We start from the raw sequence: 144,179 nt of genomic DNA on the forward strand, positions 1-144,179 counted from the left end.
TATCTACATTAATTAATCTAGAAAAAAATAGACATTCGAGTAATCGACATCAATATTGTTGAATATAATATTATTTTCAAAGTGTGACTACAACTTATGTAATCGATTATTATCATAGTCAGCATTAGAGAGGCAGTGTTTCCGTGTATTTGGCATTTGCCATATAGGTACCTTTTACAGTCTAACCTAACCTTTTAAGCCGGATTCACAGCTACGTCGTGTCGATCAAGCCACATTCTGATTGGATTTGTCACTTTTAATATGGAGGTATAACGTATAACCAAGTTAAAACCGAGGATACTAAGAATTGAATACAGCTCGACTTTTAAACCGACATAGTATTACCATTATAACCATAGTCACCAAATCCTCGCAGGACACTACACACGACGTAGCTGTGAATCCGTCTTTACACTAAACAAAACAATAATCATTAGGTAGGTGTACCTAACCTACCAGTATGCAGCACTAACCTACTATATTATTATATTTCACGATTTTACAAACGTTTTTGTGTAACGTCGTTAATTGCCACACTTTATCTTTGACACCTAGATACCTAATATTAAAATAGAAGATACTATAGATATTTAAAATTCATCTTGGTGGTCAATAACATATTTTGATTTTGTCATTACTCGTTATATACTGTGATGGTGATAGGCATATTGTTCAAAATGTTAAGAGGACGCTACGGACACTACGGCCACACGCATATTTGCTGTTTCCGTCTTACAAATGCGTACCTAATATGGTAAATTTACACTTAGCAGATCAGGTTTGATTCCGTTAGCTTAAAAATATTTTAAATTGATCTATTATGAAATTGATGGCAAGTACATTATCTTAACACAGACAGTGTGTTTGTTTGTGGGTTTTTTAATTTTTACGATAACTTAGTTTTTAAGTGAGTAGTGAGCATTTTGAATCTACATTTTTTAATATACATAGGTACACTTAACCTAATATAAAATTGAACTATCTTAAAAAAAAACTTTTAAACAAACACAGACAATGTCTTTAACATCAAGGTCGATTCACTCTAATTTTTAAACTAACTGAGCTTAACGTGATCTGCTGGGCGTAAATTTGCAATGTTGTGCATTTGTAAGACTGAGACAACAAATGGTTGTGTAGCGTCATCTAAAACAGCTGCAGATAACACCATTGTAAATCCGAAAAAAATTAGGTACCTATTATAACTTATAATTTATAAGTAACAAAATAATAACTTAGTATTTATTATGATTATTATTATTATGGTAATTCGTTGCTATTATATTTTATTTCGTAGTTGGCTAGATATTTTATACTATATACATAGTAACTTTATCGTGGGTATTGATTTCTATTAATTGTGGAACTTGTTTTTCAATGTAATTTAATTCATTTTGTTTTTTCAAACATCGCAAACACAATACAATCAAAATATTAACTAACATATTAACACTAATTCCGAACTACAAATTGCAATAATGTGTTTATGTTTCAGACGGGTATGTAAAAACCTTTGTGGGGGCAAACGTTCGCGTCAAAATCCATCATCTACTATAACAGTACGTGTGTAGATAGTGAGTCTTTGCAGATAAATCTATAATATGCATATATATATAAATATTTTTGTTTATATAATAAAAAGGTGCATAATGTATAAGTTCATCTTGTACCGTGATCTGTCGAAGAACTTCTGTTCCTCTTAAACAAACGAATTTATAAATTACAATACACTTTAGAATGTACATTACCTATACTAATTATTATTACACAGTTATTAGTTTAAAAAATATACATATTAATTAGATTTAACTGTTTGTTCCTGGGCTTTTGGGTTAATTAAAATTTATAAATCTGTATTATAAAAAATAAGTAGATAATAATCACAGATATATTATATTATACTATCGTAATAAATTCATTTTGTACATAAATACATAATGTGATATATTGATATCTCCTGCAATGTTTTTTAATTATTTATGTTTGGTTATCTGTGGTGGTATAAATGTATTATAGCCTAAATGGTATTAAGTTATTACCATCACGTCTTATTTTCAGTAGGTAGGTACTATGTTAATAGTGTTAATACATTTTTGTCTAGCTCAAACGCATGAACATATTGGTATTACCAGGATTCCTATAAGTTAAAAATGTAATTCATGGTTTATAATAAAGTTTTATTTATAGAAATTCAAAATTAACGAAAACTTTTAGTTACAATAATAATTACAAATAAGCGTTCGAAGTTCAAATTTAAACAAACTTAGATATATCCATATTCGTAAAACAATAATTTTTCTTCGTACAATTTTGAAGAATATTTCGTTTTATCTGAAAATATATTTTTCGTAGAAACATTAAACATTTCACTATTATTGTTCATATTATAATTTATATTACAAAAAAAAAATGGGTTTTCCAAAACGTTAAGACAAATTTCAAACCATTTATGTTAATTAAAAATGGTTTTTGGTTAAATGCTAAGAACTATTTTTTCTTATACAAATTGAATATACTGACGAAGTACACTGCTCACTTACAAAATTACAACCTACTACATTTTGCAGCTAACTAATATAGAAAAATTGAGTTTATAGGTTTGTTTTGATTTGTTTTAATAATGATGAAATTGACTTGATTAGCTTTAACATTTTTCTGTACCTATCCATCGTTCATGTAACTTGCACGCAGGTGAATCCGTCGAGCAAGAGCAAAACAATTTCGTGGAAAAAAAACAAAAATCAGAATGACTCAAACAACCCTAGTGGGGCTGGTCAATCTGTAAATTCAAATACAGTTGACACAAGTAACATAAAAATCACTATACAGCACAAAAATGATAGAGATGTGGCAATCACCGTAACAAAAGATGAGAACAACAATAGTGATGTAGTGGTAAGTACAGGCAAAATCCAGAAAAAAAATCAACCTATCAAAAAAGATACGGAGGTGACTCCCACAAGTGAGAAAAAATCTCCTAGGAAAAATTCACCTAGGAAAAATTCACCTAGGAAAAAATCACCTGGAAAAAAATAAAAATGTCATTTAATTGCAATACGTTTTTTTTTATCGTTTTGTTTAACGGGAATTAACTATATGACTAGGAATATTTATGTATGACCCGGTGCAGTCCAGGAATAAATTAAAATGTATTTAATATAATACTGCAATATAGATGCATTTTGGTTTTGGTGTAACTCAGTGTCTCAGTAAACTGTTCACGGGCAAAATTAATCAATGTTCCTTGCTTCGTAAACTAATTCGACCAAGATTGACGATTCGCATGTGATAGATTGGATAATATAACAATAGTTATAAATTGTACATGATTAAAACTACTTTTTAAAATTTTTCTCATATCTCCAAGAACGATAAATTGAAATTTTCACAAAATTGGTAAAGTAGTTTTTTAAGTACCTATAGCTGTTTATAAGCTACAACCAATAATACAACTTTCATATTAATTTCTTTATTAGAAACCATAAACGCCACAATTTGATACATGATTTTACCTCTTATGCTTGATTAACCATTAGCAACCATCTATTATAAACAAAAATTTCCATCGTAAACCTCAAAATCACTGAAAATCTCATGAAATAATTGCGTTACATTTGTATTTATTTTGGGCTTTTTGGGTTTTATATCAAAAAAGTGGTTTCTACAAAACATAGTCTATATGAGCTTACGAATTCAACCCTTTTTTTCCAAATTACAATCGAACTTCAGGAAGTATGTTTAATTTATTACCGCTTTTGGTAGTTTTTCTAGGTGATGCTGATGCATAGAACAATATATTTCGTTTTTCCTTGATTTTTGACATGAGCGTGCGCGTGCGAAGGTAGCATTCACGCGCGGCTCACGGCTACTGAACGTATCTACACACACCAATGATAATTTACTTCGCACACAACCACCACACTCCATAACGATTATAAGACATCTGATTACCTATACACGACTCCTTATTAAATCACCGCCACCAATCCCCTTTTAAAACATCATCTAAATCGGTCCAGTTGTGTAGGAGGAGGAGTTAAAATAGGTACAGACGTACAGAAGAATTATATATATAACCTAATTAGCCTAAATGACAAAATATAATACAAAAATTGTAATGATGGCATTTAAATTAGGATTATTTAAAGAGGCTCATCTTGATGTACATATTTTTATTTATTTTTTATGTAAATTTGCTACAATATTTAGGGAAAAACATAATTAATACATAAAGTTTAGATCGATATTGGGTATGGGAAAATCGGAAAAATAACGTATGATTTCATATGTGTCATTGTGCATGTGCCCACACATCACAATGGTGTGGTTTTGACGCAGTTTCAGTTGTACCTTGTATGACACACATATCTCTCAAGTATAAACTCGGCGCCTAAGTTAAATTTTTTGAAGAGTGAAACCATTTTAAAATTTGTAATTAAATTAATTAAATATGATTCATATAGAAGGTTGGACATAATGCACAAATATTTCCTTCTTCTCTATTACCACAACTTACCACCTTTTATTTCTGCTTGCTTCAATTTTAGTTGATATAATGATATGGCCATATATGGGTAAATATGAGTTTGTCCCTAACGTGTCCACACATTAATCGGAATCGACTGTAATAATTGTCATGAAGTATTTTTTTAAATGATTTTTTTTCGTCGCCCCAATGTTTGCTAAAACTCAAACGAGGTTCGGGTTACCACGATTCACGACCGTACCTCGTGCTTACATAATATATTATATTATGTAGTATTATATTATATTGGGAGGTATACGACTCGGTAATTATTTTGACAGGGTAAATAAGACAACCGACGCGCTTATATCGATCAACGAAAAAAATAATGTATTATAAAATTATTACTATACACGACCACAGTAAGTATACACGCGTGATGGCTATATTATATTATACGCGTTCATATATATAATATATTTGCATGCGTGTCGAGCGCACGTGAACGGTATAATAATAAATATCTTCCTGCGCGTCCTAATGTCCTACACGTTTATATTATATGCGTTTGTACGTAATACGAGCACCTTACAAATTTTGATACTTGTCTTATTAAATTTCCGTATAAAGTAACATACACAGCTGCAGAGTATAAGCATATGTTTATTACATATACTGCAGCAAGTAGTATATTATACAATCATTTGCAATACCTATATACGTCAGCGCAAAGCAGGGACTGGAACCGTACCGAAATGGACCGGTTTTGGACCGAAACCGGACCGGAATCTTTAAATATATTTTTTAGTAACCTAAACCGAAACAGAAACCCCTATATTTTGATGGAGGTTTTTAAGGTTCTTTTCGGTTCAAAAATCCAATAGATATTGTTATTACTTATTATACATCTGAGCAAGATATTCCCTCTATCCATTATTAAAATAAACAAATACTATTTTTACAAACAATTATTATAGTAACAACGAAATAACATGATATTAATATAATATTATCGAAAATTTCACAGCCGCGTAAGGCTGGGGCTATACACGGCGAATTTCGTTGTCGTCGAAAACCTATAGGTATGTTTAAATCATGCTGGCTATATGATTTCGCTGCGAATTAAATCGCCTCGATATTTGTTGGCGGGCGACGATTTTTTTCAAAATCGCACAATCCATAAAACCGGGTGACGGTCAATTTCCATTACTTTAAATGATAGCGGCTATACGGGTATTTTGGTAAAGCGATTTTCGCGTCGATTTCTATTACCATACGGTATTTTTTTAATTGACGACGGCGCGCGGCGTCGCGTCGTTAATAATAATTGATACCGCTAAAAATAGCTAGGCATAATGTTTACACTTTACACATACTCTGTACGACACTACGACTGATTGCTATCTACTGAACTGTTCTCCCGCCTCCGTTACCGATTAATGTTGCATACATTCGTCTAGAAGACCAACTGTTAGTGAGAACAAATAGATTATTTGAAAAAAATTATAAAAAAAAAAATTCTCAAGTGTAAATTATTAGTTGAACATAATATATTTTGGGTATTATATTGATGTAATGTAATAATTATCTTAAGCATAACGTATATTATTTTATATGCATTTTGTACCTATTGTCCTATTCCTCTCCTTAATGTAATTAACCTATAATAAGGTTGATCATCAAACCAGTATATTATTATAATTATAATATTTATATTTTGTATGTTTGTCTATTAGTTTAAAATTTAAATATTATCAACTATTGACCTAATGGATATCTAGTTATGTTTTAAATTTAAATATATTATTATTTAGGTTTTGCTTGCTACTAATGTTTTTTGAAATCTTACAATGTTTGAAATTCAATGGTATAGTGAAACTTTCATAAACGTTAGTAAATTATTGAATATAATGGTATATTTTTTATAGTTTTAAATTTTAAATTTTAGTATTTTATTGTAATGATATTATATTATCTATATTCTTAAATAGGTACCTATCATTAAATAGAAGTTCTTAATATATTATTCATTTTTTTATACAGTTCTAAATTGATGAAAATAAAATAAAAAGCAAAATTCAAATAATAAAGGTTAAAACCGGTATTAACCGAAACCGAAATTTGATAATTTTGAAAACTGAAACCAGAACCGAAACTGAAATTTTGAATTTTTAAGAACCGAAACCGATAAAATCATAAAGGTTCCAGTCCCTGGCGCAAAGTTTATCGACTTTATACTTTATTTTATTTTTTATTTAAAACAATTGATCAGTGTTGCAGCGGTCGGTACATAAATTTAGCGATAACAGAGGAATGCTATATAGTCTACGTATGGTAAACTAACTTATTATTATAATTTTATTTTTAATACTATAACAATAATTATTACCAATGGGCTATGATTGTCTTCATCATACGTGTTGTAATCGTTGCATTACTATTTTATTGTTCATGTACGACGTGCATGTAATATGTATATAATATATAGGTAAAGTGAGTGACAGGAAGATATGACAGAATATCTTTTATAATTATAAACGATTTTATATGTTTCATTTGTCATATCTTTCTGCTACACCTGTAGCATATTATGTAATATATATTGTATTTTATGTATTTGTATATTTACATAGATATAAATTCTAATAATAATTACATATTTGCATGAACGTACTAGGTACGTATCATTCATCTGCAAATCCCATAGTTAATGTATAATGGAATATATGTACCTACTATGATACAGAGTGATTAACCGAGCACGCTCATCATAATTACCTATTGTTCCTTAATAATAAATGTATTCAACTTCTGGTTTTTGGGATTTTTTAAGTAGGTAGAGCCGTTAGATACGCTGTAATAAAACGTCATATCCACAGGTTAGGTTAGACTGTAACTGGGAGAGGTCCATTCCTTCCCCCTTCCAACAAAAAAGAAATTGTGCTTTTTATACAAAACTGGATTAATAGTATCAGTACCTATAGCGGCTATAGCAAAATATAATTTACGCAAGTAAACTTAAAATTTAACATTTCAAAATTAGTATCCTAATTTCTACAAATAACAAATGGTCTTTACTCATCGATCGTCTTATTTAGGGTTGCTACCTATACTTAATAAGCTATGATGATGACGATAAGATGTGAAAAACTGGTTAATACGCTCAATGTTTTAATCTCGTTGTAACAGATTCTCAGATTCTCTAGTGTCCATGATAAATATTGAAAGACTTTTAACCTAAGCCATCGATAACAATGAAGTCGCATAACCTATTTGTTGTATCATTATCAGCTATATGTTGGTATAATGAATATACATTAACATATTGGTTATTTTTATTTTAGGTCTTTTATTTCTAGCTCTCGTTGTAATTTAATGAGAACAGGTACCTATATAGGTAGATGATATTGTAAAAATGAAACAACGAAATAACTTTTGAAGGCGGATAAAACTTTGTCATTGTAGTATATTAGTCCCCCGTCCAAAGCAAAATACAAATTTCAGTAATGTCCACCTGTACAACAAAACTTATGAACTTTCGCTGTTCGGGTTTTACCTGAATACTGCGTTACTTGCACTATACTTGCAGTGTAATTAGTATAACATAATATGTGGGTCACTGACTATAATATCAGCTGTAGGTAACACTAGCTACTGTGAACTCCAGAATCAAAGTAACAAGTCAACCATTTAATGGAAGCAACTACTTAAAATAATAACAAACCCGTTTTACAAATCCTAGTTCAGTGACTTTCAGTAAGAAATTTCAATATGAGCGTATAAGCTCAAATTACGATTATGTATGATTTCAGGATCATTGGCCGTACGACCGTATTACGCATACAATAACGAGAAAGGTGCCACACAATGAGTAGGTAATTAAACCTCAAATATACGATTTCTATAGAATGTCATTCTTGTTGAACGGCTTATTAACACTTAGTAATTTAAGGTAAGGTCTAAACACTTTAAACAAAATATGTCGGCTTCGTGTCTTTAAAAGAACGCTATATACCCCCATGTGTTTTTTCGTCTAACAAATATAAAACACAGCAAAAACTGTTTTGCACGGGAAAGAGCCGAGAACACTACATACATAACTAAGAAATGAAATTTACACCACATAAAAAGGATAATTTTGACTGTGAAATTATTATTTTTTCAATATCGAAACTATTTTAAACATTTGTTCAAATGGAGACAACATAATATGCAGTTGTAGCGTCCTCTTAATTGAACCGTTTTTGATCAACTCATGTTACTAATTTTTTTTTATACTTTATCAATTATCATATTTAAATAATTAATATAACAATAAATCGACAGGCTCACATCATAAATATAAATAATAATAAAACACGAAAATATAAAATGTACCTATTGATACAATGATACCAAAATATGTATTCTATACATTACACTGCGTAATATCGTATAAGTCATAACAATATTATGTAATTGATTTTTTCTCGACCTCCGTCCAGTCGTGTTTGTACGGGGGCACAATAACTGCAGCCGGGTGCAACGTGCATCTTTTAAATTTTTCAACGCCTATACAATGTACATACTTAAATGTATCATTAGCGTGCGTAACGGCTGGTTTTTGTGTGGACTACAAATACCAATCAATATTTATAATGATATTATATAGTAATAATCGGTTATTATTTCGCATCTCACGCCTCCGCCGTCGGGAATACCTCGTACCTACCAAAGTATATTATTTAACAACCATATACCTACCGATGTAATATTGTTATCATGTACCTACCAATCGCGGTAGGTACTATATAGCTAGGTATACTACACATATCGTTTTTCCCGTACGCGAGTGCATTTCGAAAATAAAACACTCGAATACAAAACAATAACGAGCCGTGTACGTGTTTGTATATTACATCCTACCTATTATTGTTATTATAACGCGCGTTAAAAGGTGTTTGATGTGTGATGCGTAAAATTTGTTTTACCCACAACAACAAAGTCAACTCCTCCTAGTTATATGTTATACACACGCGCGCTTCGCATGTAGGTGCCAGCTACGTAGTGATGTTTAAAATGTTAACAATGAGATGTGTGTGTAGTACCTATGTGTGAGTCGCGTTAATGAATAGGTAGTGTATAGTTATAGGTGGACACACACACACACACACATTTTGTGTATAATATATAACGTGACGGGTGCCTATATCGTCGCAGGTCCGCTGGTGCGCCGTGGAGCACACGATAGGGGGATAATGTACAATAATATAATATAATATGTATTGGGTGTATATATAGGTAATATACTAATATTGTATATTATATATATATATATATATATCAGCAGCCACATCGATGATCGGTTTTCGACAAAATCAATGTTGCGTGGGGGCTCCATACACCGATGCAGCAGACAATCGATAACTGTTGATTAATAATTTTTAAACGCACCGAAAAAACTACAAGTCACTCTGCCTATAACCGATTACACCGGCACAATGCGTATAACGCGCTAACAAGCCGTCGACGGCCACAGACGAGCCATCCTCTTATGTATACGAATATATATAGGTACATAAGAACTATAATATACGTATATAGGTACGCTTATAATATTATAATATTAGGCGTAGTTTATACACGAATAGACACACACACACACACACACACACACACATATATAGTGCATATCCATTATATTATGTAACGCGTAGTATTATAATGCATAGGTAAACCTACCTGTATTATATATTGTCTTGTCGTGCGTGTACGTCGCCAGCTTAAATTATAATTATTACCTACTCGTGTAGCCATCGTGTGATCCATAGGCAGATATATGATATATACAGGGTGAACGGCGAGCGTACACGACATCATGTTACAACAAGTCATCGACAGTAGACCGACCGTTACAAAAATATAAACGTGACGAGTCTTATAATGTGTAGGTACATAGACTTTAAGCTATAGATAGTCGGGCGAAGGCTAACTTAATTATGATAGGTAATAGGTAATATGTAAGTAAAAACGAAGCCTGCAAGGCGACAAATTCGTTTAAAAATGATTAAAAAAAAAATGTATAAAGTAGATAATTATGATATATTATTGTATAATATAATACGTATAAATGTATAATGACTATAGTCATTGTAAAATTTGTTTTGAACCAAATATTTTTACAAACCGATGTTTTATGTCGAATTCATTGTACCTATATTAATACCACAATATTATATCAATATTTATATTGATATTATTATATTATATAATATATATATTATATTATATTTATATTTTATTTTAATTATATAGATACCTATATACCTATGCACGTTTTTCGAGTTTCAAACCGAGCATGAAATGTACTTAATGGCTGATTTTATATACCCATCGTACTTATCTAATAATACATATGTATTTAATTTGTTTCTTAATCTTTATATTTTATATACACATTCGAAGGGTTGAAAAAGTGTTTTAAAACTTTCACGTAACACCAATGATCAATGTTTTGGAATGTTGGGTCTCCAACACAGATTGCGTTTCTAAAAGCTTATCATCTGAAAACGGAACCTATATTTTGAAAAATAATTCGGTCTTTACGGTGAGCTAGTTTTTAATAAAATCAATAGGTATCTTTGGTACCTACCTATTTTATAGTTCAAAGTTTGCTTAATATATTTGTAGGTACTCGTAGATAATATATCTTGAAAATAATATTTTCACGTAATTGACATTTTCATATTACATTCTAAAACTAGTAAAACTTCATCATTCCTATAATTATATGGTTAAAAAAAAAAAAAATTGTTTGTCTTTTTTATATAATAATCGGTATACTGTATGTCTTTTTTATTTGTTATTTGAACGCTTTGTCCGCAGCTTGCACTCAGCTGCTTCGCTGCTGCTTAATATATTATGTTTATGCTCATTAGTCATTCTTATAACTCTTTAATACATAGGTACATAACAATTCTGAATTTATATGTCTTACATAAAAACGAGTAGATAATTCGTTATAGGCCTTGTAACTTAATTTAATTTCTCTGCAACTGAATTTTTGGTAAAAGTTTTTGAATATATATAGTAAAGTAAATCTTACAAAGTATAACATGGTAATCCAAAGAGTAAGCGTTTGTCATATGATTATTATCAGGCACGGTTGTATAGACAATAATTATTTTAAGTTGTAAATCACAAAATTATGTTATAATTACCTAAGCATAATGAAATTGTTTGCAATATTGCGATAAATTAAAAACAAAGTGGCTTATCTTATAAAGTTATTTCTTTCTCTTCTGAGGTTGCGGATTTAATTTATTTCAAAAAATAAGTTCCACGAATGAGTAGTTTTGCGCATTTGGGATGCAAGAAAATAGTATACGCAGGTAATATATTATAAAAATATTTTAAAAGGGTAACGATCAACGTTTATCATCTGTTTTGATGAAATATTTTTTATTGACTTTTAAAATGTATTGAACATTTACCTACAGCACTAGAAAATATACGAACACGGTGTGGATACGTTATGTATTTTTAGAGGATAGTGATGAGATTTCCGTTCAGAATAAATCAGAATATCTAATTAGTAATTACCTATATAATATATTATGTAGATTGCTGAACATACAAGGTAGGTATACTTACAACAGCTACAATAACCTACTATACCTACAACCCAATATATTATATATGATAGGTATACACGGTAAAAAATCTATCGTTATTCGTGGACCTCGAGAATCACGTGTTATAATATTGTGCTGCAGCTTAGTATAATACTATAATATCATTATATTGAATAGTATAACTAGTAAGTACTAAGTATATATCATATTAATTCTGTATAAATAAATATAAATATTTATTGTCAGTGGCGTCGAAGTGTTTATAATATGTATATACTATAATATGACATCGACGATACATCAATAAGAGCCCACCCCATAATCCCACTTTGTTTAATTTAACCATAAGATGCAAACCAAAGCACCTACGCCTAATGCAATGTTTTATAATTTTATTTATTTTTACATTTTAAATTGGATAATTCTGGATCCACAATAACGGGATCCCTACAGTATACCCTAATGTGGGGGGCCCTCAATCTAAAAAAGTAAAAATTCTGCTATGACAATATATATCATGCTGTAAAAAATTAAGTGATCGGCGCCACTGATCTTAAATAATATTATTGTCGTTTTGTATTTTTACCATTATTTTAAAATAATGTCATTATAGGTATACGACGACCCGGACAATGTGATATTGTGCAATACGTATAGGCATTGGCGTACCTCCATACTCGTCGGCTTGACTGTATTATATAAATCGGATTGGGCGCAGTCCTAAGGAAAATAAAATCGAAAAAACGTTCGGTCGACGTAGGTATATAGGCATCGGAAACAATTAATCAAACAAAAGACCATACCCGCTGTTTTAACAATTGGAAATTAATCAAGCTCTTGTCCCTGTGAATGGATAAAAGTTGCAAATCACGGTCCTGTGGTTATAATATGTATAATATAATATAGGTATGTTAAGAGAGATTCCCATAAACCTATACGTGTAGCCTATATTATATGGGTACGCATGTATACGACGTGGGAGGCAAACAACACCTTTACGGTTCGCGGTCGTTACGATAGATTATCTACGTTATATATACGTTAGGTATCATTTTTATATATATAATATCATATACATACGCATGTGTGTGTGTGTGTGTGTGTGTGTGTGTGTGTGTGTGTGTGTGTGTGTGTTACTTCATTATAACTACTAGACACATCGCCTAATTGTCTCGAGAACCTATCTATAATAATAAATGTAATATTATAATATAATATTATGCTACACCCGTACCTATATAATGTATATATTTACTTACCTATATACGCATTGTGTAAACAAGTCTCTGACACGCGATTGAGACGGTTCTAACAATATTATTTCATTACAATATAATAAAATGTATGTTCATTTATACAATAATTATAATAATATTAAAATGTATATTATTATTATTGTGAACTGTGTACAAGTATCTTTACTATTATATTATATAGTATTATAATTATATTTATAGGTTGTTGCAGTAAAAATGTATTTTGATTTATCACAGAGTACAGTCTAACGTCACCATTCAAGTATGTCTGATATGTATAGGCAGGTGAAATAAGTAATAACATATTGTATAGGTACCTATGACATACGTACCAAACACTTAACAGAATAACAGTTATACTACTACACTTCTCATATAGAAATTTGAAACGTTCACAAATTATTTGATTAAGTACCTATATATATTACTAAATAATAGGTAGGTATATGATAATGCTAAACAATTTTTGATAATATTCATAAATTCATAATAGTTGCAATCAAATAGTAGTTCATATTAAATGCCTGATTTAAAAAATGGTAAGTTAATAAATACCTGATTTTGTTTTTAAATTAAGCCATTAAGTTTGATAAAATTAGGGTTATTTTAGGTTTAAAGACATGGATTTTTCCATTGTGTTAAAACATATTTGTATACCTACGTCTTTTATTTTTATGAACGTTTTAGTGTTTTATACTTCAATTAATTGTTACTGTAGGGTTAGGATTTATATATAATAAAAAATTGTAAAATATGCATTTTATTTACCAAAATATGCAAAAACAAATTTTTATTATTATTTATTATATATTTATTATAATTCATATTTTTTTATTACTTATTATTATTACATTAAATATTAGTTTAATTAGACGTAACTTGGCACTTTCACTTTGAACTTTCGGCATACTGATCACTGTTATTAAAACCATTCAAATAATTAAGTATAAACGTCTGCACATTTACGCAACACACGACGTACCAATACAATTTTTCTGTGCTATCTCATAACAATGTGTAAGTAATTCTACCAGTCGTCCGACCAACGATAAGGGAACGAACGGATATTATCTGACCTAAGATAAAATAGGTAGTATTTATGCTATATATTTACGAAAATTCAACGGATAAATCGAAAACTGTCGGTTTCGTGAAGTATCATTTAAAATTAACAATAACTTATAAAAATTAAAAATGTTAGTTAAAAAATATCGAATTCTAAAAAAATCTATGAATATGCAATTATAAGCATTATGTCCAAAATATGCAAAAAAAAAAAATTGGTCCTATTTAAACGAGAATAAGCCAAATCGTGGACAAATCTGACAACCAATCAATTTGGAGTTTGGACTAAAGGAAAAAAACATGCAAATGCATATAAATCCTAGTCCTAATTATTAGATACTTACCGTTTTTATATTATATTGCAATTTAAAATCGTAATATTCACTCTGATCATTTTTATAATCAATTTATTTTATTCATGCAGATGTTTTAGCATCAACTGAAATTTAATACCTATTATATATATACACCATACTGAAGTTTAGTGAAGTATGGACACATTGTACACAAATAATAGGAGCCCCTTGCAAGGTTGAAAAAATTTATGAAAATAATTAACAGTAGCAAACTAGCAAGTGAAGTTATGTTAATTCGATTAAAATTAAAAGTTAACAAAGAAAATATTTAACTCGATCAGTTTAAAATTAGTATGGAAAATAAAATAAACTAAACTCAGTTAAAAAAGTTAACTTTTTCAGACTACAATATATATATATATATATAATACATTAATACTCTTAAGTCATACAATTCTCTAGTATTTTGATTTACATTAACCTTTACCAAGACATTTACCACCGCAAACATCAGATTAGCATGATATATAATTAGAAAATAAACTACTAAAATTGAAAAATAATCAACAAATCAGTATATTGTCTGTTAGTTCTGCGTAATACAAAAATATAATTAATTTAACTGCACAACAGTTATATTTAACTATAAAAAGTTAAGTTAAAACAATAACAAATTTTAACAGAAGAAATTAATTAGTTAAAAATAAAAATTATTAGCTTGTTAACTTAACTTTTTGACAAATTAATGTCCATCTTTGGATATAAATTAAACATGTCTATCATGTAATTAATTTCAACTATTATACATGCGTGGTAAACAAAATTTGTTTAAAAACATGTTTACGCAATAACCTTAGTAGGCAAGTACATTAGAATCAATTTTCTATAATATTTATGTAGGTGTAGGTATATTATATATAATTTATTATTTTATGAGAACAATCTTTTGCCTTCATACAAAGATTGAAAACCAAACTTAGGTCAAAATTGTACAGTTGTTATATGAGATCGATTTAATGCAAGTTTGGGAATATTATTATTTATATCTAAAAAAAATAATGAATATTGATATGCCATACTGTTATTATTGTAATTGTAACTTATAGCATTGACTATTGAGTGATAAAATATAACATGTGTGACCTGCAATAAGCAGCAATAGATAAACAACGTTTAATGTTACAACGACCAGCGAGCCACACAATATGATAATTGAACTATAACCAACCACTACTAGCAACCACTGCTAACAACTCCATAACATGTTGTCTTTAATTTTTAATACCAATTACCAGTTTGACATAAAACAAAAAGTTTCTGTTTAGCGTTAACAAGTAAAATATCATGAACCAAATTATAAAATAATTGTTGATAGGTTTATGAAAAGATCGGTTGAGTTAGTATTTAATTTAGTAGAAACTTGTAATACCACATATTTTTTGAGTAAAGAAAGAGCACAATTATTCAGATATTAATTTAGAAAAATAAAAACGTTCAACCAAGATATTTTAAATCAATACATCTCTGAGCGGTACCAATAAATTATATTTGAAATATTGCTGACTGTATTATATCTGGATATTGTTAAAGTTTTTTATGAAATAAATTGTATATATGTGCCATGATAGGTTTATGACAACATATTTTGAAACATTATAAAGATACACGGAAGGAATTATTTTAAATGCTCCTGTTGTTACTAAATATAATTGAATTTTCTGAATAATCTGGTCTACTAGATTTATCAACAAAATTAAAAGATAATTGCTCCTTTAACGCCTATATTTATTGGTAATTAGACACTTATACCTACCTACTAACCTAATTTATTTAATTCACATTTACATTATTATCTAACTTTCCAATTTGTATTAAAATTGTTGACTAGAATTATTTCATATTTGTAGTTTGTATAACTTAAAATACATTTTATTTAAAAATATTAAGGTTGAATTGGATTTAATATTCCATTTTAAATATCTATTTTAAGGTTAATTTTTTTTATATATTTAAGTATCTAATAGATTTGGTTTTTTATAAAAGTTATTTATATTTAAAAAAAATATAATATAAATGCATAGATTAGGTATACATTTTATTAACATTATATTAAATCTATATTTTAGAACATGGAATACAATATGAACATTAACTATAATATATGAAAACATTAATCATGTAAATATATTATGAATGAAAAACATTTAAAAAAATATCCTGAAAAACTCTTTTGGGCAGACATATATTTAAGCACCTAATGGCAAAATTATTTAACCACAACTGACTGCATTCACTAACTTTGCTACATGCTCAAATCATATAGTACCACATGTACCTACTATTAATTAAACAAGTAATCTACAATTCATACTTTAATATTTTAACCTGGCAATTTAATATACCTTCAATTGGTATAAATTAATTAAAAGATTTAGATTCGAACATAGTATAACTATATAAGCAGGTAATTAAATATTTGATTTAAACTTATATAAAAAATAATTATAAATGGAAATTATCAATTTTCTAGATTAAAGAAGTCCAAAAAAATCAGTCCTGGCTAAGCTGGCGTACAACTTTTTAACAATCTAATAAAATGTATATAATATTTTAAGTATACCAAATGTATATTAAAATGTATAGCAAAATAATTAATAATAATAATATGGAGATAATATTTTTTAGTGTATTAAAACAATGTTAAAATGTGGTAATCAAAACATTATATTAGGAAATCTTTTTGAGTTTTTTAAGGTATTAAAATCCCAGACCTTATTATAATGTAATTTAATCCCCCTCCTGCAACATAATTATGCCAATCGCCAATGTTACATATTATATTAAATTTAAAAAAATATAAAATATAAAATTATATATCTATAGAGTAAACACAGGTCATACTCCTGTATTAATAATTTGATGAATAGTAAATTAACCAATGAACTAGTTTATAGCTCAAAATTCAAATCTGTTTCAATATTATAACTCACCACATCAGTTTCTGATTAGTATATTTACCAAATATTAAATAATTGAGTGATCTACATTACAAAAATATTATTTTACATTAGTTTTTAAAAATAAATATTTTTGGATTTTAAAAAACAATAATATATATTTTTATAAAATATGCAAAAAAAATGTTTATTCAATTCAGCATGAGATATATTGTAGACATAATTAAAAAACAATGTATTTAGATTAAAATAAAAATGTAAACTAATATTATTATTACCAGGGCTCGAGACTTGTAGCATTTGCATATTTTTTTGTAGTTTATGAAAAGATAGCAGAGTAAGCAATAAATCCATTTCAGACAAAAATGAACTCAATACCAAAAGTTTTTAGTGCATATTTTTGCATATTCTAGAGGTTTTGCTATTTTTTCGACTATTTTGCTATTTATTGCTAATAAATGTAAAAATCGAAAACTCAGTCCTGCAAAAATACATTTTTCGGCCACTCATCAGTGATCGACAGTTTTGGGACGTTATAAATTTATAATACTCATTGTCAATTGAAAAAAATATTCCTAAAATATTCCAATGCAAGACAATATTGTGTTTATCGTATCTTTTATCTTAATGTTGTTTCTGTTATCGACTTCGACCATACTTGCTTATATACCCAATAATTATAGACTGTTCCGATCTACAACGACGTAATCGATTACTATACATCAACTTTTGATTGCGCTCGTATGTACGTTTTTATCCGTATAGTGAATTTATAAATTTTTCTTTGTTCAGCTTTGTGTGTTTCATTAAAACATATTTTTTATACCATGCCAAAAGATCAATTATCACTGGCCCGACGGTTAAGAAGCTATGTACAAGAATTCGGTTCAGATACGTTTTCACACGATTCATCTATTATTTTCTGCAAATACTGTGAAATTAAAGTAAATTGTCAAAAAAAAATTCAATGTAACACAACATTTTAAAACTGACAAACATACAAAAGCAATTAAACGTAAACAAGAAGAATCAGTAAAATTCGACACATACAAATTGATGAGAACAGGAAAGAGTTTTTTGTCATTATTTGTAGAAAATGATAACTGTAGAATTATATAAAAAATATTCTTTAAATTTTAATAACTATAAACTCATAAATGTCTAGATAAAAATTTTTAATAAATAATTTTTAAAGCATATTTTCATATTTTTAGTGCATATTGATGTGCCCTGATTATTAATAATGTTTTCTATGCATTAGACATATTATAGAAATCTTAACTTTCATAAAAATAATATTAGCATAATTTTTTCCTTAGTACATTTAAATTAATTTATTTTAATACAAATATGTCTGGAATTTTTAACATTGTAATAAAAACTAAATCCTATTAATAAAAAAAAAAATTGTGTAAGAAAAGGTCCTTGGGCCATGGAATGTTGGAACTAATTATTATGCATTATACTTATTATCTTAAAAAAGATTCATGTTCAATAAAAGAGTAAAAATAGTTAATAAAGAGACATTTATATTCACAGAAAAATAGAGATGTAATGTGACTAACTCACAAAAATAAACTTGAATAAAAAAAAATAGTGAAAAAAATTCTTTATAATTTCAAATTTCTAAATAATAAAGTTACCAATTATAAAATGTTGATAATTTATAACATAATAGACATATAGTTTAAAAATTAAAATATAATTTTTTTTTAACATTGTGAAAAATCTAAATTAGAAATAACCTGTTTTATATTTGCAATCCAGGAAGGTTCAGTAGCAGTATCAGTTGATAGAAGTGTGACTAAATTAACCATAAATGTGTCAATGGTTTCATTGGTAGGTGGCTCAGTGTTATCTAAAGATAGAAAAATATATTTTAATTATGATAATTATAAATTAAACATATTGAAATAATAAACAAGATTGTACATAAAACTTTAATATTAATTATTAAACTTGGATATTTTTCATCATTATAAATGTACAAACACTTAAAATTATCTGCATAAAAATACAAAACTTAAAACTAAGATATATATTTTATTTATTCTTCGAGTAGTTAAGGGCTAATCATAGGCGCAATTTCAATAAAAAAAACTACGGGTGCTTACGCTTTGCATTTTATATTTAAGTATATTTTTTTATTTTTTTTGAAAGAAGAAGTTTTTGATACATAAGCACGATCATTATTTGGGGGTGCTAATACCTCCTAATAAGTTTTCCCTATTCGCGCCTATGGTCATAATATATAAATTGTTAATGTTTAATGTCATCTATGTATAAATAATCATTTATTAATAACCAATACAAATTATTTCTCAAATTATATTTGCATCATAAATTTTAAAATTTTAATTTCCAGGGCTAAAAAAATCGACCAGTAATGTACATTTGTGTCCACAAACATTATTAGTTATAAGGATAATTAGTTTACTTCATAAATGAAATAATGTAAATTGTTATAATCAATATTAAAAAAAAATCAAGGTCTTTCACTTTTTGTAAAAAGATACAAACACTTTGATACATAACAATACAAGACTGTGGAAGTGTTATACTACGAGCAGTTAATACTTAAAACAGCCGATCCTTTGACATCTCCCATATATCATTAATTTTGCACAATTAACAAAGCAAACTAAAATAATTTAAATGCAATTTGTCATTCTTTGATGATCCAAAGATTATGCATATCTCATTTTATCATTATTTATCTATTAGATAACAGTTAAAATAGTTATTTTAAAACTTTGGTGTCGAGGATACAAAAAAATTAAAAATAAATTGTGGAAGTGTTATACTACAGGCAGTTAGAACTTTTGAGAGCCGATCCTTTGACATCTTCCGTTTTTCGTTAATTTTGCACAAGCAACAAGGCAAACTAAAAAATTTAGTAAATTTAGCAATTTTCTTTATTTTGATGGTCTAAACATTGTGCATGTTTAATTTTATCAATATTTATTTACATAGACTAGAAAAGATAAATAATAATAACTAAAAAAATATTATTAGGGTTATACAGATAATTTTTATTATATAAAAATTACATACAAACATTAATGAAGTTTTTGATGATACCTTAACATACATACATTATGCACATGCATGCATATAAGTAGAGGCCAGAATTATAAGAATTAAAAAGTTGCAATACTATGCAAATGAGCATAATCTATATGGCAAAATATGCTACCGTTACACAAAAAATAAATAAAAATATTCATTAAAAATTTGGAGAAAAAAAGTTAGTACATTTTATTTTCTAAGTTACAGAGTATTATTAATACTGAATATTTTAAGTAGACTGTATTTTCAAATTATCTTTATAATAAAATAAATAACAACATTAATAAATCACATTTGTATTCATTAAGAATTGTATTTATTCATAGTCTTTTATTTTAAGAAAAAAAATAAATGATATACATATTATTTTATATTTTTATTATATTTAGTTCTGTGGGTTTAATCAAAGATCTATCATAAACTAAGGTATTAACTATGTTATTATTTCTATTCTTTGATTAAAGTAGCATAGTTGTTATACAGTGTTAAAAACAAAACTATGTTAAACAAAAAAAATATAAATTTAATCTATATCAGAATGGTTTTTATGATTACTTAAAATTAATTGTTCAACATAATAATCCTCGTTTTTATTTTAAAAGTTATTTTTTTTAATAAAAATACATAAATGATAAGCATTTTATAACAAAATATGCCTTAATCTTTCAAATATGCATTAATATAGAAGATAAAATGTTGTCTATGAAATCAGTTTGATTTGAAACGTCCACATTTTGAATCCACATAGTTGTGTTTACACTCAGTATGAATATGAAAATGCTTACAATTCTAGTTTCTATACTCTATTTGGAATGAAATCGTACCTTGGTGGCAACCAGTTTTCGTCCGCATCGGTCAACCACTTCCCCCAGATTAGTTTTATTTCAAACTATCACTGCGGAACAAAGCCACGCCCATGCGCAAAAGACGGCCGCCGAGGTACGATCTTATTCCGAATAGAGTATATATACAAGACATAACATTTATGTACATCATAGTATTTTGTTAAATAACATGTTTTGATTAATCATTTATCTGTGTGACCCATCCCTACCAATATCAGATTTTGATAATTGTTACATTAGTAGTTTTAAAATTTGATGTTATGAGGGCACATAAATTAAAATATGCATGTTTAACTTTCAGAATATGATTAAAAATATAAGACAGTGAAAGTCTTACATTGCAGGCAGTTAGTACTTTAGACAACTACCATTTATTGTTAATTTTGCACAAGTAATAAAACAAACTAATAGAATTTAGATGCAATTTGTCATCCTTCAATGATCTAAAGATTTTAAATATTCAATTTTATTATTATTTATTAAATAATTGTTCACTATTAAAATAGCAGTAAATGATAATATATTTTTTTTATTGATTTAAAATATTTACCTGGGAATGCAATATTAGCAAAAGCATCTAGAAGTAGAGATCGTAATTTAATTAAATACTGTTCATACTTTGAACATCCGGTTTTGAGTTTTTCAGTGTTAGCCATTAAATTAATAATACCATTTTGCATATTTTCAATATGTTTATCTAAGACGGATACTTCTTGTCCTTGGTCTGTTACCTTTTTACGAAGGTTTCTAAGTTCACTGTCTCTACCTATAGAAATAACAATAACAATAAATAAATAACAATAAATAGGTAACATCAAACAAATACTAACCTTTATTGAAGTTTAAGAAATCATCTGAATATATAGGTATGTCATAAACTGTATTACTGTTATCACTAGCGGGTATAACTTTTTTAAATTCTTGATCCTTAACAGAATAAATTCATAGTTATAGAAATTAAGGGTTTTGAAGCAATAAAAAACTAAAGAAAAGCATTTAAAATAAAGCACCAAAATTCTGCAAATACGAAGAATCTACAAGACGAAAGATTGTCAAGGAATGACTGAACAGGTACTTGTATTAATAAATTGATATAAATTAAATCGAAAATAAGGAGATAAAATTGATGGGCCATGTCATTGGAACACATTATTTAATATAAAAATAAATATTAAATTTTTAAATATACTTAGTAGAACACATTAAAAAAGAGGAAAAAAAATGTCATACATTTGCTTCTAAGTAGTATAAATCAAATTTATAGCTGATATAACTTTGTTTTAGAGCTACAGAAAAAAGCAAATGTTTTGAAAATCCATACACTAGTTGTTAAAAATTAATTTGCAATTTTATTAATATCTTAGGAAGACGCCACATCCGCGTGTGTTATCTCCGTCTTACAAACACAAACATACAAAATAGCAAAAATTGTTTTGTGCAGGAAAACTTTACTCCCTATGTATTTCTTGCAGAATTACCAAAATTTCGCAAAGCATAGGGAAGAACTTTATCTATGTCGTACTGTTTTAATTATTTGGATAGCATGATTACGATTTAAGTTATTAGTTTAAGAAAATTAAATTAATTATTTAAAATGATTGGTTAGTGCTACCAAAAAAATAAAAGCGCTAAGACACAGTCTAAGTTTTTCCCTATATGTTGTGGAATTTTGGTAATTCTGTATTAAATACAGAGCGAGTAAAGTTGTCTCACACAAAACAGTTTTTGATATATTGTACGTTTGTAAGATGGAGACAACACATGCGGGTGGATGTCCTCTTAAGAGGACACTACACCCGCATGTGTTGTCTCCGTCTTAAAAGTGCGTAACATAGCAAAATCTGTTTAGCTCGGGACAACTGTTCTCCCTCAATATTTATAGTAGAATTTTCAAAATTTCACAACACATAGGTAAGAACTTTATCTGTGTCATAGCGTCGTTATTTTTTTGATAGCACAAACCAATAATTTTAAGAAATTTAATGAAAAAATAAAAAATAAATGTTTTTCCTTAAGCTTATAACTTTAATTATATTTACGTTATCAAAAAAATAACGACGCTATGACACAGATAAAGTTCTTACCTATGCGTTGTGAAATTTTGAAAATTCTCTTATAAATATTGAGGGAGAACAGTTGTCCCACGCTAAACAGATTTTGCTATGTTATACGTTTGTAAGACGGAGACAACACATGGCGTCCTCTTAATCTGAAGTATGAATTATATTTTGCATGAAGGTAACTAACTTAATTCAAATCTCCGATATAAAAAAAAAAATATTACCTTTTTAAATTTGTTATCACTAGATGGTCTTTCTTTTTTAATTTCGTGATCCTAAATAGAATAAACACATAGTTTATAATTATAAACATTAACATTAAATTTGTAATTTTATAAAATCTAAATTAGAATTAAAATAATATTATTTTTCAAGCAATTTTTTATTTAAATTTCTAATAAAAAAATATTTAAATATAACATTACCTTTTTTAATTTGTTGTCACTTGATAGTTTTTCTTTTTTTAATTCTTGATCCTACACAGAATAAATACATAGTCAATAATTATTTGTAACAAAACATATTTTTTCTTGCAACTACCTTTACTTAAAGCTCCATTGAAAATAAAATAAAATATTACCATTTTAATTTGTAATTATAAAATTAATAGTATATAGTTAAATTACTATTATAATTGGTTATAAATATAATAGATTGCTCACAGTGGTACGATAAATGTTGCACTGAATCTACTAGCAATTTTGGTGTTGTTATCCAGAACTAGCAAAGAGGCAAAGTCATAAAATAACGCTACCAACTGCATAGGGCGATCTATCGTATTTATAATCAACACTATTAAATATTAATTATTAATAAAGAATTTCTCAAATAGTTATTCGAGTCTTTAAAATATATTTGACTAAAACAAAGATTTTTATAACCTAAGGTTAATATTTTAATATGGACTAGATGTAAAATATTATATTAATTTTAACATAAACTTTTTGTGAAAATAATATAATTAAATAGTTCAACTAACTTCTTGGTTATGAGTATTGACTTTATTTTTTTTTAATTTGCGTTGAATAAAATTTTTGTATGCATCAGTCTTTCTATAAGCAGCTAATTCTTCAACATATTTCACTCGTTCTTGTTCAGCAGCTAAGAGATAATGCTAAACAAATTTTAAACAATACAATATTCCATTAAAATAATAATTTTGATTCTTTCCATTCTCTGTCTCAAAGTAAAATACACCAAATAACGACCTGTTTTAGTCTGGCGGAATGCATCTTCTACATAATGACATAGGTTGAGACTGGTGGAAGAGGAAAATGTGTAAAGAACCGGTGTATTGTACTTAAGGACAACAGTCTAATCATAATTATTAATACCTAGATAGTTTTCTAAATATTTATTTATTTTTTACTGATGATCAATAGGACAATGCTTTATAATATATTACACTACAATTACTTGTTTTTTATCTGCAGTCAACTGGTTCCACTCAGTAGCTAATACTTTGGTTATTTCAGCAAATGGTAAATTGGGATTTTCAGAACGAAATTGTTCGCGTCTATCATTTAAAAACCGTATGTATCCTATAAATGTTTATAAGTAATTAATCAAGGTTATATATGTGACTAAATTGTATTAATGAACAGGTGTTTGTTTAATTACCAGAATGTGGAGGTCTTGGAGCTGTCTTGTCACGTAAACACTTTCTACGTTTTTTACGTTTTGCATTATTTTTATCAACTTTTTTAGACATACCATTTTCAATGAATGTATCATCTTGATCTGCATAAACATTATAAATAAATAATAGGTACACAATGGAATATGTCTGTTATTAAAATACAAAATCATAAATATAAGTAGTATAGTACGTACCTGATATAACCATAGACTCAGTGGTTTTAGATTCCATCATTGTAAATTTATTCAATCAAGTTGGCTTTTTTTCTGATAAAGATTAAGTGTAGAAATATTCATAAAGCCATCTAATTTCAACATTGTTTATCAGGACAAAATTAAAATATAAAAGAGAAATACATAGTAAATAATGATAATCGTGAGAATTCAAAAAATATTGATTTATACATAGTATAAGAAGTGCACTCACAAAACGATAGAGCAGTAGAAATAATAGAAATGTGGACACCAGATACACTTCACAAACACGATATTATTCTTAAATTTCATTCATATTAAATATTTGAACATATTACATGATATGGATACTCCATTAGGGCATTCGTGGTCAGTTTCCTCTCTTCTCTAAACACACACTTATTGGGCCAACGTAACGGAATGATAAACAATGGTCATTAGTGCTATTACTTTATTAGTTTCTTACTCTCATGACGCACAGAAGCTTAGGAGTGATAGAGAAACTTAAATACATACTTATTATTAATTATTATTACATTTACAATTTACATACAAACATGCAAAACATATACAATAGAAAAATGATAGTAACAATTTTATCGATTTGTTGAGTTTATCAACAGTTTTAGTATCAATTTTAGTATCAATCATAACAATCATTACGAAGCAGCAAGCAGCAGCTCAGCTCGTTGCTGGTACCGATCATAACCACGGTCTTGTTATGATACAATGCGCGGGCGCAATCATACAACCACTGAACAACAAAACAAACTACTGACTAAATTTCGTTCACTCTACGCCAGTCTACCGCGTATTTTGATTGGTTTGTAATTTATGGCGCCTTTTTGTGTTTTCAATTGACACAATAGTGTTTTACTATTTAGTATTTACATAGATTAAACGACAGAACGACAGAACTATACCTATTAAAATATTAAAATTAACATGAATAGATGTTTAATCTATGCTATCTATTATCATCATACTCTGAAATTATGTACTGAATAATAATCTACTCACTATAGCCTATAGCCACTTTATACTTAGTAGTTCACTGTAATTACTACTCAGCATGACAAAGTACCAAGTACAGATGTGCAGTTCCATTTTTCACTATGCTGTGGCTTTTCTGTAGGTTCTTAAATTTTCATCATGATAGTTTGTGCTTTTGTTGTAGCAAAAAAAAAACAAAAAAATGTGAACTATTGAAGTTGCAATCCAAAAATTAATGTTCTTAGATTTCCTAATGAAGGCTGTGTGCAGGGACGGATTGGAATTTCGGGCCACCCGGCCAGGTTAATATTTTATTGTCATCTAACGGTACCCATTGTTCATACAAAAATGAATTATATATATATATAAATATATTATAAATTGTAATATTTTATTGAGGGTTTGCTTTGTATTGACAAATGACAGGTATAAAATACCTATAGTAGTTATTAGATGTAATTTTTAGTTAAAAATAGGCCACTTGGTCTACTTAAAATATTTATGTACTGTTTGAAAAATACTTCATTATGCCTATTTACTTGTATAGTTGTATGCTATAAGCCTATAACACATTGTCACATAATATTATATTACCAGCAGGTAGCAATAGACGATACTATTTATTATTATTTAATAATACAATAATATTATTATTATAGGAGAAATTATTATATTATTATATTATTATAGGAGAAATTAATAAATACCTTAATTATAAAATCAAACTTTGATGGCTTTAACAATAAAATGTATTATAGATTTGATTATCCAGGGTGGTTGATTTTTTGATAATAATTATTATTATTAGTTACTATTTAATTTCCCAAGTTTTTGTTATTCTATTATAAAACTTATAGTTATATTCCAAATAAGCTGTTAGTCTATTTCTCCCTTGTTAGTAATTTTGAAAATTTCAATTCTTACTATGAGACAACAATAAGAAAAAGAACCCGTCCACATCTAATTGTTGTTAGTTTTTAACAAGCTGCGTTACAGTATATATTTGAAGTGAAAAAAAACCCTTATCGGCATCATCTGGCAAGTGGTTCACAATGTTTATCTTGGTTCATAGTTCAGATTAGGGTTCAGGACTTATTGGCTTATTGCATTTAAATTGTTGGAAATATGCATGTACATAATATGCACCTAATATAACTGAAATATGCAACTAATTTTTTTTTTTTTTTTAACATTAAGGTATATTGATACATTGAATTGAAATTTTAGCAATGTATTTAAATTTATAATTTAATTATTAATGTTGAATAACTAAATATCATTTATTTTCATTTACCTTAATTTCAAGTTTACATAACAAAATAGTGAAAATACACTTACTTTAACATGCACTACATGTATAATAAATTGGCCAACTTTTAATAGTAAAAATAAGTAATGTAAATTATCAAAATATATTTACTTAAAAAGTTAAAATAAAGCAAAAATGTTTATGCTAAGATAACAATTAAATTGTCAAAAATTTTAAAATTATTTAATTACACATTAAGTCTAAACTATAGCCAAAATATATGCAATTAAAATTTTTGTGTTTAAGTTTATTATGTCCCAAGATATCTACAGCCATATTTAAAGAAAATTCAAATGTAATAAGTCCCAAACCATAGTTATGATATTACAAAAAAATAAAAATAAGTACATTTTTAATAATTTTATTAATGATGCAATTATTTAATGTAATACATTAAAAACGATATGATTAATTACATAGTGAATAATTCTATATATATATATATATATATATATATAATTCTATCTGATTACAATAATGGAAAATTAATTCAAATTTATGGTGTTGACTGTAATGATTAAAAAATAACTGTTAAAATATTCATAGGTATCTAATAAATAATTAATTGATTGTACATTAAATTAAATTAGAGTCTTTAAGAATGTCAATGGCTTAAAATTAAACAATTTGTAATTTTAATTACATTGCTATTAAACAATAAAATGTTAAAGACATGTTAAATACAAGTGGAGAAATATCAGTTTAGTTATCAATATATTTTCCAACATGTACACAACTAAACAATATAAACATAAAGAATTAAAACTCCTATTTTTACATCAATTTCAATTTTGAATTTTAATCGAGCATTGAATATTTTAAAAATATGAAATGTTCTTGAATGTAATTACTAATATACATTGATTATTTATTATCACAAATAATATAATATAACCCAGGGTAAAATTATTCATCTATTCAGGTAAAATAATCTTCTGTAAAAGTAAACTGATAAGCACAATACCAAATTATATTTAAAATAGTAACTAATCAAAAATACAATTTTTAGTAAAATTTGTTGATTTTAACTTAAAACAGTTTGTTGCATCTATAACTCAGAAACAAAAATAAGACATTAAAATATAGAATATAACATTGTATTAAATACAAACAAATAATAATAACTCTTAAATAAGAATGATTAAAAAAACTTATAGAACCATCAACAATCAATTACAGCTATCATATAATTAATTTTAAAATGTTTATAATTAATGTAATAGTGCATTTAAAGGTCTTTTTTGTTGGTATCAGATGTCTCAAGTGATTCTTCAGTAAATTTTTCATTCTTGGAAGCCTTGATGTCTGCTTGATCCACCGGTGATTTAATGTTTTTATTAATGCACGGGCAGGATGATAGTAATGAACAGACTTGATCATTGTCAGCGTTATTTTGGTCTTCAGAATTTTCTACTGGTCTCCTGAACCAGTTTAACATGGGCTTAATAATACCCCATAAGAAGAGTAACAATGGCACAAGCACACACGGAACACAAACCATTATTAAAGGATTTGATGTCTGGTTAAATCAACTGAAACATATGAATTATATTTTTAATAAAAAAAAACTCGGGAAGTCTCTCAGCTATATAGTAAGTGTTGAGAGTACATTGCCATAGAGTAGTTCACTACAATAGTACAATGGATGTATTAAATTTAAATTAATAATAAATAATTACTTAAGAAAAAAGTGTATTAACAGACAATTTATAATATTTATTTGATATTTATTATATCAAATATTTATCATAACATATTATACATATTTTCAATGGCGCTCAGCCCTGTTACTAGGTGTAGTGACCACTACACCTTGAAAATAAGAGGTAGGTGGGTATAATAACAAAAAATAATTAACTTGAAATATGTTCATTGTTTAGTATAATATTGGTTGGTACCTATTTACTAATATTATCAATTGAAATATGATAATATGTATAAAATAATAAAGAATATAATTTGAGTTTGCGAGAGGGTGAGAGGATGGGTAAAATTATTTCTTGCTACACCTGAAAAATATACCTTGGACTCCACTGCTATAATACTGACATAAGAAATATAACTTCTATTAATAATATGACAGGTTAAACTTATTTTTGTTAAAACAGATTGTACATATAATAGAACAATACTATTATAATACTATTATTTCATGTTTTCATATACTACTGGGCCTAGTGGTGGTTTTTTAAATTGTATCTACTCAATACAATTTGAAAATTATACTTTATATTTTAGTTGCCATGTTAATTATTAAACTGTTCCACTAATATACTACCCAATACCTATTTAGGAGGGGTTAACACATTGTATTATATTTTTTTTTTTTAACTTCATAAGAATAATTCTCGAGCTTAGTGGAATAGTTAAATTTTTCTAACTATTTTTTTTTTCTAAATAAAGAATTACTTTCTACAGGCCGCATCTGTATTTATATTAACTCAGATATTTAATTTCACATCAAATAATCTTATAGTTTAATTTGCAAAAAATGCTTAAAATTGTATTATTTTTGAAGATACATAATAAAGTTTGAGAATAAAATATTAAAATACGGTTATTATCATTTCAAAATATATAGTTTCAAAAAGATCATAACTTACTTAAAAATGATGATATTAAAAAAAGCTTACGTGGGGCTCTAGATTAGCTGTTCTAAACCATTGGTCTGTAGAAAAAAGAACAGGCCTGTGTGATATTGGAAAACTATTTCATTAAATATTGTTTTTTAATTTTAAATTGTAAGTCTTTTATAAATATATATTTTTTTTAATTGATACACCGGTATTGTTATATTGTTATATTTTGTTGTATTTATTCAAATTTATATAAAAAATGCTTTAACTTTTTATTAAATTTAATACATTAATCTGCAGGAAAAACTAAAAAAATGAACCAAAACACAAAGTGGTCCTACTTAAAAGCAATCTAGGTGGTCTGCGACAGAAAATTTTTGAAACTCATTGTTGAAACTGATTGACAAAAATTTGATATATAATTTGAGCATAGGCGTAATCTGGGGGGGCAAGAGGGGGCAACTGCCCCTCCGGATATTTTATTGAGGGGGCAATAGTATCGTTTTGCCCCCCTTTAAAAGTTATAACTTATAATTCAATTTCTATTTTATCATATCAAAATTAAACAGCATAATGGTTTGTTTAGTAATTAATAATGATAGATTTATCTTTTCGTCTTTTTGAGTGCCTTTTGAGATTATTATTTATTAATGGTATCATTATAAACCGAGCGCCTTCATATCGTAATACAAGGAATTGCAGATAGATGACAGTGATGGCATGGCGGGTTATTAGTTATTACCACAATAGCACAATGCGAACTAAGATTAGTTATATATATGCATTTTTAGTTTAACTACTGCTTGCCCCCCCCCCCCAGGATTGACTCCAAGTTACGCCACTGCATTCGAGAATAAGACGAAGATAATGCATGCAGATGTAACATCCTCTAATAAGTCAATACCCAAAGTACTATGGAATAATGGAGTGATGATTGATGATAAAAATAGCTAGAAATCAATCTAAAAATTTGGAAAATTGCATTGAGTATAGAAAATTATAATATATAAATATAAATTAGGTATTAGACATTTTTACTAATGACTTCCCAAAGTATCAACTACATCCAATTTGAAACCAGAAAATGTTGGAGATTTCTCTATAAGTTTAAAATCAAAGTTATTTTGCTGCCGACCTTCCTAAGATTATTAAGGTTAGATTATGCCTTACAAGTTATGATGACACACAAAAAAAAAATAGAAATTATTATAAAAACAATAAAATCATTGATCTACTTAGATTCTAAAATACTTAATAAATACAATATACAGAAGCAATATATGATACTGTAAATTTTATTGTATGCATAGAGGTTTTAAAAAAAGTTCAATATATTATTCCGTGTACTTTTCTTAACGTTTTAGTTGCATATTGATTTTTGTAAATTTTAATAATTGATTTCCGGAAATTCCCCATAATTAGATAAAAATTTGGAAAAAGTTATATCAAAAACACTAAAACACATAGCTTGTAACCAAAATTATGATGTAGTATATCACTATAAGTACCATATCCATTATCCAGGATTTTTATTCGGAGGGTGCTACAATAATTTATTGTTGCTAGGGCTAGGTTGTTACCAATACTAACGGGTGTAGTAAGTTTGGTATTTCAGGGAGGGGGGCTTAAGCCTTAAGCCTCTCTATTTACTCTCAGTCAGATATTTTTAAAGAAAATTCTTTGAATTCTCATTTAACCTAATTAATTTCTTAGATGTTATGCATTACATTATTTTTTGTATTTAATTATGAAATTGTTAATTTAATTAAATTAATTTATAACTTAAAACTTTATAGTGCACTTCTTTCTCTGTTATATAATGAATTTAATAAATATAAAATAAAATAATTGTTGTCACATAAGTATCAATGAATTTTACAAAAAAAAAAAAGAAAAAAGGTTAGGCACTCAGATTTATACTACCCAAGCTAAAAAAATATCATCTTCACGTCTTGAAATAATTGTATTTATAATTGTCTTATAAAATAATAATTATTATTATTTGTTCTTCAAATTATAACATTTAGGTACATCAAATTACATAATATATTAACTATTTAAGAAAAAACCCTTAAACCTTTCTAAGAAAATAATGTGCAATACACGTCATTATACCAGGTAAAATATTACTATTACATGTTTCTGAAACATCGCCTAAAAGCTAAAGCACTTGATCAGTCTTTCAAACACCTAGTGCAGAGACTAATTACATACATTTCAAAAAGAGCATATTAAGATTTAATTTGATTTAACAATATTTAATTACACCTTACAATTCAATATACACTACAAGGTGTTGGAATAATGGATGCAATAATTAATGTCACTAAGATTACTGTGAGATACTGATTTGGCAATTGAATAGAAAGCTTTTGTAACAATATTATGATAAATATGTTGTATGCCAATATCAAATATTCTTTGAATAGATAAGACTTAGCTTAGAAGTTCAAATAAAGAAATAAGTTATATTATAAAATGTAATATAGGTAATCAAATACTTTTATTTTATTACTTTCTGAAATGATTATTCTAAATATTTTACAAAACTTGATTCTGAGCTCGTTTCTCATCTTATAACTTATATAATAATATGTGATACAGTCAAGGAGATAAATAACATAATATAATGTCCTCTATAATAAGTATAATTATTACAATATTTTCATATTGATAAATATTTCTTAGAATCAGTGCATCTTTAACAATTTTTACATGCAATCGGATATTAATAAATATATAGGTAATTTATTATTATGTCATAATAATATTGACATCTTACATGGATTGTAATACCATTATATATTATGTGTGCTGTTTGATTTGCATGCTTTGGAAAATACAGAGAGTGTAGATTACAATATGTGTGTACATAATAATTATCTTATGATTTTATTTTAAAGAAAAAACCGCTCTACGGTGAAAATCAATGGTAGGAAGGACTTACCAAATGTAAACAAAGAATCACAGACAGTAATGTAGCTCAACGGTAGACACCAACACCAGAAGGGGACACTTGCTACTTTTGAGACGACTTATAAATTGTAATATTGATTTTTGTGCTCTATAGGCAATAAATACAGTAATAATAATAATATTTAGCTTAGTATTTACCAAAAACAATAGTCAATTGTGTATTTATGTGTAATTAACTTTGCTATTATTTTCCCGTTTCCCCGTGAACGAAATGATAATGGGCTGATAAGGGAATTGATATCAGACGTAGGTTATTATAATGATAATAACAATAATAAATTAATAACAACAACAATAATATTTTAAACTCGCGACGCGGAATTTTCATAGACGATAGACTTCATACTTCTCTACAAAAACTTAAAAACTGTTTATAACAACAACAATGTTAAACTTTTCAGTTACCAGTCACTTATTCTATGCTATAATCATAGTATAGGTATAAATAAACTCAAATAACTTATTAGAGAAACTTATAAGAGAAGCCCTGAACAAATAGATAAATAAATTAAAAAAATTATAGTTGTTTTATACATTATATTTTATATATAAGGTACATTGGTGTTTTTATTGATATTATACTCATCGGCGCACAGCCTCCCTAAATATTTTAGCCTTTTACCCCGATTCCACCATAAAAAAAAATCGAAACTTTATTTGAAATGTTATTCGTTTTAATAATCTGTTCATATTTTTGAAAATTGTTAAATTATATTTTACCAACAAAAGGTGTTAATGAGGTATCATTATTTTTTGAATTTTGATTTGCTAATTATTTCTATTTAACTAGGTAATTTTGTTAAAATTGATTTTTTCTTAGGAATACTAATACTTTCAAGTATTAGAAAATATACATTTGCTCTTCAATTATTCATGCTACAAAAATGTCTGTCTGTAATTAACATACAAATAAACAATGATAAGAGAAGACGGCAACTCTTAGAAAAGTGATAAATTTTATCGACAGTATCATTGCTTCTATTGAAAATTTAAGAAAATTTGTAGAGTTTTCTGAACTTTGAATATCATCGTTTTAGAATGAACATAACATATTGATTGTAATTTCATCTCTAAGTAAATATTAAATATTTGATATAGGTACAGATACCAAATTAAATTAATGATTCAATATTATGTTTATTACTGTCTAAACATCTAAAATTATATTACAATATTCATTCATAAATGACACTATAATTAATAATATATTATTTTGTATTTGAATTTATAGTTTCTAATGAGTAATGGATGTGTCTAAAGAATTTCATAATTCAGAAATGACAGTTGCAAAAAATGTTATATTTCAAAATATTGGTTCTGATGTAGTGATCGTGATATTAACATAGAAGATGTTACCTATAAGAGTTTTGTCAGAAAACCAAACAATTTTCTCTATTTGCAAAATACCATTTATAATATCATTGACTACATTAACTTTACTAATCAGTTCGACTTCTTCTGAAAGAAATTTCAGTGCAATATTTCACTATTATAGATTTTGTAGCCCCCGTAAAAATTTAAGCAAATTTCTACCTATGATTATACAATATTATTAGTATAGTCCATATATATAAGTATACAAAATATTACAGGAAAACCAGACAAATAAAATAATTTTGTTCAAATAAATATTTTTTATTTTTTTTTTTTTTTTGTACATATAATTTATTGATTCTTGAAAAATTAACTAAATACCAGAATTGCGTATGTTATTATATTACACACTACCTATTCTCCAAACAATAACGGTGAGCAAATATTGCAATCGTTGGCGCAAAATGTGAAAACCGCACACCGTATCATGTATTCTAAGTACCTACATATTGTCATTCATGGTACAACTGAGTTTCGAGTCGATGACTGACGTTCGAAAAATTTCGCCATTTCAGTTATAACTTCACAAGTTATGACTAATTCGATGAAAATTCGTACTTAGTATTGAACGAATAATGAATAGATAAATATCTGTATGTTGTGTTTTGTATCACTTGGGCACTTGTCAATCGTCAAACAAGACGCTATAATATGTATATTGTACATTAAAATTTAAAACGATATTGTTTCATGGTTTTGGTCGGACGTAAACTTGCACACTGCGTAATGCGCATGTCACAGATATTTATTAAAGAAGGGAGTTTCATATAAGAACATTACGGTAGAGTAGACATCACTATACATGACTACATCAGTTCAGCGTGCGCCGTGCCGTTGTGTTCAGTCATCGTATAGCCCTTGTCAGTTGTCGCTGACGTGTGACGTTAGTTTGCGTCGCCGTCAGACATTTTTTTTTTGTTTCGCCGGCTCCACGGGTTTCAATAACGAGACAACGAATGCTCCACACCTTCTGCTATTATCTATCTACAGGTATAATATAATATAGGTACTAATAAACGTAAGTATTAGAATTTATAGCATAGGTATTCGGTTCTATTGATTCGCGACACGGCGTGTTTGCGGATCGAAATCTAGACGGGTAAATATAATAATATTCTAGAGCTATTATACTACACTATTTCATACTCCTTTAAATGTTGGTGAGCGTTCTTTTTTCACGTATTGATTCTAGGGTATCATCATGTCTGGGAATCCGGATAGCAGTAGTAAGATCGTGAAAATCAACACGAAAAATGTCTACAAGATATTTGGTAATTTATTAATTATTGTAATAACTTATAGGTACAACTGTTTCCTACCTACTATACTATATAGTCTATACATACAGAAACTTCGACCCGGATTGAGCCTTTCCAAAGCTCTAGGCAGTATAGGTAGTAATACAACTTTTTATGATGAGATATTATAGATATTAACAATTTTAGGAAGGTATTAATATTAGGCTTTTATTGTTTTTAAACCACTTTATAAAAAAATCTAGTTTCACAATTATTTAAATTTCAAAACATTATTTTTCTACTAAGATATAATATATTATACTATGGTATATCAATACATTTAAAAATTTATAAAAGATTTGGAAATATTATTTTTATGATTTTACATTTTAATTTTCTAATGGATACTACGACGAGTATTTTGTAAATAACTAGAAAACTAGATCGAAATAGCCCATCCCATTGTCTACTTTAGGCGTGTGCCTACTGCCTATCAAGTTTATACGGGTTTAAGCCTGTTGATAGTAATAAACTAATAAACAATATTTCATAGTACTCAAAACAAAAGCACATGCGTATTTAATTATATCGGGCATTAGTATGTTCCGTCCCCCGCCATCAGTGAAATAATAATTGGGATGCCCATGACAAAATAAAAATTGTATAGAGGGCATGGGCTCCGTTTCCCGATATACCACCCCCTTCTCCGCACAACCCTAATTATATCAATAGATAAAATTAAAAAAATAATATATTTAACGCTTTGATAGATATTACTCTACAACACATTAACATTAAATCATCCGGAGTCGGTAAATTGTGTCCCCCAAAATAGTTCATAGTTATATATTACGTAAATTGCGGCCCATGTACTTTTAAAATATACGTAAATTGCATCCCGGGTATATTTGAAATGTACGTAATTTGCGGCCTAGGATATTCCTATTTCTGATCGGTTGTACAATTTAAAGATAAGTATTAATCTTTGAATGATCGATTTAGATAATAATTATTATTATCCCTAATATAATATTATATTGCTAGCAGTCAGTGTGCATTTGATCGAAGACCTTATTTAATAACACATTTTTACTGACAAATTATTACTACTTGGCAATTGCTAATAATATATTTTTTTAATTAAAAAAAAAAAAAAAACAGCAAAACCAATATTCTTAATCATACCAATATTGATACAATTATATTGACAGCCCTAAGTCTGAAAAATGAGAAGGAAAATACTGATTTTAATATTATTGATAAAAAATATTTGGGTACCTGGGTAATAAAAATTATACCCAGGCCGCAATTTACGTATATATAAAATATAGCCAGGCCGCAATTTACGTATGTGCAAAATATGCCCGGGCCGTAATTTACGTAAAAAATTAAAAATGGGCCGCAATTTACAGCGACCCAAATTATCATATTTTTAGTGTCTTAGTGATATTGGTATACCCCATCAATTATGATTGTTTTTTATAAATTTGTTTACTATAATATTGTTATATGTTTACATTTCAGAAAGTAATGAATTGGTCGTCATTATTTTTGGTGTTGATTTAAATTATGCACCTAAACATTCATCTATATTCGAAGAAGTTGCTTTAAAAGTTTCTGAACTTTATCCAGATCCTGGGAAAGTTATTTTTGGAAATGGACTCAATTATCACGATTCATCTAATTATTGTAAGTATATAATACACTTTATTTAATTTTTGATTTAGAATAGTAAATTACTTATTTGGTAAAGAGTACAATTATAAATTAAATAAACTTAATAATAATATTTAACGAGGAAGCTGAAAAAAACAAATTAAAAAACTGATTAGTGCTACAATAAAATGCAAATATTATTTAACCAATATTGCATGGTAAAATAAAAATAAAATAGAAATCTTCGATTTGTATCCTAATTTGTTGGACCAGCGTAAAAATAAATCAGGTAACTGCTTTTAGGATGTAGGTAAAAGTACTAAAATCATTATTTATAGTGGTTGTACTATGGAAAGTGAGTTGATGTATCTGATAAATGATAAGGTACCTATATATTTATTGCCATGTTTGAAGTTGAGTTACAAAAATTCTAATAGGAGTACTTAAGTCTCTACAGAATCTACAGTCTCTTGATTATTGAAGTATACATTAAAAGTATTCTCCAAGACATTTTCATGATGAAAAAACACTTAATAGTTTAGCCTATTATAAAAGATATAAAAGGGTGGCATACTTGCAAGGTTTTATTCATGTGTAATGATTGTTCCGTAGATTAGTTATAACTCATAAGGTATCCGTGAGTTATGCTGATGTGGCCTATTCGTAGGTGGACGAGAATTACCTAGTCCCTTCTGAACATCTCGAATGGTTTGGGATTAATAAGTATTATTTTTTTTAATTGATAACTATTTCTATATTATAGTTATACATCGAATTTTATAACAACAAAGAATTATTTGAAAATAGATAATGTGATATGGCCCTTTGATTATTTCTTATTCTATTTATATAAGTATAATAATAGTTTATGAAGGTGTATCTTAAAAAACAACAATTAATATTTTATAGGGATTGAATATTACTCACAGAGTGAACATAATATCTATTTTAATATAAAACCAAATGTGAGATTTTTCATAAATGGAAAGCTAGCTACAAAGTGTTTCTCCAGTGACATGACAGTTTCAAATTTAGTATCTTACATTCAAACTCTATTGGATGATTCTATCCAAGAAATATCTAATATATGTATGAATAATAATCCTACAAAAGTAAGTTGATTCGTTTTTTATTTAAATTATATTCATTGTGGTTATTAATTTTTATGTTATTTTTATTTTTAATACTGATCAAGGCATGTGAAAAAGTTATAATTGGGTACTTCAAAAATAAAAACACACCTGATTATCAAATATTTAAGAAGTTATCAATGGCTTTTATGGATAATTGTCAGTTTTATGCTGGATTTGGGTAAATAACTATTTTAAGTTTTTGTAGTTACTAAGCATTAACTAATAAGAAATTACTAGATTTATATGTATACATTTTTTTGTAACAGAGAAGAATATTGTACTACGTACCCTGATAGAGATCATAACAAATCATTAATTATATTCAAGATCTCTAACCAACCATCTCCAGAATTTGAACAAGAAATATTTGAAGGGAATTTATTTGATTTCGGATCACTTTATAATTGGGCAAAAAAAAATGTGTTATATTCAACGAGTGAAATTACATTTGATAATTCTGAAGAGACACAAAAAGATCATAAAGTTTCTATTATTCTGTTTTATAATCCTGATGATCTTGAACCAGTCAAACGGTTCAAGGATAATATTAGAACGGATTTAAAAGAATATTGCATTAGTTATTTCAGTTCCAGAGGTAACGATGTTAGACTTGTTATACTTAAAATACACCATTGCGCGACCTAGATTCGTATTAATAACTACATTTAATTTTTATTGATTTAGTATTAAAAATTATGAACAATAATAATAACATTAAGAACAATATTGATATTTCATAATAATCAATTTAACGATAAACAAATACGGAAATAATAAACAATTAAACGGACTCTTAATTTTTATATATATTATTTTATATTTTAAATTTAAATCAATAACTGATTATTTTGAAGCAAATTTACATTTTCGGATGATATGGAAGTTCTTTTTTGGGTGACTATGTTAACAGTTGTTGAAAAACAACGTTCATCACTAACTGATGTAATAAAAATTCCGTAATTTTTTAATAAGATTAGTAATTACCTATTGCCGGATACTTTGCATCGTGTGTCTTCCATAGATTTGACATAAATTATTGTTCTATTCTTAAGACTTTTTATGTTTACGAGTATTACAGTTGGTAGTTAATATATCCTAATTTATTTTATAATTATTTCAGAACAAATTAATTTTTTAACAGCAAATGGTGTGAGATTTTCAAAAAAGTTACAAGAAATTGAAAAATATCAAACTGATTTACCATTTCTACTTTTGGTTCACCGTGATGCAATTTATCAGTTTCCAGAAAATTTTGATGTCAATAGCATGCTGTCTTATCAGCAACTGAAATCATTAATAAAAATTTATTTTTCAAATTTTGATTATTACCATTGTTTTAATGTTCAAATTGATAAAAGTGCTGCTATACACCCCATTTATCAATTTAATTTATTTTGTGAATTTTCCGACAAACCTCCTGTAGATATTGCAGCTGATAATTTTTGTATTAGTCTATTTGATGATGAGTAAAATGTATCTGTATGTAAATAATTTCAGCACAATAGGGAAATGTAAGAATAAGAGCCCCAAAAGGAATATTGTACAAAACAAAATCATATAATATTTGCACTTACTGATACATAAATGTGCAAAAAAAACTTTCATTTATTGTTTATTATTATCAAATTATTATTTGTGTGATTAATTTACAGTTATTGTTTTTATTATTTTTAATAATCGTCAAATATATCACATATTTATAAAATAATTGATGTATAATGGCGTTGTTTCATTGTTCGAACTTTTTAAAAAAAAATTTGTTCAAATAACTTAAGTATAACTGTGTGTAAGATTGTTCAAAACATAGACTGTTGAAGTTTCAATTGAATTATGCTCTGACAACAATAGTTCACGATTTTTAAGTTTTAATTGATTTCTGAATGAGAGTATAATATGTTATGTACCTAATATTAAAACAGCCAATAGGGATTTGAATTTGAATCACAGGATGAATGTTAGATTTTTATAAACTGGTTTTAAATAGTTAATCATATCATAACATATTTTAATAAGTAGGTAGGTAATAACTGATAAATGACAGTGGTTGAATTGGAAAAATAAATAAAGGTGGACTCTAAATGAAGTTGAACAATTAAGCAAATTATTTTAATAGTAACCCTATATTCCTTGATGAATATAATAAAGGGGTACGCTATAATTTGAAGAAAAATGAAGAGTAGCTCAGTCCCCCTGCGTCCTCCCCCAATTCAACCACTGAATTAAATTATCATCGCTAAGAAGTCAGCATACGAGTTGATTCCCGGGTATAAGATGCAGACATATGCAGACACCATTGAGTTGATTCCCGTGTCATTAAATATTATTTTTAATATGTAGTCAAATATTCAGTCTATTAGCGTGACTCAATAAACACCTCGAGAATTTAGCAGACAAGTTTCTCAAAAAATGCTGTTCTTTTTAGTTTTTTAATAAAAAATTATTAGCATGAAAATGTTGTAAATTGGTAAAAATGTATAACGCATTTTTTTCAAAAATTGGTATCTGGTAATGCGATTACCGGTATACCATGACAACACTTCTCTCAAAAAAGTGACATTCAAAATCATTATGGTCTTGCAGTCTATTGATATATACAACAATAGAGAATCAACTCGTCCATACTTAATAATGATCCAGGAATCAACTTTATTTATTTTTATTTTTTATTTATTATTATTATTAAATAAAATTTAACTGGCGTAAGTCTTCTTAACTTATTTTTGAATAAATTCAATTTTTTTTTTGACACTTGGACAATAGATAACAATTAAAAAATATATATGCATATTTGTTTTTTATTTTTAGAACTTTCAGTATAACTATTATAGTTCAACAATTACAATATTGATAGATACAGGAATAAAATAAGTAATAATTGGTAATTAATAATAATGAGCATATGATATAATGATAGATAAGTTAATGGTGTCAGGTAAGAATAAACAGAACGGAATATTAGTGTATATAGTAACAGAAATAATATTAAAAGTAAATTTCATAATTATAATTAATTGGTTGTTCTTATTATTATTTATTATAGCCTAAAGAAAAGAATTAATTATGGAGGTTAAATCGGATACGAATTTTGATAGAGCTAATTTTAAATTTGAGTTTTTCCGGATTGATGTTCGGTTTTGAACCAGAAGTAGCACTGCATATGGCGGGGTGGATTGAGAGGGGTCAATGGGGAGGGACTCGGAGGAGATAAGTTTTTTTTGTATATGTGATATTTTTTTGGAGTTTGAAGACTTGATTTTGTAGTGATTTAGAATGTTTTGGTAGAACTGGTACCCCTTGAAGCTGGCCGTATGATTTTCGGAACAGTGGACGCATTTAGCTGGGCTGGAGTGATCCTTGGTGCAGTTATCTGAATCATGAGCCTCGCCGCATTTGACACAACGCGATGATGGCAGTAATTATACGTGTGACCATAGTCTTGACAATTGAAACATTGCAGCGGTCCGTGTGTCGTTTTATTCGGTTTTTCAATCACTACTTTCGTGTTTAGTAATGAAGTGATGTTGTAGATATGTTTATTATTAACATTGGGTTCGATATTGACAAATAGATAGGGAGAGGACGTTTATTTTTACTAATATTGTGGACTTGCCTCACTATGTGCCCATTTTCTAACAATGCGGACGAAATGTCAGCACTGAGAGTAGAATGATGGAGGTTTCTGATAACGATCCTAAAAGGATGTTTAGAACGAGGACGAAAAGAATAGAAACTGGCGTTAGTTTCTTACAAAAAATTTGCCAATACATTGAAATTTTCGTGATCCATTTGGATGGACGATAAGATATGAAGGAGTGGACTTACATGTAAACCCCTTGGGTCTGACGCTCTTTATTAATACACCCTTGAACGTGGAAAAGTTATTGATGTTCCTGATGTAAAAAGGTGGAGTCAAGGACTCAGCCTGATCAAAAGGGGAAGATGAAGGTACACCAGTGACTTCGAGGGAAGATTGCGCCGCATCAAACACAGAGACATTGTTAGTGTCGATTGAGGCGAGAACAGCGAAATGGTTTGGTGAGGTGAAAATTTTGGTCTTTTTCCCCTCATGAAGAGAAGAATTTGTAGAAGAACTGGACGATATTTTTTTTGTTGATGACATAGGCGTACCAGGGGGACTTTTACCGGAACGAATCATAATAAGATATACGTTGAAAACGAAAACGCAATTTACGTAATTAAAATACAGATAACGGAGTGAACATAAAAGCATAATATGTTCACGGTGAACGTTATCGCCAGACTGAAATATATATATATATACATGAAAATTATTAAATAAGGTCGTATGGGTGTCTAGTGTCCACGCTTGAGTGGGCGTACAGAAGGCGGGTTATTTAGTCTATACAATTTCACACTGTGAGCAGAATTGATGTCGTCGAAGAAGTTTATTGCTAATTTTGTTATGTAGGACGTAAGTACTCAGTTGTTGTGGGTAGCTGGTAGTCTTTGTGAAGCGCATCATTACGTACAAACCGAGCAGCATATTGTAGCTTTGAAGGTGAAGGAATATCAAGTTCTTTGCGTGTTAACCAATATTTCATTGCTGCTAAAGCTCGAAATATCCCCCATCGCTGTTCCTACCAGCATATTCAGTTTCTATCATAGTAAAAAGACCGTCAGCATCGGAAGGTGGACAATCGACCGACAACTAAAATATCGACAAGACAATCAACCGACAAGGCCAATGACCGACAACCAAAATACCGACATTAATATTATATGTACATAGTAATTTAATTTCAGTTATTTTAAAAATATTTTTATAAATATTGTATAATAATAATAATGATAATAATTGTATAATTTAAAAATTTAAAAAATAATTCGTAATATAATAAAAAAATTATTGTAAAGACTAAAAATAATGTATAAATATATGCGATTATAGAGTGTACATCACATGGTTACGTTGTGAGCAATACCCCGAAGATACTCCAGACGTGTTATACCTTCACGATTGTTAAAAGCAGTCTTCAAACGCTGTTCACGTTTTTGCTGAAGATTAATATGCGATAAAATGTTTCGATTAGATAAAAACATTAAACGTATCTGGATGGCTTATCCATTTTATGACCAACTTATTTCTATAACGTTCTAATATCCGATAATTTTGGTTTAAACTGCTTTATTTTATTAAAAGAGACATGTGCCAATTTTCACAACTTTCAGCTATATATATATATATGACATAGGTTCATATATATTAATACAATAATACGTTTATAATTAAAATAAAGTATATTATAATAAACAATGCAATGAACGTTACCTTAATGTGATTAATATCCGTTCTTCTGGACTCACACATTCTCTCAGGTGAGTGTTCTGCTGATGAACGGCAGGAGAAATAATTATTACAAGTTATTTATGGGACTCTCTAGACATCCTATAAAATGCCAAAAATTTTGCATCGGTTTCTTGTAGTTCTCTGGCCGCTACAATAGTTCGGCAGTTGATATTTTTCTCAATATAAGGATGAACCCAATATTTCCTTTTCTTTTTTTGTTTGCATCCTTTTGTACCAATAGTACATAACAATATCTTCTTCATCACTCGAACTAGAAATTTTTTTTTTTTGTCAATTGAAAAAAAATTGAAAACAGATCAAAACAAGGCTCGCTATTGAATATCGTATCGTGTTGGACCTCAAATCGCACGAATCGCACTTATCACACTTATTGTTGGTCAATCGCGTAGTGTACGGAAGACCATTACGGAAGATTACCAAACAAACTATTTTGATTTATTTGCGTTAAAAGCGATTTATTGTAAAACACAAAACGCTAAACGCTTCCAGTGTGGCCATATCATAGTTATTCTACATAGTTTTGAAAAAATCTTTAAATCGCTCGCATCGCAAATTGCGCTCAGTGTGGCCATACCTTAATGCGAATTATTTGATCTATTATATTGATCGTTGATCAAAATTGATCAAAATTGTTCATTTGGAGAACAGAAATATACGAAACTGAGTCGACAGTACCAGGGTTACATGTGGTAATCGCTACTTGTACAGTTATACATCGTCGACACGCGATGAGCATCGTCCACTGCGGCGGCAGCATAGTATCTACTTGTTCGACAACCATCACGATCATAGCATACGCTCCTGGTACATGTAGGTATAATAATCTTTCGCGTTATAAACGGTTAATACGGCCGTTAAACCGTCTCTGATTAAAGTTAATCGGAGTTTAATCGGCCGAATTTGAACGGTTAAATATCTGTTATCAGCTGATTAAGCGTAATCGAAGTTTAACCGTAGACGGTACAACTGGCCCTAATACTATTAATATATTATTATTTATTTATTGTTATTATTTTTTATCATAAAACAATATAAAATATATGTTTAGTTTAGTTATAAATTATAATAATAAATATATAAATATAAAAATATAAATTATATAATATTTATTGCAAAATAACATAACAATCTTGTTTTATAATAATTAATTACTTAAAGTACAAAATATTGGTAGAAATGGATGTCCATATAATGTATTTTCGTCAAAATTCTCTATCTGAACGAATTTTAAAATCTGGATATCCAGTTCATGAATCATGAAATAAGTGATTTCACTAGGTGGATGCGACATATAATATTAAACGGGCTGCCATGTCGGTATGCGACTATCAATGTAATATTATTTGGTATCGGATGGACTATGATCGTATATACTTAAATATAAGACGTATATTATTATATATATTATATATATATATATATACATGTGTATATACGCACATATGTTCAATTAGTATTGTGCCTTTATAATAATAATTAATAATATATAATAAATAATAATTAATGTATAATATTTTTTTTCTAATTTTTTTACGTACTCGTTGGGGATAAAAAAAAATCACGTCATTGCAGAATCAATTCTTCGATCAAAATCAAAAACAATTTCGTACACGCTCGTTTATATTGCGGACTATCTGCAATATAATATTACATTATATATTCGCAATTTCAAGACACCGAAGAAATTACAACAAAAGGACAAAACGTGATGACTATATTATTTTCGAAGACTATCGCTTTAAAACTCCAGTCAATAATAAAATGTGTTCAAACAATTCGTAGGAATTGCTATATCAGTACTTTTTTTGTGTAGTATCGCAACTGAGTTCGGATAGGATAACTACTAGTATTTACTTGTTTACCACCAAAATGCTCAACACGAAACTATTACATCCACCTCGTTGCATTGTTTATGGTACAATAATTTTTATCAGAAAATTGTGAAAAAATGATCAATAAATACATATTATACATAATAGTAAGTTCTCAAAGGAAAAATATACTATGACATTGTTCTACATACATTTTACAGATCTGTAAAATTCCTCAAGGGATTTTTACCGTTGTTAAAGTCGAGTGTCCCTCATTTGTAATTTGTTTTTACATGCGTGATACCTAGGTAACTCTAATTTAGTTTTTTCACACATTTTGATAAGTAATTAAAAATAATATTTTGATATTATTTAGTATGGTTTAAATTTTAGAATAATATATTTATGTATCTAACTTAATAGTTATATAACTATTATTAATTAATATTGGTATGTAAACTTTTCTGGAAAATATAATAAGTAGATAAAAAAAAACACGAAAAACATATTAATTTACAGATTTTTTCGTAAATTTACATAGATTTGTCTATTTTTAATATTTTTTAAATTTCATATTTCTAATAAAGATTAATATTGCTGAAGAACATGACGTTTTTTGAATTTCAAAACAATGTATGAATCCATTTCTATTACCATCCAACTGGTATTCTGTTGGAACATCTACCAACAGTATTAATTTACCTAAGGTATAGCCGGTATAGGTAAATATAGTTTTTACAAATATTAGCCTTAGCCTAATCTAATCTAATTGCCAGATTTATATTCTCTTAAAACACCTAAGATTTTATAAAAAATCTTCAACAATTTTTAGAAAAATTAGAAAAATACGCTAAAATGATGAATAAACCTCATTATAATATGCATTGTTATTTATTTTATATTGTTTAAAATAATGACTTACATAATGGAATAATTGCACTATACTAACAGTTAAAATAGTTTCATTTGTTTTGAACGGTTCTATTCATTGTTTTAATCATTTGAAATTAATCGAATTTTTTTATTTTATGAATTTTAAAATCTTCAAAACACACAATTGAAAAACTGCATTAGTCATTGTCAGTATTTCCGTTATCACCATCTGTGGTAACGAACGAAAAGATTGAATCTATTTGACTACCCGTCAGCATGCGTTGCCAGTTAATAATTGGCTTAGAAGAGAAATTTGATTCGCCATATTTTTTTTAGTCTTATAGCCGTTATACCTAGGGGCTATCTGCTCAGTCAACTAAAAACAATTTTGTAATGCATACCTTAAGGATCATTATCAACCGATGCGCAAAGCCCAGCCCATCTTAGCTTCTGAGATTTACGGATCAAAAGTGCGTAGACCTTGGAGTGCGACTCTAATTGCGATCTTTAAGCTGAGTTACGCACTCCATACCTACTGAAGTGAAATCTTAAAAATAACTTTACTTCATATGCCTTTTGTTGTTGCCTTTGCCTGGCCTCGAGTACAGTAGGTATACTAAAATATGTAACACACCAATAAAATTTAGAGGTGTTATGTTCAATGTTGTGTAATAAGAAACCAATTAGACAAGTATGAATTAATGTATTATACGCAAACTAAAGTCTAAAATAGTGTACTAGAGTATGTACTTGGATTTATACAGAAAACTACATTTTAATATTTAAATTGTTGGAATATTATAGATAGTTAATATAAATAATAACTTATAATTATTATTAGTCATAAATTCAGAAAAAATATTGTGTTGATTACATAATTTCTTAATAAGACTGAACTCAAAAATGTATTCATGTTAATATAATAATTATAAACAATTACAATTACAGTTTTAAAATTAGGTACAATCAAACATTTACATCATTCTCAGTTACAGTAAATAAATTGTTTGTGTATAAAATATTATTTTCTCAGTCAGAAACTAAGTAGTCTATATTTAAATGTAATGAACACAATTATGTTATAAATATCATAATATTATTAAATATAATACAGCGTGAAAAGAACATAAAATATAAGTAAAATAAATAAACACAATTTAAAAAATGAAAACTATTAAAATAAATATATGACACTCAACAATTGAAATAAAATATTACTGCAATCATTTTTACTAATTGTTGCACGTCCGATAGTGGTCAGATTGTGAACTGATTTTATCTAAATTTTCGGTCATCATTCCATACAATTCATCTACATCTTTAATAAGCTTTGAAATTGACTCCTCTTGATTAATAATTATTTGTTCAGCATCTAAAACAATTTGAATTTGTAAACACATAAACAAAAATAATTATTAATATTTAATAATATGTAATAGATTCTGTTTATGGACATATACATTATCCCAATTATTCTATAGGCTGGCATATACAGCTAGCAAACGAGTTGACTGCCTCTATACATAACAGTTCATGGCCACTGCAACAATTGTTATTCTATGTATTTTTTATTATTTATTTATTTTATTGTCTGTGTGTTATTATTATTATTACTCACAAATTTTGTTTTTATTGTATTATTTAAAATTATTTATTGTTATTCCTACTAACTAAATTGCTTTACTAGGCATTAATAAATAAATAAACAATAGGTTATAATACCTTAATTTCAATAGTTTAATTACAACAAGTAAAATAAGGAGAAAAATGTTTACTTTACTTAACATGTAAGACAGAAAACATTATATTTTTACCCTAGTAATAAATAGATGATATAAGTATCATAATAATGATAGGTACCGTAAGAAAAAATAATAATATGTTGAAGAAAACTTTAGATAACTAATATTGTTTATAATAGAATATTAAAAATACTAATTTAAAAATACTACAATATGGTAGAATTGACCATGAAAGAACAAATTAATTATTCTATTAAAACAAAAACCCTGAAGACAAAAACAGAAATAGGTAAGCATATTTATTTTAACAGTATACTTATTACGTATTACCTAGTTAAAACTTAAAATAGTTATTATTGTTAATTCAATGTTATTATTGTGACTAACTTCAATGCTTGAAAAGTTCCTTTAAAAATAATATTAATTCACATTCATTTTGTCCAAAAAGAATTTAATTACCTATATTACGATCCTGGCTTAAAGCAAAAAACTAGTTTCCTTCTTTGTTCCTGAATAAAGAACATTTTCGTTTCTCGATAATTTTGAAATTGAATTTATATATATTTTTAGCAGTCATTGTTTCATTAGGAAGTTATTTTAATTTTAAAATATTAAATTAATTAATGTTTTATTCAAGTTAAGATCCCCGTAAATTACTCAAATATGTTATAAGGAATATCAATACTACCATATAATATTATCGTATAATATAGGAAATATACTCATTAAATATTGACTAAATTTTTAAAAATATAAATTTTAAAAACATTTGTCATAAAAGTTATTTAAATTTCCTATATTTAAGAATGTATTATGAATAAATAAGATTGTTCGTGTTCCTCAAAAATTGAACGAAATCATTGGGATTTTGGATTACTTTGAATTTGAACGCTCTTTCTAAGCACTGACTAACCATACCTACCTACTTAAAAGTATATCTAAATATCTTATTTTTGTCGATTTATTCATAACTTAATTTCTTTACCTCCTAGTTCTCTCAATTTCAAAGTAGTGTTGGCTGACAGTTGACTAGCTTTTTCTAATAAACTCTGTGAATTATTTTTCGTGGTCTTCGCGATTTGTGCACGGTTGTCTAACTTGTTACTAGCCTCATAATAAGAAGCTAATAGTTGCGATGCTTTCTTTTCAGTATCTTCTACTTCTTGTATCAAAGTGCTAGCTTCCGACTTGACCTCATTGGCGTCTCTGACATTTTTTAAAAATCCGGTCTGTAGTGTTTTCAATTTACTTTCTATAGCATTGATTTCATCTAAAACTTTCTGAATATTTTCTTGAGTAACGCCCGTTTCTGTTTTAACCTATGAAATACACAAAAGTTGAATAAATATCACAAGAAGAAACTTGCAAAATATTAATGATGACTATTTTAACTATAGAAGTAGATTACTAACATTTGTTATGCTATTAACTGCATTCTCAATATTTTGATTTGTTGTTACTATACCATCATCGACATTTTTTTGTATACTTTGTGCTTCCGCTAAAGCTGTTTCAACGCGTTCAGCGACCTGAAGTATGTTTTTAGCAGCCATCCTAAATTAAATATAACATTAACAATAAAAATAATTATCTTTGTATTTGTAAATTACTGTTTCATTTCAGCATCTTCATTCAAGGTTTTAGCTAATAACAAATCTCCAGCAGTTTCATTTATAATCGTATCAATATTTTTTGGTAGAGATAACGTTTTATTTATGTCTTCTGAAAGTTGACGTAATTGTTCGGGTTTTAAGTTAATATTTAATTTCAGAACCTATAATAAATATACAAATCATATTTCACACATTAAGTCATTAATAATTAAATATGATATATTACTTGATCAACTTTCATTGCAACATCGGTAGATTGGACTCCTGAAGGATTCAAAAATTTATCATGCCTATCAATTAAACTGTAACTTTCATTTAGAATGCTTTGAGATTGTATTTGCGCCCTCTTTGCCACCTCTGATATGATTTTAGCATTGGCCAACGTCAAATTTAATTCTTGATTTGCTTGAGATAACTGCATTTAATAAAAAAATGTTAAGGTTCAAAATAAAAATTATAATAATAAATAAATTTGTTCACTTACACCTCTAAACAACTCTTCGCCTTTTGCTTCTTTGTCACGTATATGTTTTTGTGCTTCTTTAGCAAAGCTATAAGCACGTTCTGCTTTAGTTGTAGCACCGGCTTCACATGATAAACCACCACAAAAACCACAGCCTGCACCACCACAAAGCTTGTCACAAGTTTCACCACCTTTATCGCAAATCTATTAAAAAAAAAATATTTATCATTACTCATTAGACATAATATAATATAATAAAATCAATGTAGATTTTTAATTATTTATATTTTTGCACCATACCTGTTGGTTTAATTTAGGTATTTCTTGATTCAATTTGTTCATCTCTTCATTTAATTTTTCCAATGCGAGTTCATTGTCTTTAATACCTTGATTAAAGGAATTAACATTTCGACCAAAGAATAATTCAGTTCTTTTACACTGGTGTTCAGCATCAGATAATAATTTATCTTGAATATTCTCTTCTATTTTTAATGTTTTTGCTTTTTCATATGCTTCTTTGGTTAAGTTTAAAGCACCTTACAAAAATATTTAATTCAAAATATAATATCTTAGTATTTAATTAGACCATAGTTTTCTTATTAACATAAGAAAATATATTTTACAAAGCTGTTAAACATCTATGTATAAGCAATATGAACTCTTGTATATATTCTTTTTACCTTCAACATTTCGTTCTTGAAGTTGTGTTGAATTATTTCTTAAGCTTAGTGCAGTTTCTTTTAAGTTGATTGCTTTTGCATTAAGGTTTCCCAATGTTAAATTAGCCAAAATAACTCTTTGCATTGTATTATCAATTGTTTTTGTAACAACATTTAGTTGATCCATAGTAGTAAGATTAATTCTGTATTTAATAATAAAACAAAAGCAGTTATAAGTAGATATAAACTATTATACCTGTATACATGTATAGTATATTGGTGTATTATAAATACCTGAGTTGATCAATAACATCATTTAATGTTTGAAGATCTGTTGAACTTTTTGTAGTTGTTTGCAATATATCTCTTACTTCAGATATTTTCTTTTCCATAGTTTCAAATTGGTTATTATAAGCACCTGTAGTTCCGGTAGCTTTTATTTCTGATGCTGATTTAAATACCTTCTCCGTTTGTTCTAATATAATAAGAAAATTAATAATGGAATCAATAATCTTAAAGATTACTACTACATAAATATATAATTATATTTTACCACTAAGCTCTTTTTGTGTTTGATCCCAGTTTTCAAAACATTCTCCACACGGACTGCAATTAGGAGCTTTACCTAAATATCCTCTTGCACAAGAGTCACATTTATCACCGCCTATTCCTAACATACAATTACAGTGTCCAGTAGTTTGATTACACTGTTGTGTAGCTGATCCTTCAGGATTACATTCACAAGCTAAAACATTTCAAATGGAAATTTCATTATCATATAGTATTACATTGTACTAATAAATTCAATATTTATAAAACCAGTGTCAAAACGAATACAGTGGATTCCGCTTAATGTGGGCATGTTGGGACCAGCTCTGTTTGCCCACATTAAGCGGTTGCCCATAAAAACCGAAATTAGTTTTAAAAAAAAAAAAATATTATACAAAAAAGTTTTTATTTTTATTATCATATAACTTATATATCTTTTATCACTCCCGGTCATATCGACACATAATAAAACTGTAATCCTGTCCATTGCTTTTTTTGAATCAGACAGAACGTCTTTTTTGAAACATAAAGAACCGTCGGGTGTCGCTCGATAATACAGTCCAGTGTCATCTGCATTAAATATGTTATCTGGGGAAAAGTCGTTCAAAATTATTTTTAACCTGTCAACTTTCCAATCATTAGAGACAGATTCATCAGCACTTGCTTTTTCACCATGCACACGTTTGAATTTTATCTCGTTACTATTCTTCCACCTGCTTAACCAACCATCAGTAGCAATAAACTGATTGTTACCAATTTTCCGGGATAATTCTTCGGCTTTACATTACAATACACAATCTCGTAGATATGACGAAATCCGATTAAATTTGTCGTTTTTAGATACATATTAAGTGTATATTCTAACGCTATGATAAAATAAAATTGCTCACATAAACCGAATCGAGTGCCCATATTACGCGGTTAGATTTAACATTGTTAATATACATTTGTATCGGGACCAGACCTGTTTGCCCACAATAAGCGGATGCCCATATTAACCGGTGCCCACAATAAGCGGATTCCACTGTATAGTCTTTAAGAAGCAGTAGTTGCTTCTTGATTTTTATAATATTTAGGGGTGGGTAGGTGTTCAATATGAAAGTGAAAAACTATTAATAAATAATAATTATAGTAGACCAAATAGTAATAGTAATGCTAATAGTACTTGTGTTTAATATAAATTGTTGGTAAGAGGATGGGTAAGTGGGTGGTAGGTCAATTCTAGGTTTCTTATGGATTATTTTAGGTTTATTTTGCCACTGTATAAAACTACTCACCATAGCATTCTTTATTTGGATCACCCCAATAATTTGTTTGACATTGGTTACACTGAGTTCCACCGAAACCTGGTTTACATTTACATTGTCCGTCGAACTAAAATATAATTATGTTTACAAAATAAAAATGTAGGCACAATTTTATGTATTTTAGCATACCTGGTTACATTGTTCAGAAACAGATCCGACTGGGTCACAATTACATGGTTCACATCCATTTCCACTAGCAATTTTCCAATGATTCGGTTTACACTCATCACAAGACAACCCAATAACATTAGGTAAACAAGGGCATTGTCCGGTGGTAGAATTACACACTTTAGACTGTGATCCCAAAAAGTCACACACGCATTCTACAAATTAAATTTAAAAAAAATCACATTTTGACATTATTATAAATCCTTTTTGTTTTCCAATATTATTAATCAACATAGATAGTTATATTAACTGTACCTGTGCACGTCTGATGGATGGCATCGCCATAAAAACCCGTTCTACACACTTCACAATTGTCTCCTTCAGTGTTGAATAAGCATTGCATACATTTTCCACTGTGAGGATCACAGTTTCCTGTCTTGGTTATGTCCACGTTATTATTACAAACACACGGCCGGCATTGGCCCCCAGGAACTTCAGGATTTCCATAGTAATTTTCGTCACACATATTACACCTGGAACCTATGAAAAAACAATAAATTGTCAAACAACAAATTAAAATACATCGAGAGCCGAAATTTACCTTTATACCCAGTTTGACATTCACAGAAGACATCTTGTGTTTTTGAATCTAAAGCACATCGATGAGCATAGGAATGCCCAGATTCGGCTGTTCCTGGACATGGACATGGTCGACATGGAATGTCTATTCCCAAACGTGGGTCACCATAATAACCCTCAATACACCTAAACATTTTAAAATAATAATATGGTAAGCAAATAATTAAAACAAATTATATATAGCACACACCTATCACAATTAGTTCCTTCAGTAAAACCTTGACAATTAAGACATATTCCAGTTCGAGAGTCACATTCGTCTGTGTGTCCATGACACATGCACCTCTGACAATTTGGATAATTCCATGAGCCTGGTTCACATTGATCACATTCCCTTCCATAAGTCTGTGTTCGACACTTACATTGTCCAGTTGAAACATCACACAAATTATCCAGAGCTCCAACACTATTACAGTCACATGCTGTATAATGTAAACAAATAACATAATTAACTATAATTTAGCACAAATAAAATATAAATATAGAAACTATATTATAAGCTATTGGTTGAATTTTTTACACAGATTTAACCTGCGATTTAATTTTAACAACAACATTCAAATTAAATATTAAACACGAATTTCAATTTTATTTATTAATATTTTTTATTGCTTAAAAAAATAAATACCTTTGCACCCTTCTGGGCCGAATCCATAAGTACCAGGAGCACAACGATTACATTTCCTTCCATCTACATTTGTTTTGCAAGTACATTTTCCACCCAATGAATCACAAATGGCACTGGTTGAGCCCGTCGGATCACATTCACATGCTTAACACAATATAACATTTTGATCAAATGTCTAACAATAATAATTTTTTTTTATAAATTTTGATTGATTATCTACTTACAAAATGCTCCGTCCAAATAATAAAAACCAATACTATAATGATATTTTTGACAAACATCAGAATCAAGTAAATGATCTTTACGAATAGTATAGAATGCTTCTTTGCATTTAAACCGTCTATATTCTTCAAGACGTTGTTCATTAGCTGGCGATCCTTGGAAGAATGGCATACTTTCTACATCTGGTATTAATACGAGCTAGAATTATAAAAATTAAAATCTCCATAAAAAATATAAAAATATAATTGAAAGGTATTTATTATAATTTCTGATTTTTGACAGGCTAACCAATTTGGTTTTTGAATAAAGTCTAATTGTATTGATTTATTGTTTTTTGAAAGCCTATCTTGTTTATTAAATTAATTATAGGTATGTACATAATATTGTCAAATATTCCATTAACTAGGGAATCTCTCCATCTAACTCAAGATTTATTGGCCTTGTTTCTCTTTCACTTAGACAAAAATTAACTGATATCATATTAATCTATATGATCTTATTAATTACAATATTGTGCGTACCAAATTGTTGTCTAAAATTGGTTTTCGAATTCCATATCTAATTACCCGTAATTCAGATTTATTTTTAGTTCCTCATTATAAAATGAACAGTGGTAAGTACCAATTCTTTTTTGCCTCGAGCTTTAATTTCAGCTAATAAAATTTGTATACATTTAGACATATTTTTCTCTCACGCAATTGTTTTGAATCTATTCTATGTTATTACTAAAAAATATTGATTGATTAATATGGAGAAAAAAATGTTTATAGTGTAACCATAATTTTATATACTTATTACTTGTAATTTAGAATTATTTTTATATTATTATATTTGTTTTTGTTAGGTTTTACTCACTTATTGAGTTTTTAGTTTTTGTCTGATATATGTTTTCTTTATATAATGTGTAAAAGGGTAGATACCCGTTGATATACAACATAAATAAATAAATAAATAAATATTATAGTGGGTAATTAGGACAATTATTTCTTTTTTATCACAATAGTTTTTACATTTGGAAAACTAAAATGTTTATACTAAATGTAATATTAGAGATGTTATGACATGTGTAATAATTTTTTTTAAGTGTTTACCGAGTCTACTAGTATTGACGCGGATGGATTAATTGTTCTGTTGTTGTATCTTTGGAAATTAATTTTCACTTTGTACTCTTTCTTTGCTTCTAAACATACTGGTGGCGTAGCTATAGCAAACCTAGAATCTGAAAACACACATTCATAAATCATAACATAAAAACTATATTAGTAGATAAATATTGGATTGCTGCAAACATGCATCTTAAAACATTGTTTTACCTTGCGGCAATAAAATGCTTCTAATATCTCCAGCATTGTAGTTCACTTCATATTCAGCACAGGTACTGTTAGGTTCGATGGGTTGCATTCTTTCCAATGTAATTCTGACATCATCCCAATCATAAGGAATCTGAAGTTCACAAAAAAAAAAAAAAAAAATGTGCGTATTTAATTCATACAAAAATCAATGCTAAATAATATAATTTATGTATAATATCTGTTAAATATTAAAATAAAAGTACATAATATAACGGTATCATAGTCAAGTATTTTCGATCTATATTATGCAACTGTTGTGTATAGGTATCATCATTTTAGTTCACTTCAAGTACAACAAATGAAAATTGTAGAACAATACTCACTTGTGGTTCATATCTGAGGACGATTTCATAATTTGTTGTAATTGGTATATTCTTCAAATCAAAAACTAACTCAGCATCATCAAACACTCTCATAAATCCTGTACCAGTCCATGTATTATCTCTACCATCTCTGTAAGGTTCTCGAATAAATACTTGACAATTCTGAAAATGTAAAATAAGTTTGAAAATGTATGGACCAAAATTGAAAAAAAAAAAAATGAGTAAAATACACACGTCTTGTCCGCAATTGGATAATTCAGCTTCGCTGACCACAGTGTCGACGGGACCAACAAAGAAGTTTTGTTCAGGTACACTGCACGTACGTCCAGATAAATTAGGTCGACACCTAATTAACATAGGTACATAAAATGCAAATTATTAAAATTCACGAAATAGGTACCCACGCATCATAATTTAAGAGATATTCAAATTCATAATACACCTATCCGATTTTATTTATTTTGAATTTTCACGCATATTATAATGACTTACAAGCATTGTCCCGTGAGGACGTCACACATGTTATCATACGCTCCACCGACGTCGCAATCGCACGGCTTACAGCCATCTTGACTATCGGACAAACCCCAAAAGCCCGGGATGCATTGATTGCAATCTCTGCCGGCTACGTACCTCTTGCACGTACATTCTCCCGTCTCCTTGTTGCATCCCTGATTGTCCACGGTTCCTTGAGTGTTGCATGTGCACACTATTACAACAATACGAGTTAGTTGTTATAGGTTATGTTATTATTTAACACAAACTTATAAGTGCAGAACAGTATTAATATTAATAACAGTGTATAGATAATAAAATATATTATGAGGCAGAGGCACTATAGAGTTATAGCTCATGACACGAACCACTTAATCCACATACAATTATTTTCATTAATTTATTAGGTACATTGGACATTTTACAAAGGTAGATTCATAAATTCGTGAATTATCAATCAAAAATAAACTCAAAATAGGCATTTATGCAAAAAATAAAATTTCAAAACTAGCTTTGTGAAAGTATAAGACATATTTATTTCTTACTCTGTTATTTTTGTGACTGTGAAAAACAAATATGCAAATGCTACAAGTCCTTTGTTCAACTGAAATTTAAATAATTTGTTTCTGAAGCAGATTGCATCAAATCTATTATCTATAATAGCGACCAGTGGATTTGATTAAACAATTTGGGACGCTTTATTATACTAAGACTAACCTTATTACATTAACTATGTTTTAAATTGTTATATTAATATTCCAATGCCACAGTTACCAAACTACCATAATAGAAAAAAATCTAATTGAAATTTAAAAAAAATATATCATAGGTAACGAGTATGTTATAACAATTATAATAATAAATTACTAAAAAGTTGAAAATCGTAGATATATTTATTTATTATTGAATAAAATATTGAGCCTCATTGAACATGCTCGTGTGGGGTCCCATACGCTACCTATAGGCTATATAAAATTATTATTATTTTAGACTTTCTCATTAACGAGCTTAAAATAACTGAAAATATGTGGGATGATTTGCCCTGGTACTATGTAGCTCATAATTAGTGTATGTCAGATCAATTTGTAAGATTGGTAGGGGTACATATTTTTTTATATTTGTACCTACGGACATAAAAATTATTTAAAAAACATCGAGATAAACATTAAACATTCTCAAGCATATCTACATATTAGATTTAAATGTTGTATGCATCTGCCACCGCCTTTAAAGTACCTAGGCCTAGGGATCTGACATGGTGTTATTGTGTTTTCCCGATACAGGATTAAAAGATGGCGTTTGAAGTAGATATTGAATTAGAAGGAGTGAAGACGTTTACATTTTAATTGGTAATCACAATTTTTCTACTTTATAAATATTAAATTAAAAATAAACTCCCAAAGTGTCTATTCTATAATATACCTTGGCATCCATCTGAGTTTGACTCGCTGAAGTTCCAAAATCCGTTTTTGCACATGTCACACCGTCTACCTTCGACATTGGGTTTGCAGTGGCATCGGCCAGACTCCAATCCGTTAATCAGATCAGTCTTGGAATCACATATTCCGTCGTCCAAAGAACCACCAGGATCACAATCGCACGCTGCACAAGTATTGTAATATTGTTATATTGTTGAATACATTTCAAAATAAATGTCTCATATTCAAAAAAAAAAATGTTTGTAAAATACTACTGTTCAATATTATCCTTAAAATTTATTTGAAAAAAAAATAATCTGAAAATATGGTTTTGCCTCATCAAATCTATAGGAACTCATTCGAAATGAACGTTTTCAAAATGAACGTACGTTTAAAGTTTAAGTGTACCTACTCCTTTGTGAACATAATAATAGCTAACTGCGTTCACGTTCATATTGATAGCGAATGCCAATTATTTTTATAAATAAGTGGAAACGTGAAAGTTTTCATATTTTTAAACAAAAAATCTTTTTTTAGTGAATTTCATAACTACATCCAAGCGTATAAATAGTGTATAAAAAATGTTCAGTAGATAAGGAAAGTAATTCATTATTAAATAAATAATTTAATAAACGTGAACGTATTATTTTGAAAAAAATAATTAAGCCATGAAGGTGAATGTGAACTTGAAAGAGTTCAATTTTTAAATTTTAAGTGAACTTCCTAAACACTTTATTTTAATCCTAACAATAGGTCACTCACGCAAGCAGACATCGTGGTCGGTAAACGGTTTTGTGGGGTCTTGGTAGAAGTATTGCTTGCACTGTTCGCAGTTCCGGCCCATGGTGTTGTCCGCGCACCCATCGCACACTCCACCACTTGTCCGTCCAGTCAACTCAAACACAGCAGCATCGTGGTGACAGCTGGTCGCGTGATTGTTACAGTTACAACCTTAAAAAAAAAAAGCCGTCGAGAATAGAATATTATGACTGCTTGCATAGCAAAATCAACTTACGCCTGCATGCGTTCGTTTGTCGGCCGATTGCAGGTTTCCACGGGAAGTCGTTGAAAAAGTCCTCACACGATTCGCAGTTGAGGCCCTTGGTGTTGTGGGTGCACTCGCACTGGCCGTAAACCATGTCCGGTTTGCTGGTCGTGCCGTCTTGTGGCAAGCACCTGGATGCGTGACCGTAACACGAACAACTACCTCGCACTACCATCTCTGTGATTGCGTAGTAGTATTTTTCCTATAGGTATATGCAAATCATAATATGGATCATCGACAACATAATATCTTATTGTCAACCGTACGGCTTGGCCTGCTACTCTACATATTATTATAATATTTAACTAAAAATTATATAATCTACTCACCAAAATCTCATCTCGGTTGTCCAATAAATCGTCCCCAAGCGTGTGAAGTTTCGTGAAATTAATCCTCAAGTTGGTCATTTTCAACAGGTTTTGTACCTCTGGCGAATACGGATCGTCATACATGTGGTGTAGATTGGGAGGCAGCACTCTCAAAATCACCTACGTAAAAACACAAATAATAAACTCGCGTTTAGTATCGAGAAATAGGCAATTTGATCCGATAATGTTTTGAAGAATGAAATATATATAAAACAAAGAAAATTAAATATATTAAAATGAACAAAAATGAACAAAAACCTATAAAAACATAACAGGTAACGTACTTCACCACTCGCAGAAGGAGGTACAGAAGAATATCTCTGATCGCATACGACTTCGGTCAAATTGCGCGGTGGTTCTTTTGGTATATTCGGAAACACGGAATCGCAATCGTACGCAAAGTATCTATACACCTAAAATGATTAAAAAATTAATGTTATAATCGTCAAATATTATATCATACTACTCTGCTCAAACGGCCCTTATATTATGATGCAATGGATATTTAAATATTGTTTTCTGAGATTTTCACTTACCTGCCAAGTATTTCCAAAATCGTAAGATCTCTCAACCAACATCACTGCCGGCCGAAACGTTTTAAACGTAATGATTAAATGAGTGAAATGAAATTCAGCCTCGAGGTCTAATTGAATAGTGACATTTTCTACTCCGTTTTCCGATTGCCACCATTGAGAAGTTACACCACTATAAATAACGTAATAAATATACAACTCATAGAACGCAGGTACAAACAAGACATATTTGTGAGTTGAGATATATTATATAGTTTTATAATTTTACCCGGATGCATGGACAATGTTATCGATCCTGTGACTTAGCGAATACTTTGCATTTGGCTGAGACGGTTGTCTTGAATCGCACCAAAAACATTTTTTGCGATCCTCAAGATTGTTTACAATACAATATCTTTCCTAAAATATAATTTATTCAGATGTAAATATTTTTTTATTTGTTACCTAGTCGAATATAATACGAACCCTTTGCTTCAAACCACAAGTCGAAGACGCTACAAGGTGGTTTTCCCGACCAATCAATAAATTTCCAGTAGCCGGGTAACATGAACTTTTGTCACATGACGAATAATACGCTCCGACATTAACTAAAAACAAACAATATATACGAAAATTAATATCCAAAAGGTAAATATAAATAGCTTTTAAAAATACTTAAGGAATTAATATATAATCCAAATTATAAGGAACTCATAATACCTATATTATTGCCTTTACCAATAAATTTTTTTTAAATTTTACTAACGTCAATAGATGTTCAATAAGTTTCTTTAATTTCCACTTTTCTTATTATCTATTTTACAGTATACAGAAACAATAAATTGGAATATGGAATATTACTTGCATGATATTTTGATGGTCTGAAAGTAGGCCTGTAGCAGTTTAATAGTTGCTTTTTTGTAAATATGAACATAGATCATATTTCTGAGTTCTAACCACTCTATAGTTTGATAATTTCCTAGCTGCTTCCCTTAAGCCTTAACGTAATTTTTAGGGCTGATACTTTAATACCATTTCAATTTTTTTTCTAAAGTTCCAACACGTAAGTCCGTACGTAATACATATTGTGATACTGATTAATTTAATTTAATGTAGTTATTATTTAGGATTATTTTGTATTCTTTGACATATTTAACTTTAACTGTCTATGACATATGTATATTAATGTATTAAACGATTATATATTATATATTATATATTATATATTTATAAATATAATACACTTATACACTGGGGATAAATACAATATGATAATTTAAAAGTATTTTAGTATTTCAATAATAATTACTTAAATATATAAATTTAACTTAGGTTTTAATTTTAAAGAATTTTTCAGAATTTATCTATAAACTCATAAATATTTGGCAATTTCGATCACAAATGGAGTCTGATCGCTTAAAACATGCATATTTAGTATTTAATCCACTAAATTGATAAAATAATAAATAGATACAACCACAACGGTGGATATATCTATTTTATCAGGTAATCAAACGTGTAGTTAAATGAATAAAAAATTAATTAAACTAAAATCAATATTAAATTACGATGTAAATATTTTATAATAATAATAATTATTATTATGTTAAATAAATTAAATTAACTATGTTTATATATAGTACCGGAACAACATAGAAAATCTTTAAACAATTATTCATATTATTCTATACTGTCCCGATTTTTCACATTACCAAAAAGTCGTAATATATTATGTAAACAGGATAATTTTTTCAAGCATGCTCACCCTATTTTAGATTCTGAGCGGAGCTATGTGTATGTGTTTTTTTTTGTGTCTGTCACCACTCATCACGCTTTGGAGCAGTAAAAATGCTCCGATTTTCGAACTTCAGTACCGTGTTAGATTAGAAAGTGAATCTTGTTGTTACTTTGGGGGGTCAAGAGTAAAAAATTCCCAATATTTTTCTTAATAATTGGGATAAACAAACTAAAACTTTAGGAAAAAACGGGAATTTTTACGTACAATCAATCTTCGACAAAATGGATTTTGGTTTTTTATGTAACTTTAAAATAAATGACCATAGATAGGTACATGAAATTTTAGATTCTGAACGAAGTGATGAATGTATTGATTTTACAATGATGTGTGTTATTTTTTTTTTTTTTTTGTGTCTGTGTACAGCATAACTAGTCGAAATAATGCTTCGATTTCAAACTTTGGGGGTGGTTTCCGATGTAAAATTGAAAATCCTTGGTGCATTATAGAAGTCAAAAGTAAACATTTTCCAACAGTTCTCAAAAAAATCGAGAAAAACAAAAAAAAAATGACAGAAAAACGGGAATTTTTACGCAAAATCAGTTTTCGACCAAATCGATTTTTTTATATGGTTGTAATTCAAAAAATAATCACTTTAAATACTTGAAATTTTCACCAAATGTTTATGTTAGTGTTCTCTATATACAGTTTAATTTTCAAAAATTTTTGACTTTTTTTGAGTTATTTATAGACCACTGAAATTTACACTTTTTTTGAAGTGTCGGTAAAAAAATGTTGGACGACCAAAAAAACTTGAAAATTGAATACAAGGTTCCTTATGAGTTTTTCTTATTGTAGCTAAAAAAAATTAAAAATCGTAAGTCACAATTTTTTTAATAAGCTTTTATAGTTCAAAATTTTACGAAATCTGTCGAAAACGTGAAAATTTGCAAGTAATTTTGAAGTTGAAAAATCATAAAATTTTTTGCGTTTATAACTAAGGATTAAAAATACAACACTAAGTTCTCCATAAGTTTTCCTCCAAGTAGCTATAGAGAAAACTCGAAGTATCATTACAGAAAAAATTTTAAGTGCGTTTGAATTTTAAATTTTTACGAAATAGCGTAACGATAACGATTTATCCTGAAACGATTTTAAATATTTGTTATTATTCAAAAAGTATAAGTCCTAGATACTTGAAAATTTTACCAGTTATTAGGATTGGTATTTTCTTTACATGATTAAATTTTCAAAATATTTTGACTTTTTTTGAGATATTTATAGACGACTGAAATTTTCAATTTGTCTGAAAATTTTTTTTTTGAAGTGTCGATAAAATTTTTTTGGCCCTATCAAAATACTTGAAAATTTAATACAAAGTTCCTCATAAGTTATTCTTAAAGTGATTAAAAAATTATAAGAATACATAGGCACAATTTTTTATTAGCATTTGAAGTTCAAATATTGACAAAAATTTATCAAAACCATGAATATTTGCAAATTATTTTGAAGTTGAAAATCATAAAAAAATTTGTGTTCATAACTAAGGATTATAAATACAACACTAAGTTTTCAATAAGTTTTTCTTCAAGTAGCTATAGAGAAAACTCGAAGCGTCATTATAGGAAAAATGTTTTGAGTGTTTGAGTTTTAAATTTTTATGAAATCAGGTATATGTATATCTATTATAATATAAGGTATTATAAATTATGATAACTACATGCAATGTTTTTGGAAAAATTGATTAGCCATGCCTTATGCAAAATACGTCTTAATTGATAAATAAAATATTTGTTTCAAAATAGAATATATGACAATATTTAAATATAATATATCCTAGACTGACAAATCATCTCCGTTCAGAATCGTTTTTCGTATACAATAATACATATCATTGAATTCAAATCTAACCTACCCTAGTCAGAAGTAACTTTAAAACAAATGACCATAGATACATGAAATTTTCACCTAATGTTTTTATAATTGTATTTTATCCAATATGCAATTTTCAAAAAATTCGTCTTATGTTGAACTATTTATAGGCATATGCAATTTTCAATCATTATTAGCTTTTTTAAATTAATATAGATAAAAATGTATTTGTTGGATAGAAAGGCTTGAAAATGTAATACAAGGCTCCTAACATATTTTTACAATAGCAATTGAAAAATAAAATAAATACATAGTCACAATTTTTTTTCACAAGCATTCAAATTTTAATCTTGACAACATACGTAAAAATCACGAAAATTCGCAAATTATTTTAAGCTCGAAATTCATAAAATAGTTGAAGACCGTATTTTCAAATAACTGCATTTTTGCACCCCAGAGGAATGATTCTCTATTCCTGTTACAATACAATCTTCTGTTTTTTAAATCGTAATCTCCCTTTTTAACTTCTAATTGTTCAGAAAATATTTATTTTTTTAAGAATTTTGATATAACTAAATCAAAATGTTATCGAGTATATTTTAAGTTATATATCTTCATGTATAATAATGGTAATATGTCTATGATAAGGGGTTAAGCACCTATTAGATATGGAGGCTTGGGTGAATTTAAAATGTTCGTATTTACTATTGATCTATCAATACAAATAATTACCAAAAATGATCTAACTGCTTATAGTAAATATACTACATCTAATACTACATCTAGTTTATATTTATGTGAAAGTGAAACCATTTTTAAGGATTACTATCTTTAGTATAAATATCTTATAAATTATTCATTTGAACTTCGATTTAGGAGTACATCGACATTTTCAAGAAAATTATACACTAAATACTTTTCAGTAAAAAATAATGACTTTCATTTGAAAGTAGGTAGGTACTACAAGATACTTCTTGAGTAGTACCTAGTTAGTAATATTAGATATTTTAAAATATGGTCTTTGAATAGATATACTTAAATATCCTAAAAATCAGAAATTCAATAAATGAACTATTAAAAGAAAAAATGAAGATGAGATAAAAAATCATTCTATATAGGTAATATTATATGATATATAATTTGTAAAATATGCTGAAAATCTTAAATACCTATTTTTATGAAGTGAGTACTTTTATAGTTTATGTAACCACGTGAACAAAGTAGACACTAAACAATATATTGAATACAAATATATTTTTTTCAAATGGAATAATTCATCATTGCAAAACATATTTTATATTTGTAAATACACAATATAATATTCTGCTTACCTAATTTTAGCGAATCCCAAGTGATCCCAAAACAAATATTTATTTAAAAGTATTTAAGTAATACTTCAATATTTTTTATGAATAGTTTTAGTACTATATTATATATCCATAAATCATAATAATAATAAAATAATTTGAATTTATAAAATATTGGCTTAGATGTAATGTTTTAAAATATATCGTATCATTAGGTAGATACTTAATTTTAATAAAATTATTTGTTCAAAATGTTCATCCGTCATCCTACAATACGTATAGGTAACTAATAATTTTGTGGAATTACATTTGGTCATTTCAACATCAAAAATAACAAATTAATATGATAATTTTGCAGTTAATTTAAATTTGAATTCATGATTCATAAAATGATTATGAAAAAATAAGAATAAAAATTAAGGTATTAAATTCAAATATTATGTTGTATTATTAAACAAATACATATAGGTAACATATAGTTATTAGATAGGTAATTTATAAAATCACTAGTAAATTTAGTTAACGTTGAACTTACACTGAACAAATTCTTGACCTAATTAATAACAATGCATTTTCATATAAAATTACTCGTACCTGCATTTCTCTAAACTCATACTTTTCAAGAAGCCCCAACACATACCTATAGCCTCAATATCATAGTTTTCAAATAATAAATTAAATTTGGATTGATATTGCGTTTCGAATATAAAAATAGCCGTTTTTTAAATATGTACTACGATAACATACGCATCTAGTATGTTACCCAGACCCACCCAAAGTCATTATTAGTAAAAAAGTCTGTCACACTGACTTTTTAGAAAAGAATACTCTGATCTTAAGGGTCATGAAACGAAGTGTCAATAACACGAAACTACCCTAAAGGTATAAGACACCGAACCATAGAACAATAAATGTCAATTTATTCAGAAGAATATGTTAATTGTTGGACGAAATACCAAATTAACGTTATAATATTATAATTTAGGTAATGCTCGAGCAAATCAGGTAATAGATGTGTACCTCAGTACCTGCGTCTACAATTATTATTTATCGGTGTTGCTGGTTTATTTTAATTTGCTTAATTTAATAAGTTATATAGTTACCTATCTATCTATCTATACATTTTAACATAATTGATTATACAAAATATGAACTATAATAAATAAGTAGGTATGGGTACCTACTTGCACATTTTATAATCAATGGTTATAATTATATCATCCGATTAGGTATATGTACCTTATACAATAATTCAGTTTTACTAAATCTTATATTATTATGTGATCAATGAAAAATATTCTGAAATATATTTCATCGAAAGACGACTGAGGTTATCAAAATATTGTACAGGCCAACTGCCACGTACAGTCCAATGCCGTTCGGTATTATATACCATATAGTTGGGTGGTCGGCTGGCAAAACCTAATCAATTCGCGGAAGTCCGTGTTGTGTTATCACTGAATTTTATATTATAGGCATATAGGATGTACGTACAGTATTAATTATAAACAATGTGTGCGTTTACATCAGTGTGTCAAATATGTGTTACGACTGTTTCGAGGGATGTTAAAAACGAGGTTTAATATAATAATAATATTAGGTATACAATAAAAAATAAGGAAAACACAAAAGTAATAAAAATAATAGGTATTTATGCAGTTATTACTTTCGCACTCGTATTCCTACATGGTTGATTTTTTTTTTATCAAGTAAATTTACTTAAATTAAATAAATCCTATTTATATCATAATTCGTAGCCCGTAGATTTCAGAACTTAATACACTTAAAAATGGCCATGCATGCACTTATACGCTTAAAAACGCTTCAAAAATATGCAATATTTTTTTTTTGATTTCACAATAAACTTTTAATTTTAAATACTAATATAATATTAGTAATATTACATTTAGGTATTCAAAAAAAAAAAAAAAAAACTGTATACTGAAAAAGTTACTACTTTGAGCTATAACGAGAAGTTAAAAAAAATTGTTTGTAATTTTTGAATCAGTATCATAAAACGGGCGTTTGAAAACGTTTTAATATTAATGAAGGAAAGTGTTTCGAATAAATATTGGTAATACATAATAGGGACAAAATAATTGAAAATAAGAACGCTAAAAGTTTCAAATACATAGAATCTAATTAAGTTTAAAAGTAAAAAAAGTTATGTAAGTATTTTTAAAAAACTATTCTGCATACGTTTTAAAATTCTTCAACTATTGATTAGCTAGTAATAATATTCATATATTTATATATTTAATAGTCAAGGAATGACAAAAGTATCAATAAATATGATATTAATAAAAATATGTAAATAATATACATTTTGACGTATTTGCAGGTATTTAATTTGATCGGCAATAAATAATAATACCTACATAATCATAACTTATAGCCAATATAGGTCTTTTATTTTAAATTTTTCAAAGTAGTTAAGTAAATCTGACTGACAAAATAGATAGTAGGTAATATTTTAATCAAAATTGTATTGAAAATGTTCTGTATTATAGTTTAAAAAGTATAGGTACTACAGTTTAATATTTATTTTAATAATAATTTGTCTTATAGTAAAATGTAATAAGAAATTGATTGATTGAATTATTAATAATGTTTATAGTATCCTTTGTAGTTATAATTTCGTTAAAATGTATCACTCTATCGTTTTAAATTTTAATTTCGAACATTAGATTTGGGCACCTATAAAAATAGATCGTAAAAAAATGTCCTATAACAGTAATAATAATTTGATCACACATAATAGTATCGTTAAAAGCACTAGAAATATATATCAACACTAGCGGATGGCTGGGATTTTGTTTGCAGTTCATTATAAAAAAAATGTATATTCAGATAAATCTTTCGAGTATGTGTGTGTGTGTGTGTGTGTGTGAGAGAGAGAGAGAGAGAGATAGAGTGAACGAGAGAATGAGGATGAATGAGAGATACCGCTAATGTGTTAAATACGTTTGCAGCATGTAATAACCTATTGTTGTTAATGTTTTACGCCGGCCGGAAACTTCATGATAACATTAAAAAATAAAAATATTAAATATTCAGATAATACATCCACACAGTACTTGTTTAAAGGAAATAGATCTATTTAATATTCATGTATATATACATAACTATATTAGTATTATCAATATCGTTTCGTTTGTCGTGTGAATGATAGATAATAGTGTATAGTACAGTTCACCGTCTATACTCATGGCTGTAAAAAACACTTACTTATTTAATCCTACAAATATTACTAATTGAATAACATTATAATATCATTAATAACATTAATATAATATCAATTTATTCATTCATCATATATGAATAATTTTTCTTTTCTGATTGTCTATAGAAAATAGGTATAAATGGTAAAATACTGTTTAGTTTATATTTTGTTACACAACAATGAGATAAAGTTCCGGTCGAGGTTTTCTGATGAATGATGGTTATTACTTATTACAATCAATAACATACAGTGAGGTTAAAATTATTTTTATAGAAATATCTTGTTACAAAGAGATATTAGTTTAAGTAAAATAAAAAAAAAACAGTGAAAAATTGTACCATTACACCTACATAATAATATGGAAACATTTAAATCGTATTTCAATAATGAAAATGTGTATAAAATAACAGAATAGGTTTGAAAAGGATAAATTTTGTTTGATTTTATTATACCTACTGACAAACAAATATTATATTTTATGATGAATAAGATAAATAACATTTATAAATGGTTGAATAGCTGACGTTAGTTATTAAAGATATGGTTAGGTAGATAAAATCAGCGAAAATGTATCAAACAAGTTATAATATACTTATCATAGGATCACTAATAAACAGTTCCAATTTGCGCGTAAAAGTTAAAGTACAGATAATACTTTATCAGTAGGTATTTTATTTCCATGTATAATAGGTACTCTGATTGGTAAAATATGTAGGTATGTGATTTGAATTAATAATAATGTTGTATTCATCTTTTACAGTAGGTATTGTATTGTTTATTAATGAAATTAAACGTTACTACATATTTTATATAGGAATATTGTATTTTGTTAAGTGATTTTGAGATTAATTGGAAACAAATTAATAGGTATGTGTAAACGTTATGAATCGACTTCTCGTGTATACTAAGGGATAAACAATTTGAATATATTATTATCGTACAAGGCATGGTATTTGACTATTCTGTTGGGTCGTAATAAGTTATACCTTGCATTTGAGTTTCGAAGTTAAAAATTATAATAACTTTTTTAAATCACTCGTATTATAATTGTATAATGTACCTAATAAATCGATCTCTTAAATATTTATATATAAATGACATGTACCTTCGTTGCCGTAACCACGCAAAAAGATTTCAAACAGTACCTAAAACCAATGTGGCCATATATAATGTATAATTGTATAAATATACATATGATTGGATTAATTGTTTGTACTTGAAGAGAAATTGACACCTCATATTATTATTGTTATACTATATGGGTAAGTATATACATATGGTATTGAAAACAATGCGATTATATTATGTCTATAGAAGTGTTCTGTACGAACATATTCATAACAATCGCAAACGATCTAACGACGAGTAGCCGCGCAAATACCGCAATATTCTATATCATACTTTTGTCTTGTAATTATCATTCTGATATGTATACAGTTTAGAGTAAGCCATCAGTTAAGTAGGTAGCATCTAATAAATGCATAATATTAAAGTCACAGTGAATAAACGGGAGATAAGCGACTGTCTCTTGTAATATATAATATATATAATATATATATGTATGTGGATAGGCGACGATGACAATAACTATGATGATAATAGTTTTTGATGGTAATTTAAAAAAAATATATACATTTTATTGTGGTGTCTTACCCGATGAGAAGAGCAACAGCAGGGCCGGGATGACGGTCCACGACGTCTTTGCCGAGTCGATCAGCATTTTTTCTCTTCTTTTTTTTCTCTCTTTAACGACTTACACGCACCGCAGTTGGCAAGTCATCTGAAACACATATACACACACACTCGATCATTTACAACCACACACACACACACACACATGCACATGCACATACGTGCGGCGCGCGCACACACACACGCGCTGCACATGCACATGCATACGCAACACAAGCCGATCTCGCGCTCGTAGATACCCAAATAGTTCGGACGAAGGGACCGAAAAAAATATTGTGGAAATGTGTGAGCCACATGTGCCGGGCACGACTAGCACACGTGTGCATCGGCCGATATACACAAACGGGCGCTGTATAGTTGGTATTATAATATGGTATTAAAAGACGGCACTATATTATATTATTATTATACAGAGTGCGGCATAAGTCGGTTCCCGCACATTCATTATTTGTAATTTCTTTGTTGTGTAAATTGAGGAACCGACTTATGCCGCACCCTGTACGATATTATGTGGTTGACGCGTACAATGAAAACGAAAATCTGTCAAAATTTTTAAAAGCAGATTATTGTTTATCGAGGACACGTCGATGATAATATATATAATATACCTTCCACCCATATTATACAGAGTAAACCCCCCTTATATATTGTTCTTTTCGTGTAGCATAATATCATCAGTGTAATGAGTGCACGGTACCTATATATTATAATATGCCTTCTAGACTTTCCAAAAACGGACTAAACGATTTTAAATCTAACACGATATTATTTAGTTTCGATTTAACATCGGTGACGGTTATTGTTAAGGAATATCGTATATTATTTATTTTTTTTACGATCGACCCGGTGCGTTGCGGTCTATTGGAATAATTATTTAACAATATATTGGCATGCATAGCGATGATATTGTCTCGCCGAGAATAATTATGGATCACGGCGTTGTCGACCGGTACTAGCACTTACCTGCGGGTGTACGGGAAGATCGCGATCGTTGGTCGTCCTCAACAACGCATGTCCGACGACGGATTGCGCGCGCGGCGTCCCGATTACGCGAGTGGTATTCGATCGCGGCGACGTGCAATGTCGTGTGTACTGGCGCTGGTACTGGTGGCCTGCGTGTGCTGATGCTGCGAGTGCGCTGTCGATGCGGCGGCGTCGGCGGCGGAGTGCGGATAGACTGCTAAAAATAAAACCGGTTGTGTCCGCCGGCGCGACGGCTGCTTCTCCGGTGGCAGCGGCGGCGGCGTCGGCGTCGGCGTCGGCGTCGGTGGGGGAGTGCGCCGCCGCATGCCTCTGCGCGCGCGTGCGCGTGTGTGAGAGCGCCCGCGATCGCTCGCTCTCAGATGCTGCGGACGCCGCGGCGACGTCGCTCGTAAACCGACGTCGTGCGTTTTCGGGGATGATGAACTCCGACGGCAGAGAGCCGGAGACGCACGCGTTAATCATACTGATTGTCGTACGCGCACGTATCGACATGACGTGTTCGTTCGTTTTGTACCCTTAACGTAATAATAATAATAATAATACGAACTATGTGCGAGACCCAAACTTCCTTTTAAATTTTGTCTCACAACGGAAAATAGCTGCTGCTTTGTTGGTTGTACGCATTATTTCCTCCGATAAGAATGAGAACTCGACCCATGTGACCTATTGGTACGCCGCCGGATATACCGCGCGTTATATACTTATAATGTAATGTTGTGGGATTATACTTGGTTCCAAAAGAGATTACTTATCGCATCATACGCGATGATACACAACTGTTCGAATTAGACTACACGTATACCATAGACGGATATATTAGGTCCTATAATTTGATGATTATATTATACCAAAAATGGGGATAGAATTTTCGTCTACTTTTTAATAAACATCATATTGTCATGCGATTATAGATATTAAAGAATGGATAGGCCATTTATGCTTATCATACGAATATGAAAATTGTTCGAGGTTATAGATGTTTTAACATAAATATATATATATATATATATATATATAATTATTATACATAATTTATGATAAGGTCTCTGCCAGAATGAGAGGTAATGATAAAAATCAATCTTTCACTCTTCCTCATTCCGGCACACTTCCCTATATTTTATTAATATAGCCAATAGCCATCATGGCCAATCCATTATTTAATATCTATGTATGCGATTCGCTCTACGAAAGACCTTTCAAATGTTTGCCCAAATATTTTTTAGTTAACTATGAAATAGATTCAATGGGTAATAGGTACATTAATCTACAAACAATTTTTATTGCATAACAAAATATGTTAACATTGTATATGACTGCTAAACATCCAGTTTATAATTCGTAAAAAACGTTTGTTGTAAGTATATATATATAACAGTATAACACATTAATAATTTATCTTAATTTTAATTAACTCCGACTCTTTTGATCATACATGATTATGAGTAAAATACTAAAATAGATTCGTCATAGCTATTTGATTTAATATGAATTGTACAGTTCACTTTTATCGTGAATCTATGACTCTTGTATCTTGCGCTCCACGGCGATCACATCGTCCTGCATTGAAAGTCATAGGTATATTTTATTACCTATGAATTATGATATTTGTTTATAATTCAGTAAACAACATTATTTACTACATATTTTTTGGAACATTAGGTTATATATAGCCATATAGGAGCGTAGTTAAATTATCTACTATCTATCTAAGGCCGTGTTATGAGATTCAAATGTTCTGAATTTCACGATTCTCACGTTTTCCCAACACGATTACGTATGTAGGTTGAGTATTACTCGGCAGTAACGCGCTGTGTAATTTCAACCGTGAAAACCATCCGTAAAACGAATGCGTACATTAAGATGAATAATATATTATGATACTTATTCATAATCGTCTGAGCACGGAGAAATGTTTAAGAATTGATGCACGTTCGTACACAAAATAGTCACCATAAGGTTGATAATAATAGATAAACGTGCTTAGGTAGTAGGGTACCTATTTAACGTTTAACAACGCTCGAATGCTCGATCGAAAAACTGAATGTTTAACAGTTTTATTACAAAATAGGCATTAATTGGTAAAAAAAGACAAAAATAAGGTTATAGAAATTAATTGAAATTAAATGAAACATAATTTTATATTTAAATTATTATTCGTCTTTCGTCTATCTTAATTTAAAATGAAAAGCCATTTGTCTACAAATCCTGGTAGGTACCTATGTACCAGTTTCCCTCACATTTTAATATATACATGATTACAATATATAGCCTGTAAAATGGGGAGGTAAATGTACAAATAATAAATAAAATATGAAATCATTTATAAAAATAAAATAGTATAAAATGATTTTATGGACCTGTTGCTCTTATGATCCATAAAGTATTTAACGTTGAATTCAAGAAATTTAAAATTTAATTCCCAGCATATCAGTTGAAACTGTTGAAAGGAAACTGGAAAATTTTCAAGTCTTACCCCGTAATTTAATTATGTCTGTAAAGCTGGCGCCAGTTGTTTTTTTAGATTATATAGTATTTCTGTAAGATAGGTATACATATTGTATGAAACCTTGTACCTATATAATTTTTAAACCTGAGCTATAAAAAACAAAATCGATTACGCCAATAACTAGGTTTCAATAACGATACCCTTTCCCCAATTTATTTTAATTTTAATTATTTTTAGACATTTTTTGGATATTTTGTATTTTTGACTTTTGAAGTTCTGAGACTCCAAAGTATCAATTAAGATCAATTAGCTACCAGAAAATATTTTGAAGTAGAAAATCGAATCATTTTTAGTCCAGGGCTTGAAACCGATTGAAAAAATTTTGATTTCGGTTTTGATTTTGGATGCCGGTTTCTAAATTTTTCGGTTTCAGTTTCAATTTTTTAACATCGGTATTACGAAATTTCGGTTTCGGTTTCGATTTTGGATATCGGTTTCTAAAATTTTCGGTTTCGGTTTCGATTTTGGATACCGGTTTCTAAATTTTTCGATTTCGGTTTCAATTTCTCAATACCGGTATTACGAAATTTCGGTTTTGGTTTCAATTTTGGATACCGGTTTTGAAATTTTACGATTTCAGTTTCAACTTTACAATATCGATATTAGGAAATTATGGTTTTGATTTCGGTTTTGTATGCTGGTTTCTACATTTTTAAAAACGGATTTAAAGCAGACTTTAAATTATAATTATAAATAGTTTTATTATACTTAAATAGTTAAATACTTAATAAGATTTTTTAATTTTCGATAAAAATTAAGAGCAATATTTCAATAGGAGTGATTATGTAATTTTATACTACAAATTACAAGCTTTAAGGAACCTAGAACAAAATTACTTCAATGGTTTAAACTTTAAAGATAGTACCTACATTTATCACTAGACTATATTTTTTCTGATGCAAACCTTCTCCCAGCTGTGGCCTGTTCTGATTTTTTTTTTTTATATACATTTTATGAATAACAATGAAATAATACTAGATTGTTTTAAAGACAAAATAAATATATACCTATAGTAAAAAAGGATTATAAATTCACAATAATATAGTATTTTCATACTTGAAATTTTTTTTGGATAGTTAAACACAAATTTATGAACACTGAAAATTATAAAAATTAAAATAATAAATATAATTTTAACCAAGTATTTATAACAGAAAAAAAATATGGTTCCTGTTACCTATAAATCTATAATAATCAACTATTATAATTAATTATTATTGCAAGTACTATTTTATATTACCACAGTCCACATTGTTTTACACCAAAGCCAATATTTAAATTTTTTAAAGACACAATACGGGCCTTCGTCTGTCAAATGTGGTACCGATAAATAATTAATATTATTTATTATTCATTACTACCTATTATAATTTATAATAAAACAACTATATTAATTTTTCAAATAATGAAATGGTCATCAACATTTTAATCATGATCCCATGGGTGTATCAATTCGATTTACGTATTTACGTATATTTAAAAATAATTTACGTTAATTAAAAAAAAGCATTATTTAAGATATTAAAATTAAAAAAATTGAGATGTGATAACAACGGTTTCCAATTTTTTCCGATTTCGATTTTGAATTTAATACCGGTATCAAATTTTTTGCGGTTTCGGTTTTTTAACGGTTTATACCGATTTCTGTAACCGGTTTTGAAATCGGTTTCAGGCCCTGATTTTTACACCCTCTTTAATGGTAAGATCGGACACAAGAACATTTTTAAATTTAAAATAATACACTTATAGTTATGGTAAAATCATTTATCGCTCCACACTCTGCAGACCGCTAAGATTCGTAGAATCAATAAAATTTAAAAAAGCATTTTTGGTAACTCAAATATGAAATAACATTAAACGTTATCCCTTCTTCAACTGCGATGGTGGTGTAATGGTCAGCATAGTTGCCTTCCAAGCAGTTGATCCGGGTTCGATTCCCGGCCATCGCATACATTTTTTTGTTTTTTTTTCGTAACCTGTACCTAGGAAATGTACATAGAATAATATATATGTTGTCCATGTACAATTTTCATGTGCCATTGAACAAAAATTTTTTGCGACTGAATACTCACGTACCACAATAACGCTTAAATGCCTCTTTTATTATACTCAAGTAATATGCAAATTAGTAGTAAAATCTTGAAACATTTTATTATTACTTAATATTATATACTTAGGTACATAATATAATCATCAAAATACTAAATTAATTATAAGATAGAAATTTGAAATTTTTATTTTTTTTATCAAAATTGTCTATCAATGTCGATAAAAAATGTTTAGTACCTATATTTTATATCACCTACCCCCCCCCCCCCCAAAAAAAAAAAAAAATATAACACTGGGTATAATTTATAGTGTATAATTTGGCATTAATTCGTTAAGCATCACAAGAAAAAAATTTGAGTAGTGTCTATAAATATTATGTATATTAAAATTTACATATTATAATATGTGCCCATCATAGTACAATATTACAATTTATTTTAAAGTATAAACATAAGTGATTAAAGACATAAGCTATTAATATGTATTTATAATTTTTTCAACTCTCGTTGTAACAATATATAAGGAGCCTTGTATTAAATTTTGAAGCTTTTTTACCAAATGAATAAAATTTTACTGTTATTTATATATAAAAAAAAAAAAAATTCAAATGTCTTTAAATAACCTAAAAAGATTTGAAATATTTAGAAAATTTTTGAAAATTTTATCTAGTATAGAAAATGCCAGTATCAACATTCAGTGAAAATGTCATGTGTATAATATGGTGATTTGTTTTAGAGTTACATCAATTCTCGATTTGACGATTTCCCATTTTTAATTAATTTTTTTATTTTTGTTTTTCCCGGTGCTTTTGAAAACTACTGGGAACTTCAAAATTTAACCTCCCTCAACTAGATTCACTTTTCAACCGGAAAAGTTATTACTGAAGTTGAAAATCGAAACATTGTTTCAACAACTTATCGTGTACAGAATAAACACAAAAAAACACATCATTGTAAAATCAATACATTCATCGCTCAGCTCAGAATCTTTTTTTCGCCTCTAACTAAGGTTTTACTTTCATATTGTACTTTAAATCAGCATGATCAATTAATTGATATTGTTAATATTACTCTATCGTTGTTGCTTATTTTTATTAGGTATTTATATAATACTATTATTTTACTATAATACTATGTATGTGTTAGTCGTAGACTCGTAGTGTATTTTTAACTACTACCTATGTATACCTACCACTGAGCCTATAGGCTTATTTTATTCTGTTATTTAATTATTTAAATAAACATTATTAATATTATGTACCCAACTAATTTTGTAGCTATTTAAATAAATTTTATACATTATAAGCATTTTGATTTTATACATATAATAAGAATATTTTTGCTGTCTATTAACAAAAGAAAATTTTATTTCGAGAAAAATTGTTTTGGTTCAACATAATACTATATAATATACATTTTTTTACAGAAAAACAATACATAGAACGATAGAACGCTCAAAAGTATAAAATAGGAATCACAGTACCCCTTGTAACTTTAAGTCACTTTAACCGGTGTAACCCTACATAAAGGGTGCTAACTCGACAAAAGAAAATAAAAAAAAAATAGCCTTGCTTTAGTCCTGAAAAATAAATTTTATTATTTTTAGTATAGTGCATGTAAACTTAGTATAATTACTTTGGCACTTTATATAAGTTTAAGATAATTTGATGCAGAAGCATTAATTGAGAAATGTGTATTGTTTTTTTTTATACGTAAACTGTAATCAAATAATTCAATGTGCTTACTAATTGCTATAGGTACTTTAACTTACTACGTTGTGGGTAGATTCTATTTTATCACACAAGCGAATTGACATTCTTAACAAAAATTTGTGGAAAGGAAAAAATGTACAATCACACAAAAATCCAAGCTCTTCGTATTAAGTTGCACATAAACAGTTGGTTAATTCAAAATATGTTTATAACTGTGCACCTAGCGATTAAATGTATATAATAACATAAGTTCTGAAAAAATAAGGATGATTGACTTTGAAATCGTCCGAGATCGATGGTTTGGCCACCCCTGAACAGCTACCGAACTATACAAATAACAGTAGTATATGACCAAATAATGTTATAATCATATTCAATAGATCTGTTCGAAATCTCGAGGAATGTGCCTAATTAGTGCCCAGCAGCACTGTCCTTTACAAACATCAGTCTATTACTATAGAACACTATATTTGTATTTATAAACGTTAAAACGTGTGTTTATTTTATCCGGAGAAACATCTGCTGCACAACCCTCTTACTACAGAGCCGCACAAACATAATCTCGACGCACAGTGCACATCTCCATGACTCCGCTTTAATATCCTATAATGATATAAAGTAGAGTCCCATCTTTAATAATACTTATGTTTATAATATAATATGCATCCTGGATTAACATTATTTTAAAATATTATTACCATGTTTTTTTGGCGAGGGGTACCTGTACATTTTTTGTATACGTATCGCATTTACATCTGAGAAGTATTAATATTTTATTATAATTAATACGTTTATTATCAATTAAAGATGAGCATCTGCAGAGTCTGATATGTACAGAGAGTATGATTTATAGTTCACGGGATTTGTGATATTTTATTCCTGTGTCATTGATTTAATAATAATATATTGTAAAATTAGCTAATATAATTATCAATTATAGATCGGATTTTATAGTTCTATAAAACTTTTGGGATTCTTTTTGTACATATAATTTTTTGTTACCTATATGCTTATTGCTTAATGACATTTTTTTTCAAAATGTATTCTAAATCAGCTTTTTTGAATAGTTAAAATTTACTTTTATATTATATGATATAATATATATAACTTGTTCCAAGAACATTTCTCAATCAATTTTATCAATAGGTATTATTGATTTGAACTATATAACTTGAATAAGATATGATATTAGATATTTTAAAAAAATTATAGTATGACGACAATATCACGAAACCTGGCTTATTTCTGTTCCAAAGTTCACATATTGAGCGATATGCCGCTCGGAAAAAATTTAATTTGGCATAATTTAGCCATTTAGGAAGTAGTTCATTTTGCATGGCACATTCGTTCTAGTTATCAGAATCTTAAAATTGTAATTTCGTAAGTACTCATTCTTATTGATATTTGATATAATATGTGTAATATTATAGGTATAACGTTAACCTTAAAATTACCTAATAATGGTTGGTTTGCTTTATAACTCATTAGTGGATTCATTCTCTATATAGTCACTCCCAATAACGAAATAATATTTTATGTTTCATATTGTAATTTACGTGTTATCCTAATCCCAAATATAAATTATAAGAGTCATAGGCGTGTTTACGGGAGGGGCCGAGTGGGCACTGGCCCCCCCGGCCGACTGTGCCTCCAACAAAATCATGCCAGGATAAAAAAAAAATCGTGTAGTGTGTAGTTGTGTACCCTGCAGTACCTAATACTTATAGATTTTGATTGTAATATTTTTAGTTATGCATTTATTAATTCGTGATTATAATTTATTATCATATAATATTATGTTCATCAATTCTTCATAACTAGATAACACGATTTAAGATAATATATCTTAAATCGTGCTACATAACATGGTACTGTTGTGCCCATTTACCAGGTCTTGCGCTGTGGTATCAGAGATTAAATAACATTTTATCTAACCTCTGGTAATATGTTTTATTTTTATCATCATTATACGAAAAATTTTAGGTGCGTTTGAATTTAAAATTTTTACGAAATAGCGTAACGATAACGATTTATCCTCGAACGATTTTATACATTTGTTATTGTTCAAAAAGTATAAGTCGTATTATACTTGAAAATGTTACCAGTTATTTCTATTGGAATTTTCTTTACATGATTTAATTTTCAAAATATTTTGACTTTTTTCGAGGTATTTTTAGACAACTGAAATTTTCAATTTTTCTGAAAATTTTTTTTTGAAGTGTCGGTAAAATTGTTTTGGCCCAATCAAAATACTTGAAAATTTAATACAAAGTTTTTCATAAGTTATTCTTAAAGTGATTAAAAAATTATAAGTTATTATACTTACTTTTTAGTATGTATAATATTATAATATTTTAAACAAGCTAATATCTAATTATAAAGTATTTATTAAAAATTATAATTTTTAATGATTTATTATATTAATTATTATTTAGATTCTGATGCTAAGTGAGCACCATATTATTATTGTTAATCGGTCAAAATATCCAAAGACAAAATATCCACGGACAAAATATCCAAATTTTACGTAAATTAGTAGATTACACTTTACTTTCTAATAAAATTATCTCCTAAATATATAAATTACGTTAGTAGCAGTGGCGGACTGGGAGGTGAACGGCCCAGTATTCTACGGTCGGCGCCGGCACTACCCGTTTATACCATCTTCTATGAATAAGATGTTTATAATACATTTTCGGGTATTTATTTATCAAATGTATTAGGCGGTACTGCCGTACTGGATTGTGCATAAACACCAAAAAGATAACTTGTTTGCACACTACGAAATCAATTTTTGATTCGAAAGCTTCACTAATTTCTAAATCCATATTTAGTAACTTAGTAGTATAATAAATCACAAGATATACTGCACAAACATAGTTAAATAGTCAAATAATATAATAAAATAAAATGTAAAACAATCTGTTTTTATGAATACAGGAATAATTTGCTAAAAAAATGACTACCTACACTATTATCTAAAAATTTAAAAATGTTTAAAAAAAAAATGTGCGTGTACCTACCTTTGTATACTGTGCGTCGATCCATAATCTGAGCTTGGCCGCTTGGCGAGTTTTGTTAATATTATATATGTATATTGTAAATATATATATATATATATACACATATTATATCAAGAACAATTAAAAACTCAACGCAGGGGTTTGACTAATGAGAGTGCAGTTTATGATGTTATTAGGTACTATTAATGTAATTTATTTTACAATTCGTAATAATTAGTAATTACTAATTAGTATATTTTTAAAAACGATTTTCTAAATTTTTAGAAAATAGTGTAGTATATTATTTGACTAATGCGTGTGCAGGTTTGTGATATTATTACAACTAACGTAATTTATATATTATATAATATTATATTAATTATATTTATATAATTATTATATATAAGGTATATTTTTATAATTAAATAATTTGATATTTGAGTTAATTTTATTAGAAAGTGAAGTGTAATCTAATAATTTACGAAAAAACGGATAAATTTGGATATTTTGACCTTGGATATTTTGTCCTAAATTCATTTATTATTGGGTGGAGACGGTCTCAAAAACTTACCAACTAAAAAATTAGAATTACCGTTTTTGGACTTACAAATAAGAAAAAAAGTCTTTACTATAGGCCTCATCTAAAAAATTTTGCCCTAGGTCTCGCTCCACTCTAAGGCCGGCTCTGATTTAAATTAAAACAAAAAGTTCTCAACTTAAATAAAAAATAAAATTAGCAAAATCCGACACATAAACGAGGCGCGAGAGGTATCAGTCAGTAGATTAGTGGAAAAGTATTAAAATTTAGATACCAACTAACGTATGAATTATAATTTTCAAATTGTATAGAATTGCTGAAAATATTCGCACGCCCTTAATAGAAAAATAAATAAAGGATTAAATAATAAAATACGTTTCTTTCCATAAATCAAATCGCATCTTGTGAATTTCATTAATTAAATGTCAACGGTGGCATACCATTATGATAGAAATAATGTTTGAATGAAAAAAAATTATGGATTCCATATAGTAATACTTAAAGACGAAAATAATGACAACTTAAAACAAAAACCACTATGATTATTGGGAATAATTAAATAAATATATCAGCATCTAGTCATATAAACATATAATAATATGCATTACACGCCTTTCAATATGGAGAATAAAAATATAATTTTTATCGATTCGAGTTGATTTGTAAACATAATAGGTACCAACCTGCAAATTTGTAAAGGACGCAGCAAAAAAACAACATACTGATCTCGAATAATAAGTGTTACTGTGGCTTGGTATGGTGCAGTTACTGCAATTATAGTCACTCAGCATGATTGAGAGTACACACCACCCGCTATCACTAGTTCCCGGATGGGTGACCACCTGGGTTCTTAGTCGCAAAAACCTTGCTACATATATATACGTATTACTGTACCAAACGAACACTAACCCCTTCCTTAATCCCTATAATAGCAAATGGGCTATTTCGGGGATCAATACCAATGAAAAAATAAAAAAAATAAAAACTCATTTTATCATCTATATTCACAACACAAAACGAATACAACCTACGAGATGCTATTATCGCTTAGATACGTCATCATTAGTGACGACCTTTAAATCAACATCAACTGTTTAAACGATTAATGTTAACTAAAATGTTAAATGTAAGCAATTTATTTTCATCTTAAATAATGTCGTCTGAATTGTATTTGTCAGAAGAAAATAAATCAACTAAGTCTAACAAGTAAAGCATCATTTTACACTTTAAAATATATAAAAACTGTTTTTTTTTTTTTAATTTGCTAGTGATTTAAAAAATCCTGAGACAATTGTTGACACAAAAACACTACATACTAAATATTTGCAGGCAGTATTATATACAAAAGAGGATCCTGAACCTTTAGTAAGTTTAAATGTTTTGATAAATTATTCGCTTATCGATTAGGATCATTAATGTTTAATAAATAAGCCTGATTTACTTACTAGAAATTAATTAAAATTGGTCGACATATTATTATGTTTTAGTCTGGATTTCTAGAATATACCAAAAGAAGAGAAGACTATGATACAAATGTTGGAAAAGACCCTGAGCAAGAAGATGATGATTGTATGTACAAAATATATTCAGTATAGTTTGTGATTATAGAGTTGTGTTGGTTTAAATGTTTAGCCGTGGAATCGAGTGAGTCAGAAGTTTCTGCGTCCGATGAATCCGAATTCGAAGAAAGTATTGTAAAAAGTGAAGATCAGAATTGTGTAGAAGAACCTCCCGATGTATTAGACATAGATAAAATTATACATGAGTTTAAAACTGCAACAGAATACAAATTCGTTTATTTAGTCTACGCTGCCGATAAAAAGTCTAAATTTTTTTCACCGTATAATTTTAAAATTGTTTTGTTCAAGAACATCGACAAACATTGTTTTTTTACGTTAAGTAACGAAGGTTTTATGTCACACATTGAAGATGAAATAACATTCACGCCCTTTGCAGAATTTGAAGATCAGTATACATCTTTTAAGAAAATTAGAAATGTAAGTTATTACACTTAGACTTAGTAAGGGTGATTATAGAATATTTATACATAACTAACATGATTCAATATTATACATGATTAAAATGAATAAAATGTACTTGTATGAAATATGAATCGCATTCAAATAGGTAGGCATGTAAAAGAAGATCATACATATTTTTGTGTATATACGAGTATTATAATAAAATTATTATCTTTGGGATGTAAGTTTAACCATTTACGCGTACTTAAGAGCATTGTAATAATTTAGTAAGTATTCTAACATTTCTAACTATATGTTTTGAGCATTTTTGTATTGGGAAATCAAATAGTGTGCCATTAATAAATCGTAAAACAATGTAAAAGTTGACAATTCCACTGGTCATTTAATTTTGTGATTGATTTAATATAAAAAAAAAATTATGTTTTTCACGTTTTATTTTTGTTTTCCTCGATTATTTTATGAAATGTATCATAATCGAGTTTATTTTTTTTTAAACAGAAACCTCTCTTAAATTTGAATTTTTTCATTATAAAATCAATCTATCCATAGAACTGCTTGGAATCAAATTTAAAATATTCAATTAATTTGGATATAAATATTTACATATTATGTTCTTTATATATATTATATACATATATGATTAATAAATTACAATCCTATAAAATATATGGTGAAATACAACAAATTATTCTGGACAAATTTCTTTATTACTAAATTGACACAATTTTCATAGACTTGCATATAAATTTTTTTTTCTAATCTCTAAATGTTTCTCAAACTAGTTCATTGTTTCTCTGACTAGTTAAATCCTTTATGCAGTTGACAAAACAAAATTGTAGTACGTAAGATGGATTTTTAAAAATGAATTAAGTCTATATTTTTATACATAGCTGACACTGTTTAGAAAATATCAACAATGGAAATGTCTGTACTTCTGGTATAAATTTATTTCGTGGAAAAAATACTTTAATACGCGTCAAGAATTACAAGTTCCGCTGACAGTATTTCTTTTATCCACTCCAATGCGGGATACGTCGTTACAAATATCCGAAGTTATCAGCGATATTATGGAAATATGTTTGTATGATGGTTCTGTTGCCGAAGAAAATACTCTCCAACAATTTAAAGAACAGCAGGTACTAACCTAGAGGTTTCCTCAGTAAGGGTGAAGACTATTGAATCCTTATATTTGAATCGACTTTGGTTTTGCTTTGTGATACTTATAGAATCATTACCTAAATTAAAAGTAGATTGTTTTCGTTAAATTTGAACCATTTATGTATGTAAAAATAGCAAATCTCTAATACAATTCTAATATAACTTCTAATAAGAATATTCTAGAATCTAAATGAAGTAGTTCTAAAGCTAAGAAAAACATATTTATCATAGTAACACTATTTATTTTTTAATATAATTACATATAGTATTATATTTAGGACTGGGATTTTTAAGCATTGTTAATTTTTGCTAGTGTTTTAAAACGTAGCTCCATATAAGTAGAAAATATGTTTTAAAAATATCCTGATATTTTGTATATGATATTTAAAATTCGTATTTTCTAACAAACTTAACTTTTGGAACATTAATTTAAATTTGGAGTGAAAGTAAATTGTAGTTCTATTATACGTTTTACTGTAATATTGTAATATAAAACAGTTAAATATTCAGATAGAGTCATTATTGTGTAATAAATATGCAATACATGTTGTCCACTATTTACATATATCTACCAATAATTAAAGAAGTGATAAGAATAATTTTAATTTTAATTTTTAACTATTATTTTTTAACTATTTAACGAAAGAACGGTACCGTTTCGCGCATGTAGAATGAGAGCTACATCGTTTACACCTCACCAGTGACGTCCATCATCTTCGTTGTAGTGCTGCGGTGCGGTGTGGCGTGGGTATGCGCAAGAATGACCGATTTTAGTCGAGACACGCCAGACACGGTCCCGTTCTTTCGTGAGATAGAGTATATAAATCACATTTTTAATCTTATGATTCAATCTTAAAATTTATAAAGAAATAATTTCATTTTTTATGGAATTTTTTGTTATATTTTTATAATTTATTAACACCACTAATATAACAGACGATTACAATAATGATTTATTTTATTATCAGTTTCTTGATTTTAATTTTAATTCATTTATTATTTAGGAATACGAAATTTTAGATTTTATTGGTTCACTTAATGACAATGCAAGTGACATGCCCGATGGAATTCCTAATATTTTTTTAAAAATGTGTTATCAAACTCTCGTTAAACCTTTACATTATTTATTTAATTTGTCTCTATCCAATGGAACATTTTCTCCTTGTTGGAAGAATCTTTCATTTCTCCCATTCATAAGTCGGTTGACAAACAAGATATGAAAAACTATTTTCGAAATTGTCAATTTTGCTAAAATTTTTGAAACCATAATTTCGAAAAAAATATCTAATTTATTGTGCAATAATATAAGCTTTTCTCAGCATGGGTTTGTACCAAAACATTCAATTCAAACTAATATATTATTATATCATAATTATCTTGTAAAAGCTCTTATCAATGCTCCAAGTAGATGCTATTTATACGGACTTTCAAAAGGCGTTTGATAAGGTGAATCATTTACTATATTATAAATTAAAAAAATCATGATATAGGTAGGAACTTTTTTAAATGGTTATTTTCGTATCTTTCTGATCGTACTCAAGTAGTTAAAATTATGTCTTATGTTTCTGATGATTATCCTGTCTTATCAGGTGTTCCTCAGGGCAGCCATTTAGGTCCTTTACTATTTTTAATTTTTATAATGATCTCCCACTATAGTCATTGATATTTCTATAAACCTTTAACTATTCGCGGATTATTTTCTGTACAGTTAATTCTTTAAATTATGCTAAATATCTCCAGTCACATCTTAATAAATTTAATAATGGAGTAAATTAAATTTATTACCGTTAAATATTGATAAATGTCATACGATATCATTTACACATAAAAAAAATCCAATCTTTTTAACCATAATATTGAATTGTGTCCTCTCACTAGAGTAAATATAATCAAAGATCTTGGCATTTATTTTGAAAGTGATCTTTTTTTTGAAACGAATCATTATATTATGATAATTAGTTAATCGCTCAAGATGTTAGGCTTTATTAATAGAAACACTAAAGATTTTAAAAATCCGTTATGTTTAAAAACCATGTACCTGATTTTGATTTCAGCTCAGTAATCTGGTCATGCAAATATTTGACATATATAAATGATTTGGACAATGTACAATATGAATTTTTAAAAAGGATTTCATATTTGTGAAATATTCCATTATCTAGGGACTCTCTCCATCTAACTCAAAATTATATTGGCCTATAAGTCATAATTGTTTTTAATAATTTGTTCTTATGACAAAACACACATTTTTGTGACCTAGCTTTTAATTACGCCACTGATCACACCCTTTATTTATTTATTTTTTTTAGTAAACCCATGGCAACATAGGCCATTGGGTGTAGGGAAGGTACTGTAGGATTTTTAAGTAGGGTAGGTTTTTGGTACACGTATGTGTGTATTTTTGGTAGAATTTCGGGCGTATGTAATTTGCGTCAAAATCAACCAAAAAAAAAATATATATGTGTAATTTGTACTACATCTAAAAATGTATTTTGGTAATTTGCGCCACTTTTTAAATTTGTAATTTGCGCCAAATAAAATTAAATAAAAAGGAATTATGTAATCTGTGCCCTAGAGTACCTACTAAAATTGTAATTTGCGCTTTTTTCCACCTTATTAAAATAGTAATTTGTGCCACTTATATTATAATAATATAAATAACTCCATGTATATTAAATATGTAAATTATCGTTAAGTAATAAAACATATTATAAAAATCAGTCATATTAAACTCGTAATTATAAATAAATGTATATAAAAAATCAAACTCCATGCATATTAAACATCTAAATTGTCGTTAATTAATAAAACATATAAAAATCAGTCATAATTATAAATAATTCTACGATATTGAGACGATATGTGACACGTGTCGGACGCATCAGAACGTATTATTGTATATCCTATGCGATATCGCTAAATTTATCTGCTGGTAAATTCCAACTGCTATTAAAGTTGAAAGTGTGGTGCAAATTACATATTCCATTTTGTTTTCTTTAGTGGCGCAAAATACCAAAATTAATTAGTATATGTGGCGCAAATTACATACGTACTTAAATGTACCTATTCGTGGCGCAAATTACAAGTAATAAAAGTGACGCAAAATACCATATTCCAGAATTTCTAGTGAGCATCCGTAGGTTTCTGCCACGACCGTGTGGGGCGGCGGTCTCTCTCTCCAAACAGCGTGAATTGACACCCTTTATTATATATGAATACTCCATGTAACATTTAATTTTGTGCGTAACATTTTTAGAAGGAGAGTACCAGTACAGCTATTAAGACCTTAAAAGACTTTCATTCGACAATCAAAACATTGATGTTAATCGCATGCGAAGACGTGCTGAAAGAAACTGGATTCACTATTAACGATGCAGAATTTAATAACAACAATAAGGACTCTCTTGATTTAGACTCTATACTATATAACATGCCGTTCGGACGGCAGAGGTTCAAACTGAAAGTTTGCAAGCGAATATGCCGTTTTATCACGTGCATTGATTTTTTTTTACAAACAAATTTACACAAGTTCATTCAAAAACAAATTATACGGTTTGAGGCAGACGTGTACAAACACTATAAGTACATTCCTAGTGACGATTTACTAACCGGAACTGACGTTGAAATCGCACTAGAAGATGATAGGTCTTTAAATGATCCTAAGGTATTGAATAGATGAGGGCTTATTTCCACCTGATGATATTATAATATCTTATTCATACACGACTTTGATTATTGTTATCCCATTAGTCTCCATTGTTCATATTCGAAGTTTATTTAACAACAACTGGTATTGAGTTCAATTACTCCCTAAATGATTACACGACGTACGTTTCGTTTTTAATGGAAGACTGGAAATCTATAATGGTTTCTCATTTTACTCCACTCCTGGATGATGACGAGTTCAACAGTTTTACGCGGTGAGTCTTATAGTAATGATATTGTTAAGTACCTCAAATTATATACAACTTACCGCTATGATTGATGGTAAAAACAATTATCTTAGTCCCTTAGTCCGTGGTAAAATAGCCGATCGACTGTGCGGTGATGGGCCAAAATTACAGTTTCTGTTTGATATCGATGAAGAATATAAGTTAACTATGGAAAAAATATTGAATTATATCAGAATAAATTTTGAAGCAGCTCTTAAGTATTTAAAACGAATGGAATACGTTTATAATATCTATAGAGAAAATGAAGACTTGGATCGAGGGATTATCCAAAACGAAACCAGTAAATATAAAATTAAGATCTCTCTTCTTATATCAAAATGAGTATTGTTTTTTACAGGTTTGACGAATTTTAGAAAAATGTTAGATAAATACAAACAGCAACTATACGATGTAAATAAAATAAATTCCAATCAAATGATAGGCATGTTTAATTTAAAATTCCATTTATTGAAAAATATTGCTAGACCTACGTGTAATTTATTATTAGAACTAGTAGAGCAGACACTGGCTAAGTATGTTATTATTAATTTAGAAAATTATTAATGGATAAGTTATATTTAATTATTAATTGTATTATATAGAGTGGGAAAACAATTGGTAAAAAAACTATTAATTGAAATAAATGAATCCCTTGAATACCTCTTCACCACTCCAACTAACGCCGCTCAATATGTAGCTTACAACAAATTTTTACAAATATATTCTAAAAGGGTTCGCATTTGAATAATTTATTATTAAAAAATAAAAAGAATATGTTAAAAATATTAATCAAGTGTTTTCTATTTCAGTTGGAAGAATTAGATATCGAACTAAATTATGTTAAGGAACTTTACGAATTAGCTGAAGAATATGAAATACTTATTTCTGAAGAGGATATTGATAATTATGATGTTAATAATATTTGTACTATAATTGCGTTATTAATTCAAAAATAATAATAATATTTATTTATAGAAATTCTCAGAAGAGCTAACTACTTTACGAATAGAATTTGATGATATTTATAATGATCAAGATAACCTCATTGATAATTTCGTCAACACAATCGACGCTCAAATAAAAGACATGCTTCGAGAAGTAGAAAAAATTAATATTGAAGCTCAGGTAATAATAATCGAAATTACATAATATTTATATTTTAATTTTGTTTATTTTTTTAGGAACCATGGTTAATTGATATTAATTCAGATGTGGAACATGTCTTAAGTTCATTATCTCAACTTAGTGAACAATTGGCAGAACTTCAAATAGAATCAAACTTATATAAGTCTTATCAACGTTATTTCCGCGTGGAGATGACAAATGTTGATCTTTTAACAGAGGCTAGTGAAGCAGTGAGACTCAGAATATTGCTTAGGAATAGTTTAACCGAATGGGAAAAAAATATGTCTATTTGGGAAACAGACAATTTTCATAATTTAGACGTAGAACAAATGAATACTTTCTTAGCATTAAATTTAAAATATGTTGTGCAATTTACAAAAAATATTCCTGAATGTGAACTTATAAATCTAATTGAAGAAAAAGTACACACTTTTAAGTCAAAAATGCCCATCATAGCAATGTTAAGAAATCCTAATCTTAAAAACCATCATTGGATAAAAGTTGAGCAACTTCTTGGAACAAAATTCCCAACTAACCAGACGCTTACTCTAAAAATGCTTGAAGAATTAGACGTGTTCAATTATGGTACTGAAATAATGGAAATTTCTGGACAGGCAAGTTCTGAAGCAACTTTAGAAGCAATATTAAAAAAAATTGAAGATTCTTGGAAAATAGTAGATTTAATTATTCTTCCTTATAAAAATACAAATGATATTTTTATACTTGGATCATTGGAAGAAGTTCAGTTAACATTAGAAGAAGCGAATATGAATTTGAATACCCTCATTTCATCCAAACATGTACTTATGATAAAAACAAGAGTTGAAGAATGGATAAAATCTATGAACATTATGAATGAAGTTCTAGTAAGTAATTTAGTAATTGCATAATTATACATGAATTGTATATTCAATAAATCTGTTTGAAACTTATACAATTATTTATATTATACATTTTTTTTATAAATATATTATTTATATATTTATTATCTATAGACGGAATGGATGATGTGCCAGAATAATTGGATTTATTTGGAATCGATATTTTCTGCTCCAGACATACAAAGGCAGCTTCCAAATGAAGCTTCATTGTTTAGTCAAGTAAATAGTTCATGGAAGGCAATAATGCTGAAAGCTGAAAAAAATCCTTTGGCTATAAGCATTTGTACCGATACTAATCTCCTAAAAACTCTCATCAAAAATAATGAACAATTAGAACAAATCATGTTATATTTAGAAGCATATTTAGAATCAAAGAGAGTTATATTTCCACGGTTTTATTTCCTGTCAAATGATGAGCTCATAGAAATAATTGCTCAAGCACGGAATACAAGAGCTGTACAGCCACACATGAACAAATGTTTCGACGCCATTTGGAGAATACAATTTAAAAACGATGATAAGGAAGGAAACCCATTAACCCCCGATAAAGAAGATAGCTCACCAACCAACATTATTTCCATGATATCACCAGAAAGAGAAATCGTCAAATTTGCATCACAGGTTAAAGCAACTGGGAACGTTGAATATTGGCTAACAAGAGTAGAAAAGGAGATGGTAAATACATTGCGGACATCCATGTTCATAGCCATGGGAGATTATGACAAAACTCCTAGAGAAAAATGGGTTTTGTTACACGCTGCTCAGGTTGCAATTTATATAATTTAACATATTAATTACCTACTGAGAATTAAATAAAATATTTTTTTAAAGCTCATAATTGCGGTATCTCAGATGATGTGGTGTCGTAACGTCCATAAAATCCTTAATCTAAACTCTAACATACAAGAAAAAATGGTTGAATTTGAACAAAAATGTTTTAAATTAAGTATCTTTGTCAATAAATACAATTGATATAATTGTCTTATACTAATGATGTATTTCTTATTTCAGGACTTGAATAATTTAGCAGCTATGGTTCGAGGACGTTTAACTGCACTTCAACGTTCCGTAATCTGCTCATTGATTACAATAGACGTTCACGCGAGGGATATAATATCAACTATGGTAATCCATAAGATCAACAGTGATTTAAATTTTGAATGGCTAAAACAGCTTCGCTATTATTGGGATACTGTGGATGGTTGTGTTGCATTCATGGCCAATGCTCGTTGGCTATATGCATTTGAATACCTGGGTGCATCTCCTAGATTAGTCATTACACCGTTAACTGACAAATGTTACTTGTGTTTGATGGGTGCACTTCAGTTAAATTTAGGTGGTGCACCAGCTGGACCTGCAGGTACTGGAAAGACTGAAACAACCAAGGATCTTGCAAAAGCATTAGCTACACAATGTGTTGTATTTAACTGTTCTGATGGTTTAGATTATAAGGTAAAAAATACATGGACCAAATATTAGTTATGCAGAAAAAAATTAATGAACCATTTTGCAGATGATGGGTAAATTCTTCTCCGGCTTGGCTCAATCAGGAGCGTGGTGTTGTTTTGACGAATTTAACCGTATAGAGATTGAAGTCTTATCTGTCATCGCGCAACAACTGATAACTATCATGAATGCAAAATTGATAAATGCCACTAAATTCATGTTTGAAGGTCGTGAGATTAGACTTGTGAAAACTTGTGCAGCATTCATAACAATGAATCCAGGATATGCTGGAAGAAGTGAATTACCAGATAATTTACAAGCATTATTTAGACCAATGGCAATGATGGTACCGGACTATGGTTTGATTGCTGAAGTTATATTGTACTCTGAAGGTTTTGAGTCATCAAAAATGTTGTCTCAAAAAATGGTAAAAATGTATAAATTATGTAGTGAACAGCTTTCTATTCAGGACCATTATGATTTTGGAATGAGGTAATCCTAATTTATTTTGATTTTAAAATAATAATTTTTATCACAAGCTATTTATCATCTGTTGTAAAGGGCTGTAAAAAGCGTTTTAGTAATGGCAGGTTCATTAAAACGACAAAATCCTTTCATCAACGAAAATTTAGTTTTAATTAGAGCTTTGAGAGATAGTAATTTGCCGAAATTCCTAAAAGATGATGCTATACTTTTCCAGGTAAATATAGAATTATATGTAACATTAAAATATAATTATAAGAAGTATAACATAATTTAAATATTCAGGGTATATTAAATGATTTATTTCCTGGAGTTGTCTTACCAGAACAAGATTATGGAATGTTCCTATCCACAACCAAACGTGTGATGGAAAATTATGGCTATCAAATTGAAGAATGTATTTATGTAAAAGTTATACAGCTATTAGAGACAATAATTGTACGACATGGTATCATGACTGTTGGTCCTACTGGTGGTGGAAAGACAAGCGTTTTAAAAATACTTAGTAAAACATTAACAGAACTTTACAATAATAAAATAGAAGAACAATATTACAGACCGGTAAAAATATACCAACTAAATCCCAAAGCTATTACTATGAGTGAACTTTACGGTGAAGTAAATCTCCAAACCATGGAATGGAGAGATGGATTACTCGGAAAATTTGTAAGAGAAACAGTTCAAACAGCAAAAGAAATATTTCAATGGGTAGTATGTGATGGCCCTGTAGACGCAATATGGATCGAGAACCTTAATACTGTACTTGATGATAACAAAATATTATGCCTAGCCAATTCAGAACGCATAAAATTGAGCTCTTGGGTAGGGCTTATAATAAATAATTATTTTTAAAATAATGCTATGTACCGTCGTCCCGCTGAGACACCTAAATACGCATATACACGTAGATATACATAAGTGTCCCTGGGGCGTATGATTTCTGCCACCGGTTAAATTGTGTAGGACCTCAATAGCTGTATCGAAGGCCAAACTACTAGCCCTTCCAAAATATCACCATAGTTGGAATTAGTTTACGAAATTGTAGTATTGACAGGAGTATCTAGAGATATGATTAATGTCATCGGGTTATCGAGATTACGTATCACGAATAAACAGGATGTGGACCGACCGGTCGCACGGGCGTGGGAAGCTGCGATATTAGAATAATACAGGCCTACGCTTTTGCACGACTCGGCCATGGACACATACTTATCTTATAGATAGGAGAGGAAACGCAGGGAGTAGGACTATATGGGCTATATAGGAGAGCCCCGATTAGACCCAATTCAGACGTGAGCCACCAGAGTCAGTGCAAGCACTTTCACGCCAGACACCAGTCCAATTTAATTATTCGGACTTAGAATATTTTTGAATTAAATCATTATTGTTCAATAATAGTGTTTTATTCACATCATAATCAAATAAATATCTAATAATTAATCACCAAACAATTTGTTATACATATTTCACTCAATCCATCTACTTCAACACAAGTCGTTCGTCCTCCTGTATGCTGGGACGCTACAATAATACCTAATTATAATACTAAATCATTTTCAGGTTAGAATGATTTTTGAAGTTGGTGACTTGTCACAAGCGTCACCGGCGACAGTTAGTAGATGTGGAATGGTTTACGTAGACGCAGCTGAACTAGGATGGTTGCCATATGTACGTTCGTGGATAAATAGATTGAAAAATAACGCAATTCAAAATAGCGAGGAAATAAAAAAATATCTATTGAAACTATTCGAAACTTATGTGTACGAAGGTTTTTCATTTATTAACAAACATTGTTTGGCTCCAATTAAACAGGTATATTTCCACCAAGATAGAACTTCAATAAAAGTAGAATAAACCTAACCTAACCTAACCTAACCATCACAAATACATTTTCAAACTATAATTTAGGTTGAAATTAGTAAAGTGACTATGATGTGTACTGTTATCGAATCCCTATTCACCGACCCAGACATTTTTGATGCTGAAACAGAAAATTCAAAAATTCAAAATTATATTTGCCAATCATTTATATTTTCATATTTGTGGTCATTGGGATCAAATTTAGATGATTCTTCTCAAAAAAAATTCGAATATTTAGTTTTTAATCAATTTGAAAATCACTCCGAATTTTCCATTTCACCTGGAATTAAATTATTTGATATGTACCTAAACACGGTAACTAAATCATTCGAAAATTGGGATACTATTGTTCCAAAATTTGTTTATAATGCAGATACACCTTATTTTGAGTTACTAGTACCTACAGTAGATAGCATTCGATACGCATATGTAATGCAAAGGCTAGTACAAATGAATCAACCAGTAATGCTAACTGGAATAACAGGTAAAGGAGTATGAAATTTGACTAAATTATAGATCTTGTTATTAATAATATAATAATATAACTACGTGATTATTGTAGGGGTTGGAAAAACATCAGTCGCAAATTTTGTTATGCAAAATTTGACAACCACAGATGATTGGATAACTGGAATAATAAATTTTTCTGCTCAAACCAGTAGTAATAGAACTCAAGAAATATTAGAATCAAAATTGATAAAGAAAAAACGAAATCATTTTGGTGCACCAGGAAATAAACGTTTGGCGATTTTTATTGATGACGTCAACATGCCAAAGCCAGAAGTCTATGGAGCTCAACCACCTATTGAATTACTAAGACAAATTTTGGATTGTGGGGGCATGTACGATCGAGATAAGTTGGATTGGAAATATATAGAAAATTTAATATTGTGTACTATTTGTGCACCTCCGGGTGGAGGTAGAAATCCATTAACCCCGAGATTCACAAGGCATTTTTCTATGATATTCATACCAACTACAAGTGAAAGTGCTATGAGAACTATATTTTCTTCCATTTTGAATGGGTTTTTTGAAGAATTCCCACAGGTTATAGCTAATTCGTGCCAAGAAGTAGTAGAAGCTAGTATCGATGTGTATTTACGTATATCAGAAGATCTATTACCTACTCCTGCAAAGTCACATTATGTATTTAATCTTAGAGATTTGTCAAAGACTATACAAGGAGTATTGCAAGCGGATTTTGTCACAGTTCCCGATCGAAAACAATTACTAAGGTATGTTTTAACTATAACTTAATATGTATAATCATATATCAATAAAAATTTATTTCTTTTATAGACTATGGTATCATGAAACATTGCGTGTTTATCACGATCGTTTAGTTTGTCAAGAAGATAGATCATATTTTCACAATCTTCTTCAAAGCGTGTGCAAAAGTTATTTTGAAACAAAAGTGTTAGAATTTTCTAACTCTGACAAAAATTTAACGCGGCCTCCTATGTTAATATTTGGCGATTTCATGAATCCTAGTTCTAATGAGAATCGAATTTACGAAGAAATAACCGATATTGTAAAATTAAAAAAAGTGTTGACTGAAAATTTAATGGATTACAATATGGTATATAATAAAGACATGAATATAATATTTTTTATGGATGCCATCGAGCACATAACTCGTATAGCAAGGATATTGAGATCTGAAAGAGGAAATGCTTTACTTGTTGGAGTTAGTGGTATGGGAAAACAATCACTGACTAAATTGGCATCACATATTAATGATTACAAGTACGTATTGTATATTAATAAAAACATAAAAACAATCTGAATATAAGTATTCAATTTTAAAATATTTCATATTTAGATGTTTTCAAATAGAGTTAACAAAATCGTATGATCATACTACTTTCCACGAAGATTTAGTTAATCTTTATTATAAAACTGGTGCAAAATTCGAAGACACGACGTTCTTGTTCACAGACAATCAAATTGTACAAGAAGTATTTTTGGAAGATATAAACAATATATTAAACTCTGGTAAAACATTTTAAATTAATATTAAATTGACTATGAGTTAGCAATACTCATTTTTAATTTATTCAAGGGGATGTACCAAATCTGTTTAAACATGATGACCTGGAGAAGGTCATTGTTGCTTGTCGATCAGCAGCTGTTGAGTCAGGAATCAGTAGTGAGAACCGTGATGCAATATTTAGATATTTTATACAGAGGGTACGCTCTAAACTCCATCTCGTAATATCTATGAGTCCGATTGGTGATGCTTTTAGACGAAGATGTCGTTTATTCCCTTCATTAGTAAACAACTCAACGATCGATTGGTTTGATGACTGGCCAAAAGAAGCACTATTATCTGTAGCACATAACAGCTTAGGGATGTTTTCACAAACCGGAAATTTGATTACTAATCTAACAAACATTTGTAACAGTATGTATGAATCAGTTAGCGAAGCAACAACAAAATTTTACGATCAAATGAGAAGACACTACTACGTAACGCCTAAAAGTTACTTGGAGTTTTTAAAACTGTACTTAAAAATGCATGAATTACAAACCAATAAGATTAAAGGTGAATCTGACCGTATTTCAAAAGGGTTAGGAAAATTGTATGAAACTTTCAATATGGTAGGAGAGATGAAAAAAAAATTAAAAGCAATGGAACCAGTACTATTTGAAAAAAACGAAGCTTCATTGAAACTAATGGAAAATCTAACAATTGAAAAAGCAGAAGTAGATAAAGTGCGAGAAGTAGTACTTTTGGAAGAATCTGCAGCGAAAATAAAAGCTGATGCTGCACAAGCCATTGCTGAAGATGCACAGAAAGATTTAGCCTTAGCTATGCCGGCAATGATCGCAGCTAAAGCGGCTTTAGAGGCCCTAAACAAAAAAGATATAAATGAACTAAGGGTGTTTAATAAGCCTCCTAAACTTGTTCAAACTGTTATGGAAGCTGTATGTCTATTGTTGGGAAAAAAGTAATTGAATTTTATGATAGGTTGGAGGTACATAATTTTTATATTTGCATATTTTTATTAGAACTGATTGGGCTTCAGCTAAACTTGTTTTAGGGGATAGCAATTTTCTAAAAACTCTACAAGAATATGATACAGATAACATATCAGACAAAATGATTAATCTAATTAAACCTTACATAGACAATCCGGAATTTGTTCCAAAAACAGTAGCGTATCAATCCGGAGTGGCTAAATCCATGTGTATGTGGGTTCGAGCCGTGTATAGTTATTCTCTAATATTTCGAATAGTTGAACCGAAAAGAAAAAAGTAAGTTATATTATTGCTAAGTTATATTTACTAAGTGACATAACTTAAGGTCCCAAACAGTAGATCGTTAGAAAAATGGTACCTAGTTAAATTCCCTAGTTTAATTATCTAAGTATTTATAGTTATTACTTATTACACATTTACACTATAAAAAAAGGAGGGTAAGTCGTGGATGTCGCTCTGCTGTACAGTAGGTTACAAGTGGGTTACTGTAATGGACGGAATTAAATTTGAATCCAATGATATTATATCATTGTATACGAAAAACGATTCTGAGCGAAGACGGTTTATCTGTCTATGATTTATTATAGATTATGAAAAATAAAATCTTAGATTTAAAATAAAATTTTTTTATGAATTTCTAGCATAAAATAATTTGAACATTGCCGTAATTTTTACGTATTTAGTCAAAATTCAAACTTTGAATGCTTGTAAAAAAAAATTGTGACTACGCATTTCTTTTATTTTTCAATTGCTATTGTAAAAATATTATAGGAGCCAAGTATTAAATTTTCAAATCTTAGATATAAAAAGAAAATTTTTTATGAATTTCTAGCATAAAATAATTTATGCATTTTCGTGATTTTTACGTATGTTTGTCAAAATTCAAACTTTGAATCCTTGTAAAAAAAAAAAATTGTGACCATGAATTTATTTTATTTTTCAACTGCTATTGTTAAAATGTATTTGAAGCCTTGTATTAAATTTTCAAGCTTTTCTACCGAACAAATAAATTTTTATCGATATTTATAGAAAAAAAAACTAAAAATGATGAAAAATTAAAATGTCAGTAAACAGCTCAAAACAAATCTAAATATTTTGAAAATGTTATCAAATATAGAAAATGCCTATATAAACATTCAGTGAAAATTTCAAGTATCTGCGGTCATTTGTTTTAGATTTTTAGAGTTACGCCAAAATAAGAAAATTACTAAATGTGAAATCCAGTGAAAATCCAATGTTGTAAAAATTTAAATTTCAAATGCTCATATAAATTTAATTTTAATTTCCGGTAGACTTTTTATTTGTGATAAAGATTGACAAACTTGTAAGGAATCTTGTATTAAATTTTCAAATCTTAGATTTAAAAAGAAAATTTTTTATGAATTTCTAGCTTAAAATAATTTGTGAATTTTCGTGATTTTTACATAATATGTTGTCAAAACTCAAACTTTTAATACTTAAAAAAAAATTGTGACTATGTATTCCTTTTATATTCCAACTGCTATTGTAAAAATATGTTAGGAGCCTTGCATTAAATTTTCAAATCTTAGAATTAAAAAGAAAAACTTTTATGAATTTCTATCTAAGAGAATTTGAACATTGCCATAATTTTTAAGTATTTAGTCAAAATTTGAACTTTAAATGCTTATAAAAAAAATGATGACTATATATTTCTTTTATTTTTCAATTGCTATTGTAAAAATATATTATGAGCCTTGTATTAAATTTTCAAATCTTAGATATAAAAGGAAAATTTTTATGAATTTCTAGCATAAAATAATTTACGAATTTTCGTGATTTTAACATAATATGTTGTCAAAATTCAAACTTTGAATGCTTATAAAAAAAAAATTCTGACTATGTATTTCTTTTATTTCGCAACTGCTATTGTAAAAATATGTTAGTAGCATTGTATTAAATTTTTAAGCTTTTCTACCGAACCAATAAATTTTTATCGATATTAATTTAAAAAAAACTAATAATGATCGAACATTTCAATCGACATTGAATATTTGAATATATGTTAATTTTAATAGATATATATTTTTTAATCAGTGTTGACTTTTTTGAGCTATATATAGAAATTTTAAAATGTTTAGTTTTATTTTTAAAATACCTATATAAATTATTTGCTATGTTATATTTTTAGACAACAAGAAGCTGAAGATGAACTTAATATTGTTTTGACCGAATTAAAAGCGAAACAAAAAATGTTAGCTGACGTCCAAGCACGTTTAAAAAAACTCGAAGATATTTATGACCAAAGTGTTTCTGAAAAAAACAAACTGGAATTAAACATGAGTAAAACACAATCACGATTAAACCGATCTGATTTACTTGTTGAAGCTTTGAGTGAAGAACAGCTAAGATGGGAAAATAATATACAAGTATTTTGTTATATTCTTTACGTTGCCTAAGGCATTTTAACTCAAATTGAATTTTTACATTCTGTTAAGATACTTTCTCAACGTTTATTGACGGTGACCGGTGACACTATAATTGCAGCCGGGAGTGTTAATTATTTGGGACCTTTCACAGACGAGTATCGTAAAGATATAACTAATTCGTGGCTACAACAATTATCACAATATGAAATAAAACATTCAGAAAATTACTCATTGAGCTCTGTACTAATCGATTCGTTTGAGTTACGCTCGTGGAATATGTGTGGCCTCCCTAGGGATTCGGTGTCAACAGACAGTGCGATAATCGTGACAAGAGCAAGTCGTTGGCCACTGATGATAGATCCCCAAGAACAGGCAAACAAATGGATCAAGACCTTGGAAATGGATAATTCGTTGAAAACATGCAAAGGTACGGATTCAGACGTCATGAACGTAATCACTGATGCGGTAAGACTGGGGTATACGGTTTTAATAGAAGGTCTCGAAGAACACATTGATCCCACATTAAGACCAATATTGGAGAACATAACATTTTCACGAGTACTTAACTTCTTCGATTAACAAACAAGCATTTTCTAAATGATAAATTATTATCAATTGTTATTATTAGGGTGGACGGCTGTTAATGCGCATTGGTAATACTGACATAGAATATGACGATCAGTTCAGATTCTATATGACAACAAAAATGTCTAATCCACATTATTTACCAGACATATGTATACAAGTTACGCTGGTAAATTTTACTGTAACGCCTTCAGGATTAGAAGACCAGTTATTAGTGTAAATAGTAGTATAAATCTTAAAATAAATTTATATATTTAAATTATTTATAATATTTACTTTATTAGAGATGTTGTGCGATTAGAAATGCCTGATTTAGAAGCAAAGCGGACTGAAACCATTGTGAGTATAAACGATGACAATAATTTATTAAAAGAAATGGAAGACAAGACGTTAAGAATGCTCAATATGTCAAAAGGAAATATACTGGACGATGAAGAACTCATCGAAACACTTAATAACAGCAAGGTAGGACTAGTAAATATTGACACTTTCTAATACATTTTATTTTGTAATTTAATTTTTAGGAGACGTCTATTATCATCGCTGGACGTTTAATAGACGCAGAAGAAACGGAACAATACATCGGGGTGGCTCGTGAGCGTTATCGAGTGGTAGCTAATAGAGGATCATGCCTTTATTTTGTTGTAGCTCAGCTTTCTGAAATTGACACTATGTACCAATTTTCATTGAATTATTTCAGTTCCGTAAGTAATAATAAAACGGTGTGTTGCTTTTCATATTAAAATTTATTATGTAATTTAGATATTTTGCAATGTAATTAAGAACTCTGACAAAAAAATGAGAATAGATATTAAAATGCCTACCATGATCGAAGATATTACCCAGGCTGTTTATACAAATGTTTCTAGAGGTTTGTTTGAACGCCATAAATCAATATTTAGTTTTTTGGTCAGCGTCAGTATAAATTTGCAATCGGGAAAAATCACAGATGACCAATGGAACTTTTTGTTGCGTGGGCCCCTAGGAAAAGTAAAAAGGAAAATGACGATAAAACCAGCGGTATTTGGGTTAACAGAAGACATTTGGAAAACTGTAAACTATATGTCTGAAACATTTACTGCTTTTAAACATCTTCCTGAAAACTGTACCGGACCAATACAAATCTCACTAGGCGAGTTTATTCAAGATATTCATTTAGATCACAAAAACAATAACATTTCTGTAAACTGGAATACAAAATTAAATTCATTTGAAAAACTTATGATGATTAAAGCGTTCAGAGAAGAAAAATTAATTTTCGCAATTACTAATTACATCAGCACTGAACTCGGAAAAACATTTATTGAAAGTCCAAGAGTTTCACTCCAATTATTATACAATGACACGTCTCCAACCATACCATTGATTTTCATTCTTAGTCCTGGTTCAGATCCATTCGTAGCATTCCAAAAGTTTGCTACGGAATTCGGCATGATAGATAAATTATGTGCAATATCTTTAGGTCAGGGCCAAGGACCTATAGCAGAAAAACTTATAAAAAATGGTCAAAAAGAAGGCAACTGGATATTCTTGCAAGTATTAATCATACAACACAAAATTTTATAACAAATAAGTACGTTGTCTTAAAATTTATTTTCAGAACTGTCATTTAGCTTCATCGTGGATGCTTCCTATGGAAAATTTAGTTCAAAATCTAATCGAAAATCCAACAAATATTAAACCTGAGTTTAGACTGTTTTTAAGTTCAATGCCATCAAAAAGCTTTCCAACTTTCGTCCTACAAAATTCATTGAAAGTTACAAACGAACCACCCAAAGGCTTACGAGCAAATATGAAAAGATCGTTTACAGACATAAATAGCGATTTCTTCGAAAACAATGGTGAATATCGATTTTTGGTTTTAAATTAAATATCTATATTTCTGTATTTTTAAAATAATCATGTAATTATCGTGCGATAGCATTCAGCTCTAGCTGGCGGAAAATGGTGTTTGCGCTGTGCTTTTTTCATGCTATCATATTAGAAAGAAAGAAATTTGGGTCGCTTGGATGGAACATAGCATACTCGTTTACTGACAGTGACCGTGAATGCGCTATGCTATTGTTACAAATGTATTGCTTAACTGCAAAAGAAATCCCTTGGGATGCTTTACAGTACGTTACTGGTGAGATAAATTATGGAGGTAGAGTTACCGACTCTTGGGATCAAATAACATTGAAAACAGTACTTTTGAATTTCTTTGGTCCACACACCCTCAAACCAGGTAATATAAATAACAAATTGACATTATAAATTAAGATCTCTACTTTTATATACATCATATTTTTCAGGCTATAAATACTCCAAGTCTGGTACTTATTATTGTCCAGAAAGTGCGAATTGCACTACTGTTGATGAATATCAGCTATTTATTGATAAACTGCCAATAATTGAAGAACCGGAAATTTTCGGAATGCATGAAAATGCGAACATCGCGTATCAAGTATAAATTTGATTTTAAAATAAAACAATTATTGCATGTGTGTATCATATTAATATGTAATAATTCCATCAGACTAAAGAAACACAAGAAGCATTATTAACAATCATTGAAGCATATCCGAAATCACTAACAGGCACTGCTGGTAAATCAGACGATGAAATAGTTATGGAAATGGCCATCGATATTTCCGAAAGACTCATGGATGTCATAGACTTAAGTGAAGCTCATTTCACAATAATGAATAAAGATGATAAAGGAAGATTACCTTCTTTATCTACAGTACTATCACAGGAGATCGAAAGATTTAATAAATTACTTGACATCATTCATAATTCTTTAAATGACTTACGTAAGGCTATCAAAGGACTCGTGGTCATGTCTGCAGAATTGGAAGGAGTTTATGTATCATTTATGAACAACATGGTAGTATTAGAACCTATATGTTTTTCAATTATTTCATCCGATGTCCCAAATATATGATAAATTCATAACATTTCACAGGTACCGAAAATGTGGTCTAATAAGGCATACCCCTCGTTGAAGGCTTTGGGTAATTGGGTTAATGATTTGGCACTTAGACTTGATTTTATCAACGTAAATGATATTTGCAAATAATCGTATTATGGGAGTATTATAATCTCGAAAATTCTAAAATATCTTAGATATGGATGAAGTTTGGTAGTCCTCCTTCATACTGGATATCAGGTTTGTATTTTCCACAAGGTTTCATGACTGGATGTCTACAAAGACATGCTAGGAAATATGCCATACCCATTGACAGTTTGAAAGTTGATTTTGAGCTTACTCAAACCATTCTGGCACAAGAAGAAATCGCCGCTGTTCATACAATCGCCGCGAAAGAAGACAACAACGCTTATAAAGGCCTAACAAAATTGGAAGACGGCGTTTATGTGCACGGCCTGTATCTGGACGCCGGGCGCATCGATCCTACCACCAGCCTTCTGGTCGATCCTACGCCCGGTAATATTTCAATTCAAGGAACAAAAATTAAAATTCTTTCGAAGATACACAATTATAGAATATTTATATTATTATTTCTGATGATTCAAGGTGACTTGTATCCTCCAATGCCCGTTATACGACTAATACCGACTGTCAACTTGGACGAACATAGTTTGAGGTACAATTGCCCTCTGTATAAAACTTCAGCCAGAGCTGGGGTTCTTTCGACCACCGGACATAGTACTAATTTTGTAATTGCTGTATTGTTGCCAACTGACTTTCCAGGGAGCTATTGGACCCTCAAGGGCACCGCTCTTATCACACAATTAACAAATTGACTGTTGCCATAGTATATTATTATAGTGTATTTATATTGTATCCATTTACTTTAAACACACAACAAATTATATATATATTATCACTTTGATTATTCGCTTTTAAATAAATTATTTATTATGTCTTATAATCGGTTAAATGGTAAGGGCACCTAAAGAGTAACTTTCAGAGGAAAGATCAATTAAAACTAGATTCCGGAACCTACACATATTATATATAATTCATATTATAGGTACTAAATTGCTTTTTCGATAAAACTAGCCAAGTAGAAAGAATAGTTAGATAGATAATATGTACCTACAGCAATTATGTAAGCGTTAACTTCAAAATCACTATTGAGGGTTAGGTTAGGTTAAAAGAAATATTTTAATTATTCTATGTTTATTAAAATACTAATGTTAAATGTAAAAACACAAATTTCACAAACGTGATGTTATCATAAATATAAATAATATTATATTATTCGTCTTGGTGGGTTTTATAGTGGGTCTGGATCATATACGCAATAACGGGTTAAAAAAATTATAACTAATTTAATAAACATATACAACTATACAACTATTATCAGATATATTATATTATTATTATTTATTCTGGTCGCAGTTGTGGTCATCAATTCTTAAAATTGAGGCCTAAGACAGTCATTAACATGAAACAATTCACAATCTAGTGTCCATCCTTGTTCAATTTGACAATCTTTAGTCGAAAAAGTTGAAAAACATGATAATATATATTTTAATTGTTAAATAAAAAAGGTGGACAAGTGGGTACCACTCTGCTATGAAATAATATTATTATCGATATTGAGTTAGTCTCAATAATAAATGTATTAATTTTAATTCGATGTTATAAAATAGTTATGTATGAAAAATGTTCATGAACAGAAACGATATTTCAGCAAACTATAACTACTGATACTTTTTTTTTTTAAATCTTAACTGTCGAACCGGGGGAGAACTGGCTATGCTTTGCATTCCCTTCGGTCTGCCATCGTTTATAAATTTTAAAATTTTCATAAATTTTAAAATTTTCATAAATTCCAAAATTATATAGGTATACATAGAAAATGCCATCATATAAACGTAGTAATTGTGTGTATAAAATATAATTATTTACTTATATACTTGAAAGTTTCAAGCATCCACCAAAAATATTTTTAAATCGCAACGGAATAACTAAAATATTGTTATTCTTTATTTAAATATACAGGGTGTCCCAAAGAGATCTGACAATCTGACAAATGAAATAACTTTTGTTCTAATCGATATTTTAAAAAAAATTCTTTTAAATATAATCCATAGATACTTGTGCTACATTTTTTATTTTTTATTTTTTAATACTGAAAATAAAAAACTTAAAAATTGATAAATTTTTTTTCGAAATATTCAATATAGCCAATTTGTAAGTTTGATTTTCAGAAAAATGTTTATGGTAAAAATACTTATTTAAGTCAAAAGGCTGATTTTTCACAATTTTTTTAAATATCAATATTTTCGTTAGGTAAATTATAGTAGTAATTTATAGTTTATACATCACATATTATTAAAATAAATACAATAAAAAAAATAATTAGATTTTAATATACACTTATTTAAAAATGTTCTTATAAAATATTTTTAAAAAACTTTATTATAATTTGAAATTACAAGATTTCTAACATAAACTAGATCGTAATTTATATACTTAACGAAAATATTGATATTTAAAAAAATTGTAAAAAATCAGTCATTTGACTTAAATAAGTGTTTTTACCATATAAATTTTTCTAAAAATCAGATGTACAAATTGGCTATATTGAATATTTCGAAAAAAAATTGCATCAATTTTTAAGTTTTTTATTTTCAGTAGGTATTAAAAAATAAAAAATGTATTCTAAAAATGTAGCGCAAGTGTCTATGAATTATATTTAAAAGAATTTTTTTTTTAAATATTGATTAGAACAAAAGTTATTTCATTTGTCAGAATGTCAGATCTCTGTGGGACACCCTGTATAATGCTGTCCATATTTGAACTTGACAATATCAAAACAATTAAAAGTGTATTAACTATAAATTTTTATATATTTTTTTTGTCACAATATAAGCTATTTATGAAAAACCTTGTCAATCCCATAACTTTTTCACTACAAAATATTTTGCAAGTGTTTGTGATTTTGATACTCTTTTAGTTAATTTGATAAATTTAATGCCTCGAAAAAAATTATGCTTATGTTTTTAAACCTTTTTGAAGTGCTATTACTCGAATTATTACAATTTATGAGAACGTTTTTATTAAACTACAATAGCTTTTCGGCCCAGTGAATTTTTTTATCGATATTAATGGAAATAAACTAACAAAATTTTAAATATCTACAATTTACCAATAAAAATCTACATAAAGACCTGAACATACCAACCCTAAACGACTTAGCCAAATCCTATTACTCAAAATTCCACTCATCGCTCCGCACTCATTCAAACCCCATAATTAAAAGTTTATCCTCTACCTCAATAATTCCTAGAAGGTTAAAAAGGCAATGGCCAAGAGATCTGCTCAATACGTAATTAAGAAAAAAAAAAAATTTAAAACCCTAATTATAAAAAATAAAATAAATAAACTCAAACCCTAACTTCTTGTCAGGTGGCACTGTTGGGAGCCTTCCTTCTCTGTAACTAATGTTATTTTTTTTTCTTTTTAAGTCACCACACTTACTTACACTGTATGTATAGATTGTAAATAAACTTTTATCGTCAATAAAAAAAAAAAAATATATATATCTACAAATAGCTTAAAGAGAGCAAGAATATTTGTAAATTTATTGCATGTATAAAAAAATTTTGGTTTAAACTTTTTGGTAAAAACTTCAAATATCTATCGTTAATTATTTTTGAAGTACAACAAAATATCAAGAACCAATTGATAAAAAAATATTGCAATATTTACGGGTAAATAATAAATATAGGTACTATGTGTCGTCAAAATGTATGAATTTCAACAATCATAGAAAATCAACTTATTGGAACACTTTTTTCATCGAAATCAAAAAAATACTTTTGAGTTTTTAATTAAGGGGTATCTTGTATGTTTATCAAATTTTACATTAAAAAATAGAATTTTTATGAATTTTTAACTCAAAATAGTAAGGTGGCAAATTTTCTTGATTTTGAAAAATGTTATCAAAATTATAACTTTAAATGTTTGTCAAATATATTGTTAATGCAATTTCGATATGTTTTTTAATTTTAAGTCTACATATTGACAAAACGAATTTATGCATAGGTAGTTATTTATTATGATTCTTTTGTATAGGTAGGTACTTAGAATTTCAATTATCACTAATGGCCATAAATTACCTATACAAGGCGCCGTCTAAAGTGTATTAATGTACTTTTCTATTGTACTATATAATAGTATACCAATAATTTTAAATTACAAACTCCGCTTAATTATCTAATTTCGTCCTGTTATGTGTTTAAAATATTTATTAAAAGACTATTATGTTTATAAAAATTTTAGAATTTTTAGTTACCTACACTTTGAAATAGGTAGGTACTTATAATAAGAAACCTTGTTTTAAATTTTAAATCCTTGACTATGAACTTTGAACATTTTATACATTTTTAACTACAAAATAATTTGATAATTATCGTGAATTTGATGAATTTTTCGAAATTGAAATGCTTATGAATAAATTATGCAATGTTTGTCAAATATTTTAAAACATATACTATAGCAACGTATGATAAACCTTGTATTAAATTTCAAACATTTTGATAGATATTCATAAAAAAAAAAACTAGACAAAATTGAAAATTGAAAATGTCTAAAAAATGTTCATTGAGTCAAAATATTTTGAAAATTACAATTTGCACAGAAATGCTAATTTAAAAATTCAATACAATTTTTTAGTACTTACACCTTATGTTAATTAATTTTTTTAGTCATAATATAAAACAAAATATATTTGTCGAAAATTGAGCATGGGTTTTCTTTCATTTAAAATTTTATTTTTCTGACAAATTTGAAAACAAGTTACACTTTTCAAATGTATTAACTACATTCACCTTTCCACGACAAAACTTGTAGTAGAAGTTTTTATAAAGTGCATAGTAATGCACTAATGCAGTCTTGTATAAACAAACACTAAGCGTCTAAGGTTATAATATTTAAATGAAGAAACAGTAGTAATCCTATTGAGGGCCACTTTAATAAGGATCCTTAAATATGATTTAGTAGCCCATCACATTTTAGTGAATCACACTATATTCATCAATTTTTATGTAGGTCTAATTATTTGGTTTATAAAGAATTTTTACATAAAACAAATATAATTCATAAATCTATGCACGACTAAAATTTATAAGTTGTGAAATGTAGATATTGCCTATTATTATACCATATAGTTTTAAAATTTTTGTTAAGTGGATACTGTTATTAAAATATTGATTACACTGTACATCATATAATTAACATGATAATTATACTTAATCTTAAAATTGAAGATTAGTGTATTTTTTTTTTTTTTTTTGATAAATATAGTAGTAGATTTTAAAATATAAATTAGATTCAACATTTAGGTAATATTTATCTAAAAATATTTTTTGGTTCTCAATAAAAAAATACTTTTAGGACTAACCTAACCTACTAAAGATAAACCAATACAAACTATTCTAACTAAAAATTGTAATTACAAGTTTAAATTTTAAGTTTCTGAATAGTTATTACTCCAATAATAGTTGATACTATTATTGAGGTCCTCATACAAATAACAATTTTCATAGTGCACCCTCAGGAAAACACTAGCCTATATATTTTCATAAGTATTCCAAAGCTGCAGCTTTTTATACATAAAAAGCTATAGCTGTACTCATATACATGGAAATTTCATAAGAATAAAAAGGTGTTAAATATTTAAATTTCACTAATATTTATCTTATATGTTGAATGTATAAATTAAGCAAATAACTATAATTTTAGTTTTGTTAACAAAATACAATTAGTTAGCTCATAATTTCTTAATTATTAAATATAAACAAAAACAAAAACAAATACCTAACCTAAGTAAACCTATTTGAATTTGTAACCACATTTTCTTTTTTCAAATACCTATTATAATAGGGAAAGACAAGGCGTTTTCTTTTATTTTTATTAATTAATAGACAGATAATATAACTGACGCAACAAATATATATTTTAATTCACCAAAGCTCTGCACAGGGGCGGGTTTAAGGGGGTGGCTAAGGGGGCAGTAGCCCCCCCCCCTTGGGACTAAGCTATTTTACAAATCCAAGTATTATGATAATATATTGATATATTAATAATTGTTTTTCGTTTGACGACTGACGTCTGACACGATGTGTAATATTATTATGAAAATATATATGGCTCCCATATATGGAGCCCAGTTTAATAATGTTAGTAATAATTATATATATATATATATATATATATATATATATATATATATATATATATATATATATATATATATATATATATATATATATATATATATGTATTACTTAATAGAAAATTGGTAATTTTCCTTTATTACGAGAATCGAGCAAATGGTAGGTCACTATTGTGAAAAAAAAATGACTTACTTATGAGGGACTCAAAAACATAATCTGTAATTTTTAATATTATATAGATATAAAAAACAACTAACTAAATTCTTGAACCTCTATTAGCCCCCCCCCCCCTCTTGGTAAGTGATAAAACCTGCCCCTGGCTCTGCATAAACTATATCTCCTCATGACTGAAATATCTAAAACACTGGAGCTCCACATTTATCAATAAATCTGAAGCCATATCAATTAATACAATAAAATTAACTTATAATAAAATTAAAAGTATAGAAAGTACCTTCCAAGATTAGTTAATAAAACATAAAATTGCTAACGATTAAGAACCAGCTTATACGAAAAAGCATGCAATGTTTCCAAAATCAGTATCAAACGTACACAAATACACTATCAATGCAAGCCCTGAAATAGTGAAGGATTAATGTTTTATATATTTAATGAAAGACCTATAAGATATTTTATAATTTAAATCATATTAATGCATTTTAATGTTATGTAAGTGTAGAATTTATGTATGACTCTCAAACTTCATACATTTAAGGCATTAGATGTGTATATCATATGTATTATACAAGTACCTAATAAGAAGTCATTTTTTTTTTTAATAATGCATATAATATATGTTCTTACTTAAGAATGTTAATTATTATAATATTAAAAATACATAGTAAATATCTTTTGTGAATCTAAAATGATAAAAAAAATAAATTATTACAGAGTAAGAGTACCAAAAAAACTTTTGTGTAGCAGAGTTACAATGCTATTTCATTAAATGGCTGTGACTCATGCACAGCTATGCCAGTTATGGTGCTTCAAAAATAACTAAGATTTTAAAAATAGCAATACTTAGTGTTAAGAGTTGTGTAATTTTAATTTTTATATAAAGTCCTCTTCACAGATTTTCATCATTATGTATAATACTAAATATGAATTTTTTCTACTTTTCTGTAAACAAAATAAAAGATAAAATTCCAAATATTCTCAAAAAAACTATATCTTAATTCAACATTTTTTTTATAATTGTATACCTTCTAACTACATATTAAGTAAAAATAATAATAAACTGCCTTCCTTTCAAAATTTTTTACGACAATTTTTGAATTAAAAATAAATACTAATATACAACGGAGTTATATTTTATTCATCATACTATGTGAAAAATTAAAGTTAAAATAATACTGTAGTCCATAATACAGCTCCAAAAAAGTTCAAAACTATTTGCTTTAAATTACTCAAATTAATTAAGATATAATATATAAAATTCCATTTGGTCTATAAAAATGCAATTTGAGAGAACAAATTTTGACTTCTAACATACATACAAGAGTTGATATTAACTTTTATAGTTTTCAATTTTAGCATGAGCTAAAAACAGTTTAGTTTTTGAACAATGATTTAGGGCCTTGCAGTATTTTACGGCTCTTCAATACTGACCAATAATGTCTATGCAGATACCAAATCACTAAATTAAGAACTCCTAATACTGTGAACGCCTAAACAAAAAAATAATTTCAATAAATTTATATTGATGTAAAATTAACGTAAATATTTTAAATAACATACTTTCATGGCAAACAACTTTCTTGTATCATGTTCTGGTTCAGCACACCATTTTAAAAACGTGATAACATCTTTAGCACATTGACTTTGTGTAGCAGGAGTTCCATCGCCATATTCAATTATCTAAAAAAAAACAATATTCACTTTTAATATTATTTAAACTTTTTAAATATTTTTTAATTTTTATATCTTTGATGTTGATATTTTTATGTAACCATGGATCTCTTTTAGTTTACACAACCAAAATACATGGTTATTTGACAAAAGATATTTCAAATTTTCACCTCATCATATAATGCTTGAGCCATTCCAATAGCACCACCAGGGAAGTAAGGATTATAATGTTGATTTTCTGCTAATGAAACTCCTGCTGGTGGATCCATATAACCAGTCAATAAAGCAAATATATAATTCTGAAATTTAAAGATTTCAAATTAACATTTGTAAGTAAATATTTTTAAGAAGATATTAAATTACCCAACATTTTTTTAAGTTTATATGAAAATTATAGGTGGTTATTTAGGAAAGTAGCATTAAAATATTATATCCTCTTATAAAGAAATATTAACATTGCCTATCTAACATCATTGTTACAAATTACTGAAATAGGTATACAGAAGTTAGGTTAGGTTCAGAAGTAAATTTTTTTTCTTCATAATATTTGTAATTGCCGAAAAAACACAATGTTAAAAATAATTATATGATAATGATAAATATCTTAATAGAAGTTTAAACATAAAAAACTAAAATTATTTTAGCCTTGAGTACTTCACAATATCATTGGGTGGCCTGTAAATATTTTGTGTAGCAAGTTCGTCCAACAACTTCTTGCCTGAGCTGGTACACATTCATTAAAACATTCACTTTTCTTGAAAGTACTCGTATATATTGGAAAAATGTTTAAACTTCATGAATTAAGAGGACGCCACACCCGCATGTGTTGTCTCCGTCGTACAAATGCGTAGCATAGCAAATTTTACGCTCAGTAGATCACATTCATCTCCGTTAATTTAAAATTTGAAGTGAATTGTCCTTTTATAAAAATTAAAGACAAGATTATTACCGAGGGCATCTCATTAGCTTTTTATTATATTTTAATTATAAAGTGAGTTATGAGTATTTTAAAATTGTAAATTATTTTTATATCTAAAAATACTTATCTCAGTTTAAAATTAAAATATAATAAAAAGCCCATTGAGATACCCTCAGTAATAATCTTGCCTTTAATTTTTATAATAGATCAATTCACTCTAAATTTTAAATTGAAGGAGATAAACGAGATTTGCTGAATGTAAAATTTGCAATGCTACGCACTTGTATGACGAAGAAAACACATGCAGATGTGGCGTCCTCTTAAGCAATCAATATTACTGTCATACTTTCATTCTAAATTATAAAAGAATCAACTAAAAAATCATTTCTTTATCGTGGATTTTCAATCATCATAACTGAAAACTATACTTAGGAAAAACCAGCACTTTTGTTTTCTCCTTCTGACCATAGTGTAACATAAACACAACGTATTGACGTAAGATTATTATTTTTATTTTTTCGAGTAAACTCAGTTTAAATTTGTTCAAAAATTAAAAAAATAATAATAATATTGTGAGATTACAACAAATCAATTTTTCAAAATATTGTTTCAAAACAATCGAATATCCATTTAAGTTTTACGTAATTATTATTTTATTTAAAAATTCAAATAATAATAAATAGGGCTAAAAACTTTAAGCATTTGTATATTCAAAATGTGATTCCATATAAATTTGTTTCATACATACATTTGAAGTACAAATATTTATACTAACATATATGATTGTGCATACTTATAAATGTTAAGTATAGAAATGCATATTATGTTTATGATTTAATATAAATCACCAATAAACAAATTTTTAATTTTATACTGAATATTAATTGTAAATTTTTTATGATGGCAAATGTATTTTTAAATATTTTTTCAATAAAAAAATTTACGAGATTATAGACTCAATGGTTAGGAAAAAGTACTAATACAATTGAACATACTAGTTGATTAAAAGTTATCTAGCTAAAATGTAAAAACCTATTTTAAAAAGCACCATCAGGAATATAAATTTACAAAAAAATAATGCTCCAGATATATTATACTAAATTTATACTCCTATTACATCAAGAACCTATCATAACCGTTGCAATACCAAGATTGACACTTAGGAATTGTAAAATTCAATAAATAAATTTGAAAATTGATATTACTAATACGTTGGACTCTGAATGATATTTTCCATGCTAATTTGATATAAAAACATATTTAATTTTAAGAATGAAGTACATATTACAATACATATTTGTGGTTTTTTTAGTGCATATGTATGCAAATATTTCATTGTTTTTTTAGAGCATTAAGTTCTATGCACTGCTAATAAAATATAAATTCAAAATGTCAAACCTTCAAAAATATGATCCTCTATAAATTTTATAACAGAAATTTTTAACCTAACATAAAACCAGATATTACATGAAAACGTATTATCAATGTTGTGCATAGGCCTGAAAGAGAAAACAAAAATTGTGCTGACATATTCTTAAAAAAATAACCTCTCCGTCTATTCTAGCTTGAGTTATGTAAGTCAAATCCGGTGGGTATGCACCACCGTTAGCATAACGAGCAGCTTCTTCATTTGGATAAGGCTTTGGTAACAGGTCTGATAATTTGCCAGGTCTTTTGAACATGGCACCAGTTTCATCAGGTCCATCATCAATCTAAATTTGAAAAGACATTATTATCAAATTACTCAATATTTATCAAAAATGTTTACTAATATTACCAATTGTTCTGCAGCTTCAGCTTTAGCTTCATCTTCGGTCAGACAAACTCCAACTAACTCACGATATGCCAAGTACTCAACGCTATGACACGCAGCACAGACATTTTTGTATACTTCCCATCCTCGACGAACACTACATAACATGTTGATTAAATTATTGGCTGAAAATATTATGAAAAACATGACATTTACCTAGCGTGATCTAAAGTATCAAACCATCCATTATGATTCCATTTTTGTTTAGCCACATGAGCTGCGTCATTAGAAGCTTGAATCGACTGCTCAAGTGCATAAATTAAGGAACTTCCACCACCAGCTAACACACCAAAACTGGTCAAAAACTAAAATATATATATTTATGAATGTTAACTTAATGGCATATAAAATTACAAATTTTAAATTTAGAAAGTAACAACATTTTATAAATAAGCTTTGTCAAATTTAAAATTATGACTAAGAAAAATGTTTTAAGAACATAAATTATTAAAATTTAAAAAAATACTATTTTTAACACACATATGTATATATATATATATATATTATGTTCCAATTTTGAATCTCAAACAATAGTAGATATGGAAATATCATACTAAGTAGGTAATATGTATGTACAAGAAATTATGATTTAGCCGAAAAGTTGTTTCAAAGTATTTAGAAATTAATTTTAGTATAAAATAATAAGTTATTCCATTTTTTTTAAAATAATAGTTATAATATTCAACTAACCAAAATTTTATTTCATTTATTTGATGGCCTCAACACACTAAAAATACTAAGAAACTAAAAAAAAAACCTAATGAATGGTAAATGAATGGCATATTAGGTATTTACTTACTAATAATTGTATAAGTACCTACTTTTATTTTAATAGTATTTATACTATATAATAGTATTTAAACTACATTATATAACATATAAAAAAAAAATTGAAAAACCATAACTTTGTAAGGAATCTAACATCATACGAATAGTTTTAAAAAAATGTTTAAGAAGAATAAATTCATTAATTAAAATGAAAACATTCTCATGGTTAATTTAAAAACAAACATGCTAAATAACTTGTTTAAATACCAAACAAATTTTTAACATAACACTAACACAGTAAAAATATACACATACATCAATCATCAATCAAGCGTCCATAATATAGTTTGGATAATAATCTGTTCAAAAATAATAGAATCAGTTACTTTAAGTCAAAAGACCACAGTTTTAACACGTTGACTGCCATGCAGCCGCCGGCGTCCGTATTACAATAATTAAGTATAATTTTTAGACTGCCGGGTGCCGCACCATATCATTCGTAGGAGGCCATAAGGCCGCGGGCTGCCGTAAATAATTTTGAATTTATATTATCAACTGTTCAGTGGCGCTACAATAATGATCTTGAAAATATGCTGTGGCGTAGTGGGAATAATTGCAATTTTTTTGATGTAATAAACATAATTTTAACATTTTTGTTTGTATTTTTAATTTTTTTTCAAATTCAATAGTACCATATACAAATACTAATTTATAATGACACTGAAAAAATTCTTTGACGTACACATGATAAATATTCTTGAGGCCACCGGCTGTCAACGTGTTTAGATATGGCCTCGACGACCGATGCCGTAGAGTCAGATGTGCAATCAGTGTATGGTCTTTGTCAACAGACTGAACCAAAGTAACTTGGCAAAGAGTTTTAAATTCCGAACGATTCAAAAATCTTAAGAACCGAACGTTTCAAGGTTGACGATACAGCGAAGAACTCGATGAATACCGAAGAAACATGGGACGTCGCCGTGCGAAACGTTACGGTAGGATGTCAAACTGGGAGTACTTACAAACTTGTGGTTTCTCGACCACCTCGAGGCCGCCTGAAAGAACTTCATCTCGGTAATGGCGTCGTCGTCGTCGTCGTCTTCGTCGTCGGCGAACGAGAATAAATTAGACTTGACTGGAGAGTGGAGACTACTGAGCAGTCCGCTCGAGAAACCGTCTAAAAGACTGATAATTTATAGTTATCGGTGATAAAACGGTTTTCGCGTGATAACGCGGAGCCCAGCTATCACGGCGTTGCAACTTGCAGCAGATTGTAAATCATCGCACCCGCCGCAGTAAATCGTTGCCGTCAACCCAGTCGTAGATACTGTACCCAATGGCGCCCGCAGGGGGAGGGCAAAGGGGATATTGCCCCTACTGGGAATATTTTAAAACTACTTAAAACTACTGTTGATTTAATGCCACGCATATTATTATGTTAAACACATTGTTAAAAAGCAAAAACAAAAAATTATTGAAGACGTTATGCAATCGTTTTGTATGCAACCAAGACGACCCATTCGACTTTTATTTGATTATTAATGTAAATATAATTAATTTGCAACATCTACATTAACATGTATTCAAAAAATAATAATATTGCATTGTAAACCTACACGTCATATACGGGACTTGGTGATTACATAATGTTGTTTTTTCCTATTTGGGTCATACTATTTTAGAATGAAGACGCTAGAAATATATTAAAATTTAAAATAATCTTTTTGATTTGGTTTTAGAATTTTGATCTTGCCCCGGGTGGGATTTTACCCTGCGGACGCGCTAGACTGTACGCATGACACCCACTCGACCCATATTATATTGTCGGTGGGTTAGCTATAGTTTGCTCTGTACTCGTAAAGGTCCGTGGGAATCATAGTCGAAATGTTTGTTCATAAGACGTCTACCATAGAATATAGATTACAACGTCTACAACGCGAATGGCATTGACCAATGGCATAATATTGTGCAATAAAATCATTACGTCGATTTACGATTTAGGGCATTGAGGTAGGTCGTTGACCGTTGTCGGTGGTCGAACGTTACGTACCCGTCATATTTTGTTAACATAGAACATTATTAAATTTAGTAATACATTTATTAAGTTATAAGGTTAGGTGATTATTGGTTAGTTATTATTTTAGATAATATGAATATATATTTTATAATATTTTAATCAAATTCTAATATATTTTATTTTTTTATGCATAAATTGAACTGATATTTTACGTTTTATAAAATGAGTTGAAATTAGAAAAAAAAAACCAAACATTTATTATAAACAACGATTTAAATTTAGTGATTTAAAAATCTGGGAGTCTGGGACGAAATTTTCGTTTCGGACGATTCGACGGTCGTAGATACCGCCTTATCGCTTAACACTCTAAGCCAGTGGTTCTCAACCTGTGTGCCCCGAGATATGTCTGATATATTTTGTAATTATGATGGTAAAAAATATTGAACTTAAGATACTTTATAATTTTATATTATCTTGTATTGAGTGTACCACAAAAGCTTGTGATGTGTATGCCGTGAACCAAAAATGCTTGAGAATCACTAGGCAGGTACTGCTCTAAACTATAGTGTAAATAGAGCAAAATCATTTTATCTAGATGACGAATAACGCTTGAAATAATATTATATTGAATTTAATGTTAAGAGGGCATAAAAAATGTTTTGAAAAATTTAAGGCACCGGTCCAACGTGCGACCTACACATACATTTTCGGTCCAATAAGTGATCTACATATAGGTATTGACCTACACTGCATTTTTTTATAGTTATTACCTATAGTTATTAAGTAATTTATTATTTAATCCTTTAAATTTATCCATATTAATAGTTATTATAGTTATTAATTCATCCATAATTAATTATCCTTCTTGTCTGATAAGAATTCATCGTAATGTATGTATAATTTATGTCATAAAAGCATCTTTCATGTCTGATAAAAATTCGTCAAATATAGTTTGTTTGGGTCAAGGGATCTCCACCACTCTTTTTTAATAATTAAGTTGTCTAGGTAATAATGGAGATGCGCCGTTTACCCTTATTTCATATCGTTTTTTCACTATTTTCCACAAACATTCTATGGTTTGATTATTGACATTTGTATCAGGATCAATAAACCATTTTTGATGATTCACAAGTATTGTGCAGTGCCGTAAGCGTAATTAACTTTATGTGCGCCCTTGGTAACCAATGTTATAAATTTATAATGAATTTTTAGTATTTAAATGGTATAAAAATTGCACCCCTAGTGCTAGTGCGATCATTTTAAACTGCGCCCTCTGCCACCGCCCACCTTGCCAATGCCTAGATACGGCACTGGTACTGTGTATGTACCCTTCATTGTTTAATGACGAATAAGCGCTCCATTCATCACTATGGATTATACTTTCTAGTTCTACTTCATTTATAATAATTTAAGATAACAAGATAAGGATAGGTCAATTATCAGTTGTAGGTCGCACATTGGACCGGTTCCAAAATTAATTTTCGTGTTTCCAATTATATAGCTTATTTTATATTTATTGAGCTGGTTTCAGATTATATATGATACAATAATACACCTCTCATCAGTATTGTATAAGAGAAGTTAACCGTGCCTGTACCTATTCTAAAACCTTGAGCCAATTTTAATATTTTATTTAGGTGCTATATAGGCTCAACTCTCAATAACAATTAAAATGCGAAAAGTAAAATATAATATCGCTAAGTCTAGAACTAAATACCTATCGGCTATTGGACATTGAATTCCTAAATTTTAATAATAACTATACCTAGGACCTAGCCGTCCCGCCCGGCGTTGTCGGGCCAAAAATTTGTTTCTTTTTTGTAATAATTCTATTTAAATATTTATTAATACCTACTATATCTATTAAAATACTATGTAATCATTGACAGCCCTAAACATAAAAATAATATTCTTTTTCAGTGAGCTAAAAAAGGATAATATGTGAGCTACTGAGCTACCTTAATTGATTTTTGGAAACCTAAGCCATAACTAAAAATTTATTGACCAAATATAACATTTATAAGATTTAACTATTACTTCAGATCAATTATATTATATTATGTAACCAGTGGAAACTATTCATAGAGAAAAGAGTTTTTAAAAAAGTTTTACTAACTTGCTAATATCAATATATTTTAATATTGCGTAACCAATCATCAATGGTAACCCTTTTTACCAATATGGCTGTATACAAAAATCCCATGGAAAAAGACCTTTCGTTCTTACCAAATTTTCCAATTCTCTGGCAACTTTTCCCATTTTTCTTTCCATAATAACTTCATTTGGAATATTACGAACATTAAAAAAAAAAATGAGCCAAATTGATTCAGCCGTCTTCAATCGATGAAATCAACGGCTTTTCATATATATTTTATAAATAATAATCTAGATACTTTAATAATTTTCTTATACATTAAAGATTTCAAAATAAAGTGATAATTTCTACAACATCTATACTTACTTGTTATTCCTGGTTAATTTGTCAATAATGCTAACCTAACCCTTCTTGGTTCATATCTGACCTTCAATATATTTTGTTATTATTAATAGTACTTTGCACCTAATGAATGAAAAAAATACTAATTTTTAAGCTCTAATAATTACTTTTAAGTTTTAACAAAAGGTTACAATAAAAATATGTAATATAAAATTCATTTATTGCCTATCCACTGCACATAACTCAAAGTTAAACTTGATGTATCTTCCTTAAACATTAAAATATTGTTCAAACAAAATCAATGCTTGAATACTGGCATTGTTCTTACCTTAAAATTAATGATAGTTCATTATGATAATTGATATTGATTACATGAAAATATTAAACATAAAATATAAATTTAGTCTGCTGAACACAAATTTGTTCAACCATTATGTTGAAAATTTCTAAGGCGACACATGTGGTTCCCAGCCCTAAATAAGTCAACTTATAAAGATTTATTGCCAAGAACTTTATTATAATCTTTGTTTTGACAATCTATTTCTTTTCTAAAAATAACGAAAATAGACTAAATTATCAACACTTTTGAAATAGTGTATTGGATTTTCAAATAAATTTATTGGAAACATATTCTATAGAATGAGCAAAAATAAGTAATTTTAATTCATAATAATATTGAGTGTCAAAATAATTTCAACTTATGATAAATCATACGAATATAGTATTGGTCTACTGAAAATTATTTAATTAAAATTTAACAAAAAATTAATCTTAATGTCAATACAAAAAATATTATAATTTAATGAAACTAAGTATCGACTATCAGAGAAAGAAAAATGTGTGTCATACTGTAGCAATTAATACTTTAATTTATTCTTATTTCATACATTAAAAATAAATCGATTATAAAAATAAAAGTAGCATTATGAATATATAACACTCATATTATAGATAACTTTATATTTAAAAAAATATTACGAATTTATGAATTAGATACCAGAATCAAACAAATGTCAAAACAAATGGCACATAACGGATAGTGCTCATTTCGTTATATAATTGCTGTTTTTTAAAAATGCCTCCACCTATTTTTATAAAATATTTCAGATTTTATTAAACATAAACTTTTTTTGTTTGTTTGGTTAATTACCATTCCATAAAAATGTAAATTTAAGAAAACATCATTTAAGATATACCTAAATAGGAAATATAACAATATTTAGAAAGTATAGCATACCAATAAATTCTTTCGTAAATCTAAAAAAAAAATTATGTATTATGCAAATAATTTATTTTAAAAAGTTCTGATTCTTTATACAATTTTAACGTGATAATGAAATAATTATCTTTTATTAAAATTCCAAGCATTCAAAGAAGACCTTAAATTTGTTTTAAAAAAAAGTAAGCAACAATCTGACATTGAAAATTACTATCATTATTTAAGTTTAAATTGTAATGTATAAATATTGGTTTTTTTAAAACTATTATAGAAAAATGTATTTTATTTAACTCAATTTCTAACACGAAAATTATTTTGCAGAATAAATAGTAAAATGTTAGGTTATTACTTATTGCATTCCTAAATCAACACTCATAACCTTTATTTACAATATTCACAAATTCAAGATAAAATTGATAACTTTTTTAACTTCTTTTTGCAAATAAAATATGTAGCCTACTGCAATATAAGAATATCCAATTTTAAACCATCTAATAATTATTCTCTAAAACTGGATATTTAAAATACATGAAATAATATTATAAAAAGATAAGTTATTCCATATTACATAATTTCTTTTCAAATTATACATGATAATTCATTACCCAGGATTGAAAATAGAACAAATAAAAAGGTATTTAAATAAAAATGATTTCGATAAACAAAACGATTTAATAACAATTAGATATGAACAAGGTTGATGATAATTTTATTATTTATTTTATCTTAACGTCAAAAGCATGGATGGAAATGGCCTAAATGATATTGTACAAGATTTATATAATACCTATAATATATGTTGTTACATGTTTAATATTGCAACCAATGCGATTTTAGTCGACCAATAGTAAGCATATTTTAATTAATTTCAAAACAAAACTTATATCTGAATATTTCAACTAATAATGGTCAATTCAAACTTAAATTGAAGGTGCTGTATACCATTAGGTTATATATTATATAATATATAATAATATATCATGTACAAACTCATTATCAGAATATATAATGGAGAAATAGGAATACTAATTACTAGTAGTAATTAAAGTTAAAACATTTATAGAATATTATGGTAATTGAAATAGGATTTTATGCTCCAGAAAAGTAGTTTTGCGACAAACAATTTCATACATTTTATTATAGAAGTGAACTTATAAAAATTGCATTTTTTAAGACAGAACTTGAACAATAAAATCAACATAGGATGTTTTAACAAAAATGAATATCGTACGTTTTAATTTTTGGCTACTACTAGCTAACAACAGTTTACTTTTTGAACAATGATTTTGGGCTTTGTAAAATCTTTCGAGTCTTCAACACTGACCAATAATGTCTATGCAGGTACCAAATTACTAAGTTAAGTACTCCCAAGATAGTAAATGCCTAAAAAAAATATTTAAAATTAATGACCATCAATAATAATTTAATATAGGTACTTTAACATACTTTCATGGCAAATAATTTTCTTGTATCGTGTTCTGGTTCAGCACACCATTTTAAAAATGTGACAACATCTTTTGCACACTGACTTTGTGAAGCTGGAGTTCCATCTCCATACTCAATAATCTAAGAAAAAAAATTTAATATAAATATAAAATTATTTGTAAGTAAACTCTTGTAAATAAATACAAAAGTAACAAATAAAAAAAAAACAATGGTTTTCTTTTTTAGTCATAATCTACCTCATCATATAATGCTTGAGCCATTCCAATAGCGCCTCCAGGGAAGTAAGGATTATAATGTTGATTTTCTGCTAATGAAACTCCTGCTGGTGGATCCATATAACCAGTCAACAAAGCAAAGATATAATTCTGAAAATTAAAAGATTTGAATGAACATTTTTCAAATAAATACTTTTTGGAAGATAAAAAGATAATTTAACATTTTTTCATTAAGTTATTACTTAACTATTTAGTGCTATTATAGCATAGTTGCTTCAAAATAAATGGATTAAAAACATATATATAAAAATATTTTTGAGTTGATTTGAGAAGATGTTTACTTATAAAACCTAAAGTAAAAATGTAATACTTTTTAATTAATTTAAAATTTAAATCTTATTTGTCATGCACTAAGTATTACTAATTTATTAAAATATTAAAACAAAAAAACAAATAAAAATTAAACTTAATATCCTGGGATGTTTATTTACCATGCACTAAATATGTACATCTTAACATTGAAAAGGTCATTGCAATAGATACTAAGAAAATAATTTGAAAATTACACAATGTCTCAAAATACTAATATAAAATATTTGGTAAAAATATTAATATTTCTGCAGTAAATAATTTTTTAATTAAAATAAAGAAAAAAACAAATTAGTTTCTAGTTATTTATTTTAAGTTTAAGCCAAATTTTCTAAAAGTAATGATTAGATATTTTTTTACTAGAAACAACGCTTAAAGATAAAGAATATAACATTTTACTTCTTCTAAAAATGTATAAAAAAAAACATGCATTGTAAAATTAATACATTTATTGCTTTACTCAAAAACCAAGAAATTACCTCTCCGTCTATTCTAGCTTGAGTTATGTAAGTCAAATCCGGTGGGTATGCACCACCGTTAGCATAACGAGCAGCTTCTTCATTTGGATAAGGCTTTGGTAACAGGTCTGATAATTTGCCAGGTCTTTTGAACATGGCACCAGTTTCATCAGGTCCATCATCAATCTAAATTTGAAAAGACATTATTATCAAATTACTCAATATTTATCAAAAATGTTTACTAATATTACCAATTGTTCTGCAGCTTCAGCTTTAGCTTCATCTTCGGTCAGACAAACTCCAACTAACTCACGATATGCCAAGTACTCAACGCTATGACACGCAGCACAGACATTTTTGTATACTTCCCATCCTCGACGAACACTACATAACATGTTGATTAAATTATTGGCTGAAAATATTATGAAAAACATGACATTTACCTAGCGTGATCTAAAGTATCAAACCATCCATTATGATTCCATTTTTGTTTAGCCACATGAGCTGCGTCATTAGAAGCATGGATTGATTGCTCAAGTGCATAAATTAGGGAACTACCACCACCAGCTAACACACCAAAACTGGTCAAAAACTAAAAATATATACATTTATGTACGGTGAATTAATTACATATAACAAATTTGAAAATTTGAAAATAATAACATTTTTGAATAAGCTTAACAAATATGCCACATGATTTAAAAAAAAAAAATAGTATAACATAAATTATAAGAATTTTACACCAAATATGTACAAGATCTGTAAAAACATACCAAAATTAGTATTCAAAAAATATTAATCTATACTCTGTCCCACAAGTGAACATGCTGTGCAAAAACAAAAATTAGTTGGTTCAGCACATTTCCCAACAATATCTTTAAAAATTGACCGGGATCGTAATGTCGGTAGACATCGTTGGTGAATTTTGAACGCATAGAGGGAATTTGACGGGCCGGTCGGCAGGCTTAGCTCATTCTACATGTGCAACGCTGGCATATCCTCTCGCGGGACAGAGTATAGCAATCTTCATACAATTGTGTGTAAAAAAAATGTTATTGTACTAACAAATTTGTTTTGTTATTAAGAGTTTATTACACATAAGATTTTATTAATCTAATAAAAAAAAGAAATATAAACAACGAATCTACGATTATCATTAGATAAAACATACCTAGGTTATATTAAAATAAGTGTTTATGAAAAGGATGTATATTGTATATAATATATTTTTTTTAAAGTTTTAAATTTGTTTGAATTAAGATAGTTCACACTATTATTGTTAAGAATTGTTTAGTTCTTTAACATGTTCACTGCCACCGCCGATCACGGATCGGCGCTAGTAGTAGCGTGCTGACAGCCGCCGCCGATCCGTGATCGTCGCTAGCACTCGTATTTGGATATGCTTATAAATAATTCGGCCATAGAAATACTGCTTCAATATTTAACATGGCCATTCAGAAAGTATTAAGTATAAAACAATAGCTAATATTTATGTAACTAACAAACTTTTAAATTAACTTTTTAAAATAAAATGAAATGCTCAGTGATTTTTTTAATTAAACATCAAGAAGATAACTATAACAAATATAAAAATCAGTTTTCATCAACATAATGTAGTAAAATAGGGTTTAATAGAATTTAAATACAAAATTGAACACTACAATACAACAGTAAAATATTTGTTTAATGCAACTTGATGACCAAATATCTTGAAACATTTTTTTAAATATAAGCGATTTGAAAATGAAAAAAACTTTAAAGGAATGATACTGTTAAAGATATAGAATATACTAATATACTGAATATAGAGAACTTAAGTAATACTTAAGTAGTAGTACATACATTGACGATAAAAACTTCTTTATTAACCAATAAACCTTATCAAAAAAATATTAGAATATGAAGCGAAAACTTGCAACGTTACAAGAGATTTTATTTAGATATATATCAATATACATTCAATAACACATTTTTTAACTGTAGGTACATACATTTATATAATGCACATTTTGTATTAAGTTAAGGAACAAATATGTTAAAACAGAGCTTTGACATTTAGTATAAATAAAACTATTGACCTTAAAACGCTGTAATTGACCAATAGTCCAATAAAGCGCACTAAATGATAAGAACTAGATTTACAGCAAAAGAGTGTTGTCGGATTTTGGGCATGTTGTGACAGCCGCAGAAACATAGAGTATCTATTCCACGACTAAGGGTAGAAGACGTTGGGCGTTAATAGTTGGGTGATAAATAATTAAAGATACGGACCAAAGGCTACTTACAAATTTGTGGTTTTTAGACCACCTAGTGGCGGCCTTAAAAAATGAAAAAGTACTCGTCATTGATGCGGCTGCGATAGGATCTGGCGATCAGAAGATCAACGGAAAGTGTTCTGGTAAGGACTTCTTTAGGTGACGCACGCCGATTCGTTCTCGGCGAAGATGGTAAGAAATTAAGAAAAATTGGCTCCGGCACGGCCTCAAGGAAACGGATAAGGTGGAATATTTCACCAGTCGAGACGTACGACCTACAGCTGTATCCGATAGCAAGGGCACAGTCGCAGTGTGACCAATCCCGAAACGGTGGCCACCATTCAATATGCTGATAACGAACACCGGTGATAATACCACAATTGTACCTCCACCACCCGTCCATCGATATATTTACCGTCACCACTACCTCCGACCATCGGCCTAGATACTAACTACTCTCGTGACCTTAAGCGAAAATTATGGGACACATGAGACACTTCGCAATATAAGAATATAACTATAATAATTTATAATAAGTAGAAATACCTAATGACTATTGAATGAAGTTCATCAGATCGGTGGAAAGACATTTTGCGATCACAACGCAGATTATCTGACTACATAGGAAGGTTACTACTTCTGAAATCGATTTTTTCTTTTTAATTCTGCCAAGTTACAGACTTCATAAAAATATATTGTAATCAGGTATTCCGCAGCCGCAACGGCGTGTACAATAATTAAGTTTTTTCTTCATTAAAAGCACTAACCTACAAATTACAATCTATACCTAAATATATTATATTCGTCTATAGGTTGAACAATCGGCATTTGTTTTATTTTAGTTAATCCATTTTCTTGAATAAACAAGTAACAAAAATGTTTAATCGTATTTAATATTTGTAAGTAGTTAGTCACATTTTTTAATTGTATTTTATATTTATATAAATTAATTTATTGATTTATTAATCAACAAATAAATATTCACTGTGCCCCGACGGATATTAAAATTTTTGTACATGTTTATTTTTTGTTTTTGTATACAAGAATAATACCCTACCTGTATAATATAATATATAAACTCGTCGTTGATGCCAAACATACCTATCCGTTAACAGCTATTACATATTCGCGCTTTATTTAAGCCTTAAAATAAAATTATAATAATAACACCATAGCCCATAAGCATCATTTATACTATTATATTACTATGATTATTAAAATTAAAATTAATTATGATGATGACATGATGTACCAGCCGCCAGGTGCATATGGACTAGATATCCAGGACTATGGAATATTTTTTATACGTGCCTGCCTAAATAAAAATCACTGCCGTCTTAATATGATATAATTGATAATACATCAATACGAATACCCAACTGTAATAATAAAATTGTATACAATTAATTATTAATTATATAACTGTTCCGATTTTCGTGATCCATTTGCTCTCAAATGTCTATAGACCACACTAGTCCGTTCTTTACTAAAATACGCTCCATTAATTTCGGACCACAACAATGTAGGACATACCTACTGATTAACTTGAAAAAGTTCAAAATAAAGCTCTCAGATTTATAGGTATATGTCATAAATGTAATATTCAAAGAACTCCTCACTCTGGTTACGATAACATTTTAAAATTATTAAACTTAGAATCATTAAATGAATACGTAGACACTTATCATTCCTTACTAACCTAACCAAATTGCTGAATAACGAGATTGATGATTCATTTTTATTAAGCCAATTAAATTTCAAAGTCAAAAACCACTACACCCGCAACAATCGTTTATTTTATATTCCTCATTCGACTAAAAAGTATACGTCATACGACCCCATAAGTATTTGAATGTCTGCAGGAAATAGTAAATTATTTTAATATACATTGAATATTTTCTTATTCTTATTCTTATAGTCATTATTATCATTTTTAATATTATTCTACATATTAATATTTTTATCTTTTATTATGTTATACTTTTATTTTAAATTATTGTTATCTATACAAAAATATTGTGAAGTGAACTTTTGTCCGTATTAATAATAAATAAATAAATATAAGGTAAAAAAAAACATGTAGTAATATTAACATATAATATATACATCCATGACCCGATGGTCCATATTGTATATTAGGTGGGTAGTGGGTTATGATAATGGATGGAATAAAATTTGAATCCAATGATATTATATCATTGTATACGAAAAACGATTCTGAGCAGAGGTGGTTTATCCGTATAGTATATATCATAGATTATTATTATACTTATTAACAGGGCTCGGGACTTATAGCACTTAATCATTAAAATAAGCGCTCAAAAAACTCTTAAAAACATCATTACAAGCACTCAAATAAGAATTTACAAAACTTAAATTTTTGCAAAAATATTTATCAAAAAACAAAAAAATCTAAAAAAATAAATCTTTATCTTTATATTATAAAATAAATTAAAATTCACTCTCAAGACTTCAATGATTTTATGATTTTCCGAGGGATTTTCTGAAAAATGAAATGTAAACGATATTTATAACAGTTGAAAATATTATAAAAACGTAAAAATACTAGTCAAATACTCAAATAAGCAAAAATAATTAGAAAAACTGGAAATAAGCATTTTTTTTGAAAAACCGTTGAAACAAGCGAAAAAACCACTTTCAAACTTCATAATTAAACGTATTATAACATGACATACACTTCCATAGCACTATACTACATTTTAAGTCAATCCATAAAAATAAGCAAATGCTTTAAGCCCCGAGCTCTGCTTATTAAAATATTTGACTTTCCAGCGGACATTTTTTTTTTTTTGATAAAGGTAGACAAACTTATAAGGAATCTAGAATTACATTTTAAAATCTTAGATTTAAATAGGAAAATTTTTATGAATTTCTATCTAAGATAATTTGATCATTGCCGTAATTTTTACGTATTTATAGTCAAAATTTGAACTTTGAATGAAACTTTATTTGCTTCTAAAAAAATTTATTACTATGCTTTTAATTTATTTTTTAACTGCTACTATAAAAATATGTTAGGAACCTTGTATTAAATTTTCAAATCTTAGATATAAAAGGAAAACTTTTTATGAGTTTCTAGCAAAAAATAATTTGCAAATTTTCGTGATTTTTAAGTATGTTGTTAAAATTCAAACTTTGCAACTATATATCTCTTTTATTTTTCAACTGATATTGTAAAAATATTTTAAGAGCCTTGTATTAAATTTTCAAATCTTAGATTTAAAAAGAACGACTTTTATTAAGAGGACGCTACACCCGCATGTGTTGTCTCCGTCTTACAAGTGCGTAACATTGCAAAAACTGTTTCGCGCGGGAAAGAACCGAGAAGGCGAGAAGGCTACAATTATAACTAAGAAACGAAATTTTCACCACATAATAAGGAGAACATTTAGTATGCAACGTTGTTTTCAATTTTTCGATATCACAAATAGAAAAAAAGTTCTTAATGTTTCAAAATTCATTATTTTTGCGTTTTTCAAAATCGAATAACTTTTTTTTCAGTTCTAATATCAAAAAAATAAAAACAACGTTGCACAGTCGAAATTCCCTTTTATCTGTGGTGAGAATTTTGTTTCTTAGTTATGACTGTAGCATTCTCGGTTCTTTCCCGCACGAAACAGTTTTTGCAATGTTACGTGCTTGTAAGACGGAGACAACACATGAAGGTGTAGCGTCCTCTTAATTTCTAAGATAATTTGAACATTGCCGTAATTTTTACCTATTTAGTCAAAATTGGAACTTTAAATTCTTATAAAAAAAAATCGTTCCTATGTATTTTTAATATTTTTCAACTGCTATTGTAACGATGTATTTGTTAGGTGTCTTGAATTAAATTTTTAAGGTTTTCTACCCAACAAATACATTTTTATCGATAATAATTTAAAAAAAACCAATAATGATCGAAAATGGCATATGCCTATAAATAGTTCGACTTAAATCGACATTTTTTTTTTAATTTCATTGTAGAGAGAATATACTTATATACCTAAACATTTGGTGAAAATGTCATGTATCTATGGTCCAGGGTTTGCGCTAATGTGCAGTACAACACAAATTGTGCAGTTCTAAAACGCTAATTGTGCAGTACTTACTGCTGTCTGCTACCTACCTATTTTAGCATTGTAAAACAATAACTAATATACTATAGATAATAGTATAATATAGATCAAAACGATTTGTATTAAAGTTATAATAATTCATAATAATCAAATTATATTATCGAGACATTAGGATATAACCATGAACTAATGTGGATTGACGGATTGTAATAATATGTTAAATGCATAGGGTAGACCTTTTACATTGTTAAATTTGTCATTTGAAATTCCGGCTATTTTTATATTATTTGTACTCGATTTTCCAAGTAAGATAACCAATTCATTATATTATAAATATATCATTATTAAACTATTATTACAAATTATTATTCGAAAATAGCTCTACGTGGAACTTCAATGGTTATTTTCTTTTAGCCAATGAAATATTAATATTTTATTTAGTTATAATATGTTGTTTTTCTTGGACTGTCATGTGTTGAATATTTATACAAAAATTTCCACACATGGGTATCACTGAATTAGTGAATTGTACCCATGCTGCAATCAACGTGTTTAGACAACGCGTGGAGTATTTATTTTTTAATATCATTAATATCCTACGGTCTAATTGTATTTTTGTCACAAAGCGTAATAATTTGAATCTTATGGTGAAATTTTATTTGTATATTTCTGTAAATTTTTACGAAAATCGAAATATATTGTATATTAAAATGAACATTTTTTATTTAAGTACTCAGTTTATTTAAGTAATTAATTATTGTAAGTTGTTTAATTTGTGAATTTTATGTAAGTAAAAAAAAATGTTCTTGCATATTTGTTACATATTTTTTTTATTTTTAATGCATATTATAATAATAAATATTTATCTATGATTATCAAAAGATTAAAATTACGGTCATAAAATAATGTATACATTATGACGTATAATATAATATTATTATTATTATTATTATTATTATTTTTTTTTTATGTGCGAGCGAAGCGAGTATCAAATTTTTTTACTTCTGAAATACAAACAGTATATTGTGCAGTTTTAATATTTCTTTAGCGCAAGCTCTGCTATGATCATTAGATAAGTTACATCAAAAACCAAAATCAATTTTGTCGAAAACTGATTGTGTGTAAAAATTTCCGTTTTTTCCTTAATTTTTAGTTTATTTATCCCAATTATTAAGAAAAAGATTGAGAATTTTTTACTTTTGACCCTCTAAAGTAGCAATTAGATTCACTTTCTGATCGGACGAGGTACTGAAGTCGAAAATCAAAGCACCTTTACTGCCCAAAAACGTGATGACAGACACAAAAAAAAACACAACATTATAATATCGCTCTGCTCAGAATCTAAAATAAAAGTAAGTTAAAAACCCACCAAATGATGACCCTTTAATGTTGATTTTTTTCAAAGTTGTGAAATTATTTATTTAGACATCATTTTACCCCCTTATTACCATAACTAATTATGGTTTTATTTCATTATTTGCTTAACAAAAAATGTATTATTATATATATTTTTTGTTAAGTATAGTTAAGTTAAAATATAGTACCTATCTACGAGTTTTCAATGTATTATATTTATATTATTAACCAAAAACTTTAATACTGGAATATTTCAATTTTTATTTTTCATGTAAATAAAAGTTTGTTTTCCTACATAATCATTTAATTATATTTTTTATCCGATGAGACCTCCAGATTGAGAAACTCGTTGATAGGTACTATATTTTAACCTAACTATACTTAACAAAAAAAATATATATGTATATACATCATTCAAATATTAAGGTCTGTTTTAAATGAAATATTAAGCTGTTTAGTAAGTTATAGGTTACAACACTAAATTAGATACACTACGAATGTTTTTTAAAAAAATTTTCTTCCTAAAATGACGATAATATCCAAAAATTAGTTACGGCATATTGATATATACGTGTACAATATCATATTATATCGAAATAATTGAAAATTCAATCTGACTCTGACAAACGCCCATTATTGGTCTAACTATTTAACGATATAAATCGTGTATTCGGTTTAGGTATCAATTATTAACTATTAATTTATTATACTGTATTATAATTTATAATATTATATTATAACACGAATATTTGCCACGCATTTCTGTGACCCCTTTATTATAAAGTTGCTACAATACCGCGATACTGAAATTTAAAGATAAAACATTTGTATGTATAATAATAATATAGCCCATATATACGCAAACAAAGAAATAATCGATTTGTAATTAATATTATCGCGAGAGTCGAGCGATAACATCGTAAATATGGGTGTGTAACTATAATATTATGTTTTATTTGAAATCGTGCGACCGTCGTCGAACATTTTTATTTCTATTTTAACTTTTCGTTCTTCAATAGATACGTACCGCATTTTAATATTTTATCTGTATAAAACATTAAGTAATAGGAACAAACCTAGGAGATTATCCACGTATTTTTGTGCTACACATTTTAATATTGAGTCGGATAGTCGGAAGCAGATCCTCTTAATTGTAATATTGTATACTCGTCGATTAAAAAATATTTATAACTCACTACCTATATTATTAGTAAAATCGTATTGCATACCTATGTGCCTATGTTTATTTTTAAAATGTTATTATATATCTATATTTGATTATATTTTAAATCTTCAGCTTGATTTATAAAAAAATTACTAAAATGTATAAATTATCACTAAGACAAAAATTATACATGAACGTAAAACTTTATGTTAATGTTTAACTAAGCAAAGTTTATATATTTGACGATTTAATACAGCCAAACAAATGACAGTTTGAGGATATATTGTCTGGCAAAATAACTAGCTCTCCCTAATGGTCAGTGATCTAACCAATTTTTCTTACTTTTTTATATAATATAAATACTTAATTTTAAGTTACCTACAATTTTTTTTTGCATGCATAATATGCGGTATAATATGTACTGTGCCAAACGCGCCATCTGTCGTAAGTACGCACGTATTGTGATTATGTCATATTTTTTAATAATTATTATTGCGCATTGAGCGAGTAGCTGATAAGTAACAGGAACTGCGCCGAATCAAACATATAAATACGACATAGCTTTTGCAGTAAAAAATCTTCAACAATTATTGATGTATAGACGTATTGTCATATTATATTATAATATAAATATGATTAAAAACAGTTTATTAACAGTATAAAACTATATAACTATACATATTGGTTATACTCACAGTTTTCTATGTGTCAACACAACAACACATGAGTAAGTCTGCAATTATACACTTATTATAATGTACTATATAGTATAGGTACATCTATACTATAAAATACTATCTATGTGTCTACTGTAAATATTATATAATATAAATATATGTCTGTGTACTTTGTGTAAAAAATTAAACAGAAATTTCAAATTTAAAAGTGTAGACTGCAGGTGGTTGTTGTGATGGAACACTAAACATAATATAATATTATGTCACTGATTTAGTCGATTTTGGTAGGCGGAGACCACATGACGTATGCGAGGAGCGGGCGGATCCAGCTGGCTGTAGAGATTATAATATAAAAGCTTGTTTAATGTACAATATTTCAAGTTACTACTCTTAAAATTAATATTTAGTTTGAACATGACTAAAGTTAAGATGAAAACATAATTCTACATCAATAACTAAATGACATAATTACCTGACTTACGACAGAGAGAGATGGCGAGGCAGTGAAGGCAACAATGGTCCTCAACGGACCGGTAAGCTGAGAAGAAGAAGAAAATTAAAATATAGGAGTTGTATCTATCAACAAAACATATAAAATAACTGTGAAAATTGATTTTTCTAATTATCTGTGCTGCAAAGTTTTGAATTACGGTTCCATAGTTTATTTTTTCTGATAAGTCTTTTTCAATTGTTAGTGTTGCTAAACCTGTTAATCTCTGTTGGTACATGGAATTTCTTAAATATTTTTCGATAAGTTTTAATTTAGAGAAATTGCGTTCATTTGCAGCTGAAGTAATCCGTATGATGGTCATTGGTCAGTAATATACGCAACGCAATACAAAAATTTGGAAAGCATCCATTTGTTTTTTTTTTATATATAAAGGAGAACTCTAATTATTGGTGTTGCAGACTCGTCTACAATATTTCCAAAAATAACAATTCTTGATACAATTCATCGCCACAAATTACAAATATCATTATCTTAATTTACTGTAGTCTGTATATAAGGCATAAAACATGATACGTACAATGACGTTTTAATAGCTGTTACTGAGACAGTGGCGCCGAACCCCATGTTTAGGTCGGGCCATGACCCTACATATTTTAAAAATTTAGGATAGGGCCACTTGAAATATTTTTCACCCTAATAGATTTTTAGGACTTCATTGGCACTGAGTATTGGACTGAAGTACGAATCGAGATTGCCAATTCTGTAAACAAATCCAAATAATTCATTGAAATTGTTAGCATGTTGAAATATATTTGTTACTGTTTCTAAAGCTCCATCTATAACTATTAAAAAGCATGAAAACTTGAAATAATATTTCGGGTATTGGATTGGATTAGCATTAGCTTTTTCGTAATCAAATATTTTCTTCTTCTTTCTGATATACGGGACTGTTTGAAAATTGTTTCAAATGAAACGGATCCTGCTAAAACGTTTAATTCAGATTTCGGCTTATTTGGCTGTTTGTTACCAGGAGAAATAATCGTAAACAAAATGATAGTTAAAAATAAATTCAAAAAGTGATAAAAATAATTTTATAGTTTTCCAATCACTGAATTTTGTAGGAACACGCCGTACCTATAGGTATATCGGGAAATATTTTATATTAAAATGTTTCATATTATTAAATTAATTAATTATATTGAGTATAACAATAGTCAATAATAATATAGGTAATATAGGTAATATATAATATTTTATATGGGATGTACTGGATGTAGACGATGTAGTTATTATTGATGTTCGGCGACGTCGTAATTTTGGGGAAAAAGTAATAATAGATACCGACACTAAAATTAAACAATAATAAAAACCAATTGCATAATATATCGTTGGCTTTTTGATACTGCCAGTGACAGGCACTTAGTCGTTAACAAATTACAAAAATATATTTTTACTTTATAAACAAACATTTATACGTATTATCTGAAACATACCTATTTAAATTCTAAATCGTTGCTAAAAGGTTTGCAAACATTTTTATTTACATGATACACTGTATTATTATTTTATATACGTGAAGCCCGCGTAGGACGCAGCTATACTCAGTAGTGTTCCGATAATAGGGCATAATATGCGGGCCCGTCTCAAGCTTTTCCTAAAATATCATGTTTATAGGACGTATACGGTACACTCTCAAATAAACCATAAAAAATAAGAAGTATATTAATTTTTTTTTAAATATATATATTCTAAATTTAAAAATTACCTATATAAATTAATACTATTTGATATTAAATAAGACTGATCATAATACCACAGAATAGATAAATATTACATTATTTTAATGCATTATTTATTTTGCATAATTGCATAAATAAAAGTATAGTAGGTTTTTAATGAACCGTCGAGCAACGCGGCCAATAACAAGTCACGGGTATAGTTGACCAATATTTATACAGTTCTATTTATGTCATCGATATTCCACAAAAAATGTACAAATAATAAATATTACGGAAAAATAAATCTCCAAACAATCGTTATTAGTGGTATTTCCTGAAATCGTCGTTGTCAGTCTTTTGTACTATACTACATCTACATATTGTGTACAATTTATTTAAATAATTAATTTTTATAATTTTGTTTTGATTCCCTTTATTAAAAATATCATAGTAATTTTTTGGTTATCAATTAAACCTCTCTCCAAAACTCTTATCGTAAAAAAAAATAATAAATATCTATAATTTGGCGTTTTTCAGTAGTTAAGCGTAGTATACGAGTATACTCTCATAAAAATTGATGGAAACATCACTGGCTGAATACGCATAGTACCTGACACGAGTGACACGTTACCTATAAATGTAATAATATATAATCCAACATTCAAACTCATCAACCGTCTCAAACCACTTAAGAAGGGTAAAATAAATGTGAACCAAAAAAATGTTATGTCTAAAATTAAAATAGGCCTTTCTTATCGTGCACACAATCGAATAAGAGCTATGCAGAATCTCTCGAGATTCTAATAAAATTAAAAAATTATTGTGTCCTAATGATTCATATATCTTATAACGGGTAATGAGTATGCCTATAATACCCAAATGCAGTGGCCATGATGACGATAAAATTGTTTTCCACGCGATAATAATGTTTGCCACACACTGCAGCGGTGGCGGTAAAATTCTTTTGTTTTGGCGGTGGAGGATCTAAAAATATTGTGTAGGCTTCATTTTTGTATAACTGCTACCGCCACCGCTATTGCTGCAGTGTGTAGGACACTAGGACTATAGATAAAGTACTTAATTATTTATGACTTGGACCCTTGGCTGTAGCCCATAAGCGCAAAATATGACCCAAACGAAACCCGGAAGCGAAAAAATAAATATATCCCATAAGCGCAAATTAAATTTATAAAAAAAAGTGTATTTTATTAAAATCATAATATAGTTCATTTTTATTAAAAACATATAGTTATTAATACTATGCTACCTATTCGTGATTATAAAATTAATAAAATAATTTTAATTAGTATAAAAACACCCACAAACAAGATAATCGATTTAATTTAAAACATTATAATTAAAAATTTACATGAGAAAAAAAATTGTATTTATTTAATAGCAACAACTAATAACCATTGTCGACGATGTTTTGTCAATAAAAATAAATAAATAAATAATTAGTATAATATTATAAAAAGTACGTTAATATTTAAATTTAAATTTGAAACCCAAAGTTTTTAAGTAATACAATCTTGAAATGTATTTTTCTATGTATAAGTTAAGTTCCATGCTTTTATATTGGAGTTGACTTTAGAGCATGCGTTTTTGTAGTTTTTCGTCCATTTGATTGCATTTTTAAGTAAATTTCTGCCTTGTGTTGTTCGAGCACTTCGATAAAATTATAAATAGGTGGGTGTGGGTTATAAAATTGATCTTTCAAATGACGGTGGTATTATTCTGGACCATTAGTAGTCCATATACCACTATACCACTACTAAGGTACAAAAAGCCAAATTCGTTTTGCGCTTTTGGTCTATCGAACAAAATAGACAATTTGCGATTTTGGGCTTCACCGGGATCCTTTAATCGTGCCATCGTGGTCTTACCGCCTCAAAAAGCTGTTTGATTGCACGACAGTAAAAAGTAATATACTAATATGCACTATATCTACCTATATAGTATACATGCTATATTGAAATGGCAATAGCCAATAAGCTATGAGTTATAATATTATTAGGTGTTACGTTTAAACGTTTATTTCTAGACTAATATAGTGGTTAATTTTATTATTGATGGGTGGGGAAGGGGTTGCGAATATTTGTTTAGTTACTGGTATCGGTATGGACTTTGGACTATAACGGAGGTCTCTTTTTTTGTATGTTGTCTTTATAGACGATGAGTGATGACAATGTCAAACGACAAACAGATATAGATATCGACTATCGCGGTTATACAATGGACATAAAAAACAATGTTAAACCCAAATGTCTACGGACGACGTTCGTTATTTTAGCTATAATCTATCAACTTCGTGGTGAATGCTCACTAGCTGCTAATAGTAACAACAACACAATAATATTATGATTCGTGGAGGTTTGATTAAATACACTGTTAATTTTTTTTAAAGGCACCTTATTATAGAGCTTATTTCAATATTTTTTATAGTTTTAGGGTAAATTTTATCTTTTAATTCTATAATACACTATTTCGTGATGTTTAGTGCATAATATGAGACCTAAAAATTATAATGTCTATGTTATAAACATATATGGGTATAGGTTATATATTTTCTATTAGCCGTTTCGTACATAATTATTATTATATCATATTTAATTAAATAATCACATAATATAACTATAATAACTACATAATCCAATACCTATAATAAGAGAAGCGAGAACAGACAAGCAAGTTTTTTATTAATTATTTATTATTAGAATAAACGGGATGGTCGCTATATTATAATAATACTATCAACTATGAAGGTAGTTGGTACTATATATTGTGATTGTCTATCTCTATTGCAATAATAATAATAATTATAATAATATTAATATACTGTTCACAGGCTCACAGCGCAGTTGGTCGGTCGACGGGATTGCCCAAACGTGACGTCACCCACTCATACAGTACCCACACGACATGTCGGCGTCGATATGTTATTTGCAGCACGTCTATTCTTAGTTTTTACTGCCGAAGAAACATTTTACTGGGTATTTCCTGATGTTGAAGTAAACCTGAACCCCGCGACGTTTATTCACGGTACGTTTATTCAAACAATACCATTTCCTATTATAATATTATTTCCGACGTTTGGCGGGCGACAATATCCTCTTATTCCTCTTTGGTCGGTCAACACTGGCACCGCTGCAGCCGTATTTTATCCGCGTCCGTTTCCATCGTCAGACCACATCGGTCCTGATCGGTAGGTACCGTTTAAAAGTGTGGTTTTTTTCTTCGTTTTACCGCTCCTTGAATGTTTATGTGTGTGCATAATTAATACAAAACGTCGTACGATATTAAAACTTATAAGCAGTGCACAACACTATTCGTCGTATGCAGTGATGAAACGATTTTTGATCTCTACAGACCGGCCCGACAAATTATAAGCGACACCATTTATTACGGAGGGTCATTGAGGTAATATGCAGTCACGTACCATATATTATTCAGTTTTCCTATTGTAATTTGTTGGAACAAACAGTTTCATACATCTCGCTATGCCTGTAATTTATTAATTAAATTGTATTGTACTTAGGTAGGTAAGTGCCTAATATTATGATAATATTATGGTCAATATGGCTATGGGTTGGATAAACCTGCAAGGACGACTTTAGTAAAATAATCGCGTACCTATAGTAAAAATGTTTAGTATAAATTAAGGTTCTGTCCACTATTCAACATAATTGCAATTTTGTTCATAAAAGCATACCAATGTAGGTAGGTATAGTATAGTATAGTACCTACCAACTAAACTACTGTTAATGTGTTCCTATATATATATATATATATATATATATATATATATATATATATATATATATATATATTCCCTTCTATATATTAATAAATTACATTATTACAGTTATGTTATTTAAAGTATTTAAAGAATGTCCAATATTTTTGATGCTGTACAATTTATATATTTCAGTGGTGGCTATCATATAATCTGTGTGAACACATAAATATAATATTTGGTTGGTGGGTAGTTGGGTCGTAGTTAATTCATAATTAATTTTTCAAACAACAAATCGTAGTATAGTATAAGTGTCTGTTACATAATAAAAATAATAGATGTTGTATTGAGATGAATTGTTGTATAATAAATAAATTAAAATAATTATTAATCACCCTATTAGATTTAATTTTTTTAGCTAAGCTAGAATTGTTCAATGTTTTAACAGGATTTGAATTTTTAAAATTCTGAAACTATGAATGTAAATAATGTAATTTAAACAATTGACAGTCTAAAATACTTTAAATGAGAGGTTGGAAATTTGCGGGCTTCATGTGGCCTTTATACTATTTTTTTGTGGTCAGAGAGTAAAATGTATAATTTGTATAAGAATCAAAAACAAGGATACTAGTATGGACTGAAATCTGTAGATCAAAGTGCAGTTTGTTTGTTGATACCTTGCTCAATTTATAAACCTTACATAATTATGAACTTGAACAAACTAAATTTGATATTATATGAGATTATAACAACTACACATTTTTGTTTAAAATAAAATAAGGTATATTCAAACTGTGCCCCATGAAAAATTCATATTTATTTTTTGGCTCTTGACATTAAAAATGTTGCTGACCACTTGTTTGAATGACTGCATAAAAATTTATTTTTTTGACTACTTTCAGCTTCCAAAAATTTAATAAACATCCTAAAAATGTTAAAAAATTCAAATGAAATATGTAATTGGTCAGAAATCTAAAAATCAGAGGGGTGGAGACTAGACATATGTGATATGCTCGAGGATATGCTTGAGTACCTATAAGAAATTCAATTCTGAGAGAACATGTACAATCCATCTTTCTAAGGATATTTTATAATACATATTTATTGCTACTATTAATACTATATGTTTATTGCTTAAAGTATTATTATATGAATACATTTTTTAAATATTATTTATAACTAGAGCTCAGATTTTATAGCACCAAAAATAACTGAAATGTGTGGTGATATGACCTAAAACTCTTAAAATAAGCACTATAATATTATAGCATATGCCCTAAAGAAATGAAAAATAGCAAAAAAGAAAATTCATTTTAAAATTTATAAAATTTTAATCGTATGAATGTACTACAAAATACATAAATATGAGCCGTACAACCGATAAGGAGCCATAATTGTTAACATTATTCTATTGATTAAATTTTAATATGAAAAATCATGTGGATATTTATTATTTTTCTGATGGATTAAAATAAATGACAAACTTTTTAAAGCTACCACATAATACAAACTAGATTAATCAACATACAAAATAAAATGGTATGTTCTGAAAATTAGCAAAATGAAGCACTAAAAAGCCTAAAATACTTTGAATATGCAAATAAAATAATATTATTATTAATATGTGTTTTATTTTATATTGAAGTCCTTTATGCATAAAACAAATAGTTCACTCTGCTATTTTTATGTGTATCCTATAAAAATAAGCAAATGCTATAAAATCCGAGCCCTGATTATAACAATTCATATTATATCATAATATTATTAATATTAAAAATAAAGCCATTGCTCTATTAAATACTATATATGGTGTGAATAAAGGTTCATGAATTAATTAATAGCTTAAAATTAGTCTAAATATTTTTGTAAAGAAATGTAATTGTGTATAGAATAGGAATGGCTCGTGTCTTATTTTAAAATAACCAATAATTATTATTTACTAACAATAAAAAATTATAAAATGATAAAATGTATATAAACATTTTGGCTCTTGATATCAATGTATATTTTATCCATATGGCTTGTGGACTTATTCATATTGGCTACCCCTGGTGTAGAAAGTAATATTGTATCTACATATTATTATGTATTTTCAATACTAATAAATATTTTTATATAGGTACCTATTATTCAAAGTTAAATAAATTAAATATCAATATCTTGGTATGCACAAAGAAACCAAAAACCATACTAGCTGAAATATTTGTAGATAACCATAAGCTTGACCAAGTCAGTGAATTCATATATTTAGGTAGCATGATTACAGTAGATGGTAAGGACATCATAGAAATTTAAAAACACATGGGTGGCTAAGGGTTTTGAGGGATTCAGACGATTCAGTAGAAAATACAAACTATTCACATCTAAGAAATTAAACATTAACATTAGGAAAAGACTTGTAAAAAAATATATCTTGAGCATAGCGTTATAATATGGTTGTGAAATTTGAGTAATAAATAAAACTTAAAAGAAAGGCATTAGAATAATTGGAGAATGGAGACGTGGTTCTGGAGACACATAATAGATAGTGTGAACAAATAATCGAGATGGTCTAGGAATAGTTTAAAGAATGATCATTATTGGACACCATTAGAGTGAGAAAATCAAAAACGGTTGAACATAACTTAGACACCAATAAACCAGTTGCAACTTGAGTAGGTTATGAAACAGATAATATGTTTTATGACAGAATAACCCATTTTATTCTGTCATTTTTAATATTTTCAAACAAAGTCGGACTTAGTGTCTTCAAAGAAATCTAAAAAATATGACAAAGTATATTAATAACCCCTGGTAAACCTTATTTCTATTCTCTTCCCAAACACAAAATTATTTTTTTCAAAATTGTGATACCTACTTATAGTTTTGGGTAGTTAAGATACGGTGGTTATATGCATAATTGGTACATTATGGTTATACTATATATTTAAAAGTAAAAAATCCTCACCTAAACATGTAGTAATGTGTGTTCTTTAATTATTATTATATTTAATTAAAACTTTTATGTTGGCATTAAAAAATAATCCATGTAATGTGTAGTACCTATTTTGTAGTATTTTTATTTCCTAGATTTTCAAGTTTGTAGGTTTATATATTTTGTTTATTTCATAGGCAATGATTTACTAGTAACTAGTTGAATCTTGATTTGTTTTTATAGTTGACCACTTAATTTTAGACATTTGATTTGTAGTTTATGTAATTTATGAAAGAAGCGTAAAAAAAGTAATAGTATTTAGGAAAATGTACCTATTAAAAAATGTTATAATTTATACTAAAAAAAATATTACAAACACCTTCCTTTTGCAGTTTTGCTTTATTATTATTGATTAAACTAAGGCTTAGAAAAAATAGAAACCAACTGAATCAAATTTGAGTTTTTGGTTTATAGTATTAAATCATAATTTTTTCAAGATCAGATCTTAACAAGGTTCCAAGATAAAAAAATATATGCTTATAACTAGAGCCTGGATTTGTATGCATTAAAACGTATCATAATATGCCTATTATTTGCAATAAAAATCATAAAAATATGCAACAAATATGCAGTAAAAAAAAATTAAATTTATAAATAAATTCATAAATATATTTTTTTTTTTTAAATAAAGTAAAATATGCAACTCAAAATGTGTTTTTATTCTTTATTTTTAAGATTAATTATTAAATGATATTCAAGTTTTTTTTTGGTAAAACTATGCAGTCTTATCTGTTAATAAATACTTGTATATCAAAAATTATATTTCACAATCAACTGAAGTTATTGGGGCAAATTTAAAAGAGCTTAAGATCATTGGGTCTTAATAGTTTATCTAGTTCAACTGCTTTTGATTCCCCATTCCCCTAATAATACTTTGTGAATTTTACGTAATACTTTTAGGTCTTTGTTTTTGAAGAAAATATCATTTAATTTTGAACAGCTGATTAGAAAAAGGTTAATATTTCAAAATCAAATTTTTGGAAGTTAATAAAAACTGTTTATTTCCTTAATTTTTACTTGAATCGAAAACTTGCCTGTACAATATACATAATTTAATACCTAAGCTCTAACTTCCAAAAATATGAGATCTTAATAATACTATCAGTTTTGTTTTACGTATTTTTGGAATATTAACCTACTTTTTCTAATCAGCCATTCTTTTGTTTTTAATGTTGCCCCTTTAGGCCTAGGAATAATGTTTATTTATTCTTCTAATTCACTTATTAAACAATAACATTCAGATAAAAGCAAATTGTGTGTTTCTAGTTTTTTAATTATTTTAACTAAAAATGACATATAATTTAATATTAGTATTAATTCATTCACAACCAATCTATATTTAATAATATCAACTATCAAATACTTTTTTGTCACATTATCCGTTGTCTTCTGGGAGTTTTTCAATTACCTTTTGGCATTTTATAAAATATAGCAATGACTATCCATGTTCCCCACCTAGATGTTACTGGGACGGGCGGTAAAGGTATATTTTCCATAAATTAAATGTATTACATTGTTAAGTTATTAACGATAACATTGTGATTACCTCAACTATTTCTAATGTATATATGTATCATATGTTACATATAATACGTATTTTAGATTAAGATAGCTAAAACTGTGTTGCTAATTCCGCGTCCTACCACTCCTACCGACCAACATTTTTTCGCTTAAATATGATAAAATATGCAAAATAAAAATTAAGCAGTGAATTCCAATTTCTATGATTCATGAAGATTATTAACAAAAATATAAAAAAGTGAAAAGGAAAATAATATTCAAAAACATACAAATCCGGGCTCAACTTATAACCAAAATTAATTTTCATTACGTATCCTTAATTATTAAATATTTTTATTTAGATTTTTTAAATACTAATTGGATACTGTATGACAATTTTATTTCTAGTTATTTAAAGTCTTTACTTAAACAAGGGTGTTTAAAATGTCTTAAATTTAAATGCCCAAGTTTTTCTATTATTTTATCGTTTGGAATTTGTTTAGATTTGTGGCTTGTTCAACACTTAATGTTGTTTTATTAGTTAAATTAATTATTATTTTATATATTTTATAGGTGATTAATACCATTAATACCACTAAAAATGAGTGAACAAAGCATCGATTACACATTTGATGCTGGAGCTATCATCTCTAATAAACAAAAACCAAAGAAAAAACAAAATAATTCAAAGAACAAAGTATCAGGCGTTAAAAAAAATAAGGTTGCTAAAAAGATATTGGATGATTGGGTAAATGATGGTTGTATTTACAGTGAAAATTTAAATCTCGATACAAGTGGAACTTTACCAATCTCAAATGAAGTTGTACCAAAGAACAAATTATCAAACACTAAAATTATAATGAGTGAACAAACCACCCGTTGTACATTAGATGCTGGAGTTACTACTTCAAACAAAGAAAAAAGAAAAAGAAAAGAAAAAAATAATTTAAAGAACAACATTAAAAAAAATAAAGTTGTTGAAGAGTTATTGAAAGATTGGGAAAGCGATGATTAAAATACAAGTGAAATGTTATTTAATAAATATCCTGTAAGATAACCATAAATAATAATTTAAATATTTTTTTGTTGATGGTTAATCTTCTTTATATTAGATTCAATAACTTTTTTTTTAATAAACGCATTTTACAAAATGTTTATTTCTGCTGTTTGGTTGTACACTTAACAGGCCCTATTATTTATAAAATTTCGAACTGCACACTTAATTTTACTGCTTTAAACAAAATTTGTATGTACTAGTGCACTACTATCTTAGAAAAAGCAATGTATTGCATATATTATATACATATAAGTATTACATATATATAAGTATAATAATTTAACAATGCAATCAAATAAAACAAAAAAATTCAGGTAATACTCATATTTTCTAGTAGCAAGTATATTATATAATTTTTGTTTGTAGACCATAGTGCATACATGTTAAAATTGTTGTGCACACTTGTACATTTGTGGTGCACATAAAAATAGGGTCTGGTACACTAGTACCAATCTTTAACGTGAGCTGGTGTGCCAACTATTGTCTGTCCAATATATTGAAGTATAAAGTATAATATGTTAAAAATATTGTAGATACACCAAACCATTTAGATATTTTCATAAAATTTGGACCAAATTAGATATTTAAACAAAGAGTAACAATTTAGTTATTTTGTTGTAATTTAAAAATATTATTATTATTATTATTATTTTTTTTTTTGGTAAAATCAATTAAATCTACTGTATTACTAGTAATAAAATAAATGACTTTAATAGTGACTATAATATCAGTAAATCAGATGCATTTACTCTTTAGTAATATTGACTGACAGATCATTTTCGCTCTGAATCATTTTTAAAACAATTTTTTTTACATTTATTTTTAATCATTCTCTTGGAATGTATATATTTAAATTAACTCCTCGATTAATGAAATAAACTGTTATATAATACACTAAAATATGAATAAAGAGAAGATAATTTTCCCCAACAAATCTTACTATCCTACGTCCCTACCAGTCCA

At 28.2% G+C, this 144,179-nt stretch overlaps 8 protein-coding genes and 1 non-coding gene across 13 annotated transcripts; 4 read left to right on the forward strand and 5 right to left on the reverse strand.

Moving 5' to 3' along the window:
* Positions 1–16,766: 16,766 nt before the first annotated feature.
* Positions 16,767–26,058, reverse strand: LOC107172519 (high mobility group protein 20A-like). 3 transcript variants are annotated; one of them, XM_089216526.1, is made up of 11 exons: positions 25,795–26,058; positions 25,457–25,566; positions 25,244–25,363; positions 25,040–25,164; positions 24,603–24,737; positions 24,049–24,099; positions 23,848–23,898; positions 22,394–22,490; positions 22,114–22,329; positions 19,395–19,507; positions 16,767–18,580 (listed from the first exon to the last, which is right to left on the reverse strand). In XM_089216526.1, the coding sequence occupies exons 2-11, from the start codon at positions 25,494–25,496 to the stop codon at positions 18,518–18,520; spliced, it is 1,011 nt and encodes a 336-aa protein (XP_089072652.1). In that variant the 5' UTR covers positions 25,497–25,566; positions 25,795–26,058; the 3' UTR covers positions 16,767–18,517. The 3 variants fall into 3 exon arrangements, with proteins under 3 accessions (XP_089072652.1, XP_089072651.1, XP_089072653.1); XM_089216525.1 differs by having other exon boundaries at positions 25,689–26,058; XM_089216527.1 differs by lacking the exon at positions 16,767–18,580 and having other exon boundaries at positions 19,244–19,507; positions 25,689–26,057.
* Positions 26,059–28,711: 2,653 nt separating this feature from the next.
* LOC107161440 (uncharacterized) lies at positions 28,712–33,541 on the reverse strand. Its single transcript, XM_015507847.2, has 2 exons — positions 33,282–33,541; positions 28,712–29,290 (listed from the first exon to the last, which is right to left on the reverse strand). The coding sequence occupies exon 2, from the start codon at positions 29,257–29,259 to the stop codon at positions 28,987–28,989; it is 273 nt and encodes a 90-aa protein (XP_015363333.1). The 5' UTR covers positions 29,260–29,290; positions 33,282–33,541; the 3' UTR covers positions 28,712–28,986.
* A 1,941-nt stretch (positions 33,542–35,482) lies between these two features.
* Positions 35,483–40,419, forward strand: LOC107161438 (endoplasmic reticulum resident protein 44-like). 2 transcript variants are annotated; one of them, XM_015507844.2, is made up of 7 exons: positions 35,483–35,783; positions 35,877–35,955; positions 37,447–37,611; positions 38,488–38,690; positions 38,774–38,889; positions 38,978–39,306; positions 39,832–40,419. In XM_015507844.2, exons 2-7 carry the CDS (start codon positions 35,886–35,888, stop codon positions 40,179–40,181), a joined length of 1,233 nt encoding a protein of 410 aa, XP_015363330.2. In that variant the 5' UTR covers positions 35,483–35,783; positions 35,877–35,885; the 3' UTR covers positions 40,182–40,419. The 2 variants fall into 2 exon arrangements, with proteins under 2 accessions (XP_015363330.2, XP_015363328.2); XM_015507842.2 differs by having other exon boundaries at positions 35,483–35,674.
* Positions 40,420–47,628: 7,209 nt separating this feature from the next.
* LanB1 (laminin subunit beta-1) lies at positions 47,629–71,163 on the reverse strand. The gene is made up of 32 exons (XM_089215617.1): positions 70,960–71,163; positions 69,958–70,084; positions 60,654–60,775; positions 60,457–60,587; positions 60,192–60,360; positions 59,940–60,068; positions 59,617–59,775; positions 59,258–59,489; positions 59,005–59,193; positions 58,247–58,426; positions 56,822–57,038; positions 56,564–56,675; positions 56,330–56,491; positions 55,968–56,097; positions 55,746–55,873; positions 54,657–54,852; positions 54,433–54,576; positions 53,995–54,226; positions 53,767–53,930; positions 53,481–53,705; positions 53,187–53,380; positions 53,028–53,124; positions 51,755–51,946; positions 51,496–51,676; positions 51,223–51,404; positions 50,843–51,078; positions 50,564–50,746; positions 50,306–50,494; positions 50,077–50,240; positions 49,879–50,020; positions 49,452–49,785; positions 47,629–48,096 (listed from the first exon to the last, which is right to left on the reverse strand). Exons 2-32 carry the CDS (start codon positions 70,022–70,024, stop codon positions 47,957–47,959), a joined length of 5,322 nt encoding a protein of 1,773 aa, XP_089071743.1. The 5' UTR covers positions 70,025–70,084; positions 70,960–71,163; the 3' UTR covers positions 47,629–47,956.
* A 4,200-nt stretch (positions 71,164–75,363) lies between these two features.
* Positions 75,364–75,435, forward strand: TRNAG-UCC (transfer RNA glycine (anticodon UCC)). Its single transcript has one exon. It is a non-coding gene; the product is annotated as a tRNA-Gly (tRNA).
* A 6,504-nt stretch (positions 75,436–81,939) lies between these two features.
* On the forward strand, positions 81,940–103,386 carry Dhc16F (Dynein heavy chain at 16F). Its single transcript, XM_089230740.1, has 39 exons — positions 81,940–81,992; positions 82,055–82,151; positions 82,274–82,355; positions 82,419–82,783; positions 83,659–83,904; positions 87,183–87,590; positions 87,677–87,846; positions 87,933–88,159; positions 88,217–88,391; positions 88,461–88,590; positions 88,668–88,769; positions 88,834–88,983; positions 89,040–89,849; positions 89,979–90,629; positions 90,696–90,810; positions 90,892–91,316; positions 91,378–91,802; positions 91,872–92,010; positions 92,079–92,615; positions 93,354–93,605; positions 93,702–94,137; positions 94,216–94,888; positions 94,953–95,399; positions 95,476–95,648; positions 95,716–96,604; positions 96,666–96,911; positions 98,785–99,022; positions 99,092–99,580; positions 99,651–99,823; positions 99,892–100,072; positions 100,132–100,311; positions 100,370–101,143; positions 101,208–101,448; positions 101,529–101,831; positions 101,899–102,050; positions 102,123–102,473; positions 102,552–102,644; positions 102,713–103,031; positions 103,122–103,386. Exons 1-39 carry the CDS (start codon positions 81,940–81,942, stop codon positions 103,349–103,351), a joined length of 12,147 nt encoding a protein of 4,048 aa, XP_089086866.1. The 3' UTR covers positions 103,352–103,386.
* A 6,647-nt stretch (positions 103,387–110,033) lies between these two features.
* LOC107161437 (cytochrome c1, heme protein, mitochondrial-like) lies at positions 110,034–115,274 on the reverse strand. The gene is made up of 7 exons (XM_015507841.2): positions 115,110–115,274; positions 113,476–113,624; positions 113,284–113,416; positions 113,054–113,218; positions 110,758–110,886; positions 110,477–110,596; positions 110,034–110,406 (listed from the first exon to the last, which is right to left on the reverse strand). Exons 1-7 carry the CDS (start codon positions 115,155–115,157, stop codon positions 110,290–110,292), a joined length of 861 nt encoding a protein of 286 aa, XP_015363327.1. The 5' UTR covers positions 115,158–115,274; the 3' UTR covers positions 110,034–110,289.
* Positions 115,275–120,868: 5,594 nt separating this feature from the next.
* Positions 120,869–124,755, reverse strand: LOC107161432 (cytochrome c1, heme protein, mitochondrial-like). The gene is made up of 7 exons (XM_015507837.2): positions 124,534–124,755; positions 122,692–122,840; positions 122,500–122,632; positions 122,270–122,434; positions 121,443–121,571; positions 121,207–121,326; positions 120,869–121,143 (listed from the first exon to the last, which is right to left on the reverse strand). The coding sequence occupies exons 1-7, from the start codon at positions 124,591–124,593 to the stop codon at positions 121,027–121,029; spliced, it is 873 nt and encodes a 290-aa protein (XP_015363323.1). The 5' UTR covers positions 124,594–124,755; the 3' UTR covers positions 120,869–121,026.
* Positions 124,756–131,648: 6,893 nt separating this feature from the next.
* LOC107161444 (uncharacterized) lies at positions 131,649–143,314 on the forward strand. Of its 2 annotated transcripts, XM_015507855.2 has the most exons (3): positions 131,649–131,830; positions 136,798–136,991; positions 142,733–143,314. In XM_015507855.2, exon 3 carries the CDS (start codon positions 142,761–142,763, stop codon positions 143,172–143,174), a length of 414 nt encoding a protein of 137 aa, XP_015363341.1. In that variant the 5' UTR covers positions 131,649–131,830; positions 136,798–136,991; positions 142,733–142,760; the 3' UTR covers positions 143,175–143,314. The 2 variants fall into 2 exon arrangements, with proteins under 2 accessions (XP_015363341.1, XP_015363340.1); XM_015507854.2 differs by lacking the exons at positions 131,649–131,830; positions 136,798–136,991 and adding an exon at positions 137,002–137,369.
* The last annotated feature ends 865 nt before the right edge of the window (positions 143,315–144,179 follow it).

This window comes from Diuraphis noxia, unplaced genomic scaffold, assembly GCF_037042655.1.
Source record: "Diuraphis noxia isolate RWA-SAM2 unplaced genomic scaffold, SU_Dnox_SAM2 contig0001, whole genome shotgun sequence".
NCBI lineage: Eukaryota > Metazoa > Arthropoda > Insecta > Hemiptera > Aphididae > Diuraphis > Diuraphis noxia.

Bases quoted from the DNA above. Each gene is read 5' to 3' on its own strand.
- LOC107161440 (XM_015507847.2), bottom strand. From the start codon at position 29,259: ATGGTTTGTGTTCCGTGTGTGCTTGTGCCATTGTTACTCTTCTTATGG.
- LOC107161444 (XM_015507855.2), top strand. From the start codon at position 142,761: ATGAGTGAACAAAGCATCGATTACACATTTGATGCTGGAGCTATCATC.
- Dhc16F (XM_089230740.1), top strand. From the start codon at position 81,940: ATGTCGTCTGAATTGTATTTGTCAGAAGAAAATAAATCAACTAAGTCT. The intron at 91,317-91,377 runs GTAAAAAATACA...ACCATTTTGCAG, and splicing joins CTGATGGTTTAGATTATAAG to ATGATGGGTAAATTCTTCTC. The intron at 96,605-96,665 runs GTAATTGAATTT...TATTTTTATTAG, and splicing joins TGTCTATTGTTGGGAAAAAA to AACTGATTGGGCTTCAGCTA.
- LOC107161432 (XM_015507837.2), bottom strand. From the start codon at position 124,593: ATGACGAGTACTTTTTCATTTTTTAAGGCCGCCACTAGGTGGTCTAAA. The intron at 121,572-122,269 runs GTAATTTCTTGG...TTTAATTTTCAG, and splicing joins AAGCTAGAATAGACGGAGAG to AATTATATCTTTGCTTTGTT. The intron at 121,327-121,442 runs GTAGATTATGAC...TTTTTTTCTTAG, and splicing joins CTCAAGCATTATATGATGAG to ATTATTGAGTATGGAGATGG.
- LOC107161437 (XM_015507841.2), bottom strand. From the start codon at position 115,157: ATGAAGTTCTTTCAGGCGGCCTCGAGGTGGTCGAGAAACCACAAGTTT. The intron at 113,625-115,109 runs GTAAGTACTCCC...TATATATTTTAG, and splicing joins GGTCGAGAAACCACAAGTTT to TTTTTGACCAGTTTTGGTGT. The intron at 113,219-113,283 runs GTAATATTAGTA...TTTCAAATTTAG, and splicing joins CTGAAGCTGCAGAACAATTG to ATTGATGATGGACCTGATGA.
- LanB1 (XM_089215617.1), bottom strand. From the start codon at position 70,024: ATGCTGATCGACTCGGCAAAGACGTCGTGGACCGTCATCCCGGCCCTG. The intron at 60,776-69,957 runs GTAAGACACCAC...GTTTGTTTTTAG, and splicing joins GCTGTTGCTCTTCTCATCGG to TTAATGTCGGAGCGTATTAT. The intron at 54,227-54,432 runs GTATTTATTTTT...TACATTATACAG, and splicing joins CGGCCCAGAAGGGTGCAAAG to CATGTGACTGTAATAGTGTT.
- LOC107161438 (XM_015507844.2), top strand. From the start codon at position 35,886: ATGTCTGGGAATCCGGATAGCAGTAGTAAGATCGTGAAAATCAACACG. The intron at 35,956-37,446 runs GTAATTTATTAA...TTTACATTTCAG, and splicing joins AAATGTCTACAAGATATTTG to AAAGTAATGAATTGGTCGTC. The intron at 37,612-38,487 runs GTAAGTATATAA...AATATTTTATAG, and splicing joins TCACGATTCATCTAATTATT to GGATTGAATATTACTCACAG.
- LOC107172519 (XM_089216526.1), bottom strand. From the start codon at position 25,496: ATGATGGAATCTAAAACCACTGAGTCTATGGTTATATCAG. The intron at 24,738-25,039 runs GTAATTGTAGTG...AAATTTGTTTAG, and splicing joins TGACTGCAGATAAAAAACAA to CATTATCTCTTAGCTGCTGA. The intron at 22,330-22,393 runs GTTAGTATTTGT...TTATTTCTATAG, and splicing joins TTTCTTAAACTTCAATAAAG to GTAGAGACAGTGAACTTAGA.